The 144,179-nt window shown below is 38.3% G+C and overlaps 1 protein-coding gene across 9 annotated transcripts; it reads right to left on the reverse strand.

The window, feature by feature from the left end:
* Nucleotides 1-10,088: 10,088 nt before the first annotated feature.
* On the reverse strand, nucleotides 10,089-81,266 carry LOC149140188 (uncharacterized). Of its 9 annotated transcripts, XR_016264159.1 has the most exons (13): nucleotides 80,976-81,265; nucleotides 80,552-80,809; nucleotides 33,458-33,559; nucleotides 33,096-33,194; nucleotides 30,857-30,960; nucleotides 27,292-28,169; nucleotides 26,996-27,118; nucleotides 26,153-26,241; nucleotides 25,779-25,979; nucleotides 11,563-11,964; nucleotides 11,093-11,176; nucleotides 10,548-10,935; nucleotides 10,089-10,429 (listed from the first exon to the last, which is right to left on the reverse strand). XR_016264159.1 is itself a non-coding variant. In XM_089447125.1 (12 exons), exons 2-12 carry the CDS (start codon nucleotides 80,744-80,746, stop codon nucleotides 10,885-10,887), a joined length of 2,310 nt encoding a protein of 769 aa, XP_089303251.1. In that variant the 5' UTR covers nucleotides 80,747-80,809; nucleotides 80,976-81,266; the 3' UTR covers nucleotides 10,089-10,884. The 9 variants fall into 9 exon arrangements, 8 of the variants coding, with proteins under 8 accessions (XP_089303251.1, XP_089303250.1, XP_089303249.1 ...); XM_089447125.1 differs by having other exon boundaries at nucleotides 10,089-10,935; nucleotides 30,875-30,960; nucleotides 80,976-81,266; XM_089447124.1 differs by having other exon boundaries at nucleotides 10,089-10,935; nucleotides 80,552-80,804.
* Nucleotides 81,267-144,179: the final 62,913 nt, after the last annotated feature.

Below are 144,179 nucleotides of genomic sequence, written 5' to 3' on the forward strand. Positions count from 1 at the left end.
AAGCAAAGCATTTCAATTTGCTCATGTCCTTCTCCTTGGCATTTTGCTCCCCCTTCTACTGCTTGGCTCCATTAGAAGACCCCTTCTTGGCCTTCTTTCCCTTAGATGCAAGGGAAACACTTTCCTCCTTATATGCCCCACCACGCTAACTGCTACTCTTGGCACTCCTCCTAGTCTCCTCCAGGATGAAATTATCCCACATCCTACCCCACTCTGGAAAATGCTCTCCGGCCACAATGCCATATATGAATTGTTGGAATTTCTAAGTCTATCCGAAATTCTTCGTGTACTATCTGATTTATTTCTTCCTACTTGTTCAGTGACTTAACAAGTTATTTACCATGTAAATACTGAAAATAAATACAAGTACAGTATCAACACAGAGAGATCATCAACTGAAACAAACAAGCAGACAAGTGACAGTGATTTTTGGACTAATGTCCCCAGAAAAACCCAATGCGGGAAAACCGGTGTAGCTATCAAAGGGTTTTATTATTAAGCGGTTTCAAAATACAATTTAGGTGCCAGAAATGGCTTACCCAAAAGAGAATTCCCTCCGCAATAGTACCTCTCAGTCGGAGATAGATATTCTGGCTAAATCACCAGAGGAACTATCCCATAGCAACACTGCACCACTTATGCTGCTCTTTGTCACCCAGATAGGGACTGCGTCACCCTATCCAGCTCTCCAGCCCCAATCTGTCCCACGAAATCTCCCAGTGTCAACCTCTAGGGTCTGTGTCAGCCTCTTTGGCCCAGCGTCAGCCTATTTGGCCTAGCATCAGCCTCTTGTGGCTCTACGTCAGCCTCTGGAGCCTCTATGTCTCCCACGCTGGCCCTCCTCGGGCTCTGCGCAGCGCCTGGCTACCTCTGTGTGACCTCTGGCTAGCTCTGCATCAACCCTCTCCCGACTTCTGCACCGATGCTTCCGTACTATCTCTGTCTCTCTGCTACTGTATTCACTACCCCTCAGCTACAACTCTGATCACTCCTTCGATTTCCTCAACAAGCCCTGCCCCAAAAAATCGAATTCTTGATCAACTCGATGTGTTCTCCAAATGACCCTCAAGCCTCCTCTTATACTTTTCTCGTTGGTCCATCAACGTCCAAGATTAAATCTTAATCAACGGCTAAGATTATATTTGACTTGATCCATGACTTTTGGACCATTCTAACTCAGTTTTATATTAATTCACATTAATATAATATTTTTCCTAAGTTTAGACTTAGGAACTCCATTAAAAATATTAATTTTTTTAATATCTCCCAAACTGGTTAGATTCCTCCCAAACCATTTCAAGGTCTTGGAGATCTTATGTGTTATAGCCTCTCCACCAATTTTCATGGCTACAGCACATCCGATGATACCCCAAATCAAAACTCCCTCTTAGCGAGGATTGTGCTCTAATAATACTCCTCACTGAGTATCACCTTGATCATCCAACATCGGTCCCTATGTTCATGCTAGGCCTCCTTGCCCAACATCCTCTGCACTGTTGCATCATGTACTGCTACACATGGCCCTGCCACTGCGACTGTTGCATCCTTATGGCAGCTCCCTCTGCATCTGTGTTGCTGCCCATGGCCCTGTCACTGCCACTGTTGCATCTGCATTGCATCCCCTCTCATCATGTTGCATTGTGTTGCCCATAGCACTGTCACTATTAACTATTGCACTGCAACTTAGTTACTGAGAAGTAAGTAATTGATCCTCCCATCTCTGACATCTCTATCAGGCTAGAGACACTCCCGATGTTGAAGCTCCCTCTATCGCTGACAAGTGCTCCCTCTCTGACCTTTGCGCTATTGCAACAACTCCATGCATCTCGCATTTTGCCTTACGTTGTCTTGGGACTTCTGCAATATAACACTCTATGTCACTCCATCCACACTTGTCTCTACCAACATCCGCCAGTCCTGCTACTCCTCTTCGGGGCTCCCGTAGCCAGGTATAATCCAAAAGGTTGGGTACCTCAAGGATCCCACCCCTCATCCCCTGTAGTCAGTCTGACTACAGCTCGATGTCTCCCCACCTCTTATCTCGAGGTGCATGAGCACTCATGGCACAGTCATCATCAGTCTCCACTTCCTTCTTCGCCTTAGCCAACGCAGCCATGGTCTCAGAAGCCTCTCCCTTGCTCTTCTTCCTAGGACACTAGTTCACATAGTGACCCAGTTCCCCACAATGGAAGCACTTGTCCTTGGAGAGGTCGTTATTTCTTTTCTCCTGCTTTCCCGCAGATGCGAGAGCCGCATCTTCTTCTTCTTCCTTGATTCTGACCCATTTTCCACTACTCCCCGCCTTGGACACCTGTCTGATCTCTTCTTGACGAAGAGCCACCCATAGTTCCTCCCAATCTAGAAGACTTGTCCTGTTGAGTATGCTCTGGACAAATACCTCCCAATCTTCTGAGACTGCATTTAATGTGGTCCTCACCATCAGTTCCTAATCTGATGTGGCCCCTATGGAAGTTAGTTGATCACAGATCTCCTTCAATCCATCGAGGAAGACATCTATCTGCTCTCCCTTCTACATTTGATATGACCACAGTTGATTTTCAAGTAACATCCTCCTCTGGTACAATTTTTTCAGGGCCTCCCACATCTCAATTGTCGTCTCCTTCTCAACAATGTGTGGCACCACATGATCCTTGGCACCATCAAGGAGGATGCGCTTTGCCCTAGCCATTGCCTCCTCGTACTTGTCATTTTTAGCTAGGTCAACCGGCATCGCTATCGTTTTCAAGGCGAAGTGTTTGATGCGATCCCTGTCTAGAATGGATGAGATCCTGGGCTTCCAAACTACGAAGTTTGAAGCTCCATCCAATCTATCCTGATCTCCTATAGCCCATTCACTGCCATTTCACTGCTCCTCTTTCGACTATTTCAAGTCTCTCTACTTCCCATCTAGAAGTTCTCAGTTTGACTCCCTCTGACCCTCGATTTCCCTTTTGGAAATCCCTCTGCCAATCCTCGGCAGCAACTCCCTCCTCTTTGGTCTTGCCCTGTTAGGTATTGTTCTGACCACAGTATCCCACCAACTTCGCTCCGCAACTTACCCACAGCCTCTTATGCCCCAACAGTTTGAAGGTTCGAGCCTCTAAGCTCTGCGCAATCCCAGCATCGGCACAATCTGCACCTCCTGACCACAACGTCGATCCTTCCTAGCTGAGAAAGATGATCGAGCACTGCGTAGGTCAAGTCTGCTCCTCTCTGCCTCAACGATGATCCTCCTCCGGGCTCGAACTGATGATGCAGGCTCTCTGTGTCACCCCTTTCTTGCTGCTTTCTGCTAGGAACAACTTCTGTGACTCAGGACAGTTATTTCTGTTGATGTTGCTCTGCTCAACTGATGCCTTTAGTTATCCTATGATCTGCAACCACGCTCTAATACCATGTTGGAATTTCTAAGTCTATGCGTTAGAAATTCTTCCTGTACTATCTGATTTATTTCTTTCTACTTGTTTAGTTACTTAACAAGTTATTTACCATGTAAATACTGAAAATAAATACAAGTACAATATCAACACAGATAGATCGTCAACTTAAAGAAACAAGCACACAAGTGACAGTTATTTTTTGACTAATGTCCCTAGAAAAACCCAATGTGGGAAAACGGTGCAGCTATCAAAGGGTTTTATTATTAAGCAATTTCAGAATACAATCTGGGTGCCAAAAATGGCTCACCCAACAGAGAATGCCCTCGACAGTAGTACCTCTCAGTCGAAGACAGATATTTCGGCTAAATCACCGAAGGAACGATCCCACAGCAACACTGCAACACTTATGCTGCTCTCTGTCACCCAGATAGGAACTGTGTCACCCTATCCAACTCTCCAGCTCCAATCTACCCTGACGAAATCTCCCAGCATCAGCCTCTAGGGTCTACGTCAACCTCTCTGGCCCAGCGTCAGCCTATTTGGCCCAATGTCAACCTCTCGAGGCTCTGCGTCAACCTTTGGAGCCTCTGCGTCTCCCACGCTGGCCCTCCTCAAGCTCTGCGCAACTCCTGGCTGTCTCTACGTGGGCTCTGGCTGGCTCTGCGTCAACCCTCTCCCGGCTTCTGCACTGATGCTCCCGGTACTATCTCTGCTTCTCTGCCACTGTATTCACTACCCCTCAGCGGTAACTTTGATCACCCCTTCGATTTCCTCAGCAAGCCCTGCCCCAGAAAACCGAATGCTTGATCAATTCGATGTGTTCTCCAACTGGCCCTCAAGCCTCCTCTTATACTTTTCTCGTTGGTCCATCAACGACTGAGATTAAATCTCTAATCAACGGTTAAGATTAGATTTGGCTTGATCCATGATTTTTGGACCATTTTAACTCAGTTTTATATTAATTCACATTAATATTTTATTTTTCTTAAGTTTAGACTTAGGAACTCCATTAAAAATATTAATTATTTTAATATCTCCCAAAATGGTTAAATTCTGCCCAAACCATTTATGGGTCTTGGAGATCTTATGTGCTATAGCCTCTCCACCAATTTTCATGGCTAGAGCACATCTGATGCTACCCCAAATCAACATGAATCTATCTCACTGCTTGGTGAAACCATCTAGTGCCATCCTGACCAACTACACCTTTGGGATAGCCTCTCCCACTGTAGCATAACTCATCTCTCACCTGTGTGATCTTGGTGAGGTATGAGGTCACAGTGTCAATCTTGGTCATCTTGGTGTTTCTTAACTTCTACCTCAACACCATCTTCCTATTCTTATTGGAGTTTTGGTGTAGTGTGACTAGGGAAACCCACATCTCTTAGGCAAACTTCATTCCTGTCATATGAGGGAATAGGTGGTCTTTGATGGCATTAAGAATGATTCTCCTTGCTTTCACATTTTTTTTGTTGAAGTCCACCAACTGAGTTGGATCAGTTGGAGGTTGCACAGGACTCTCCACTATGTCCCACACTTCAACTTCTTCAAGCAATAGCATCATCCTCTCCTTCATGGGGCCAAAATTATCAACCCCACTCAATTTGTCCACCACCCTCAAATCAATCACAATGACCCTCACAAACAACACAAAATCTCACATCTGAAAATCCCCAAATCTGCCTCCCTCTCAATAACCAAACTTTGGGTATTTGAAGGTAGTGTAGGTTCATTGTTCACAATTTTAGCAAAAGTGCTTGTTGGTGGTTTTCTTCTCCACTGAAGGTGTCACTGTAGGTTCATAGGCTTTGATACCATGTAGAAATTTTTGAAAGTATGTGGCCCTCCTAGTTTCAAGGTTTTAGCATGTAATTTAATGCCCTCAACCCCAAACTATTAGTTGATATAAAAACTTAATGAAAATTAATTTGAAACATACACAGGCTACTCTACTCTTTTCAGTTTATTTCTGGTTGATAAGGAAAATTTATGCAAGCATTTAACACAAAGGAGACAAGTGTTTTTGGTCAACTAGACCCTGGAAAAACCCACAAGGGGAAAACTAGTCTTCAAAGAGGATTTATTGGCTTCTCAAGAAAATAATTTACCGAGATAATAACAAGGTGTACTTATCTCTCCCTTAGGAAGAGTGCCTCAGTTTTTCCACTCTCTTTGCTTTCTGAACCACGGAATTTTGACTCCTTATCTAACTTATGTTCAGCGTTCAAAGACTAGCATCTTAGACTTCTGGCTGGTATTCTCTCCCTGGAAATTCAGGCTTTAACTCTGACTTGACTACTCAGAAAGGTGTGTCAGTCAACGTTCTTTTAATGCTCAGATTTCCTGGAAACCCACGCTCACAGACCAACAATCACTTCCTCAATTTTTGTGCTTCCTATCTCTCAGCCATTGTCCCAAATTTCTCGTTGATTGCTACATGAGTGACCTTAGAAAATTGTGCAAACTGCTGCCTAGAAATTCATGCAGTTTGAAGCTTCTCTCTGCCACAAAAATCATTGAACTAGACCTATGTTTATATCTCAAATAGTGTGTTGAAATGCTCTCGTTGCATCCTCGATTTTTGTGCCCTTCCCTTGAGCTTGAACATGACCTAGAAACTCAAGCATGTTCCTAAAAACTCGGGCCTTTTGTAGCAAGTGTTCTCAGTTGTAAAACCTTCTCCCTCAGCTTTCCCCTCCTCTTCTCCTTGCTCCCTCTCTTCTCCAAAATTCTCATGTGAAGAATGTGTGAGATCTCGTCTTTTCTCCATTTTTTCCATTCATTAGATAGGAGAAACCTAACCCTATTGATTAACGGCCGAGATTATATCTCAGCCCATGAGATCAATAGTGGAAATCGTTCCTCACTTGACAACCTTTTAATGTGGTTCCCCTCATTAATGACTCCTAATCTCTTTATAACTTTAGTTTTGTACCTTGTATTTTTCTCCACATAGTCACTTTAAAAATATAAAGTGACTTTAATATTAGAAAGTACTTTAGTATTTTTTCTCATAAAGTGACATTAGTATAAAGTACCTAGTACATTTACCACATAAAGTGAATTTTAGACCATGACTTTAATATAACCCATAAAGTCACATTGCCAAAAAGGTGTTTTAAAGTGTTTTTCTAGGCAAAAGGCTAATGCACTAGGAAACACCTCCTTGGTAAATGTCGCCAATTGAAAACCACATGGGTTTAGCTAACCAAAAAAAATCCATCGATAAAAAATGTTATGATAGACTCGGTAAACTACAAGGATAGATTATGATTGAGCTGTGACACAAGGGTACGAGCTTGAGCTATGGACTTGGTCAATGAGCCTCAACCTATTGAGTGGATCGATTGTTGGCTTTTAATGCTTCATTACATAAGTAATCGTATACATTCAGTGGCATTCTCTTTCACAGTATACACTATTCAGCAAAGGCAACATTGTATGGACCATCTTAGAAAGTATATCACCCACCGAGATTAGCATCTAAACATTTGCATTGGACAGTCGAGAGGGCAGAAAACCCTCCATGTAGAGTCAACCAAAGGTATAATGTCAACCCATTGAATACACAATAGTGCCCCAGCATAAGGTTCAATGAGATTTGCCAAACCTCAATTTTTTTAGGTTCATCGAATTTCAAACCTCGAGCTTGAAGTTCAGCGAACCTCGTGACATAGACAGTAATTGGCATATTAGATATATTAAACTTAATTGTATGTACCCACATAAATCAATAGGTTTGAATGATCCATCATGAGGGCCCACTTTTGATAATGTCTCTTGGTCCCCTGGTCTCAGCTGCTATAAAGATTTCTTTGTCACTTTCCTATGTTATAGACTCACCGCCCTATCCCTATAACAGAACATAAAACATGAAAGGCACTGGCACCCAGTGCAGCATGGAACACACTCAGAGTCTGCAGGAAAATTGGTAACACAGTCTTCATTAGATACCTTCAATAAGTGGATACAATATGGCAATCAACAAATCTTCCATGCGCACAAACTTACATAATCAACATCAATTGACATTCAGAACCATTCTTCATGTGGACAAAATTCACATTATCCTAGCTGAGTAATCTAAAGCTCCACCAACTTGACATATCCAATTTGATATAAATGACTGAAGGTGGTTGTTACCTGCTTACCATACTAGTGAATCATTTCCCGGGATGATCGTTGAAAGCAGAACCATTAATTGTGATATGATATTGAGCTCCACCCCGACATACATTGCACTAGATTACCTTGGCTAGGGGGATAAAATGGCCATCAACAAATTTTCCAATGACCAAACTCAGGCAACATCATTTGGCATTCATTGCAATTTTCATGCAACTGAAATTTACATGGTCATGCCTGGATATTCTATGGCTCCACAAACTAGTCCTATCCTTGATTTAGTTTAATTTACCAATGGTCGTCATCGCTAGCTCGCCTTAGCAGTGACACCCATTTAAAGACTCACTACAAACCCACCAGGATAACTAAGAAATTATATCAGAGACTGCTTTGCAAACTGACCCCAAATAGCATCTAAGGGTCGTCATTGGTAGCTCGACTAGGTGGGCAATGAATAATAAATAAGAGGTGGTAGAACCAATGTAACATACCATCTTAAGTTCCAAGGCTTATGTTAAAGCATTTACAGAGTCTTCTCGAATGATTAATCTAATTGTACAAAATAATTTATTATAAAATACAAGTACAAATATGAAAAATTAATGAAGGAATACCTTGGTAAGATCACTTAGTAGTAAGGTGGCCTTTATCTGCCTTGCAGTATGACACGAGAAATCTTCTTGTTCTGAGGTGGCTCCTTTCTCTTTAGACTTTTAGTAGGGTCTTAGTAATGATAGCAAAAATGACAATTTTATTGTATACATGCAAAATACGATGCAATAGAAGCTGTTGATTTTAAGTAGATTTGCACAACAAATAAGAGAAAAAAGTAATCACGAATTTATGAAAAATCAGACCTAGACTTTAAACAGTTATATTGAATGAATAATCCTGCCTCACGTGAATCCACTTGCCTCAATAAAAGCCATCATATGCATTTACTACTGTAGAATAATAAGGTTAGCCCAGGCAAATATCCTCCTGCATCTCACTTGCGTACATAAGTCAGCCTAAATATCCTTTATTTTGTGTCACTGTAAGCTGTCACTTAGCACATTAGAGAGGCATAATGTAACTGTGTTTTTACAGTACTCCTAATTGGGGACATAACATTGTAATTTCAGAAGCAGTACTTTGGACTATGTAATATGAGATTTGTATTTCAGTCTCATTGACCTAAGTTTTGGACATTAATATAATCATCTTATCCTATCTTTATATATCAGTTCATGATACAGTGTTAATGTCTAGAATCAATTGTTAAAATTTTCTTTTTATGACTGTTAATGTATGGAATCAATTGTCGAACTTTCTTTTTTCATATGCTAATATCAGCAACTAGGCGAGACCATATATATCATATGTACCTTCGCATACGCACGCATACTCTCTCTCTCTCTCTCTCTCTCACACATGCATTTTCCTTAATTTCAAATGATATAATTTCATTTTAGATTTTTCAAAACAAAGCTTAACAACATCACAAAAACTGTGAATATCAGCATCACACCGTTTCCTAGTGTAAACCTCAGACGTACATTACAGAATTATAACAAAAATAAAATCAACTATCGTACTAGGCTTTGCTTCTCTTCATTACAACTTTCCACGCATCGTGTATGGGAGTAATCAAACATTCATTGTCACCATTTGGTTGAGGACTGTCAAACCTATCCTTTTTTTCTCACATCGCTAGTGCATGTAGGCCGAAAAGCCTGGACCTTATGCCTGGCATAAATTATCCCGCAGTATTTATCTACCCATTGATACTCAGTTTTGATGTAAGCAAGATCTCTTGTATTTACGTCCCCATCTCTCGTTGGTAAGGTTTTTACTACTTATTACGTGTACATGTAAGGTTCATCTTTCAAAGAAACAAAGAGGTGAGAGACAAGATATTCAGGTTTATATGTCTTTTGTTGTCTTCTGGATTTAGAGAGTTATTGCTAAAAGCTTCACAATACACCAAGTTGAAGAAAGGGATTTTCACAACATAGCAAATCATCCATGCCCACATTTAGAGCTTATATCAGTTTTATCTCAAAGGGATACCAGTTCACCGAGGTGAATAATTCAATATATTTTAAAGTCATTGAAGTTTTGAACCCATATCAAGATCAGGACAAGGAGGCTACATCAATGCCATTTTCTCCTTTAGAATAATTTAAGCTTTAGTTTGTCCACAAGGAAAGGTGGGATAAGAAATTTGAAACATCTTAAATATAACTTAGCAAAACTGTGTTAAATGCCTTATGCCAACAAATCAGTCCTGTGGAAAATTGTGTCTCATACTTTTGCATCATTATATGCTTTCACAAACTTTGATGATCTTCAATCCATTTAGAGAACCACTAATCCTTGCTTTGACAAAACCACAACAGTGCCAATGTGTGTGAAATTAACTTTATATTGAATTCCACTTACACCATAGCATTACTCAAATTAATTAAATTATGAACACATCAAATCTAAAACAGGTGGCACCGCCTCTAGATCTAAGTGATCTGTGTAAGCAAGCATGCAAGAAAGACACGATTCTTTGTTCCAACATATCATGCTTGAACATTTCATGGATAACACGAGTAGAAACAACTTTTGGATCATTTTGAATATTTTGTGAATATCATCACATGTTGGACTCAACTAAACTTACAAATTTCCCGGATCATTTAGAAAATCAGTTGGAATGAACAGCATATGTTTAATGCTTGTTCTTAACTTTCCAGGCCAATTTCTCAAAAAAAGTGATATGCACCATGTTCTTATCCAATACATGGAAGCCATAACAACAACAACCAACAGTTTAGAGCAACAGAGGAGCAATACAAAGCTGAAAGAGTTAAAATACAGAAGCGGAAAATTAGATCTTACAGCTCGTGGCTTACAGAATTTCTGGAAGATGTATCCAGGTCTCCAAGATTTATCTGTGAATAACCCGGCAATAATTTCTGTTAGTCAACAATTGAAAGAACTTAAACTGAATAGGCCTCGGTCCAGAGTCAATTCCTTCTCAGTCTACGTATAAAGGATGCATCGCATTACCTGTACAAATGCTTTATACCTGCAACCCAAGGCCTTTTCCATACATATAAAGCTACACGACCTTGAAATAATGTCAGTTCCAAACCCTGCTTCTACCAATCCTCCGAACATTCAGTGAACTACTTCTACACTGCTTAAGTAATATAGTCTGAATGCTTGGGCAACTCAATTCAATAGTTCAGAAAATACAAAGCTGCAAAACAGAATCTTAGTGGTTAATGTAGATGACATCCAATCCCACAATCCCTTATCTGAAGATGGCATCATCCTCACCACTCGTGTTTATTCAGACGGACAAAATAATATAGGCACCTTATTTGACACCATTCATTATCACTCATGAGGACTGTTTAGCTGATAATATTCCGATTCCTCTTTTCTTGGTCAACTGATGTAAAACAGAAAATAGTATTTATTTATTAGTCAATTACATAATTCACATGGAGGAAATTCAATCACAAATGTAAACAAGATATATCAACCATAGGATATTCTAATTTCAGTACTCCGTGCATAAACTAAATCAGCAGAAACATTTTTGTCACCTTATGGACATATTTTTTCCGCAGTTTAATGGCTGTTCGTATACATCTTTTCACCTTAATTTCAAAGGGCATGTCATTGAACATCTGCACAAACAATAGAGGCTTGCATAAAATCAGATTTTTCATATGAAATGTCAATTTTAATGCTTTCAACAACTAACATGTTGATAATACCATTGATTGACTAAATTTATAGTGAACTGAAATGGAAAGAAGTCAGAAATAACCACAAGTTATGCTGTGTGCATCCATAGAAAATAGCAAAGTTATACCAACATAATTAATACATATATGAACCAGGATCCATATCACAGATTGCCAAATGGCAATCTCTTCATCTAAAGTCATTTTCCGCTAGATGGTAGAGACTAATTTCAAAAATAGCATTCAACCTTTTAAACATAGTGAATAAAACTACTTGAGAAAATGGGTATAGACAATATAAGCGAAATGACAGTAACACAACTAACCTTAATGGCATCATCCATCGAATGAATCTCCTTGATGAACTTTGACCGATTAAGGACAAGAATGGCTGCTACACAAAAGACAGACAGCTCATCATCCCCATTTTTCTTGAGGAGTGAACTCATAGTACAAATATGTTGCTGACCATGTTTAGGCCAGAAATTGCCTGGTCTCAAGCCACATAATGGGCTTCTAGAAAAATATTTGGCATCACTGTTACCAGAAACTGAAATATCTGCATCAAGTTGTTCAGACTGATCACTCTTTGAACAAGGGGTATTTTCTCCATATTCTACGTGTGTATCTCTATGCAGAGTGTTTGGAGGGCTCAGGACCAGTGGTTCAAGGCAATTATTTTCCAATGCCCATGACATAGCTTCATCAAAATCAGCAGCCCACATCATCTGACCAGAAAAGAAAATGATGAGTAATTAGTAGAAAACAATGAAAACCCAATTTCTTCTGTGTGACATGTGCAGACATATTCTTTCAAAAAAAATATACCAGTTACAGAAAAAGGAACTGTAAAGTCACATAGAAATGCTCTACTAAGAAACTGCTAAAGATGCAAAACAATAGCTAAAAATGGGCAGTAACTCGTAAGCTCCAACTTCAAACAAATACAAAAACAATGGAAGATGTTTCTTGTACTCAAATTTCTGATGAAATAAACAACCAAAGCAAACATGTAAGTGCCATCAAAGATCAACTGAATAATAATGCCTAATTCCTTTGGTTTATGTTTTGAGTGGCTATGTCTCAAGACAGGATTCCAAGAGGATGTGACAATATAGAAGACAGAATACTGGTCTGAATACAGTACTTTCTCATCAGGGCAGAAACAATTACTGAAGAAGTAAATTTTGGACATGACCTTCAGCATAAACAGGTAAGGACCATCACAAGAAAGTCGAAGCTGGAAATCCAATATCAATCATCTTGAACGATGGAAAACAACAAATGACAGAAAACAAACATCTGCAAAATCCCATCAAGAAATTAAAGTGAATTCACTAACTTTTAATAAATCCACCATATGATAGTAGCATTGAGGCCCAGAAAGATGGCAGGTTCAAAGATGTGAAATTGAGAATAATCAGAATGTTAGCAGGACTACAAAGTGCAAAAGAACCACCAAAAGAATGCTTCTGAGAAAAGGATGGCAAAGATAGCAAGCTTCCTGTAAAAATGCTTGGAAACTCAAAGAGAACAAGAGGATAATTAAAATGCTGACATATATCTTGTTGTATTCCTCTTCCAACTTGATTTAAAAATCCCAAAATTCATTTTTAGTATGTGACTGCAGGTGTGAGTTTAGAATTTTCATTCTATAAAATATACTACGCAGTTGGTAGGTTGATGGGTGCAGCAAAACTATATTGTACAATTGTAAAGTTCTCTAGCAGTCAATACCTTCATTCATACATCATAAATGATTCAATGAACACATAGATTTCCAAATAGATGTAGATACATAGGCTGGCCATTGGGACATTTGGCTATGAAATGGCTATCCAAGACAAAACCACTAGGATGTCAGGTAAGCTTCAAGTACAATTCGTATCAAACTTTCAAATTTCAATGTCTTTCATTTCTATCTATTTGTTACTCGATGGAACATAATCTGTTGTCTTTCCTTTCCATACATTTGTTATAGATGTTTGATGCACAAACTATGCCACAAAAGTCCCAAAATTACAAAGGCTTTCCATTCGAGTGCTCAATCAAACTTACAACTATTCAGGGTGTGAGTGCAACAAGTTAGAAATGTTCAAATTAAAGTTTTATTTCTTTAATAATTTCATTAATTTTAATTCATGTCCATCATCCTGTAGTTACAATATGACCCTCATACAAGTGAGATGTCCACCACCTTACTCACATGGTTTATGTCTATTATAATCTCGGGTTGTGGGTGAAGCAAATTAACGAAGCACATAACACAGATGCCCATTTCTAGATATGATAGACACCACGAGTCCATGCAAGCTGGAGACCAATCGACCTGTTTTGGAGGAGGCACCTGAGTGGTTGGAGCATGATACAATGTGTTTGGAAAAGTATTTTCCACTTCTGATAGAGACATATTTGGAGGAGATTGATAATGCATCGTAGGCAACACCTCCATAGAGACAAGTAGCCTGGAGACAGCATCTCACTTCAGCTTCCACCTTAGCCTCGACACCTTCCATGGACATCAACCCCAGCAGCTGCACATTCCAGGTTAGGTTCAGCCCCAACACGTCCACCTACTACTTCCAAAGGAATAAAAATGGTCTTTCCACCTAAAAGGATCAGCCCCAACACATCCACCTACTACTTCCAAAGGAAGAGAAATGGTCTTTCCCTCTAAAAGGGCCAGAGAGAATCAAAGATTCCTTAGTGCATTTATCCTTGTAGTGTCTAGATGCCTCATAATTATTCATCTCATGAGATAAATTTATATTTGTTTTAATGTGACTTTGTATCAAATTGTCAATACTTAGAACTCAAGATAGATATCATAATTCATTATCGATATGTGGTGTACCACTTGACATCTTATATATCAGTTTTATTTTCATATCTATGTAGCAATAAGTTTGTTTCATGTTGTTGTTGCTTTATATATATATCATTTTTTTGTGTTTATAAGTTTTCCGATATTTTTCCCAACATTACCAATGAATTATATTCTAGAACCTCAACCATAAATGCACCGACAACATAAATGTCTCTTTGATATATAAGTTAGGATCAAAATCACTGCTTTTGAAACTTCCCGAATTAAGATACTTGTTAATCTTTTCATACCATGCTTGAGGGACTTGTTTTAGTCCATACAAGGCCTTCACCGACTTACATACTAACTTCTTTTTTCCTTCAATTGCAAATCCTTTGGGCTGCTCCATATACATTTCTTCTTGTAAATCTCCATTCAAGAATGCACTTTTAACGTCCATTTGGTGTACCTACCATCCAAACTGTGCTGCAAGAGCTAACAACACTCTAATTGTAATTAATTTTGTAGTAGAAGGAAACTTTTCCTCATAAATCAATACCTTTTCTTGTGCATATACTTTTGCAAGACTATGAACATAAATATATAAATTTATAAAATAATATAAATGAATAATGCATAGTTAGATAATAAATACTAATTAGTATAATGAAAGGACGTGACTATTAATGAAAGGGCACTCCACTTAGGTATATATATGGCTCCATCGTATCAATTAAATCATTCATATTCCTACATTTATATATATTATTATTTTATCCTAATGGATATTTTTATATTCCAAGTGTTTTGGATACTTTATTGGTAAGCCATATTTGGTTATCACATCTAGTATCAGAAGCGCTCAACTTCTTCATGTTAGTGATCATAGGTGTAGACATAGGTCTGCAATTCTCTATCCTGAATCTCCTCAAGATCTCCAGTACATACTTGCACTGCCCAAGGAAAATCTCTCTTGGCTACTGCCACACCTCCAATCCCAAAAAGTAATGCATCAAGTCGATGTCCTTCAACCTGGTTTCACTATGAGGAAGTGTATTCTTGGCCTACTTGCCAATAGCACACCCTTTACACACTCCATCCAGCTCCATTCAAATCTCTGGAAAACCAATAACCAGCCTCTGGACCATCAGAAGAGCTCTATAGTGTAGGTGTCCCATCCTCTTATGCTAAATCTCGCTTTGGTTGTCACTCTCATGGATGAGAACCTTCACTAGTTGTCTTCGCAATAGATAGAGATATCTCTCCCTCCTATCGATCACCTGCTTCTTGCTAAAATCAATCTCTTTCGGCCCAACTACCACTCCACCTCCCGAAAAGCTAACCTCCAATCCTCTATCTTCCATAGCCAAATCTAAAAGGAGATTTTTCTCCAAACCCAGTACATATAGCACTTCATTCACATCCATGATGCCACCTAAGTCCATTTGGAACTCGATACTCCTAGTGTCCTCTACTGCATACTTGGCCTCATCACCAAGCTCACATTTACATCTTTAGGCCCCCTAGTCATGTTGGTGAAGAAGTCTCGCAATCCCATCATGTGACGAGATGTTCCATTGTCCATGAACCAAACACCTCTCGTGATGGTCCTAAAAAGGCAAGATACTAGGGCGAAGTTTTTATCAAACTTCTCTGCCATCGCCTCCATCTATGCAGTATTTGTCATAGAAATCTTACCCTTGCTCTTCTTTTTGTTAGGACATTGATTGGAAAAATGCCTGAAGTTATGACAAGCAAAGCACTTAACTTTGCTCATGTCCTTTTCCTTCTTGCTCTATGAAGATGCTCCTCCACCCTGGTTCTGCTTGGCCTTCGCTTTGCCCTTTTTCGCTTGTGCAGCAAGAGCAACTTCGTCCTTCTCCTCACCACCCTTTCACTATCCTCCGATCAATGAATTTTCCCAAATCTCCTTCTAGGTGAAATTGTCCCATAGTCGACTCCAATTAGGAAGTAGTTGACAAGCAAGAATCTCATCCACAAAAATGGACCACTGCTTCACGCACCCCTTCAAAGCAACTTTGACGAGCTTTGAATCATGCACAGTTTCCCCCACAACTGCGAGCTCATCATGAACCAACTGGATCCTCATGAGATAGGAGGCCATGTTCTTTGATCTGCCCATTTTAATGTCATTTAACTTTTCCCGCAGCAACATTTTTTGTTCCCATTTGTACTCTGATAAATACCAAACAGAGCTACCCACACCTATCTACCGGTGTCCTTCCCTGATCCCTCACACCATCCAGAATTATGCAGCTCACTTTCATATCCTAGTTCTATGTTCTATTGCTTTTACCAAATCTGAAGGAACCTGCACATCTCTGCTTACTAAATTCCATAGATCATTCATCTTTAGAATCCAGGTAACCTGCTCCTTCCAATCACTGAAATTTGATACCCCATCCAACTTGTCTTCATATCTCAAACTGTTTAATGATGCCATCTTTGTAGACCAACCACAACCACAAAACCCTGCTGCAGAATTTTAGAAATAATTTTGTTGCTACAAAAAGGAAAACTCGTTGCTACAAACCCTCGTGATCTAAGATCTCTCTTTCAAAGTCTTCTAGATAGCTTTGATACCATGTTAAATTTCTAATACCAACCAAATATATTTTCTCACAACAATTTAATTTATCCCCAATTTATTATGTATTTACCCAAATGATAACTAAATTACCAAAAAATATCACTGGTATCTTTACCTTCTAGAATTAAAAATATGCAACGAAAATAAACCATAGAGATCAATCGCACATGGAAAAAATAATTAACCCACGAACAATTTTCCGTCATTTCATTATTCGGAAAATCTAGGTTTTTCAACCCACAAAGATACAAGGAGAAATACAATCTGGAACCTACAACTCAGCTCCCTCAGAATGAATTCAACATAGTTAAATCAGCCTCAAGGAAATATGCCAACTCGCCCCTCCTGGATTCACTCAAAACCATTCGCACTTCTCCTTCTCTGCACATTGGTCACTGAGCCACTTGCACTGTGGAGAGAGTCGCTCTTGCTCTTGATGACTTGCTCACACACTTGTGCTTTTCGTTGTGTCTTCACCTCCATCGTTAGCCTGCATTTATAATATTCATTGAGTCCAAATCTATAACCCTAATCTCCCCTCTAGAAACATCTTGAATCCTCCTAGAAACATCTTGAAGATTCCTTTTAGAAACATTTTGAAAATCAATGATTGAGATTAATTCTAAGTCCCTTAAATAATTAAATTATTTATCCTTAGAAAATAACCCAATAGTCCACAATAATTAATTAACTTTAATTATTGTACTTTTCCTAAGTTAAACTTAGGAAAAAAGACATAAATCACTAGAAGAGGCAAATAATGTCTTCCACATGCTAAGTCACCAAGCAATGGTAGAAGACCTTCCCATGCTACTCACATCAACATATGTTTTCTGTTTTGTGAAATTGCTAAAAACGTAGACCAAACCTGCGGTGCATGGAATTCTAACAACACAATCATTGTTTATACATGGCTATATGTGCCGAAAATAAAATAAAACATGAACTAATGACAAGTACAATTACATATCCTAATAACCTGCATCCTCATCCTCAATAAAAGAAATAGAAGAAGGTGTTTTTTTAGCAGAACTAGGGCGTGTATTGATTAGAGATAAATTAGTTTGTGGAATGATTAGAGATATATATTTTTAGGTAGGCATCTTTTTTGGTCATGGAAGGGCTCTACACCCTTGTTGGGTATGAGTGAGCCTGCGGAAGCAAAAAAGTCAAGGAAACTAGGCAGATTTGGGTTGAAACTTTTGGCAGCATTTCGGTGAGGTTTCCAAATCAGGAAATGCCATACAAGCATTTCTGTGGCATTTTGGCACATTCCGGGTACAGGTATACTAACTTGGGGGCTATTTCCTGCATAGGATCGTTTCCATAGAAGTTATTGAAGTATAACTAAACCAGTTACTTGCTTTGCTAGTCAGCTTCAACTACAATCAGTGAAGTTGACCCCGGATACTGTTTTGCTGGCTCCTTATTTACACCTCACTTCCAATGTGCCAAGGGACTCTGACTTCGGCAAATTAGTTGTACTTCAGCCCATGTATCCTTATTTTCCAGTTTCGCAATTTCAGAATCTACATGATGAATCTAAGGAACACAGCTAATAGCACTCTTCACGTTAGAAATCAAATGATAGGGATTATAATGCCATATCTTATCTTCCACAAAATGGAAAGACTTCACCATTAACTCAACTACATTAAATGCAGCTTTGCTCCTAACTATAAACAAAAAAAATATGTTGGGAAAAAGAAAAGAGACTTTCTGATTATTTGAGATGAAATGATTATTAATTAAAAAATTTACCTTTGCCTTAGATATTCCAGGGCAAAAATCCTAGGAGTTAGGAAAACTAGAAGTTGATAAAGCTTTGACGCTGAACCATAAATTCTGATCACTGTGTAATCCTCAAATAAATACCAATCTCCTACTTCAATATCTGAATTGAGTTGAAGAATACTTTCACAATCTTTAAACAACTTGGGTGGATGTTAATTATGCATTAGTGTGTAGGTGCAATGAACTGGAATATAAATGTCTCAAAACCACTCTCGTGACCCAAGTATCTAACCACCTGCGTCCAACCAAAAACTAAAAGGAGTTTCTCCTGTTGGTCTACTATGTTTAATCCCACATATTTGAAATGAGTTAGTCAATGATAATCATGAGGTATATCAAGCATGACTAATATCTGAAACATTTTAGAGACTGAAACTGTCTAAATTACTCATGAACAGCATCTAACAAGTATTTGGAAAAACTATATCTTTCTGATTGTCCAATTTTGAAGATAATTCCTAAGATAATGTCATCAGTGGTACAATCAGTATCATATCCAAAGGTTAAACAAGTCAGTGCTATGAGTTCCCTAACTGTTTTTGTAAAAATTGAAGATTTAATTGTGAAGATTAACTCTCGCAATTTTGAGTTTCCTAGTAATAGTTTCAATGAAAGATTATTTTTTTCAATTGAGAGTGAATTAAATTAATTTCCCAACTCTTCCACATTCAAAATTACTTGATTATAAGGTTAAAGCAGCATTTCTGATATCACATCCTCTGTAACAGGAAAAAGGGTTGAAAAGTGTAGCAAGAGGTAGTCTTCTCTGGTGTGTGCCTTGGCCAGAAAGATCTTGAATTGTCCTCAGGAAATAGACTTCAGTTGTGGTGAGTTAATTTCCAATTTATGGGAATAATCATCACAAGTTCATGTGTAGAGTTGGAGCTCCAGTTAAAGAGGAGTCTTCTCAGTTAACTACAGGATAGATGACAGTTCGGATTTAGAAAAAGACAAGTTAGGAACTTCAGTCTTTGATTGAAGGAGGACGAGTTATAACTCCAATTGATGATTGGAGAAGAGAACCAGTTCGACTCAGTTAACAAGTCAGACACAACTCAACTTCCAAATTTGTAATTTGCCTATTATAGCGTGGACAAAATCTATAAAGGAAGGACGAAAGGCCCGAGTTATTGAATTGTTTGGTGCACAAGGTTCTGAGACAAAGAAGCTCACAGAGTTTGTGATAAGAGTCTTATTTGTGGAGAGCACAGAGAACATCTCTCCTAAGAAATAGGAGAAACAAGTGCGCAAGTATTTAGGAGTTGGTTGTGTGCAAGGAGGAGTTGGAGTCCTAAGAAATAGGGCCCAAGCACGCTAGGAAATAGGAGATCAGCACAAGGAATAAGGTTTCCAAGTATGCAAGGAAGGAGGAGCAGCATTGAAGCGAGGCAGCAGGGTTTGCAGAGTAAGTCAAGGAGGCAGCAGAGGATTGGTTGCAAGCTAGAGGGCCGAGGTCAACCAGATCAGCTGAAATTTGTGAGTAAAGCAGAATGTTTTCTCAAGTGAGACAGTTTGCTTTGTAAATTTGTAATAGATTCAATTGCTCCAAGACAATCAATAAAATACCACATCAAGAAAGCAGGTTTTCCCTGTTGGGTTTCCTGAGAAAACAAGTGTGTCAATATTTGTGTGATGTGTTTTTATTCCGCTGCTTATGAATTGTTAAGAGAATCTGTATCTTGGCGAAAGTAAACTATGTTTCAGTTTTCAGATATTCATCTAAGTAGTTGCAAAGTTTCATGGAAATTTAACATGGTATCAGAGCAGAGATCAGTATAATGACCAGCACCAGATTTAGCAGTTAGTGGACAACACAGATCAAGCAAAAGGCTTGTGCTAGAGTTTGAAGAGCAGAGCAGATCTTTGGATAGCAGTATGGTGTTCCTAGGACTAAGGTCATATCACAGTTTCAAGGGAGCCTCGAATTTATGTGCAGGGAAGGAGCGAATCACAGTAGTGTTGGAAGATAATGGGGTGGAAGAGTTTATAAAGCAGGGAATAGTGCCACCTCAAGATCCCCAACGATTGGTCCATCATACTAAGAATGACACCAAGGTGAGGAGGATCATTTTAGAGGGGGTCAGAGACCATATCATTCCTCATCTCCTTGAGAAGAAGACAGCATATGAGATGTCCAAAACTATCTTAGATCCATATTCGGGTTCCAGTGATGTCAAGAAGCTAGCTCTCAAAGAGAAGCTAATCAGTATTCGGATGAGCAAGGATGAGCCCATCGTCACATATCTTTCAAAGTTCACTTAGGTTCGGGGTGAGCTAGGTGGTGTAGGCAACACAGTAGCAGAAAAATCCCTTGTGAGTATTGCGCTTCTGGGACAACACAAGTCTTGGTATGGCTTCCAGGATGCAGTGAGTGGCAGAGATATTTTTCCCAGTTGAGAAAGATTTTAGAGTGATTGCATTCAAGAGGAAATCCAGAGAGGGACAAGAGATAGTAGATCGATGAAGACAGAAGACGAGGAGAACGTTGCCCTGAGAGGCAAAGGCAACAGAGCCAAAGGCAAGAAGGGCAGGTCGAGTCTAGTCAAAAGGGCGAGAAGAAGAAGGACCTAAGCAATATCAAGTGTTTCCATTGCCATGAGTTTGGGCACTATGCCACTAAGTGTTCTAATCGGAAGAAGGAGTCCAGGAACGATCATGTAGCTTCATTAGCAAAGGTAGATGTGTTTTTTGCCTAGTTCGAGAAAGATTTCTCATTGATTGCTTGCATGGCAAGCTCAGCAGATAGCAACATATGGTATATTGATTAAGGAGCATCCTTCCACATGACTGAGAACAAGAAGTATTTCAACCACCTGAAGGAGGACATGCAATTTCAGATCTTGCTAGGAGATGATGGTATGTATGCAGCTAGATGAATTGGTACTATCAGTTTCCAGAGGGAGTCAGGTAATCCTCTTCATCAAAGATGTCCTCTATGTCCCAAGGCTTTAGCAAAATCTTGTTTTGGTAGCTACCCTTGATGACAAGGGTTATGATGTCATCTTCGGCAGAGGTAAGGCTTACCTCCAACAATTAGGTTTTGGATGTAAGAAGCAAAAAGGTGTGAGGAAGAAGAACCTGTAACTGCTTCAAGTTGAGACAGGCGCAACCTTGAGCAGCAACGCAAGAAGTGCGCAGGGTAGAAAAGTGATGGTTGAACGAGAGCAACATAGAGCTCTCAAGATGGAGCCTCAGCCAATATCTCAATTTGAGTCTCGTCTAGTTGGCAATTGGGCCGACCTGCAAGATGATGAGGAGCAGAGCCTACAACAAGTGGAAGCAACCACTCAGTTAATGACTCCCAGTATAGGGAGAGTTTGAGCCAAGTGGACAGAAGATTTGTTTAGGGGGATCATGAGAGAGTTGGATCTCCCAGTACCACATTCAGGGAAAGTAAGCAACCACAGAATGACACGAGGTACATGGCACTTATCACTGAGGTAGTAGACTCATAGATCATGGTTGGAAAGAACAGGTCTTCAGATCAAATTCCGCAAAAGAAAGCAAGAAAGTATTCTAGTTCAGAGGGAGCAGTTGTAGCAATGGAGAACATGGTAGTGTTGGAGACAGATTCAAGTGGAAGGGGTTCTTCCAGAAGTACCTTCCTCGTTAAGAGGGAGGGTTGAAAAGTGTAGCGAGAAAAGGTCTTCTTTGGTGTGTGCCTTGGCCAGAAAGACCTCGAATTTTCCTCGGGAGATAGACTTCAATTGTGGTGAGTTAATTTCCAGCTTATGGGAATAATCATCACGATTTCATGCATAGAGTTGGAGCTCCAATTAAAAGAGGAATGTTCTTCAATTAACTACAAGATAGATGGCAGTTCGAATTTAGAAAAAGATGAGATGGCAACTTCAGTCTTTGATTGAAGGAGGACGAGTTATAACAAGTGTGCAAGTATTTAGGAGCTGGTTGTGTGCAGGAAGGAGCTAGGTCCTCAGAAATAGGGCCCAAGTGCACTAGAAAATAGGGCCTGAAGTGAGCTAGGAAATAGGCGATCAGCACAAGGAATAAAGCTTCCAAATGTGCAAAGAAGGAGGAGCAGAATTGAAGTAAGACAGCAAGGTTTGCAGAGCAAGTCAAGGAGGCAGCAGAGGATAGGCTGCAAGCTAGAGGGTCCAGATCAAGCAGTGATCTAGGCCAGCTGAGATCAACCAGATCAGCTGAGATTTGTGAGTAAAGCATAACACTTTCTCAAGTGAGACTGTTTGCTTTGTAATAGATTCAATTGCTCCAAGACAATCAATAAAATACCACATCAAGCAAGCAGGTTTTCCCTGTTGGGTTTCCAGAGAAAACAACTGTGTCAATATTTGTGTGTGGTGTTTTTATTCCGCTGCTTATGAATTGTTAAGAGAAACTGTATCTTGGTGAAATTAGACTAGATTTCTGTTTTCAGATATTCATCTAAGTAGTTGCAGAGTTTCCTGGAAATTTATCAAAAAGGATGTGTTGACTATCTTTCGAATTTATGGTTCTCTGAGTTGGTTCATATGACTAAATAGTAAATAGTAAACACTCATTAAAAAGAATTCAGGAAATTGGAAGGTAGTTGGAAGTTGGAACTATTGCCTAAGCTAACCATTCCCAAACTGGAATGGTTGTCAAGGTTACCTTTAAACCTCTCATAGACCAAATGACAAAATTTACCCATACTTTTAACAGTAAACTTAGGTTCAAAAATACCCTCATCCTTTTCAACTAAATTTTTCTAAGCCGGTGTTTATTAATAAAAGAGGTCCTTGGGTTGCAGATTTCATCCTGGAAGCCATGGTTTCACAAAATTCTAATATTCTATGCTTGTATAGCTTCCGGAAAAATAAACTCTAAAAATGGCAAATGAGAGGAGTTTTTAAACGATACCCATGTCTTTTAAGCTTTTGATTCGTTGGATTGATTCACTTAAGTCTCCTATTACAACCTTGGTTCGGTTCAGCTTTAATGAAGGTTCTGTGTGCATGCAACATTGCAAAGTATTTGAACTAGATGGTCACCTTTCTTTCCTTCATATACTGCATGCTTTAACATTATTAAATGTCCTACCAATATTTGACATGTCATTTGCTGTTTCGTTTGAGTGTGCTAATCTACAACACAACCATTTGAAGCAGTTTTCAAGGGGTAGCTTATGGTCTCATAATTCACTATAAGCCGCCACATGGTTTGTGAGTGGTTTCCAATTATGAGAGCAAATCACTCTTTTAAACACCCTACAAGTTATCTGCCCGTAATGAATGAAAAACACCAATCAAGACTTAAAATCTACCGTCAGATCTAATACAGAACTTATTTCATTAGTTGTTGCTTTACTCCTCCTTCAAGCCCACACATTTGATTTATTTTAAAAATTAAGTACACCTGTCATCTTATGAATGACAAAAACCCACCCTTAAGATCATTTGCCTCCCCTTTTGCATGCTTTAACTCATTACTAATTAGAAATGAAATTTCGAAACAAAATTGTATATATATATATGAATTTTGTTATTGAATTATTCAAATGAAGGATAGGTTACAGCAGTAAGCATGGTTATATGAAAATAATTTTAATGCAGCATGATGTCTTCACAATATTCCTGAATTTGGAGTATTCTGCCCATTCTGTTTCAGTTCAACATCCTGCACTTACAATAGCATCTGGAATTTATTATTGATATCAAGTTCATCATGGGCGAGTTTCAAAGCTACTATTGCACAAATATATTAACTTTATGTTATAGAAGTCTTGGTTTCTTGCACAACTAACAATGCCTTTCACTGCATAAATATTGTTTGATTAGGTTGTTGCTCTCAACAAGATCTCTTTCAGTGCGTAGGTGATTATCATTCACCAAGCATTTATCACCTTCAAATCGACGACAAACAAATCAAAATATGCCAATTCTGATACTAAGCACAGCCTCCTCCATTTCCTCTACTTTATGCAGCGTTCCTCTTTGGATCACTTTCTTATATTACACTATGCTTCTGTTACCCAGCCACAGACATAAGAACTTAGAATATGTATCTTATTCAAGTCTGCTTAGTTAAAACTTGTAACAGCCCCATATATTGGCTGCTGGATTGGCATCCCAATTTGATTCGACATCATGACACAGAAATATGAGTAAGATGTATTTTTAATATCGATAAAGAGTACAAAGGATGCTGGGCAGCCCAAGAGGGCTGAGAGCATTCTTTCAGTTTTTTACAAGTCTCAAAGGTCAACCAATATTACTCCTCTTGTCAGACATAATTATTATATTATATGCTTATCTGGGAGTTTATAGGTATGTAAAGTAAACAGACAATCAATTAGACAACTAACAATGACAATACAAAATATTGATACTTAGACATTTGGACACATCATGGGAATGAAGGTCTAATGTCACCACTGAGAACTGATATCAGTAGCTACTCCTTCCATTGTAGAAGGTCCATGACCATTTCTACCATATTCAGGTTCCATGGCCACCTTGTATTTTATCCTGTTTGAATGAACTATTATGTGATCGATTATATGAATAACGAGTGTTCAAAACTCGCCGGACTCATGAGGCATAACCTGCTCAGCAAAAGAAAAACGTGTATTGACTGACTGGAAAGTCACACTCACTGTCAAGTCTAACTCACCAACAGCAAGCTTAACACACGAGTACTTGTGGGTCAGTTGACTTTTTCCCAAAAATTTCCAGAAAAAAACTGATACTATTTTTTTAATTTTCGTATTATCTGAATCTTTCAGAGTCCAAGTTAAACTCACTATCCAAAGTCAAACTTGCAAAGATTTTTGTTGATCTGAGTTTTCTAATATCGAACTTCTTGTCCAAAGACTACTCCATCACAACCCACAAATCAAGGCTCATTAAATTGCAAATTCTTGCAGTTCTGGGACGTTTTACAGTATCTGAACTAAGAAATTTAAGATTGAAATCTAAAATTTTATATTCTGAAGACATTATGGTTAAAAGATCAATCACAAACATAAGGGATACCAAAAATAACTTTAATTCCAGTGTCTCAAATTAGTCTTTCACATTGAAATTAAATCATAATGACTTTAATCTGTTAGTATGAAATCTTGAGTCATTTGAAACCATTCTTTGCCCTTTTTCTAATATTATTCACATGCAAATTTCAAAGGTTCTACTCTGAACTTTTTCTGAATTTTATCAATGCTGAACTACCCTACTTCACATATACAAGACTTACACACTCCAAAGCACCTGAGAAAAGGGGCAGCTTTATTTTACCCTGATCAAATCAAACTTCAAAGTATACAATTGGTTCTCTTGAATATTATTTAAAACTAAAACACTAATGTATTGGTCCTTTATAGACAAGAGACTTGCCTCCCACATACAAAGTGCATCATCGAATGACAACTCCCGGCGAAAGAGGACAAGCAACATTCGAAATGCAAAGAGAAGACTCTCTGCGCCAATCTGAGCCAAGTGCTTGAATAATTGGATGTCAGTCAGCTGCAATATTCTTCCCAGGGCTTCTAATTGTTTCATCACACCAACAGGACCTTCCATCTGGAAATTTGGTCGCTGCACAAACATCGTGAATATTCCCAGTTAATACAAAAACTTATTAAAAATAGTTGATCTTTATGAAAGATGAAAGAAATATGTTTACAAATAATAGTTAAAACCACAACAGAAAGAAAACGACATTATGCACCAAATGCCCATCTTAATATCTTCATGTCAAGAAGCAATACCATTCTTCGGAGAAGACTCTCAAAGCACCAGAATGCATCCGCATCATCCTCAAAAAGTACAATGAATGGAGATAACAAATCACTCATACCTCCAAAAGACAAAAATAGCATGTTAGACAGCTTAGTAAGTATCTCTAAAAGCAATCAATTCATAAATAAATCTGGAATTGTCCAACATCAAGTAGGGATCTTTATGCTATGATTTAGAACTATAACATGAGTTAAACACCTTGTCTGATTCCATTTGGCTAGTTCTAATACTTATTATTTCTAGCTTAGTTAGCATGTTATTTTGAGAAAAAGACATATATACATGCATCCCAAACCTTCCCATATCCGTACATGTACCTTTCAGTCAAACTTGATCAACACACCAAAAACTACCATAAATTTGTCTCATCAAGATAATTGAAGCTTTACTTCCAGTTATAACACTGAAGTTGAGCTCAGGACTCACACTTCTTAGGGTTTTCCTCTGCCATACCGAGTGCCACTTCTCTCACTTTGGTTATTTAGTTATATCTTTCCTTTTTTGTCAGTTTTCTAGCATCAAGAAGTGTTCTAGAAACTCCCATAGCCTATTTCAGACTGGTCGCAGTCTCAAATCTTGATGGCCCTTTTTCTTTGTCATTTATTGTCATGAACACAAGAATACCTTTTACTTTGATACAATTACTGCTTTTTCATACTTAAGCTATTTTTGGTGCATTGTTACAAAAATTCAGCTCTCATGTCTCCCATATTTTTCTTCTGCCTGGTAAGATTATAGTAATATAAAAATTCTAAGCACTATAAAAATGCAATGTATTACAAGCAAAGTATAAAGGTAAACTGTCATTCTACCTTGGCAATAACCAGTCGTGGGATCCACCCAGGCATATACAGCAAGGATATCTGACATTCGAGCCATGTTTTTTGCATCTCCATAGAATTCAAGATGTCTGTCTGTTCTGACAACATCCACAACTAGAAGAAACAAAAAGCAGCAAAATAAATACAACAGAGGGAGATGAAAACTTCATTGAAAAGACATTTCTCTTAGAATCTGTTCTCAGAATTAAGACCCATCACTTTCCGTATCCTTGAAAAAATTATAAAAAATCATGCTTCAAAAGATAATGTGCTCACTATGTTCATACCAATCCTGTGAAGTGTCCAGAGCCAATCTGCTACTCTCTCTTCATTAACATTGACCCCGAGTGCTACCACTGGATTGATTAAAGGTGAGTCACCTAGTTCTGGAGCATCTGATATCTTCATCCTTCCAAAAGTTTCTGATTGATGCTCCGACCCATTGATTCCTGACACCTTCTCTTGCACCAAAGCTTTACCCAAAGTAAATTTCTCCTTTTTACGATCATTTGTGTCTTCCAAATAGTCAATGTGATTTTTCCCTACCGATTCTACATTTGAAGTAGTGGTTCTATCATTTTCTAATATATGTATAGCATCTTCCAGAAGTGAATCTCCTCCTTTATTGCGATTTCTTTTTGAATTATAATCTGTATTTTCCACTGTTTGGTGGTTTGTTGAAATTGCTTCAGATCCCACAATTTCTACTGTCTCCCTTCCTTCAAAAAGGTTTGTGACGGGTAGATAGGGAAAATCAAAACTCGTTTGCCCATCAAATGTCCCATCATAATCTATTTCACATTCAGAACCCATGCCGCTGTCTAGACCTGCACTAGACATACCATATGAAGAATTTAATGATGCATAATTTGGATTTTCCCTGGCACTTCCAAAGTCTGTTGAATCTGTAGAGCTTCGTCTATCATTATCATCAGCAGTTGATTCTTCAATCCTTCCACTATTCCACATACCACGAGATGATTCAAGCTTAGACCTTGCCTCTTGGGTAATGCGCTCAACTCCCTGTCTTGCTTCTTTCTTGGCGCTATCTTTAGACATTATCCGCACATCCATTACTTTAGACCCAACAGTGTAAGCAAGTGAACCAGTACCAATGCTAGAGTGCATCATTTGACATTGGACAATCAAATCTCTATATCTCTTCCTGCTCACAGCATAAGTTTCTTGTTAGGAAAGACAAAAAACTCTGGTCCCTAATATCAACTGAGCCAGTCATATGCACTATCTTGTCCATTTTACAGTTGCTAGACACTACATCTATAAGGAGCTTTCAAATCACCGTTTCAATGCTAACAAGTTACAATCAAGATTCTTTTTTCCAATAAAAAATGACTAGCAAAGACTTGCTAGAATGCATTAAGCAAGAAAGAAATATAAAATAAAACAAGTTACCTTTAATTTATGAAAAACATATAGCTGCAGTTTATTAGCCTTTAATAGAATAAATATCGTATGATAATATCACGTAGTACTATAAGATATAAATTTATTCTAGGGAGCGATATATGCTAAATGTTAGAAGCATATATTCAATTTAAAATATACATTGGCACAGAATTTTATTTTACTAGCATAAAAGTTCTGCTAAAGTAAAACTACACGATGGGCACTAATGCTCTGGAAAATCAAGTCAACGAGAGGAGCATCACGACTAATAAAAGAATTAGAAAAACCTTATAAGATCGTCAACTATGCATTAATTGGAATGGATGGTGCAGACAAGTGAAAGGTTGATGATGACCCTGAGGAGCCTTCCCCACTATGACAGAGGGGAAGAGTCACCCTATTGACACACTCATGTACTGGGACAAACAGAGATACGACGAAAATAGCAATGAAAAATCATGCAAGGGAAAACAAGGAGGAATAATAATTCCCTACTAATGTCAGAGGCAATCTACATTGACGAGGATTCTGTTAGGCATAACTGACGACCTGTGGAAAGCGAAGGGCATATCTTTGGGTTGCAATGGAGCAAAGAAGAGGGAGAAGTCATAGGGAGCCAAATGAGATGGTTCAGATGTCATCAACAATGGAAGCATCTGAGAAAGGACAAGCTGAACCAGAAATTGGAGGAATTCAAGGCACAGCACTCCCAACAGATCGAAAACACCTTGAACAATAGACAAAAGATATGGGGGGGGGGGGGGGGTTCTCAAACAAGAATCACTGGTTCTTCCAGGACATCTCAGCATTGGGTATGTAGTAGCATCTAAAGGACATGCTCATAGGGATAGCCAGAAGACTTCTTGAACGTGTGTTTGTGGATGTGGAATATGAGCTTGCATAGGACATAAACGTAACGGAGGCATCCCTAGGCAGAACAAATGAAATTCTTTCCTCATCTTTGATGGTAAGGCCGCCCATGAGATTATAGAGACAAGGGGAAGGATCAGATCTTCTAGAACACACCACCCACCATTGATATTTAAGTATAGAAACATGTTCTATACTGCTTGCTACTCATGGCCTGCCTCCATTGCTACTGGGTACTTCTAGGACAGGAACCGAGCAAAGCCAAGCAACTGGGTCATCTGGACCACCTGGAACAGCTAGGGGCTATTGGACTTGTATGAATTCCAGCAGAATAAGAGAAATTTATTAATGTCCCACTAATGATCAAAAGTAGGTGAATGGGACTGCTCAGTATGTAAGTAAGGATACATGGTGTAAGTGTGAAGGCCGCTCCTACAAAAGCAAAAAGCATATCTATTCTATAAGATCTAAGCTCTAAAGGTGCAAAGCCAAAGAAAATACAACGCTCTACAAAAGGGAACAAGTAAAAGAGCCTTTGAGCTCCAACTCACAATTGTGACATCTATTCCTTAAATCGCTTTTGTTTGATTGTCTAGGAATAATTTGTACTGAAATAGTGTTGATTGGCATGACCCAGGATAAAAATTCCATGTGACTAGATAAATATCAACAAACCAATTTCACAGTTATATCATGTAAAATGGCTCCCTGTTGTCAAATCATAACAAATCCAGAATTGAGATTCCAATTAGAAGAATGTAGACTACTTGCCCCTCGGGGAAAAGGCCCATATGTTAGCCTTCCTAGCTTTGATAGGCAAAGGATATTCATGTAACTCCTGTCTATTTGTTGCAACTCTGGTGGATATTTGGAGTAATATAAGTTGCATTTCTCTGAAAATTCCTTTAAAAGCATAATCAGGCCATTCAAAATTATGTATCAAGTGATAACAGATAGGCTTCTGCTCATTTTTGGTAAGCAGCAGATGACAATTGAAATTTCCTCGCCAATGCTAGGTGTTGAAAATAAATTTCTTATCATGCTTGCCAAAAAATTTCATGGTTATTACAGAACATCTTCTCACGATTCTTACAACAACATAACTTTCAGCATTTACAAAACTACTATTATCAGCTACCACTTTTGACACTTGAAAAATCCCTCAATCCAAATGTCTCGTTAGCCCTAGCTTTGCACCATCAAAAGTGTTAGAAGTCAAAGATGGAAACACAAAAAAATGGTCAGCTCATAATCATTTAATAAATTCAACTGGCACAATCTTTAAAATCGGGTAAGTATTTTACTTTCCCAGTTCAAAATTACATTAGTTGCTTTCATTTGGTCATTAACAGTTCCACGTGTCCAATTGTTTTTGCTTTCATGTTTACCCTTTTGTGCAGAAAAGCTAGGATCAAGCATGAATTCAATCTAGAAAAAATTCAAATGTCAAAATGGGTTTGTGCAATGACTAGAACCTAGCAAAAGCACCATTTTAATGTTAAAAAATGTTTTCCAAAGTCTCAAAAAATCCTTTCTATAAAAGAAGTAACATAATTAAACAAATCAAGTTAGAACCTTCGAGATATCCTTAACTGCTGCCGATTCTCTGCAGTGCTGCTAAGTGCATAACAACCAAGCAAATATTCCCAAACTTCTGCCCTTATAGATGCATCCACACCCTGAACAAACAAGAAAAGAAGCCTCTTTTACCATAGCATGAAAATTATAAACCATTGATGAAAAAACTCACTCCAGTTTGACAACAAATTGAACAACTTAAGAACCTAAAATAATAATAAGAGCCAATATGCACTTCAATGTTACCAACAAATACCAATTGAATTTGGGGCACAAATCTGTCTCTAAAACAGCCACTTCATCCATGGAAGGAAAAGCCCTACACTGTGCAACATTATTAAATATAGCACATTCCATGTTGATGCTGTTTATATGCCACATCAGAAATACAAAAATTGAATTAAGCTTCAACAACTCGTACAGTGTAACAAAAGTAAATTTTCCCATTAGCGTATGAAATTTTTGATAAAGAATAGTTGAAAGCCATTAAAGATTATTGTTGTTTCATGGTCTCTTCCTAAATCTGAGGGTACCTAGATGTCTTTAAGCTTTTGAAATTATGATTGATATGTAAAATACCGTGGATATTCCACTAGACAGTTTTTCATAACAGATCTGACAAAAAAAATTACTAAAATCCAAAATTTGTACGAGGGTTACTTTTTCCTTAGATTTTTGGATTATTAGTTACCGTGTTCTGCTTATGCGTGCAAAATATAAAGATGGAGAAAATAAAGAATAGATAAAAACAATCACTCACAACCATAAGACACCAAGATATGACTGGGAAACCTTTTCCGGAGAAAACCCAGCTGGAGGGTGAGGCTACTCTACTCTCTCTTTCTTTGAGCAGAAAATGGTGCAAATATAAAGCAGTGAGACCAGTGGCCCGTGGGCTGCTACAAAACAAGACACTAACCCTCTCTGTCCTGCCCTCTCTCTATCCACTTTCAGCTACCCTGCTCAACTATGGAACAAAATACAATACAATAGAATCAGCCCCTTTAACCTCCTAAGGGAAGAGGCTAAGACACACAATCATTGTTGAGCACTTGAGCGAGTGATTTGCTGTCTGAGAAGACTCGACTTCACCAAGGAGATTCAGGAGGACGCTGAAGAGATTTCGGGAGGAAATCTAGAGGTCATATTCGAGGAAGGAGGCCGAGCAGCTAGGAATCAAGCCACAGCCCACATGCGAGTGAGGAAGGGCGCAGAATACAGACAGTCTACACGTGCAACAAGACAGTCGTGGCTCACACATGTGACGTCAAGGAGGGCCATACAGGCCGAGATCTTGATCAGGCAGGCTGATTTTTGCTAAGGCTGAATTTCTCAGGCAGAGAGGGGTTTTCTCAGTAAGAGGCCGAGTTACAGGTATTCTTATCAGCAACAATTTCCTGTGCATTTCTCTGGGGCCTGACCCATATTTTCTTAATAAATAAATAAAATAAAAAAATCTGATGTACCTGTCATTGATTTCTCACTTATTAAGTTATTTCCACTGCAAATTTATCTGTTAATTATTAGCGTATTTAGTTCTCAGCAGTTCTGAAATTTATTTGGTAAAATATTTTTCTGGGTATTGTGAAATTGCTGAGTGAAATTAAATCAGCGCTAGTAAGAGTTTAAATTAACAATAGTGTGGCCTATCAAATTTAAGCTACATCCCAAATGTTTTGAATGTCCATATCATTGACTTCTACAACCTATAAAAGCTCCAACTTCATGTGGTTCATTTTTTTCAAGTACAAAAGATCATAATTTATAACAGAAATTGCAAAAATTATTGTTGTAAATTCAACATTAAATATTTCACCAACTAATAGTTAGGCACAAAAATAATCTTGTAACAACTTAGAAAGGTTCCAACTTCATGTGGTTAATTTTTGTTAAGCACAAAAGATCATACTCTTTAACAGAATATGTAAAAATAATAGTTGTTAACTCAACACTAAATATTTCATCAACTAATAGTTATCCATGAAAAATACTCTCGTAACACACATATTTACCTCCAGATCATGTTCTAAATTATTAAGGCAATTAACTCAAGAGCCAATACTATAGAATTAGTTACAATCTAATGCTTTTCCTCTCCATCAATAGCAACAAAAGTGAATTGTAATGCATACGATGAAAGGCGTTCAGTCATATGATATCGACAAGAAATGGTGTAAAAGCACATGTAAGGGTTTAAGGTCGTGAAAAAACTTTACAAATGAGGAAGAAAACTAACCCCAAAAATAATTGTCTTGAGAGCCTTCTGGAACCCCACTGGCCTGCCCTCACTGTCAAAAGCCGCATGCCATTTGTCTGGTTTAAGTACTTTTCTTCCCTGCACCATGATAGTAAGGAAAAATGCATACTCAGAAATGCACTCGCTTGCACTAAACAACTGTCAATGAAGACAATCCCAAGAATAATTGAGTATTTAGAATAGAAAGTTTGCTAGATGACAGGAAAGATAAATCTTGGAACTTTAATGGAGAAAAGGCCAGTTACACTAAAGAATGCAGCAGAATAAGGAATACATAGTAGTCTCCAAAGGAAAGAAATTAAAATCTGACTTTTATAGACTATGGTCTGAACTATACATACTTCTAAAAAAGTGGAATGGCCACACATCTGGATTACTAGGATGTTTTCTTGAGTTGGGACTTGAGTCTTCTTCTGCAAACATATCCCTCCTAGGGATCGCGACTGGAGTTTTATATGAGACTCGGCAGCAAATAACATAATGAGATATTTTTCAAGGAATATTCCCATAGGCTAGGCACTTCTTAGAGTACCTGACTAGCAGATAAAATTCTCTGTTTAGAAGAAAAATAGATTGTATAGACAATAACAAACTTGGATATCCATATCCTGAAAGCAAGCACATTATAAGGAATCCTAGTGCACAGGGGTAACTGCATTAGTTCAAGCAAAGACAAATTGGTCATACAAAGAAAGGTGAGAAAGCTTTGGCCTTAGCTTGAACATCAAAGTGTCTACTTGATTGAAATTCTAAGTTGCAGGAAACAACTACATAGACAGCATTCCAGTACAGGAAACAACCAAAAATGTCAAAATGGGTACAAAATGCCTTGGAAACTCTGCCAGCCATACCATACAGTGTTTCCAAATCTGGAATTGGCATACAATATGGCCAGCAGCATTTCCAAGGCATTTCAAACATTTCCAGTGACATTTAGGGCACTTTTTTTAAAGTTTTGGGGCCCACCCAAGTACCCATGGGGAGCATGGGACTCGTAGGAAAATATCACCCTAACCATGCCAATGACTTTTAAGACAAAAAAAAGATAGGGGATTCAGCTCTAAAGAGTTTGTCAGCCTGGTAACTACTGGTAAAAGTTGACATTCTCCTGTATCTTACCTTTTAAATCATTTTAATTAATTTTTTAACATTACCATTAATTGTTTCATGGTGTTTGAGAATGGTACCAACTTCAATGGACTTCACGTGGAGAAAGTAGAATTTCATATCCCATTTAGAATTCAGCAATCTTAACAGTTTTGATAATTTCAGGATTGGCATAATTGTAGCATTTCTACTGAATCTATCATGTATGAGGTTATGGATTGGCATTAGTCAAGAGCACCAAGCTATGGGATTTTGCATCAATTGATATACAAATGGGTTTCCTTCTAAAATGTCATTTATGTGTATCGTTCTTATATTCTTGCTCGTGTTCTTGCAACATGATGTGTCATTTAGAAAGAAAAAAACATATATGTATATATTTAAAAGTTTTGATAATTTCAGGATTGGCAGGATTGTAACATTTCAGCTGGAATATATCATGGATAAGGGTAGGGGATTGGCATTAGTCAAGACCACCAAGCTATGGGATTTTGCATCATGTAATCATCTGTGAGAGTTGATATAGCCTTCTAAAATGTCATACATACGTAAGTACGTACATATTGTATTTTTTATGTACCCTGTTTCCCTGCATACCGATTTTGGGGGGGTCATGTTCCCAGGCATTCCTGAATCCCATCATGGAAACTTGCATACATTTCGTGCAACCTAGCTGAAACATCTCAAATCTGAATGCCAGATATGTCAAATAGTAAATGCGTCCTCAAGCCCCAATGATTAGCTCAATTGGTTGGTACCACTGCAGATAGGATGTTGCTGATAATCTGGTGTGCAGTGTGAGTTCCTGATTCAATTCTCACAGGGTTAGGTGCACTGACACTGCACTTCCTTCTTTACACTGGATATCATCCTCAGAACAGGGGAATACATGGGAGTTTCCCAGGGAGTTCTTTTCCAAGGATGAGAAAGTAAATGTATCCTCAGCCTTGTGCATTTAGCTGCTTCCATTGAGGTGACTCAGAGGCCTGAATGCAGTCATGCTATCAGACATCTTAATAAGTATACAAATAGGGACCATCAAAGTTTATTAAGAAAAAGAACTAAAAATAAAACAGATTAGGAAGACCCTATTTCAGGGAGAAGTGATGGCATTTGACCTGAACGCACTAGTTGCTGAAACTTGAAAGTGATTGGAATCTGATGCAGCACTTAGATGGTCAACAACAGATTACATATCCACATGACAAGGACTGCAGAGGTAAAGTAAATCTGTGAGAATATTCCAATACTTTCCTTAGCTGTGCATGTGGTTGAATAGCCAGATGTCATGTTTAAAAACAAGCATTGATCTCAATGAAGAAATTGCAGACTAAATAGAGTAAAAGCACTTTCAAGTGAAATAACTAATAAGAGAACCTTTAAATTTTGATTTGTGCTGGCAACTGCATGACACTGATGAATAACACCTGCAAGTTTCAAACACATGGTAACTGTCTGAGTTCACATTTCACTACCATTTGGAAAAAATCAGATCACCTGGCACAAGATAGACATTGAACTGAAAATATTTCTTTATTGGCTGGGATATGATCTAGGCCTAGGCTAATTTATTAATAACCTGAAAATCTGTTTTGTAAGTGATTGCTACCCACTTTGGAATTGTTACACCTGCATTCATCAAAAGGTAGTCCAGCCACCATCTCGCTCTCCCTATTCGTGTTGCAATAATCATCCTGTCTGGCTTCACTATATTCTGCAAGGTTACACCACGAGTGGATTTTATGTAGGTTTGAAATGTATGTGTGGGTTAGCCCTTTCCTTTGCGAAGGGGAAGGTAATTTACATTAATCTGCAGTGACAGAATGTCACAAATATAGATTGATCATAGTTGCTGTACCAAATTCTGAAAACTAAATCTGCCAACGTAGATATGCTGTGCTCAATTCTAATATAACCATGTGGTCACTAAAAGTTTAGAACTATCTAAAGCACTGAAGTTGGGAATTAGCCACATGCCAATGCACTGTTCCACATTGTATATCATTGATGCCCCATTATCAAACTTTATGGCATAGTTGGAAAGTATATACTCCTATGAAAATTTCCAAATACCTGTCTGAAAGCATAATTTCCAACAAACATATAATTTATTAACTGATAGGATCATCCCTAAGCTGTATGGGAGTACAAACTGCACCACCCCCAGCTTTGCTGCCAAAGCAGGCAAGAGGAAGATCCCCTAAAGCACACTAGGAAGAGTGCTTCTGAAACACTCCTACCTAGAAGCATCTTTTAGGGAGTGCACTCCTCGCATTTGGCAGCACTCCTTGCCTCAGTAGAAAGCACTCTAGGAGCAGCACTCCCAGCATGCTCCCAAAGTGCTCCCAAGGGCATTGAAAGCATTCCCAGAGCACTCCTGACAGGACAAAAACGCTCCAGTGGAGCTTGAGCTATAATTTTGCCGTGGGGACCAGGGCAAGGTTGCAGTAGGGAAAATAATTCAGGACTACAGTTTCCTGGTGGAATAAAACTATCTTTCACTCCATTTGCTCTCATTCTATCGCTCATCTCACTCATGTTGTCTAGGACTTTAAGTGGGCTTCTTGCTTGTTGTTGAGCAGCAGATTTACGAAACCATAGTTACATTCAACCACCATCGGAGAGATGAAGAGATAGGCTCTAAGCCCATTCTTACCTTTTTTTCCATGTGTTGTAAACTTCTACATTTTCTGTCTTGAATGTTCTCTTCTCCTACTCTTTTCCATTCCTCATCGTCCCTTGTTCTATTGCAGGCAATAGGTTATTCTTAGAAAGCATAATGGGTATGTGGTTTATCATTGTGGTTTCGTTTTATTATGTGGTTCTGAGTCCTAACATCTGTTGGGAAAATGAAATACCAATGATGAGGAGGAAGCAGTAAGCAATGCCCAATACCTTGGAGAGGAGGAAGAAATGGAAAAATAACCCAAAAAGGGGATGAAGAAGATGATGGTTTTGATGAAAATAACCTGAGAGCTAAGTGACAAGACATGATGACACTGGACACAGAGCACACAAAAAAGCTAGTATCCGACACGAGACACTGCAACCCAAAAAATAGGACATGATTTATATATATATATATAGAGAGAGAGAGAGAGAGATGTAAGATATAATTACAAATTACACATGCAAAAATGAAATATAAAGTTTAAACATAAAGATACAAATTTTGTTAAAAACTAGAACATTTACGTCACACAAATTCAATCATACAACTAGTTACTACTTAGTAGTACTACATCAACGATGTTCAAACGACAATACACAAGAAATTAGAACCATAAACTGCAGTTTTATCATTAAACTAAGTTTACCAGAATTCGGATCTGGATCTGGACACAGATCCACCAGTTTTTTGAAAAGCCAGAATCCGGAAATGGCAAGTACAAGCAAATATAAAATATTTTATAATTTTTAAAATTTAAATTTATATAAATATAAAAATAAAAACTAAATTTATATAAATATAAAATAAAAAACATATGCTAATTTTTAAATATATAATTTTGACATACAATAAATAATTATTATATAAATAATTCCTATTGTATCATTTATATATATGAATTAAACATTAATTGAATTTATAAAAAATAAAGAAACATATCTCAATTTTTAAATATATAACTTCAATATAATACTTTAAAAATAATTATTAAGTTAATTATAATATAATTAATGCATCATTTATAAATATTTAAACACTAATTATTAGTTATAATTAATTACATTAAGCAAATTATTAAACTTATTTTAGAAAAAATACTTTTTAAACTTGAAAAGAAACTTTACTTTTTAAACTTTAAAATATCTTCTAAATAAATATGAGTAGATTATAATCTTCACGTCACATGTATTAAAGGTTATTAAAGTTTATAATATGTCTTTGTATTAAAGTTTATAATATGGTCAACATAGAAATAATAAATTGTGGCCAGCCAACTTAATCCATTTCTTATCATTCGCTTCATTTACTTGCATTAAAGTTTATAATGTCTTGTATTAAATTTTATAATATGTTTAAAATAAAAATAACAAATTTCATTTCGCCCAGCACCTCCCTGCTTTATTTTCACAGACGGATTCATTAATCCATTTCTTATCATTCCATTGACTTGCGTTGAAAATTGAATTTTCTGTTTTGGAATTTTGTGTTGAAGCACGTTGATGGTTTTTTACCCACGGACAGAAGATGGGCGGATCTCTGCGAATCCGGTTCCAGATCTGTCTCCGATCCGGGGATCCGCAGATCCAGCCATTAAGCCTGACGGATCCTGTAACATAGTCATTAAGTCATCAAAATCAAAATTTATTACATAGATACTAAGCCATTGCTACTATAGGTGGGAACGCCAATTGCAAATACAAAATAGAGGTAGATACAAGAACCATAGATGGAAAAATCCCAGAGCACTACTGTCAGTAGTCCTCCACATCAAAATCATTGAAATTGACGTCATTGCCACTCTTCTCTCCTCCATCCTCCTTCTCCTCCTCTTCTATATCCAATCCAAACTATGCATCCACTAGTGCAGAGGACAACCCCTCGAGAGGATCACCATCATTAAAATGACTAGTTGTAGCACTAGATCATCAAGATCCAAGTTGGATAATACCAACTCAACACTGTCATCCAAACCCATATCATCAAGAAACGTCAGACATCTTTGTCTTTTCCTTCAACCACTACCCCCTGTACCTGTAATAAGACCAAGGTTGGTGTGCACATAGACATACAACATTGTCTCTTCCCTAAACTGCCCAAGCATGTTCTTCAAATTGTACAATTTCCCATATGAGTTATGTTACCCAGCACCTGTGGGTAGTGTATATAGGAGAAATTTTTTCTCCTAGATGGTGTCCTCAACCGGCCGCTAGCAGCCCCCAGATAACTCGATGTGCCATTTTCTCTGCCACCTGAGCCAGCCATGTGGTCCCTCACCCATCTGTTATGAATGTATGTTTGAAGGTGGGCCTCTCGACTCCAAAGGTATGAGTTTTCATTGGTTTTGTTGAGTAATTTTGTTTATTTTTCATGGGCACTTTTGGGCATGGATTAGTGGGGGGATTTGGCGCAAGAGTGGGTTAGGTCTCTATTCTAGTCTCCACTACCCAATTTCGTGGTTACCCTTGTATCCTAGTCCTGTGTGATCTCATTTATTGGCCATTAGCTTTAGGAATGGCACTACATGGGAAATCTTTATTTTGGTTGTGTGGTCCCATTTCCCGATACCACCTACATCACTCTCGTCCCATTAATCTATTTTCCTATTCGGGTCCACTTGGTCCACATAGGGTTAGCCTCCCCCTCCCCTTGTCCACACCTTGGGTCGGGCTTGGAATGATCCCCTAGAGGTTGACGGAGCTAAAAAGAAAAAGAAAAAAAGCATAATTTGTCAACTCTCAATAGGAAATGTACCACAAAATGCAAAAGATGGCTCGAACATACAAATTTAGCACGTGAGCAAAAGCCAAACATGAGCTCTACCCCTTATCCATGGCCATCACCCAAGTTCCTATGGGCCCTAGATGAGCCCCCTCTATCATTAAGGAACCCATGATTGTCCCAACCCCTGATAGGCAATGAACCGCCCCACCCTAAGGGGGTATCCACTACTAAATATTACACATCATGCTCTCATCCCTTGGAGCCCAGCACAATTATGAAGAAAAATCAATCAAAGGCAAAAGGCATATGAAGAAGGGTGGAAAAACAAAGGTCGGGATAACTCATGTACCACGATTTGCTCCCTCCTATACTCATATACCCAAGTGTGGACTTCCCTCATTATAGCTACCCTTGCACCATGACATGTGGTCTGGATGTTTCCCTTGATCCCCACTCTGTTCCATTACCATATCATCTGCCACCTACCACTTGAGGGATGTACCATGCACATGTCACCCCTTTTAGAGGTTGAAACCACCTAATAGGGTCCTTGGTTAATCCCCTATTGAGCTTGGAGACACTTGTACATGTCAAAGCCCACTATGGAAGGGCATGCCACTATGAAGTGCCCCATTGATCCCATGACTTGTAAGCTTTATTACTTGAGTATTATAATGACTTGTATTGGAGGGCAAGGGGACGCATTGGATCCTATGCAGGATTGCAAGTGGATCTCCATTTGGGGCTTGGTCTCCCTATACGAGGTCCTAGCCCTCTAAAGGGCCACATTCGCACTTGTAGGGTGAGTATTGCGAGCCATGGGCCTCCACCATGTGAAAATTCCTAGATCTAAAAATCTCAGGAATCCTAATACAACCAGCTGAATCAACTTCTCCTAGATTGTAAACTAAATTACAAACTTATTTCAGATTTATTCATGAAATATCGAAGCAAATTACTGAAGCAGCCTACACTAATTAAATATGATTCTGAAACATAGAAACTAAGCAAGGAAATAGAAACACATAGGACACAGTTATTTTTTGACAAGAAGTCCCCAGAGAAACCCAATGCGGGAAAACCAGTGCAGCAGCTCTTAGGGTTTTATTATTATGCAAGAGAAAATCTGAGTACAATTCTTGGAATGTCAACTAGCAATCCGATACAAAGAGAATATTGAACAAAAGACTGGTGAAATGATCTCACCATGTAACTAGAGAATCAGTGACTGATCCTGCTGCTCTGGAGGCTTTACGTCACCCTCTGCGTGGCCTCTGTGCAGAACTACGTCACTCTGGGCACTTTCTGCGTTGCCCCTCCCGGGTATTACGCTGCCTCTCCTTTGGATCCTCTGCAGACTGAAAAACTGACCTTCTGCCTCCCAGACTCACACCCTGGCTTCCGGCCACCGAATTTCGACTTCCCTTAGCAGGAAACTCGACTTCCCCTCAAGGATTGTGTTGCCTCTACTTCAGCACTGCATGGGCCAATGTCAGCCTTCCTCTGGACATCTTTCTGTTCTCCCTCTGCCTCGTACTCTCCGGAAATTCCTTCTTCCAAATTCTCACTACCCCTCTGCTGCAAGATCTCGTCAATCGATTTTTCCTCCTAAGGACTTCTCACTTCAGAAAATCGATTTTCTCAATCTCTCTGTGTGTTTTCCAAATGACCCTCAAGCCCCTTATTATATCTTCATGTTGGACAACCATTGGCCTAGATTACATCTTAACCAAAGGCTCAGATCGTTTTGCCTTGATTCGTGGCTTTTTCTAGAAACTTCACCCCTGATTAGATTAATACCCATTAATATTTTAATTTTCCGAAGTTTAGACCTAGGAACCCCATTAAAAATATTAATTATTTTAATAAAATCGCTTATGGCCCCTAGGTGAAATTTCCCACAACGCTTTCTAGGTTCTTTGGAATACCTGTGCCCAAGCCTCCCTACAAAATTTGAGGCTTAGATCACATCTGATGCTACTCTAAATCGACACACCATAGTAGATATTACTTCATGGGTCCCCAGCACCAATCATTGATTGCTCGTGTTCCACCTTTTTGGATGAGGATGATGGCCCTGGTTCACCATGCCCAACTGGCTCCACACTTGCACCATACACTTGTCAAATATTCCAGGGTCTAGAGGATGTCCCCCGCTACAAAGAAAGGGCTTACATCACCATCCTAGCCCTTACAGATGGTCTACAGGCCATTTCGATCCACTTGGAGACCCATGAGGATGTCCTTGTGCCCCCACACCAAATTGAGAGCACCACAGGTTCTTGCTTGGAAAGCAAAGGGACAACCCCTTGTCCACTATGTTGGGAATCCATTTCTACATCATGGCAACCCTGGACTCTATTAGGCCTCCTCAAAGGCCCAATGACTCACTTTATTGATCATTTGGCCCTCTTGAGAGGCTTATTCATGTATTATTGAGTTATTTGGTGGGCTTGTCACCAAAAGTATTGTTATTATGCACATTATTTTATTTTAAGGGCTCAATTAGGCCAATTTAGCTAAATCGAATTCATTAGAGAGTGTATAAATAGAAGTGAGATGATTCATTTTGATCATCATCACTTGGATTGGGTTATCTTCTCTTATGATATTTTCACTATCCTTCTTGGAGGATGAGTTTGGATGAATGGATGAATTTTGATGTTTGGATCTCTTTCATTTTGTCTTGGAGCTTCACTATTGGCATATGTTGATGATTGGATATACTCTTTCTTACATGTAAGTACTCTTTTAATGCTATATTGTTATTTTCTTTTGTCACATGCATGTTGCTGGGATTTTCGCTATACTAGGCTGAAATTTACTACTTTTCTAGTGCAAAATTGTGGAAATTTGATCTTTTATAGTGTTGAATCATGTCATAGACCATGTATGAATGAGAGAATATTCTTAGAGATATTCTGTGTCAAAAATTTATCTTGATAAGTCATCAAATATTGCAATCGAAGGATAAAGATCTTGAAGCAGTTGTTCTCATGCCCTAATGCCATGCGAAATTGTTTTCTAAGGCCTCCTTGACTAAGTCAATCCATTCCAAATGTTAAATCTCCTTGACTTCATCTCTCCCAAAGGACAAGGCACTAATCCTCCATAAGTGATCACTCAAAAGCATATTTTTCTCATCTCTCTCTCTTCATTTCTAGGCTTAGCCTCCATAGGTGACCTAGGGCATCGATTTTCTCATGATTCACCCATCCAAAAAGTTCGATCTCTTGCCCACTACTGCGTTGTTGTGTCTTCTAGAGGCCCTCCAAATTTGAAGCAATTCTGACAATGGGATCTTGAGATATTTCAAGCCCTAGCTCTGAGATCGATTCTTGCCCTTGGTTTCCCTTGGCTAGTGACCTCATTGGGATCATTGCATCAAAATTACCAAAAATTTCTCCTTTGATCCCCTTCTCCCCCTCAATTAGGTCAAGCACACCCCTGGTTGATCAATTCCATCCCCTTGACCTAATTTTGGGTCCACTTGGTCCCGTGTGGTCCCACAACCTATTGAAGTTAATTTCACAAAGACCACTTGGAAACCAAGTTTTCACAAGGATTTCTAGGACTAGGTATCTTCCTTACAAGTCTTATCCTCAAACCCTAGCCCTTGAAATCCCCTTGGCCCTTCCTAGGGAGCCTTATACCTTGCTTCTCAAGCAAGCAAACCATACAATTGAGTCTCTCTTGTGAATAGGCCTTAGGAATCACTCCTCATCCTTTCATTGACTCATTCATCTAGTGATTCCCTTTATACCAGGTCTCCTCCCATTAGTGAAAGTGTGTAAAGAGCAAGGAACCTTAGCTAAGGTGACAGTGGGCTATCGCTCCATTGTTGCCCTTGACCTAGCAAGTTTCCCTTTAGGATCCCCTCCAAAGACCCCTACTAGTTTGAGCGGTAACAAGCTCCAATTCCTCTCAAAACAAGAGGATGAAGTAACTTGAGAGAGGAACCTCGAGGCTAATGATTTTAGGAAAACCAACCAATCTAGTCGACAAATCCACCTACCAAGCACTTGGAATCCTTTCAAATCTGCAATAAACCATTCAACTATACACCAACACATCTCAGTGTTGCAATGCACGAGAATAATGTGAAAAAAAATGAGGGAAAGTGCACTTTTTTGTGACCCACAAGCCCATTTTTTGCATGTCACATGTCCTAAAATCAAGACACAAATAGGGTATGCGCCCTGTCCACAAGACACATGCCAAACACGTGTTTGGTATATGTCCTATACATCGACATGTCTTTGGATGTGTCTTATGCATTGACACGAGTTCTATGAAAAGGATGTGCTTGGCACGAGCCCATGTATCTACACATGTCCTATGCACAAGACACGTGCCAAACACATTTTTATCATATCTATGTCTAATCAGAAGGATATGGACAACGAGGCCCTTAACAATGTGTCCTATTGATTAGCCCAAAAGAGAATTCCACATCATTGTGGAAGTACGTAACAAGGCATGAGGGAGGGAAAGGGGATGGAACCACTTAATTTACATGCCCCCATTGTATCACAACTTACACATGGTCACATACCCATTGAGAAGCATTTCTATGGGCTCATGCCAAGTGATGAAAAGATGAGTATAGGGGTCAAAATTTGTGATAAAGAGCTAATGAAAGATGGAAAAAAAACATCAAGAACGAGGAGGACGCATGAAACAAATCCAAGAAATCAAAGGTTGAATATGAAACCCTAAGATATAAAATGTCCATAGGTCAATCCCCATCACCCCATCTTATCATATCTATGTCTAATAAGAAGGATATGGACAACGAGGCCCTTAACAATGTGTCCTATTAATTAGCCCAAAAGAGAATTCCACATCATTGTGGAAGTACATAACAAGGCATGAGGGAGGGAAAGGGGATGGAACCACTTAATTTACATGCCCCCATTGTAACACAACTTACACATGGTCACATACCCATGTGGGAAGCATTTCTACGAGCTCATGCCAAGTGATGAAAAGATGAGTATAGGGGTCAAAATTTGTGATAAAGTGCTAATGAAAGAAGGAAAAAAAAACATCAAGAACAAGGAGGAAGCATTAAACAAATCCACGAAATCAAAGGTTGAATACGAAACCCTAAGCTATAAAATGTCCATAGGTCAATCCTCATCCCCCATCTTAGTGGATCCTCTCCCATGCATTTGGTGCATAGAACAACATCAAATTTCCTTGACCAAGATTGTAGGGAGAACATGGATGCAAAAGTATTCAGGGTCTCGATGCATGTGGCATAACATTCGATGTTCTTCACTCACCCTATTAGCATGAAATGGTACAAGCCATTAACAATGCCTCTGAAAGTTATTAAAGCCCCAGATATGAGAAAAGCCAAAATCCATACTAGTAGGGGATAAATTACAAATAATTGGATGCAATTTGAGGTATCCATCCTATTTGATGGTTAAACAAACATTAAAGATGAGCCACTGATAAAATATATCAATGTGTCTTAGTAGTGGAGTCTTCCTTTAGTGCATGACTAATCAAATCGTTATAGCACCAATATTAATATTGTACAACCCTTAATTAAAACCATTCAAGAGATTGGATCATATGATGTCATTCAAGTCAAAACTACTCATGCTTCTAATTGTAAGGCAGCATAGGCAATCTTTAAGGATATGTACCCAAACATATTTTGGTATGGATGTTTGGTTCACACATTGAACCTCTTGATGCATGGTATTATTAAGTTAAAGGAATATGAATATAGATGGATTGGTGCATTGTACAAAAAAAAGAAGAGAATCAAAAAATAAAAAAATTATTACCAATTGTAGCCATGACCACTAAATTTTCTACAATCACTCAAAGTTGAAGCAATTCAATCTTGCAAAAGCCCATATTTGCTATACATCACCTTCGGCGACTTTTGAATTTAAAAGGGGCACTAGCTAGTATGGTCTCAAGTGATTCATGACACATTTTGAAAGACGAGGCTACATCAACATTTGATAGACAGGAAGTTCACCAAACCCACTTATAATATCAATCAATTTGCATATATAGATCAACCAATGATTGGGGAAGTGTAAGAGCAAATGGACAAACATGCTAGGCCAAATCAAAGACATTGTTGGGCAGAGAGATGTGATCTTGTATAATCATATTCATAAATATGTGGTCAAAAGGTGGGATAATTTGAATGTCCTTACACCCATATACCACTCATGGGTCCTTTTAGTTTGTGGCATGCACTTTTGCCCCGAATCAACAAGGGCTATGGGTCCTTGTCTCTTCTAGAGAGGTAGTATTTTCAGCATCACTTTCAGGACATATCGTCCAAGAAAGCACTCATGGACACTCTGTACCACCCACAGTTCTTTGTGGAATTGAAGTTTGGGGACATGGTTTATATGTGGTCAAAAGGTGGGATAATTTGAATGTCCCATTCAGTGCCTTCACATAGTTCCTTACACCCATATACCACACATCGGTCCTCCTTTTAGTTTGTGGCATGCACTTTTGCCCCAAATCGACAAGGGTTATGGGTCCTTGCCTCTTCTAAAGAGGTAGTGCTTTTAACATCACTTTCAAAACATATCGTCCAAGAAATCACTCATGGACACTTTGGTCCACCCACAGTTCTTTGTGGAATTAAAGTTTGGGGACACAGTTTACTTGAGTCCAATTGGTCCTTAGTAGAGAGAGTACAGACCATCATCCTTTATTGCTTCATTTGTTGCGAACCAACAATTCCTTAGCCCATCATCCTCACAAAGTTTGGCACTCATCACTTCTAACTTGGCAACGTTCAATCTTGTCTCTATTCTACACAATTCAGTGTTTTGTTGACACAACATAGGGGCATGACAAATATTCATACTTGGCCCACTGTTTATTAGAGTCCATTGTAGCAGTTATCTTTGGCTCGATCTCAATTCTAGTACAAAGTCTCAAATCTCCTTACTTCAATTGATATTACGTTGGATCATCTTCCTCCATTTAGATATTCCTTATGTGCACCTACCTACCTCTTACCAACCAAACGGGAGATTCATGCAATCATTCACAAGCATATCTACAAGCAATATGTATAGGTCACATGGATAAACCCTCAAGTTGGGTTGAATCCAAAGATGGCCTTCTATGTTGAACATTTCATGATGATGAGGGATGGACTACTTGTTCATCCCAATTACACACCTCGCCATTGGACGCGTGCCCTTAGGATTCCCATAGGACATTTCCAAGTTGGATCTCATCAACTTTGGATTAAGACAAACCACCAAATAGACCATTTAGACAAGAACTAGCAGTTATGTCATCTCTGAGAGATTGATTCCGAGGAACACTTCATCTTCCACTACCCCTTTTAATATGAGATCCATGGGAGATTTCATGACCTCTGTAGGGGTATCCAGACCCTTTCGAGTTTCTTCCAATATTTAGGCCAGAGATGTCTATCCTTTTACATTCAAGAAGCTCTCAAACTTCATAAGTGTTACCCACCAAAAGTGGGTAACCCTAGGAGAACTTTTTCTCCTAATCATCTTCTTCCAACCAGCAGTCGGCAACCCCTAGCAGCTACCTCGTAGCCGATGTGATGTGTCACTTTATGTCTGCCACCTGCATCAATTATGTGCTTCCTCACCCATTTGTCAAGAGCACATGTTAGAAGGTGGGCAATCCGACCCAAAAGGTATGTTATTCATTGTGCAATTGGGTGCTTATGCTTGTTTTTCATTTGGGCATTTGGCATGGATTATTGGATGACTTGGAAGAAGGGTTTTGACCATGGTTTTGTCCCCTCACCTTAAATGGAGGTTTAATCTTGAATCCTAGTCCAGTGGGACCTCCCCTAATGGCCCATGGCTTTAGGAAGGGCACTACTTGGGAAACCCCAATTGAGAGAGTGTGGTCTTGTTTTCCTCATTCCATATTTATCATTTCCCTCTATACATTATGAGCCCTATACTCCACCTTCCCTCTCTGGGTCCACATAACCATAGGCCACTAAGTTCTAGCACACCCCCCCCCTTGTCCACATATCTCGATCAAGCTTGGAAATGTTGCCCCGGAGTTTGATGCAGCAAAAAGAAAAGTAAAAAGCATATCATGGCCACAAGCAAGAAACAAAAAGAAAGAAAATTATAAAATGCAAAGATGGTCAAGAAATTAAAATTAGCATGTTGTCAAAAGCCAAGCATGAGCTCTACCCCCTATCATTATGGCCATCACCCAGTTCGTAGGGCCAATGTTGCCCCATCACATCAAAAAAGGAACCCTTGCATGTCCCAACCCCTAATGGGTGATGAACTGCCCCACCTTTAAGGGGGTAACCACTGCTACACATCATTCGCAACATGCTCTCATTTCCTAGAGCTTTGAGCAGTAATACAAAGAAAGGCAAAAGGCAATAAGAGGGGTAGAAAAACAAAGGTCGAGGTAACTCATGCATCCACGGTTGCTCCCTCCTCACATTTGTATGCCCAAAATGTGGATCTCCTCATCCTTGCTACCCCTTTGACCATGTCTTTTGGCCCTAAGACCCCTTTTTCCCCTTTGTTCCATTATTATTCATATGCTACCTATTGATAGAACGACACACCAGGGACCTGTTTTCCCCTTACAAGCTGGGAACACCTAATAGGGTTGTTTATTAGCCACTCCTGAGTCCTACCTAGGGAGGCAACACGCTTACATGAACAAAACCCCAAATTTGGAAGAGAAGCCCCGTATGAAGTGTCAATTTGCCCTTGACTAACAAGCTTGGTCCACTTAGATGCACTAATGATTATTGTACCTAATGGTGAAGATGCAGCATTAGACATTGTGTGTGATTGGCAGGTGGTTTTCATCATGGGTTGGGCAACTTAACTGGGGCCCAAGTCCACTAGAGGAGCATTATGACACCCTACAAGTGAAGTATTGAGAGCCATGGGACTCCTACTACTTGCAAAGCATCATTCCATTCCATGGGCACCTACAGCACCCCAGCAGTCTGCACTTTGCCCCACATTATTCATGAGATGATGCACTTGGACCAATGTGCCCCAACCAACTTAGCAGTGATCACATGGTTTGGCAGTTGATCTGAGGCCCAGATGAGGTTTGTCTCACCTCTTGAGACATGGGAGGGCTAGCACTATCCTCTAAGCCCTCAATGTTCAAGCAAAAACACGCTGTTATATCACCAGGAGACACGAGACCCATTTTTTACCCCAAACACAAAACTTGGGTACATGGGATGATTTGCATGGAGATTTAGGGGCCAAGCCTTAGATCATGATTTTTGGATCCCTCTACACTCACTTTGGCACTAGAGGAGCCCAATGCATGCCCTAGAAGGTCCTACGCAAGAATGATGTCGACATTTCAGCCTCTTTGTGGGTTAATTGTTATGTTTTTACATTGTCTATGAGGTTGGCTTGTAATGTCATGTAGTATTTGTCCATTATTTTATAACTTGAGGGGGATTTTAGGCTAAAAATAGAGATCATTGAACATGTATAAATTAGAGAGAGGTCATTTTAATCTCTCTCTCATCATCATCACTTGGAGAATTCAGAGCTTTTGAAGGAACTTGCACTTGCTTCTTTGTGGCTATTGGAGATTCTTGGAATGCATTTTGAAGTTTGGAAGCTATTTTGGATTGTCTTTGGAGCTATTTCTTTGGTGAATGGATGGATATTCTACATGTTATCTTGTAAATGCCTATTGTTGAAGAATATTATTTTGAATTGTCTAATGTATGGAATTATTGCTTCTAGGTTATGCTTGATAATGCCCTAATTTGTTGAAAATAAATTTTAAAGGTTATATAGTTGAAAATTGCATATCTTACTCATTATATAACATGTTATGAAGGTTCCTAGTGGAGGATTTTTAATGACTCTCTATCAAACTCCATTTATCATTGAGTGGGTAGATGTTGGAATTTTGATACATGGGGCATCAAATTTCGGCCTCCCCAGCAACAAATTAAGCTAATCTAGAGCATCCTTAACTCCATATGCCCAAAGAACAAGGCACTAGTCCAAGTACTTGATGAGCATCTCAAAATTTTCTCCATAAATTGTTCTCCTTAAAATCAGTGCTTTTAAGGCTAGGGCGAAACTCTAGGGCTTTGAGCGAAATTTTAGGGAGGATAATTTTTGGTGATTTGAGATCCTAAACATCAAGAAATAGGTCTAGGCTACCTAACCTATGAATTTGGTGGGCATCCACTCAAATTTCATCCATAAAATCTCTTGCCCTTTGTGTTGCTCCAAGAGAGAAACTCTAGTTTCTCTCCCTCAACCTGAGGACTTTATTGAGGGTTTCATGAGCCTTGGATTAGTTGATTATCATTCACAAGGTCAAGGTCCAAGGGAAAGAGTATCAAGCCTTCTTTTCTAGGGCTTTTCTTGGAGAGCGATTTGCTTCTTTGAAGCTTGTACCTTTATTGTGCCTCGCTTAGAATGAGCTTTAGAAAGGTCACTTTGTACCTTATCATCAGCATATCGATTTTAAGTGAATCCTCCTTTGTCGGGACTCCACCCATCAGTGAAAATCCATAAAGAGTGGAGGGTTTTAGCTTAAGGTTGCATTGGGCTTGTTACCGCTCAAACTAGTAGGGGGTCCCACAGAGGCACTTGCTAGGTCAAGAGCAACAATGAAGCTAAAGCCCACTGTCACCACAACTAAAGCTTCCTACTCTTTATGGACTTTCACTGATGGGAGGAGACCCGATATATAGAGAATCACTTATGAAGGATAGATCAACTAAGATGGACGTGAAGTGATCTTGGGGACCCTTTCCTAGGGGAGGCTTAAGAATGGGACTTGCTTGCTTCTTAAGCAAAGTACAAGGCTTTCTAGGAGAAGGGAATGAGGATTTAAGGGATAGGTTTAAGGAGTGTGAATTGTAAAGGAGCTTCCAAAACCCTAAAATCCTTGTTGAACTTGGTTTCCCATGTGGTTTTTGAAGAGTTGACTTTTTCAAGTTATGGGACCACACGGGACCAAGTGAACCCAAGTTAGGTCAAGAGGAAGGAGTTTAGCAACCAATGATAGACTTGACCTAATTAGGGAGGGGAAAGGGATCAAGGAATGAATTTTCAATGAAAGGCAATGCAAGGATCCCAGTGAGGTTTCTAACCAAAGGGTAACCAAGGGCAAGAATTGGTCTTCGAGCTAGGGCTTGCGATATCTCAAGATAGCCCCGTCGAAATTGTTGAAAAATGTAACTAGGTTCGGTCTTCATAATGACATGTGGAAATATGATTTTATGTAATTGATGAAAAGAAGAAAAATAAAATTATTATTAATGCTTGTCTCATGGGTTTCATGAGCAAGGAATTTTATTTTTAGTGATGGCTCCCATTGTGAGCCTTTAGGATTTGTCATCTAGTCATACAAGTCAATTTGAGTCTATGTCATGTATGAAGGGCCTTTCTTGGGCATATTATATTTGTATATGAGTCAATGAAAATGCCAAGCAACCCTCCAAGACCAAGCATAAGCATTAACTTCAAGTCGGCTTCGAGGTGAACTTAATTATCTCCTCCAACGGACATGTCGGCTCACCCTCTTCAAGTCGGCTTATTTTGATAGGGAAACAACTATTAATAGGGTTGTTCGGCATCACCTTTGGGAAAGTTTTTCGATCAAGGAATAGTCTACAATAGAAAGTGCGAGGAAGAAGTCTCATGACCAGCGAACCGTAGGAAAGAAAAGGCGAAGTCTGTGGTATTATTTTTGGGTTTGTTTTAGGATAATCCACTCCACACGTGCAAGGAAAGGCTATTGTCCACTGCACAAGAAGCTGAGCTTCTACTGTGATACTTGAAGGTCGGAACTAGTAGAAAATTAAGGTGCAACACAAGTCGAGTTGCCAAAGAGGAATCCTCCACCTAAAGCGAAGGAAATCAAGGTAAAAAGGACGATCATCTACACATGCTAAGGTTTCTGATTTAGGGCCAAGAAGTTACAGGCCTGAAGCAGAGGAAAGGGAGTCGAAGCAAAAGGAAGGAGCAAGCAGTGGACTATCATTGACTCAAGAGGGCAAGATAAGAAGCTTAGTGTCTTGGTCTTGGAGAGGTTAAATCGGTCAAGGGTCTTGATCTTGGCATTCGTCAATTGGAATCCCTCTAAGAAGAAGAATTTGTTCGAGATTTCCTGACAAAGAGTGAGAGGTTTTGGCCCTGGTTGATAGCCTATATTTTGTCTCTTGTCTCTTTATGGTTTATGCATTGGTAGTTGTTTGATGAAGAACACTAATAACCTAAGTAAAAGAAGATCTTAATCTAAAGAAGTAAAAAACACTCACAAGCAGTTACTAATAGAAGAGAAATCACTTAATCTCTATGCCCTAGATTTCTCAACATGGTATCAGAGCTAAGGTGACTAAGTCAAGGAAGGGCATCTTATCAAGGGACACTCAAGGATCAAATCTCAAGGAAGGCATCAAAGCGAAGATCATCTTGAAGTCAAAAGAAGCATCATAACCCTAGACCAACGAAATCTATAAAGAAGTATTGGGATCATCATCAAGAGGAAGAAGGCCAAAACCCTACATCTACTCAAGTTAAAGTGTTTTGAAGACTAAACATCCAAAGGAAGCTAGATCAAAAAGCAGTGTCATCTCACTCTCTGTGGGATCAAGGATCATTCTTGAAGAAAACTACCTTCATCAAGGAGAAGTTTTGTATCATCAACATCAAGGAAGCAGCAAGAAGAAGGAGCATCCTATCAAGTAAGTATATTTATGTCCGCATCTGAATCTGTCAAAATGTCTTTTTGCAAGGAAAGCAACAAATTGGTTGGGGCTTCAAACTATTTTGCATGGAAGAAAAGCACAGATCTGAATCTCATTGAAAATGAGGTTATGGATCATGTCAAAGGTTCTATCATTAAACCAAGAAAAGAAGATGCTCAAGCTCTTGCCAAGTATATGAAAGGGGAAGTTAGGGCTCAAAGGGTTCTCATAGAATCCATCAAGGATCCCTTCATCCCATATATATCTAAACTCGAAACTTCAAAAAAAATCTATGACAAACTGGTAGAGTTGTATTTCGTAAGCTCTGCTAGAGAAGTCATATCATTAAGGCAAGAACTCTACAAGCTGAAGATGTCAAGGGAAGATGGAATAGCCTCATACTTTATGAGGATATTTGAGATCTAGAATCAACTACAAGATCTGGGAGAAGTCATGTCTGATAGGGAAATGACTACAGTTGTATTAAATGCACTACCGGAGGAGTGGGGTAACTTTACTTCAAGTATTTATGGGAAGAAAGAAGCTACTCCATTCCAGGATCTATGGTCACTATGCAAGATTAAAGAATCTAGACTAAAGGCCAAATCTGATGTGGAAGCAGGTGAGCACAATCAAGCTTACGCTGTGATGACAAAAAGAAAGGGACGATTTGGAAAGTTTGGTCCCTTGAAAAAGAAGAAGAACATGGCTAAAATACAATGCTATGGGTGTCAAGAATATGGGCACTATAGGAGAGATTGTCCTAAGCTCAAGAAGGACAATAACAAAAGAGGAAGAGAAGAAGCCCACATCACCAAGGAAGTGGAGGAAGCTGAAAAGAAGAAATCCAAGAAGGAGGAAGTAATAGATCTCCACTATTGAGATAGTCTTCCTCACATAAGTTCTTTTCAAGTTCCTAAGTCTTCTAAGATATGGCTATCATGATTCACTAAGTAAATAATGGGATGCATCAAGGCATCATAGAAGCATTGAAAGCAAGAGCTCGAGACATCATCATAGAGAAGCATGAAAGACGGTTAGAATCTATGGAAGTCAAGGATATAGCTCTTGGGAATCTCATTGAAAACACAAGTGGCAAGGTCATCTAGTACAAGGTTCATCATACATCTGTCAAATGGAAACATCTGTTGATGGGGATACTTTAGATCCTCAAGATTATCTAATGGAATCTTCATTGAAAGGTTCACCGATCAAGAGGGGAAGCAAGTATTTCATCAAGAATTCCAAACTTGTGGAATTTGTTCGGGTCCCACCCTAACCCCCTTATTTATGTAGTAGGATCGAGTCATAAGTATAGTTAAGTAAAGAGTCAATAAAGCCCATATAATAATTGTAAGTGGTTAACCCGCATTTAATGACAGAACCACAGTTAGTTGCGAACAGGCCATGGTATTAGATAGATGGTATTAATAAGAACCATGGTATTGCATGTATGAATCATATATAAATGATAGAGACTCCCCGCGAGGAGCATCGTGTCTTATTTTGTAATAGAGCTCTGCTCTATTGGAGGTTGCCCCCTCGAAGAGGCAAGTGAACATTGCTTTCTGAATAATAAAATACCTATTGTTATTTCTCATTGTTCTATGTTCTGGGTATATTTCTGCGCATATTTGGTATTCTTGTATCGTCTTGCAGGTTAAGAGCATAACAAGTGGTATCAGAGCGCTTTCCAGGGCCGGTGGGATCTCCATTTCTTAGCAAAAAAAAAAAATTGGCTAGAGATGTGTTCCGGCATCTTTAAACCACGGGATTTGTCGTTGAGCGCATAAACCTGCGGATTTGGGAGGCATGCACGCAGGAAATACAAGAGGTGGTCACGCTTGTTGGACTCCCTTGTAACCCCTGTGGGTACCCCTTCGAGTAGTAGCGCATTAGACAGAACCGCGCACGAACTATCTTCCAAGTACCCTCTGGGTATATCGGAAGCCCCCTAGCTCCTTTGAAACCTCACCCGGCAGCATGGATAGCACAAATGGAGCAATATTTCAATCTGAATTACATCTTGGATAATGAAACTCAGCTTATGGTGGGGAGCATGTACTTGGACAATGAAAGATGGCAATGGTGGCAATGGCATCAACGTTGCAATGGAAGGCCCTTGACTTGGGACACCTTCAAAAAATCTCTTATAGAGCGCTTTGACCATGACTCTGCTTTTTTGGGTTGTCTCACTAAGCTCCGACAGACTGGCACAGTGGATGAATATATTACAGCCTTTGAAGCCTTAGCTTTCCGCACTATGGGTCTCCAAGATGAGTTCTACACGGAATGTTTTATCAGTGGTCTTAAAGAGGCCATAGAAGCTCAAGTCAGACTGCACCACCCTCCCACATGGTCAAAGGCTTGCAAGATAGCTCGTAAAGTTGAACATGTGTTAGCGGCCTAGTCCAATCGCCCAAATTTCACCGCCAAGGGTCGCCCCCCACAGGCTCACAGCACTACTCAAACACTTAAGGTTAAAAAGGTGTCACCTGCAGAAATGGCAGAAAGAAGAAAGCAAGGATTATGTTACTACTGTGATGAAAAATACTCCCCCGGTCATAAATGCAAGAAGCCCAAATTCTTTCAAATTGATGCTACTGATTACAGCTCATCAGAGGAAGCCCCACCACTTGAGGAACTAGAGGAGGAAGAAGAGGACAACCAGAAGGACCATGTCCCTGAAGAACCAGTTATTTCACTGCATGCTTTGGCAGGGATTTCTTCGCCTCAAACTCTCAAAATCAGAGGCTTTATTAAGCATCGCCCAGTGGTAGTCTTGATTGATAGTGGAAGTACACATAATTTTATCCATCAAAGAGTCGCGGAAGCAATGCATTGTTTTGTACGAGCAGTTTCTAACTTCCAAGTCCAAATTGCAGATGGGGGAACAATGAAATGTGACGGCCACTGTGAAAATGTCAAACTTCAAATGGGGGATTATCAGTTAAAGACCCACATGTTTGCCATCCACATGGGAGGGTGCGACATTGTCCTTGGTGCTGAATGGCTTCGCACACTGGGCCCAATCACAATGGATTTCCAGGAGTTATATATGAGCTTTAAGCAGAACAACCACACACATACCCTCCGCGGACTCCAGGCGGGAGCTCCCTCTATCATTAGCTCACATAGGATGGAAAACTTGTTAAAAAAGGGCCATCATGGAGTTATAGCTCAACTTAATGCCATCCAGGCCGTCGGACCCAATTCTCTTTCGATTCATCCTGAGATTCAACAGCTCTTAAATAACCATCTGCCAGTCTTTGACAAGCCTTATGAGCTTCCACCCTCGAGAGGTGAACATGATCATAGCATCACTTTGGTCCCAGGGGCCCAACCACCAAATGTGCGCCCATATAGATATCCGTTCGCCCAAAAGAATGAAATAGAAAAAATAATCAAGGAACTTTTGGAAGCAGGCGTCATTCGCCCCAGCATTAGTCCTTATTCATCATCGGTGGTCATGGTGCTCAAGAAAGATGGGGAATGGCGTATGTGTCTAGACTTCAGGGCCCTCAATAAGTTGACAGTCAAAGATAAATTTCCCATCCCGGTTGTTGATGATTTGCTGGATGAACTAAATGGGGCTCAATTCTTCACTAAGCTTGATCTTCGTTCAGGCTACCACCAAATTCGCATGAAAGAAGTCGACATTCCAAAGACTGCTTTCCGAACTCATGAAGGCCATTATGAGTTTCTGGTCATGCCATTCGGTCTTTGTAATGCCCCATCTACTTTTCAGAGCCTTATGAACCACCTGCTCAAACCATATCTCAGAAAATTTGTCCTTGTTTTCTTCGATGACATCCTCATCTACAGTCGCACTTGGGCCGCACATCTTCAGCATGTAGATCAGCTCTTGCACCTGCTCCGCGAGCATAAATTATTTGTTAAGATGTCCAAGTGTTCTTTTGGCATGGAAGAAGTTGAGTATTTGGGCCACATTGTGGGGCGTGAAGGTGTCAAGGTGGACCCCAAAAAGATCCAGGCAATGCAAGAATGGCCTCAACTTAAGACCTTGAAGAGCCTGCGAGGATTTTTGGGTCTCACGGGCTACTATCGCAAATTTGTCCGCAACTATGGTCGCATTGCGAGGCCCCTCACTCAACTCCTCAAGAAAAATTCATTCCTTTGGAATGATGAAGCACAACAGGCCTTTACAGCTCTCAAAAATGCCATGTGTTCCACTCCAGTCTTAGCACTACCAGACTTCACCAAATCTTTTGTCATTGAATGTGATGCTTCGGGTACGGGTATTGGGGCAGTCTTAATACAAGAAGGTCGACCCTTGGCCTTCACAAGCCAACAACTAAGTGGGAAGAATTTGGGACAATCTACCTATGAGAAGGAGATGATGGCCATCTTACATGCAGTAGATACTTGGCGACCTTATTTGTTGGGGTGACGCTTCCAAATCCGCACAAACCATCAAAGTCTTAAACATTTTTTGGAGCAACGCCTATCCTCACCACAACAAAATAAATGGCTCGCCAAAATGCTGGGATATGATTATGAGATAATTTACAAGAAAGGGCGCGAAAATATTGTAGCAAATGCATTATCTCGCCAATTTGAGGACGAAAGTACCCTGCTCGCAATTTCCCTTCCCATTCCAGAATGGATTGAAGAGGCTCGCAGGGAATGGTTTTCACATCCCTGGCTCTCCCAACTCATTACTCAATTGCAGGAGGATCCAAATTCCACCAAGGGCTACTCGTGGCAGGATGAGATTCTGCGCTACAAGGACAGAGTCGTACTATCACCAACGTCCACCCTCAAAAGTAGCATTTTGGCAGAGTTGCACTCATCCCCCACTGCAGGACATTCAGGCTTTCAGAAGACATATGCTCGCACTCGACGATCATTTTTTTGGACAGGAATGAAAAAGGACATTCTTACTTTTGTAGCGGAATGCGACGTCTGTCAGCGCCACAAAGGAGAGACTGTCAAAGCACCAGGCACATTACAACCATTGCCCATTCCGACATCAATATGGATAGAGGTTTCTATGGATTTCATTACAGGCCTTCCAAAGTCAGGAAACAAGTCAATCATCATGGTGGTGGTGGATAGACTTTCTAAGTATGCTCATTTTTGCGCCCTACCCCACCCTTTTACACCAACTTTGGTCATTCAATCTTTCATGGATCAGATCTTCAAATTGCATGGCATGCCCACTTCCATTGTGTCAAATCGTGACCCGGTCTTCACCAGTAATTTTTGGTAGGAACTCTTCAGGCTACAAGGTACCCAACTAAAGCTCAGTACTTCCTATCATCCACAAACTGATGGTCAAACTGAAGCAGTCAACAAATGTCTGGAAACCTACCTTAGGTGTTTCACTTCAGAAAAGCAACATCTCTAGGTACAGTGGTTACCTCTAGCTGAATGGTGGTATAACACCAACTATCATGCCACCACCAAAATGACTCCATATGAAGCAGTTTATGGTCAACTCCCTCCTTCCCCTACTTCTTATATCAAGGGGTGCTCAAAGGTACAAGCAGTGGATCAACTCCTACAGAACCGCACAACCATGCTCGCCCATCTTAGAGAGAATCTTCATCAAGCTCAAAACCGCATGAAGCAACAGGTAGATCAACATCGATCAGAACGCCAATTTCAAGAAGGAGACCAGGTATTTTTGAGGCTGCAACCATATAAGCAAACATCACTCAAAGACAAGGGGTGTCAGAAACTATCTCCAAAATTCTACGGACCGTATCAAGTACTTCAGCGCATTGGAGAAGTGGCCTACAAGCTAGCTTTGCCACCCACTGCAAAAATCCATCCAGTTTTCCATGTCTCATGCCTCAAGAAAGTGATTGGGAACAATTGCAGAATTCAAACCAGTCTACCTGAACTGGATGAAGAAGGGTCAATCTGGCTACAACCTGAACAGGTCCTGCACACACGAGAACGGCACCTGCGTGGCTGCATGATCAAGGAAGTCTTCGTCAAGTGGAAAGACACGTCTTCGGAAGATGCAACCTGGGAACCAGCCGCTATTCTTTAGCAGTTTCCGCAGCTTCAGCCTTGAGGACAAGGCTATTCTTATGGGGGAGGGCATGTTAGGGTCCCACCCTAACCCCCTTATTTATGTAGTAGGATCGAGTCATAAGTATAGTTAAGTAAAAAGTCAATAAAGCCCATATTAATAATTGTAAGCGGTTAACCCGCATTTAATGACAAGACTACAGTTAGTTGCAAATGGGCCATGGTATTAGATAGATGGTATTAATAAGAACCATGGTATTGCTCCATGGTATTGCATGTACGAATCATAGATAAAGGATAGAGACTCCCTGCGAGGAGCATCGTGTCTTATTTTGTAATCGAGCTCTACTCTATTGGAGGTTGCCCCCTCGAAGAGGCAAGTGAACATTGCTTTCTGAATAATAAAATACCTGTTGTTATTTCTCACTGTTCTATGTTCTGGGTATATTTCTGCGCATATTTGGTATTCTTGTATCGTCTTGCAGGTTAATAGCATAACAGAATTCATGGGATGATGGTATGATGACATAGAAGTGAAGCAAATCAATGGATTGAAGCTCTTTCAATCAAGGACGTTGTTGCAGAAAGTCTGGATGACCCAAAGGAAAAATGAGGTATGTGTGCTTACTTTTGATATTGTGGAAGTCATGTCATATAGTTGCAGATATCATGCTCCATCCTAAGAGCATGATCAAAAGAAAGGATCTCCTCCCTCAAAGGGATGCAGGAATGCATGGGTCACACATTCACTAGATGAAATCAACATAATATGTCCTCGTGTGAAGTATGAGGTGGTTGACTACAATTGAGGAACTCTGATTGGAAGCTCCTGGGAATGAAATGTGTGAAGAAAGGAAGGAAGAGATCATGGAATATGCAACCACAATAAAGGCAATCAACATCCGATAAACCAAGAAGATTTGACTAGGATATCTCCATGGAAGATATGAAGACTCTGATGGAATCTGAAAAAAAGAAAGAGACCCTTGACAATATATATCCCTGGGAGATGTGCCAATATGCAGGATGCTGATGCAAACTAAAAGATGTCATGATGAAAGACCATCACAAAGGTAAAAATGATTTTAATGTTCATTCCTTATTTTTGAACAAATATCTAGATGGCTTTATGTAGGGCGGCCGAGGGAAGATCTATGAATGTCTTCCACCACTGATGCACATGTAGTAGGATGAAAGATCCTTAAGTAAAACATAGCATGAAGAAAGCAGCATGGCATGAAAGAAGGCTAGATATGGATTGATGGATCACTTTCCGATGATGACATAGTTGACTCATGGATGAAAGCGATAGATGGTCGGTGCCCTTGTAGAAGTCCCAAACATGAAGACTCCTAGATAACGAAAAGATGTTCATGACATCGTGAAGAGGAGTTCTTCAAGCAATTGGCTGTCCCATCATCTCCACCTGAGGCACTGCTACAGGTCCCTAATCAAGAGGGATCCTGGAAACAAGTTTCTTACTTGGAAGAAACTTGGAAATTCCTAAGCCAAGAGGGAGCTTAGGTACATTCCTTCCGTAGGAATGAGTATATTCCTTTAATGGAATAGATATGTCCTCCCTAATTAAGAGGGAGAGATAGACACATCATTCTTGTCTTCATTTGGGAAGACATAATGGAAGATTGGGTAAGCATCTGGCATCCAATGCTCTTTGAGGATGTATTAGGGCATCCAAGACAAGAGTAGTCGTAGAGGACCGATATTCTTTTAGGACTGGGAATCCAAGATAAGAATAGTCCTAGTGGAACACACCCTGAGAACCTGAGTGGGGTATGTTCCAAGAGAGACAATAATGAGGGTGTTTATACATCATTGGTCTCGCCAGCATTGTGCTCAGATCTCATGGAGAGATAGAGTTGTTAATCAAGGCCTTGCTATGTTACAATGTTGGTTGATATGATGTTAAACAGATGGGTTACCAATCTGACTCTTCTTATGAGAAATTCTTTAGATTGAGAATGACCAAGTACCATTATGAATACCTCCCTAGTTAAGAGGGAGTGTTGAAAAATGTAACTAGGTTCGGTCTTCATAATGACATGTGGAAATATGATTTTATGTAATTGATGAAAAGAAGAAAAATAAAATTATTATTAATGCTTGTCTCATGGGTTTCATGAGCAAGAAAAGTGATTTTAAGTGATGGCTCCCATTGTGAGCCTTTAGGATTTGTCATCTAGTCATACAAGTCAATTTGAGTCTATGTCATGTATGAAGGACCCTTCTTGGGCATATTATATTTGTATATGAGTCAATGAAAATGTCAAGTAGCCCTCCAAGACCAAGCACAAGCATTAACCTCAAGTTGGCTTCAAAGTGGAATTAATTATCTCCTCCAACAGACATGTCATCTCACCCTCTTCAAGTCGACTTATTTTGACAGGGAAACAACTATTAATAAGATTCCTCGGCATCACTTCTGGGATAGCTTTTCGGTCAAGGAACAGTCTGCAATAGGAAGTGCGAGGAAGAAGTCTCATGACCAGCGAAGAGTAGGAAAGAAAAGGCAAAGTTTGTGGTATTAATTTTGGGTCTGTTTTAGGATAATCCACTTCACACATGCAAGGAAAGGTTGTTGTCCACTGCAAAAGAAGTCGACGTTCTACTGTGATACTTGAAGGTCGAATCTAGGAGAAAATTGAGGTGCAACACAAGCCGAGTTGCCAAAGAGGAATCCTCCACCTCAAGCGAAGGAAATCAAAATAGAAAGAATAGTCATCTACACATGCTAAGGTTTCTGATTTAGGGTTGAGAAATTGCATGCCTGAAGCAGAGGAAAGGAAGCCGAGATTTGAAAGGAAATCGAAGCAGAAGGAAGGAGCAAGTAGTTGACTATCATTAACTCAAGAGGGCAAGATAAGAAGCTTGGTGTCTTGGTATTGGAGAGGTCAAATAGGTCAAGGGTCTTGGTATTCGTCAATTGGAATCTCAATAAGAAGAAGAATTTGTTCGGGTTTTCCTCTCAAAGAGTGAGAGGTTTTGACCCTGGCCGATAACCTATATTCTATGTCTCTTGTCTCTTTATGGTTTATGCATTGGTCGTTGTTTAATGAAGAAGAACACTAATAACCTAAGTAAAAGAAGATCCTAATCTAAAAAGTAAAAAAACACTCACAAGTAGTTACTAATAGAAGAGAAATCACTTAATCTTTATGCCCTAGATCTCTCAACAGGAATCTAATGAAATTTGGAGGGATTCTTGAGGACATACCAACGCAGTTGTGGACCAAAAATCAAAATATTTGGATGGCTAGATTGTGAGATAATTGATGCCCTAGGTGATCTATGTAAGCTAGGCCTAGAAAAATAGGGGAAGGTGCAAGAAATAAACTTTAAAGTGATCACCAGAGGAGGACCAGCGTTTTGTCCTTTGGGAGAGATGGAGTCATGGAAGATTTAGAGTTTGGATTGATTTCCACTTGTCAAGGAGGCCTAAAAGACAACTTTGTTGGGCATTAGGGCTTAATGGAAGTAGCTTCAAGGTCATTTATACTTCGTTCAACAATATGGTGACTTTTGTCAAGATAAGCATGTCTCTAGGAACATTCATTCATTCAAACATGGCCCAATCATTATACAACATTATTTAGAGATTTAATTTCCACAATTTCGTTCCAAGAAAAGCAACAAATTAACCCTAGAATAGCGAAAATCCCAATATCATGAATGCAGCAAAATAAAGAATCAAAATAGCATTAACATAGTACTTACATGTAAGAAGAATATATCCAGTCACCAAGATATGCCAATCATAGAAGCTCCAAGACAAAGAAGAATAACCAAACATCAAAATTAATCCATTCATCCAAAAAGTATGATCCTCAAAAGATAGCAAAAATCACACAAGAAGATATGATCTAATCCAAGTGATGATGAGAAATGAACTCTCATCATTTGTATTTATACACCTCTGAGGAGTTCGATTTAGTTATTTTAGCTTACATTAGCCCCTAAAATAGAAATAATATGTGAATAACTAACTTTTGGTGACAAGCCCACCAAACTAGCTCATAAACAAAATAACAAGCCTCTCAAGAGATCGGGTGATGAATAATACATATCGTTGGGCTCTCTAAGAAGCCTAATGAAGTACATAGGTGCCATAATGATGAATAGGACTTCCAAAAGGTAATGGACAAGTGGTTGGCCCCTTATTCTCCACATAATAAGCTTGTGGTGCTCCCAATGGGCGTGAGGGCACACAAGTGACTTCATGGGTCTCCAAGTAAGTTGAAGATGCCCGTAGATCATCTGTAAGGGCTCAGATGATAGTGTGAGTGATGACACATCAGCATACAAGTCCTGGGTCATCTGCCAAGTGCATGGTACAATTGTGGGGTTCTCTAGGCAAAGGTGAATCAAATGCATCTTCCTCATCCAATAAGTGAATCTCGAGCAATCTCTGAACATCTTTGGGGATCCATGGAGTGTTGTCTATTACTGTGGAGGCCCATGGCTCTCAACACACACCCTATATATGCCAATGTAACCCTATATATGCCAATGTAGCCCTCTAGAAGGTTAGGACCCCGTATAAGGAGACCAAACGCAAGATGGAGACCACCTACAATCATGCATAGGGTCCAATCCCTCCCCTAGCCTTCCAGTACAACAAGTCATCAAGGAAATCGAGTAAAGGAGCTTACAAACCATGGACAACAGGTGGGGACTTCATGATGGCATGCCCTTCCATAATGGACTTTGGCATGTGCTAATGTCCCCAAGCTTCAAGCGGGGTTAACCAAGTATCCTATTAGGTGATTTCTACTTCTAAATGGGAGGTACATCCCTTAAAAGGGTGGTGGCATGTGATGGGGAAATGAATGGAGTAGGGAATGAAAGGGGCAATCTTAGGTCACATGTTGGGGTACAAGGGTAGCTAATACAAGGGAAGCCCACACTTGGGTATATAATGTACAGAAGGGAGCAATCGTGGTACAAGAGGTGCCCCGGCCTTGATTTTTCCACCCTTCTTTATATGCCTTTTGCCTTTTATGGTTTTTCTTTAATTCACTACTTGGGGCTCAAGGGGTAAGAGCATGTTGTGTGAGATATAGCAGTGGATACCCCCTTTAAGGCAGGGTGGTTCATTGCCCACCAGGGGTTGGGACAATCATGGTTCTTAAATGATAAAGGAAGCTCATCTAGGGCCTATAGGAACCAGGGTGATGGCTATGATGATGGGGCAGAGCTCATGTATTGGCTTTTGCCCACATGCTAAATGTGTTTGTCCCGGTCATCTTTTGCATTTTGTGGTACATTTTCCTATTGGATGTGGCCAATTATGCCTTTACTTTTATTTTCAGTTGCATCAACCTCTGGGGCATCATTCCAAGCCTGACCCAAGGTGTGGGCAAGGGGAAGGGGAAGGCTAACCCTAGGTGGACCCAGTTGAGGAATGTGGACCCAAGTGGGAGAAATTATGAATGGGGTTATAATGAGTGGAAGGGGGGTAATATTATATATGAGGGAGTGGGACCACGCAACCAAAATCAGGTTGTCCCATGTGGTACCATCCCTAAAGCCCAAGGGTCAGTAAAAGAGATCCCACAAGACTAGGGTCCAAGGTTAACATCCAAAAGAGGTCTAGGGGATAAAAGCACAAACCTAGACCACTCTTTTTGTTGAATCCCCCCATTAATCCATGCCCAAAAGTGTCCATGATAAGCAAACTACAATACTCAATTACCAAATGACAAGGCATACCTTTAGGTTCGGGAGGCCCACCTTCAAACATACGATCATGGCAGATGGGTGAGGGACCACATGGCTGGCTCAAGTGGCGGAGAAATGGCATGACGAGATAGTTGGTGGATGCAAGGGATTGTTGGCTGTTCACTGAGGACCATCTCAGAGAAAAAAAATCTGCTAGGGATATCACCCACAAAATGGTGGGTAACAAGGCCTCTACCCAATGTTAGCACTTTGTCTAGCTTTTGTCTTGTAGGGTTTCCCTCTCCAAGGCCTGCTAGATTTTGTGGTAATAGTACCCACAATCTCCAACCTCCTAGGTCAGATCTTGTTCAATGGATTACCTCCTCCTTTATAGTGCTCCCATCAACTATGGGCTCTAGGAGACAGCCTAATGATAGTGTTGCTTCTAGATGCAAATTAGTGCAAACTAGAGGGACCATTCCACCTCCTTGTTAGATTCTAGGCACTAGACACAGTGCACACACACACACACATTAGATCTGGTAACAACATCCACTTAACTTTACTCAGCTAATAAACTTAAACACACTAATGTGTCTAACTTTTACACACCAATTAGATCATGCACAGTGACACAAAAATTCAACCCCAAAAACAAAATTCTTATTAGTCCTTCAAATAGAATCTAGGGATCCCATACAAGGGAAATGGCCCTTTTACAATGCTCAATAAAATGCCAAATCACAAGGGAAAACTTTTTCCTACACTATTGTCCAAACAAGGATGTAACTCAAATTTTATGTCCAAACAGAAGCAAACTCAACCCTTCATTGTTATCTAAACAAGGACAAACTCAGCCCTCCTTTGTTATCCAAAGAGGGGCAAACTCAACCCTTCTCTGTTGTCCAAATAGGGGTAAACTCAGTGCTTCTCTACTGTCCAAACAGGGACAAACTCAGCAGCCTTACTTGGTCTTCCTAAGACCTGCTCGTCCTCTTCAAAACAACCCTACTCGGCCTTCATAAACAGCTCCCCTTGTTGCTCCAGATCTGAGGCCTACTCAACGTGCTCCACAAATCTAACACCTTCTTAGCCTAGTCCAAATTTGAGGCATCCTCGGCCTCCTCCACAAATTTGATGCCTACTCGATTTTCTCCAGATCTGAGGCCTACTCGGCTTGCTCCACAAAGTTAAGGCCTACTCGGCTTGCTCCACAAAGCCGAGGCCTACTCGGACTACTCCACAAATCTGAGGCCTACTCGGCCTGCTCCAGATCTAAGACCCTCTTGGCCCTCCACAAGTTTGAAGCCTACTTTGCCTTCTCCTTCACAATATGCTCCCTTGTCGACCACATGAATGAATCATTCACCCTCATACTCATACTTTTCCAAAGGGTGTTGTAAGTTTTTGTAGCATCAGATGATGTTATAGTCTCAAACTTTGTGGAGAGGCTAAAACGCAGGAGATCTTCAAATCCCAAAAATTGTTTCTGGAAATTCCACCTAAGATAGCTCAATTAAATCAATTGACCATCATTTAAATTTTCCTAAGTCTAATTTAGGAAAACAAGTTAATTAATAGTAATTAATTGAGAAAGGTGAGAATTCTCTAGAAACTCACACAGATCTACTTGGAGATGATCTCAATCATCGATTGAGTTTTAATCGTGGTCGTTGAAGTCTCACCTAGAGATTATAAGAGGAGGTCGATGGGGTTGATGGAGAACACACAAGAAGAGCGAGTTTACTTGGCAGATCAATTTTCCAGAGAGCAACATTCAATCGGAAAAATTTGAGCTAGAGAGAGGACACAGAGACAGTGAGGGGCAGAGATAGTGGGGGGCAGAGACAGTGAGTCTGAGGGAAGTTTTCTAGTTCCGGAGAGGCAACAACAAGTGACCGAATATTCCACAATGTGGCTGCACAGGGCCTCCGCAAAAGCTTCAACAAAGCAATTCGATTTAGCTAGAGAGGGAGTCAATTTAGCGTCCAGAGGTCAGGAAAGTCTTCCGGAGAGTCACTTCTAGCAACAAAGACGGGCAGGACAGCTTGATTAAAGGCAGAATAGAGCCACACGTGTGAGGGTCTATGCAACATTGGCGTAGAAGGGCCTGTGCAAGGGTTGGACGACAGATTTTGTTGGGCCTCAACCACTCATCCTAGTTTTGTATGTGGACAAACTCTTCTTGCCAGGGTCATCAGGGATCATAGAAGATTGCAAGAGGAACCTGGCAGCAAAGTTTAACATGAAGGACTTGGGTTTGATGCACTATTTCCTAGGATTGGAAGTGTTGCAGAAGGACAAGAAGATCTTCCTTGGTCAAGGGAGATATGCTATAGAGATTCAGGATGCAAGATTGTAGACCCATGCCTACGCCCGTGATCACCAACTAAAAGAAGATAGACGCGTCAAAGAACAAGGATGTTTACCCCACCTTGTATAGACAGCTCATCGGTTCTCTCATGTATTTGGTCAACACTAGGCCAGATATCTGCGTTGTAGTCAACACTCTCAGTCAGTTTATGGTGGAATAGAAGAGAGTGCATTGGACAGCGGTGAGGCACATTTTGAGGTATTTGTGCAGCACAATTAGAGTATAGGTTGATATATACATGAGGGGATGACGTCAGACTATGTGGATTCACAAATGCAAATTGGGTAGGCAGTTCAGTGGACAGGAAAAGTACTTTTGGTTGCTGCTTCAACATTGGATCAAGGATAGTTTCTTGGTGCAGCAGGGAGCAGAAGTCAGTAGCACTGAGCTCTGCAGAGGCAGAGTATATGGCAGCTAGCACAGCCACATGCGAAGTTATATGGCTTCAGAAGTTGTTGGTGAGCTTGTTCAGGCAGAGAATGGAGGCGACCAGTGTCTACTGCAATAATCAGAGTTTCATCAAGCTCTTTGAAAATCCAGTGTTTCATGACAGGTCGAAACACATGGATATTCGATGTCATTTCATTAGAGACTGTGTGTAGTGTGGAGCAATCCAACTATAGTATGTTCCCACAGAAGAGCAGGTTGCAAATATATTCACGAAAGCTCTAGGAAGAGCTAAGATCGTATATTTCAGATAACAGATGGGTATAGTGGAGAACCCTTTTCAATATCAGTTGGATACTTCTCAGTTGCAGTAGCAACAGCAACAGTGAGAGAGAGTGTTAGTTAGGTTGCATTGCAAATGCAGAGTTGGTAGCAGTACAGATTGTACAACGCAGTGTCAGCAGCAGCACAGATGCAGCATGGTTCAGCTACAGCCAGTGGCAAATGAATCAGAGTTATCGCAGTAGTTGATGGACAGTGACAGGCAACTACAGTTGTCAGACATCAGCAACGTGTATGGGAGGATGATGCAGAGACGGGGTATTGTAGCAGTGCAGTGCTAGAGAACACCTTCCTCGCTAAGAGGGAGTGTTAGATTTTGTAGCATCGAATGGTGTTCTAGTCTCAAACTTTGTGGAGAGGCTAAAACACAGGAGATCTCCAAAACCTAGAAATAGGAAATTCCACCTAGAGATAGCTCAATTAAATTAATTGACCATCATTTAAAAATTTTCCTAAGTCTAACTTTGGAAAATTGGTTAATTAATAGTAATTAATTGAGAAAGGTGAGAATTCTCTAGAAACTCACACAGATCGACTTGGAGATGATCTCAACCATTGATTAAGTTTTAATCATAGTCGTTGAAGTCTCAACTGGAGATTACAAGAAGAAGTCAATGGGGTTTATGGAGAACAAACAAGAAGAGCGAGTTTCCTTGGCAAATCGGTTTTCCAAAGAGCATCATTCAGCCGAAAGAATTTGAGCCAAAGAGGGAACGCAGAGACAGTGAGTTCAGAGGAAGTTTTCCAATTCCGGAGAGGCAACAGCAAGTGACAGAATATTCCACACTAAGGTAGCACATAAGCTTCAGCAAAGCGATTCAATTTAGCTAGAGAGGGAGTCTATTCAACTTCCAGAGGTCGAGAAAGTCTTCCAGAGGTCCGATGAGTCACTTCCAACAGCAGAGACAAGCAGGACGGCTTGATTAGAGGCAGAACAGAGGTTTGCATAGCATTTGCACAGAAGGGTCTGCACAAGGGTTGGATAGCCAGTTTTCTAAGGGAACCAAGTGTCGGGATTGCAGGTGGAGAGAGAGAAATTTTCTCTCTAAATATTTTTGTCAAATTTTGTTGATTTGATAGTCAGTTGGGCATCCAAAGATTGTACTCAGAATTTCTCGCTGTTGCATAATAATAAAACCCTCAGTTGTTGCACTGGTTTTCCTGCATTGGGTCTTCCCGGGGACAATTGTCCAAAAATAATTGTCATTTTTATGTGTGCGCTAGCATTTCTCAACTTCCAACATTCTATTTTCCACAACATTTTTATGGTGACAATTGCAGTTGTGATTTTATTCATTGTTTGTCGTAGCAAATAAACTACATAATTAAATTCACAGTTAGAAGAATAATTTCCAGTTGCTGCAATAGACTTGTAAATTTTCAGAGGTGCAATACCATGGGTCATCAAAATACCATGGACCTATAGGAGCAAAGCCCCATCACTTAGCCCACTTGCCCCACATGTGAGAATATTCTCAACACTACCCAAAACATCAACACTCCCTCTTAGCAAGGGATGTATTCTCACAACACCACCTAGAAGTGGCTCTGCCTTCGAACCTAGAACACATTTCCACCCTTGATCTGCTACCACAATTGCTCCATATGACACAGAAGCAATTCTCGTTGTATGACAGGGACCCTTCTTTGAAGACACCCTACTCCTAGAAGCCTCCCACTCCTAAGCACCCTACATGACCATCTTATACCATGACTCCCTGAACTTGAAGGTTGTCTTCCACTAAGTTGCTAACTCCCTCTGAGCCTATTGCTTCCTCCTGAGCCTGCTCACTCCCTCTGAAGCTTGACTCCCTCTAACTCAAGGTTGCAGGCCTTCTTGGCCCTCTAGGTCTCTAATTGACCTTCACTCCAATTTTCTCACTTAGATCTCCAATGGCTAGCTATCTCAACACTCTGACCGTCTTAGTCCTTCCTTCTTGGCCCCTCTCCTATCACAAGAACAAATCTGGCCCTTACTCGGCCCCTCCAAGCTTAAATCTCTTCACAAGACCTTCACACCTGGATCATAATGAATCTCTCATTCATTTTCAGTTGATCTCTCCTCAAGATCCTAAGAAATTTGATGGATGAATCGCTCATCTATTTCTCTTTGTCTACGCACCAGACCGCAACTGTCCACAACTCCTCGTGTGAATAATCTGCATCATATTTCACTAGGTCTGCTAATCCTAGCCTTCATGGCCCATACAAGCAGTTTGCCATACTTAACCAACTCTCTTAGCATGGTTCTTCGAAACACTTTTGCTACCTACAACAATTCCTACAACGCCCTCTTAGAGTTATCACCTGTGTAAATCTCAAATCAAACTGCCCTTCTCAGAGATCATGCTTTGGTACCATGTTAGATTTTGGGCACTAGACTCAGTGCACACACACACACATGATATGGTAACAGCTTCCACTTAACTTTACTCAGTTAATAAATTGAAACATACTTATGTGTCTAACTTTTACATAGCGGAAAGTAACAATTAGATTATGCACAATAGCACAAAAATTCAACCCCAAAAACAGAATTCTCATTAGTCCTTCAACAAGAATCTAGGGCTCTTCTATAAAGGAAAATGGCCCTTTTGCAATGCTCAGTAAAATTCGAAATCACAAGGTAAAACTTAGCCCTTCACTGTTGTCCAAACAAGGTTGTAACTCAACCCTTCTTTGTTGTCCAAACAGGGGCAAACACAACCCTTCCCTACTGTCAAAACAAGGGCAAACTCAACCCTTCTTTGTTGTCCAAACAGGGGCAAACTCGACCCTTCTTTATTGTCCAAACAAGGGCAAACACCTACTTAGACTCCTCAAAAAAGCACTACTCAACCTTCATACACAACTCCCCCTTGCTACTCCAGATTTGATGCCTACTCGACCTGCTCCACAGATCTGAGGCCTACTCGGCCTACTCCAGACTTGAGGCCTACTCAGCTTGCTCCACAGATCTGAGGCCTACTTAGCCTACTCCACAAATTTGAAGCCTACTCGGCCTACTCCACAAATTTGAAGCCTACTAGGCTTACTCCAAATATGAGGCCCTCTCGACCCTCCATAGGTCTGAGACCTACTCAGCCTTCTCCTGCACGAGATGCTCTCTTCCCGACCACAAGAACGAATCACTCGCCCTTGTACTTATACTTTTCCAAAGGGTGCAACACCGTGGATCTATACCACGGGTCATCAAAATACCATGAATCTATAGGTGCAAAGCCCCATCACTTAGCCCACTTGCCCCACACATGAGAATACTCCTGATGCTACCTAAAACATCAACACTCCTCAAAGACATCGCCAAACTAGATCCCTTAGCAACAAGCAGATCTATTCACCTAGACATCAAGAGCAAGTTATGGCAGTCAGGAAGCAGCGCATTAGAGGTTCCAAATCTTCCCCTAGCTCTTCTTCAAAGCACATCCTATCTTGAGTTTTTTTTTTCATTTGGCCTCAAATGTTAGGAGTAGTTAGATCTAGTGGATCATGACCCAGTCCCTAGATCCTTTTCTGTTGGAAAATCAAAGATATTATATTAGGGTTTGATTCTCCTTTCTTGATAATTACTTGTGAGTGTGTTGGCCTCTTTTACTTCTTTTATTATTTTATCTTTCATCAAGTAATTACCATATTATGTGTATGAAGATCGCAAAACAAGAGACACAAGATATAGGTACATATCAGAGCAAAACCCCCCTCGAGGGGAAAACCCAATCAATATAATTCTTCCTTTCAATAGTATTCTTTGAGACTCTTTACCCTAGACCAAGACCAGACTTTCCCTCCACACCATGTCAGCCTCCCAGATCTTCGACCCCTTCTAGCAACTTCGACTAGGCAGCAGCTTCCTGCAAGGGAGTTCAATCTCCCAACCCAGACCACAAAACAGAGAGAAAGGCACAAAAATCTCAATTTTCTTCCTCTCTATAGACTTCCCCAAACTCGCACTTCTTTTGACCTTCAGGCAACAAACTTCGCACTTCTCCAGCTCTTCTTGAGATATCGAACTTGCTTGAGAGTGAATGCTCCAAATGACTTCGACCTCCTTGTATATATAGGCTTCTTGTGGGTCAAATGAGGGTCCTTAGGCTGACTTGATCTCTCTTAGGCCGACATGATGTGGAGGGTACATAATTCATATTTGACTTGATACAAAACCTTTTTACATGATTCAAAAGCCCAAGAAGGGTCTCTTTGAATGTACAATGACTCTATAAACTCAATATTAATCCTAGGAGTCCACAATCAAGACTTTGACTAATATAATGATGACCTAAGCATGAAACCCGTGCTTTAATAAGTCATTGTTACAATAATAAAAATTATGATGACCCAAGCATGAAATCGGTGCTTTAATAAGTCATTGTTACAATAATAAAAATTATTTTCTTTATTCTTTTGACAAGTACATTTCATAATGACTCAAGTACATTATTGAAGACCGAACATAGTTACATTTCCCTATGCACATCTCCCTCTCGTTGCGGTTGCCCGCACTTGGATCTAAGGGTTTTCTTATGTTCTCACATATAGCCTTCATGTTTCTAATTTGCTTGGTCATTCAATAAGTATTAAACACAGTGTTCTTTTGCCTGAAATGGAAAAATGTGATCTAAGCAACAACATAAACAAAGGTAGTATAAACAAAGGTAGTTGCAGTTGTAGCATTATTATTGAATTTTATCTTGCTAACCAGTTAAATGAAATGACACTAATCTGGCTAGTTAAGTCCCACAAGTTAGTCATTCTATACTCAAAAAGTCACTTGAACTCCCTGCATGTCAACAGGATGTGCACACTTATAGCCAATTAACCTTTTACTACCTTGCTGAACCCCTCATGTTTTGAGGAACATTGTTGACTTCTCTCTCTTCAACTAGGTTAGAATAAAAAAATTATTCTAAAACGGCATTCATAGTTGTTTTTTCATGACAAAAGTGAGACAAATGGACAAACCGATGTTCCACAAGGAGACATCACCCATGATTAGGGATGCTCTCCCCACGTTTCCCACACTCCCACGTCGGGGAGATGCCTAGGGAAACATTTCCTCATGTCCCCGTTTCAAGGAAACTCAGGAAAAAGCAAGGGGTACTGTTAAATTTCCTACAAACCTAACACCCGACAAACCATTAACCTACCAGATTATAGATCTAATGAATGAATTGCATGGCTAGATTCTTAACTTAAATCAGCGCAAGCAAAACATAACCTATCTCACAAAAAATTGACATAATAGATTCTACCTAATCAAATCAATCCATCATTAAATTGATTCAAAACCTACTTGGGCTCTCATCCTAATATAATCGCCCAACTAAGAAAATACAACACCGGATCTGACCAAGCCCTCCTTGGTTGTTGATCTGGATCTCCTTACTGCCTCCCCTCCTCAAACCCAGCACACTAGAGTATCACACTCCTCACTAAGATGCCTCTCTCAATCTATTGTTGTCATAGTTTTAAAAACCGTTCCGGTCGGACCGGTTACCGGCCTAACCGGCCGGTTGGGAGGCTCACCGGTCAGAACCGGTGAAAAAACCCGGTTACAAACCTCATTTGCCCGAAAAAGTGACCTAACCGGTAAAAACCGGCCGGTTTAGGCCGGAACCGGCCGGTTTATTGCTAACCGGCCGGTTCCGTCCTAAACCGGCCGGTTTATGGACAGGCCGCCGGTAATGCTAAAAGTTCACGGTTTTTTGGGAAGTGAGGGCGGTTTAGGGGTTTTGGGGGTGAGGGAAAGGGATTTTCCCTCCAAAAACACCCTCACACTTGCTATAAGACACCCCTCTCACTCTCATTTGTCTCACACAACTGATTTGGAGTGTTTGTGAGTGTTTGTGAGTTTGTTTGTGAGCTTGGAGAGTGTGGAGTTTTTGCTGAAGTAGTCATCTTGGAGTTGGAGTTGGAGCTATTTTGGAGATAGTGTGTAGCTGTCAGTGGAGTTGCCATCATCAAGAGGAGGCTAAGGGAGCTACTTTGCATTTCCAGGTAAGGATTTGCACTTGATAATTCCTCATTTGGGTCTGCTGTCCATGAATTATTTTTTTTGTGCTATAAACTTCTCACTTCAATGATCTATCATCTATGCTAAGCCTATGAACTCTCTAGCTCTATGCTATCAAATTTTGTAGCTTGCATGTGCATTTTTTTTCCTACATTTATCATTGGTTTTCCATGTTCCTTAGCTGCAATTTTTTTTTTAAATGGCAGATTTATTTGCAAATTGTTATTATTTCAAGCAAACATGGCTCCAAAAGGAAAGGACAGTGCATGGGCTCATTGTGATGTAGTTGAGGGAAAAATGATATGCAAATTATGCCATAAATCTATTGGAGGTGGGGGTATTCTTAGGTTGAAACAACACTTGGCTGGGGTAAGAGGCCAAGTAAAGCCATGTGATGCACCAAATGCACTGTTAGGTCCTATTAGGGCAGAATACATTGCCAAGCTTGAAAAATTTTATGAGGATAAGGCTAGGGAGAAGGCCATCCAAGATGAAATTGCAAGGAAGAGGGAATTATTAGAAGCCATGAAAGAGAGTGGGTATGATGATTATGAGATTCAAGACTCCACTTCTATCCCTTCCACCAATGACCCCTTTCACTATGTTCATCCTTCTGTTGGAGTTGGCCAACCATCAAGAGGACCAAAGAGACCAAACATCCAAAGTTATTTCTCATCTTCTGCCACCATTGCTTCTTCTAAATCTAATCCCACTTCCTCCCAGCCAAGTTCTCAACCCACTTTGGATCAGCATTGGAAAAAACAATGCAAAGAAACTTCTCACCAATACATTGCTAGATGGTGGTATGATTCAGATATCCCATTTAATGCTGCTCGCTCACCTTATTACCAAGCTATGTGGGACTCTGTTATAGCTGCAGGAAAGGGCTTCAAAGGCCCTAGTATGCATGACTTGAGGGGAGCTCTTTTGCAAAAAGAGATATCTTCCATTGATGAGTATTTGACTGAGTTTAGAGAGTCATGGGTCAAAACAGGTTGTTCCATTATGTCAGATGGATGGACCGATGGAAAGAACCGCACTATCATTAATTTCCTTGTTTCTTGCCCTCAAGGAACCATGTTTTTTAAATCAGTTGATGCATCTGATAGGGTAAAGGATGCAAGCCTTCTATTTGAGCTTTTGGATAACATTATTCAGGAAGTTGGGGAGCAGCATGTTGTGCAGGTCATCACTGATAATGCCTCAAACTATGTTCTTGCTGGAAAGATGCTTGAGGCCAAATATAATACCATATTTTGGACTCCATGTGCTGCACATTGCATAGACCTCATGCTTGAGGATATAGGCAAGGTGGAGTGGGTAAAAAACACTGTAGAGCATGCCAAGTGCATTACAAAATACATTTACAACCACTCATGGGTATTGAGCCTAATGAGGAAACACACTGGAGGCAAAGAGCTTGTTAGGCCTGCAATTACGAGATTTGCAACTCACTTCCTCACGTTGCAATGTCTCAATGGTCAACATAGAAACTTGCAGAAAATGTTTTCCTCTGATGAATGGTCTGAATCTCGGTGGGCTCGTAGACCAGATGGAAAAGACACCAAAAAGAAAGTGTTAGACACTTATTTTTGGAAAAGGTCTGTAGAGCTTGTGAAAATTACCGAGCCCCTTGTTAAGGTGCTAAGGTTGGTGGATGGGGAAAGATTGGCCATGGGCTACATTTATGAAGCTATGGATCAGGCAAAGGAGCAGATACGGGCAGCTTACAATGACAGGTTAGCTAAATATGGCCGTATATGGGAGATCATTGATAACAGATGGAACAATCAACTCCATCGTCCTATACATGCAGCCGGGTATTTTTTGAACCCAAGGTATCACTATAAAAATCGGCCAGGAGATCAGCATGATGGGGAGGTCAGAGCTGAATTGATTGATTGCTTGGAGCGCATGGTCCCTAACCATGTAGACCAGTTGGATATACATAGACAGCTTACTATTTTCAATCAAGCAAGTGGTACTTTTGGCAAAAACTTGGCAAAGATGGCAAGAGATGTGGACCAACCAGGTAAGCAATTCCAATTTCCATTTTGTATTTCATTTCAAGTTAAAATTGTTTACGTTCTTTACAATTCAAATTATAAACTAAGTTACTAATTATTGTCTTTTTCTTTGCAGCACATTGGTGGGAGTCATTTGGTGGCCAGTGTCCTCAATTGCAAAGGTTTGCAATTAGAGTCCTCAGTCAAACTTGCAGTGCTTCAGGTTGTGAGCGCAATTGGTCTGTTTTTGAGCGCATACACACGAAGAAGAGAAACCGTTTGGAACAAAAACGATTAAATGATCTTGTTTTTGTGCAATACAACCTTCGACTGAGGAGGAACCAAATGATGAGCAAATCACCTGATCTAGATCCCATTGTGTTGGACGATATTGATCCAACATCAGAATGGGTGGAGGAGACTGAAGATCCTGTGTTTGAGGCTGATTTTGATATCGACATGGCTTTAGCGGAGGATGAGGCAGATTATGTGGCGGCATCAGAACCAGGATCAGTAGCGGCATCAAGGAAAGGCAAGGAACCAATGGAAGGCACTAGTCGTGCAGGTCGACAAACTCGTGCTTCCACTAGGTCCACTTCTATTGTCATTGGTGGCATTGATACTGATGTTGCAGATGAGGCAGAGGCATCCTCAGACTCTGAACCAGATGATGTCTATGTAGCTCCTGATGATGATCCTGTGTCTAGTAGCGGTGATGGACTTGATGATTGATCATGTGTACACTGTAGACTTGTAGTAGGCCAATGGCCTCATAGCTTGCAGCATTGCTTTTGGACTTTATAGGCCATTTAGAGCCTCATTTCTTATGTATTTTGCTATTTTGTCGATGATATGTATTGCACTCGGTGCCATTTTGATATATTCACCTTTGCATGGTATATAAATGAGCAAACTTTGCATATTTTGTCTCTATTGGCTTGGAATCATGGTTTTACATCTTAAAAATAGTTTTGTTTCATTAAAAATTAATTATTTAATGTATTTTTTAAAAACCGGTTCGTTTAGACCAAACCAGTCCCGGTTAGACCGGTTCCGGTCGGTAAACCGGTTAGCTAGGTGGACCGGTTCGGTCACCGGTTCCGGTTTTAAAAACACTGATTGTTGTATGGTGTGTCTTCTCCTTCTACTTAGCCTTGTTTTTTATAACTTTTTGTTGAGCTAAATCCCTAACCTTAATCTCCAAAGTGGTTGATGGTTGAGATTAGATCTCACCTCACTTGAGATCAAGGGTTCTGATTAAAACATAATTACTTAAGTAAATACTTTACTTTTTCTAATGTTTCTTTAGTTGAATAAGCCAACATAATAATTATGTGTTTTTTCTAAGTTAGACTTGCCAATTTACAAATGCAACTTGCTCACACTAGAGCAAATTTCTAAGGAGACTTTGGGTGACATTTCCAGCCTACACACTTAGGCCTATGCAAAAGTACATGCTCAAACTACAAACATCATCAAGAACATTTTCCCAATGTGGGGGACACGTTTCCCCAAAAGGGGTGCTTGTGGGCATCCCCTATGAATTTTGCATAAAAACAATAAATTTATTAAATTATGAGTGGAGAAGCCTAATATTCAACCCAATGTTGTGTAATTAATGGTAATGTTAAAATATTAGAGTAAAAGTGGCATTTTGCTTAAATTTCTAACAATACCATTAATTGTTTTTGAATGTTTGAGAGTGGTTCCAACCTCATTGAATTTCATATGGAGAAAGTAGAATTTTAGATCCCACTCAAAATCCAACATACTTAATAATTTTGAGGATTTCAAGATTGGGGGGATCGCAACGTTTCCATTGGATTCTATCATGTATGAGGGTATGGAACTAGCATTTAATCAAGAGCACCAAACCCTCTATGTACCTCAATGTTGGTGGTATTGATTGTTGAACACCCCTATCATGACCCTAGTAAAAATGTACCCATCACTTGAACAAAATTTCAATTTGACATGTTGAGCTTTTTCCATCTTATTTTAATGCTTAGAGGCTAATATGATGATGAGGATCCCAATATGGGCAATGATTTTGATAATATGTAGATATTTGTTGTAGCATGATTTTTGGATTATAGAGGCCATCTAGAGCCTCTTTATTGATGTACTTTTGGTTCAAAGATGGATTGCAATAAGTGTTATTTTGGTTATGTGCACTCTTACTTGCTATATATATGATAAACTTTGCTTATTTGTGTACACTAATTCGGATTCATATGGATGCTCATGAATATTTACATATTTTTTTCAAAATTTGAATATTTATGCATTTTTGGTCGATTGGCTTTTTGATCCCTTTTTTTCCCAGTTTCTAGTTTTGGAGTCGACTGGTTTGATGGTCGATCCGATTCTGATAAAATTGGTTCATTGTACATTATTCATTTTCAGTTTTAACTTCTGCATCTTGACTCTAGATACTGATTTCATATTGAGTCTTTGACTCGTCACTTTCTACTATTTTTGAGTTTGAGTAATTTCAATTTACAATTCCAGTCTTCAAACTTTAGTATCTACTATTTTGCCTAGTGCTAATCAGATTCTAAAATAATGAATGATGAATTTAAATCAATGTAGATTCTACAATGATGAATGATAAATTTAAATTAATCTATACAATATTTTACTATTTCAATTTTCGTTGAATCATTTATGATGTATGAATCAATGTATTTCATTCTTGAATTTGAATTTCATTCATATATATATATATATAGATGTCCCAACATTATATATCCCAACATCCCCCAGTCCCCTCAGAATTTCTCTAAATTCAGGGGTGCTCCCACACATCCCCCCTCTACATCTCCCCGTTCCCTAACATCCGCCCTGTGCGTCTCCCTAATCCCTGACATCCCCAGGTCCCCCCTGAATTTCCCTAAAATTTGGGGGTGCTCCCACATGTCCCTCCTATGCGTCTCCAATTCCCATGTCCCCCCTCCCAGAAACTTGGTCGAACATTGGGACAAATACATCTATTGCCACATCTGTGGAGATTTAATTCAAAGTGACCAGTTGGATTAATTGGGTTAGATTTGAGCTAGTATGGGACTGATATCTATGATTCTATATAGCCACCTGTTCACTATCACTTGTTTTTGGTTAGGGTCATGCTACTAACTTTCACAACAGCTTGAGTTTTGTAAACGGAATATTATTAATATGCTACCGATACCATGATGCTCCGCTGCATGGTCCACTCCGTTGTGTACAGGAGGATGGTAAGTTCCAGGCTTGAAGCTAGTTTCAGATTGCGTTTTGGAAAGATGTTTTATGCTCTACCCCAGATTTCATGTTGTGATAATAGCTTATCTGCTCATTTTTCAGTAATATGCTTTGATGATTGATGGAATAAATAAATTTGAACCAGAATAAAAGAGCACTGGGCATCTAACAAAAAGTATCTGGTCCCATTCTCCCTACAAAGTCCATTTTGCAATTGGAAATGTTCCTTGATTTGAAGATTGTCCACTTCAGCACCTAAATAACCCTGAACCCTATATATGAATTCAAATCACACTTTTCACAAGCAATGTGTGTGAATCCACCATTAACTTGACCATTTAATCAGATACAAGGATAGGATATACGAGCATAAGTACAACTGGAAATTTCCTCATTCATATATATTTTATAAATAGCCCCAACAGATAGTTCCATGCACCACGAGAGGTCAAAGGATCCATTCCCACCAAAAGTCCTTTAGGGTTACCAGCTGTGCATTAGTGGCTGATGGTTCATACCGTCCTCCATCTGAAATTCCGGGGAAGAGGGAGGAACTCCACAAAGTTATTCCTTCGAAAAAAAATAGAAATAAACTACTCACACACCGTTTAAATGAAATTTCATGTGCACAAGCAACGTAGGCATTGAATTGAGGAAAGATGATGGATTGAGTTGTTTCCGGTTTTTGTTTAAAAGTGCTTCAAGAAACATACCCCCTGAGGAGCTGCACTGCCACTGCAAAAAAGAGCAGACTGCCTTCATTTTAGATGCCAAGTCTTAGGGATAGCTGATTCACCGGAATTGCCCAAGACTTGCATCTGGCCTCATCCGTTTGGTTTCGATTTTGATTTTGAATTGGAAAAGCTCATGCATTAAACATGAATCTGTGCTTATTAGGTACCACATTCTCACTGTGGCTTGGGAGGTCCACATTGACCAGCAGACAAAAGCAAGATTCAAGAATGGACAGGGCTAGCACCATGGGCAGATCATAGGTCAATGTTTTATAAAACCTGCTTAAAGAAATATTCTCCAACAAGCTGACATGCAACTATCATAAACCCATGTTAACTCCAGATCTATTAAGCATTAAAGGATAAAAAAGACACTGAGATCTGCAAATCTCGTCATGCTTAAAAGATCTGCAAATCTCTTCGTGCTTAAAAGAAGATCTGCAAATCTCTTCATGCTTAAAAGATCTGCAAATCTCTTCATGCTTAAAAGAAGATCTGCAAATCTCTTCGTGCTTAAAAGATCATAAATTAAGATAGATCTGCACTAGTGTGTGTATATTTTTCCTTGGAAGTAATTCCTCATGAAACTCTGGGGCACTTCTCCCCATTCTGAGGCTGGTACCCACCATAGTTGGTGGCATAGACTTAGTGTGCCTATGCACATGGAAATCAAATTGGTGGCCTGCACAGCGAGCCGGATTGGTATCAATGCCCTGGCAACAGTGGTAACAACCAACTGAGCTGACTCTCCTAGCTTGGTGCAAATACTTATTATTTTCTTAAATTTCATATTTTACATTATGGATTTTTTTATACATATTTTGATCTATAAGCACAAATGTGGCATATATCAATGATTTGGATCTGTTATATTTTAAATTTTTGTATATATTATATTGGACGGACTTATGCCACATCTCACCTCACATTAGCATGGATATTAAACATCTCTCCTGTACAGGAGTAACCATTTATCCAAAAATTACCCCGGGCTTGCATCTGGCTTCATCGCTTTGAAATTCATGCTATGCTGGCAAAGCAGACCGCAACAAGAATGGTACCCTGGTTATCATGTTTCATACTCGGCAATTCTCAGTTACTGGAAAGGCCAATAAAGCACTTCATGCATACAAGCAACATAGGCCTAGAACCATGGGAATATCGTGGAGTTATTATTTTTATTTTGTATGTTTTTTATTTTATTCTATTTTGTTGGCAATGGAAAAAACTGACATTTTACAGATCGCCTGATTATTTAGAGGCAAATATTCTATTCAACCTCACAAATGACATAAACTCCTCTGCTATTTAAATTCGATCCCTAGGGAAAATTTAACAGAATCAAGACCACAGCACAAGCCCTAACAAAGCCAGAAGCTGCACTGAAACCCCGCAAATTGCCATGAAAATGAATGAATGATACGCTTAAAAAACAGAAAGCAAACAAACCTTGAAAGGCGAAGAAGAAGGAGAAGAAGAAGAAGGCCCTGCCCCAGAGCTGTCACCGCTACCGCCTGCCCCTCTGCCTCCTCCTCTGACCCCCTTCCGATCGCGAACAATGGAAGCCACCCTGCACAAATTCACACCTCCGCCTCCTCCACACATCCATGTTTTCTCCTCCCAATCTCTCGACATCGAAACCATCCCCCCGCCTCTAATTCATCTCAAATCATCCCCGGCCCCCTTATCTTCACAGATCTTGCTGCCCTGCCATCAACATCCACGAGCTGTCATTTTCCTCTTCCAATTACTATAACGGAAGGGCAGGGTTGGGATTCGAACACATGACAGGACGTTGCGATGCTGCAGAACACGTCCTGCGTTCGAATCCCGTCGGTTGCCACGAAATGACCAAGGGATAAAGACGAATTACCTCAGAATAGCCTACGGCGAAGGCGACGGGAATGTGCTTCATCCATTCTCGGCTGCAACAAAAACAACAATATAGAAAAATGCTCGCCGGCTCTGTTATCGGTTAAGGTCGTGGTCACACGGGCCGCCGAGTCAGAGAAGGAGGAGGACAGAGCTGGACTATAGGAGTGAAAATTCGAATCAGTAGAAAACAACGCAATGCAGAGAAGCGGACAACGAGAACAGATGGAAGTCTCATCACCAGCACGCAACCATGGTTGACCTCGTCATACACACTGTAATTATTTCTAATTTTTCTGTTATATGTTATCATGACCGATGGTTACTGCTGCCTACTCTAAACTCGAGTTCCCACCCTTGGCAAACCCAACCCCCTGTAGTTCAACTACTTAACCGTACGTATATAAGTTTTTTTCAATGTGGACTGTGAAGTCCACTTCAACACCAATCATTTTCCTACCAGTTTGGGACACCTGTGGATTTATTTTATGTGGAAGGCTTTTATATAGAGGGGGAACAGATGCATGCTGTGACCGTGGTGATAGTAGGGTCTTCACCGTAGGAACGGGATTGTTTTTAATGGTGGAACTTTGACATGTGGTATTTATATGGTTATTAGTTTTTACAAATATGGAGGATGGGAGGGTAGGATATATGGTTTTTACGAAGATGGATGATTGGTGGGTTAGTTTTACATATATAAATGGGTATATGCAAGATAAAATGGTTTTTAGGTTTGAATTTAATTTTTGCATTTTTGAAGTAGTGAAATTGGAGAAATATTTTATTTTGGAATGTGATGTTTTCATAAACATGTTGTTAACATCGGTTTTTTGGCATTGTCTTTTCACTGAGGGGGTTGTTAGAAGGTTGGGTCACCTCGTTATTGAATTGCAAAAGGTGAAAAACAGGGAGTTCTTTGGTCCCATAGACTATTTTTAGTCTCATGGACATTAAATTTCATTCATTCATTCAATAATATAATTTCTAGTAAGATAGCCCCAAGAGTTAGCTCAATTGGTCGAGTTCTCGTTGCGAAGTACCTCGCAAGTTGGGAGGTCACGGGGTCAAATCTCCTCAACACCTTTGTGGTTAGGTCTTGCTTGTTTGGCTGGTGAGTAGGTCCCTACGGGTTGATCAGCCTAGATTTTCCCATGGAACTGTGGTGGTACTCAATCTTTGCAAATTAAACAACGTAAACTTATGACTTTTAAAAATTACTAGATTTAGGATATTGATGCAAGTAAGAAAGATAATTGTGGCAATAGGATTAGCAAGAATAGGTCCCTACGGGTTGATCAGCCTAGATTTTCCCATGGAACTATGGTGGTACTCAAGAACTCAAAAGGATTAGCAAGAATAGGTCCATTGTGGCAATAGGATTAGCAAGAATAGGTCCCTACGGGTTGATCAGCCTAGATTTTCCCATGGAACTATGGTGGTACTCAAGAACTCAAAAGGATTAGCAAGAATAGGTCCCTACGGGTTGATCAGCCTAGATTTTCCCATGGAACTATGGTGGTACTCAAGAACTCAAAAGGATTAGCAAGAATAGGTCCATTGTGGCAATAGGATTAGCAAGAATAGGTCCCTACGGGTTGATCAGCCTAGATTTTCCCATGGAACTATGGTGGTACTCAAGAACTCAAAAGGATTAGCAAGAATAGGTCCCTACGGGTTGATCAGCCTAGATTTTCCCATGGAACTATGGTGGTACTCAAGAACTCAAATTCGTAGAAAATTTATGGATGGAACTGTGTAAAAGATTATATCATGTCCATCAAAATAATCTTTTAAAATCTTCTACAAATATGAATCACTGTGGAAATCTTCATTCTACTAAGAACTCTAATTTTGATGTTGAAATTCAACTAAGTAACTTAAAGAACCTTTTAATAATGCAAATAATAACAAATTCCTATTTATAAAATATAAGTAGCTAAATAAATTTAATCACAAACTTTTATTAAACAATGATGACGGAAAATAATCTTTTTTATTAAATCTTAAACATATACTATTTTTTATAAAATTTCACATCATTTTTCACATTATATATATATATAAGCCTTGAGGATGGTTGAGTTCCTCTCATTAAAGCACTTTTGCTATTGAGAAGTCATGGGTTTAATTCTCTCAACATTCTCGAGATCAGGGTATGTGGTTGAGCTAGCAAGAAGTGATCCTTATGTGGTTGAGCTAGCAAGAAGTGATCCTTTTGAGTAGATCGGTGCAATACAAATATTATGTGGACGTAGTGGTCATTAATCTGAGAATTGTTAACCACATAAGATATATATATATCTTATATGGTTAACTCATATATATATATATATATATATATGAGTTAAATGGTTGAACACTATATGTCTACTCCATATAAATGACCCAAAAAATTATATATGTAATGAGTTAAATTAAAATATATATATATATGTAATAAATTAAATTAAAATAAATATATTTTAATTTTAAACTTATATTAAAAGAAATTAAATTCTTTAAATTATAATATTTCCTTAATTTTTCTCATTAAAAAAATCACCTTAGAAATTTACTATTTCTCAGCACATGATCTCCATATTGATCACCCAATAAATTTCTCAGCACATGATCTCCATATTGATCACCCAAAAATTATATATGTAATGGGTTAAATTAAAGTAAAATTATTTTAATTTTAAACTTATATGTGTTAAAAGGGGTTAAATTTTTTGAATTATAATTTGTTTTTCAAATTTTTCATTAAAAAAAATCACTTTAGAGATTTATTATTTCTCTTGCACATGATAAATTTAATTAAGATAGATCCATGTTTTCTTTTATATACACGTCATATATTAACTCTATTTTGATTATGAAAAGAATTACATATCACCTTTAGAAATTTGATCTTTCTCTGCACATGGTAAATTTGAGATGGATGGAAGTTGGTGTTTTCTTATATATCTGTGTGTGATGCAGCTCCTTCTAGATACTAGCTTATCTATATGAGTTGAATGGTTGATGAATGTCCAGGCATTTAAGATATTGATATAAATAAGAAAAACAATTGTGGCAATTGGTTGGCAAAAATTCAAAACTTAGTATTGGAAGTCAGTTACATGACTAAAAATGAGTTACATAACTAAAAAACATTTTAATGATGTAAATAATAATAAATCCTCATTTATAAAATATAACAAAGAATATTCATGTTTATTAATCTATGTTTATTAATCTTGAATATACGTGTAATATTTTTAATTAAAAAACTCCAAAGTGTGACACGCCCTTTCACATTATTTTATTATATATTTTTATAAATATGTAATAGGCTAAATTAAAGCAAAATAATTTTAATTTTAAATTTATCATATGCTTAAAAAAGTTAAATTCTTTGAAGTATTTTTTTTTCAAAAATTTCATATATTTTGATATCTCTTTGCACATGATAAATCCTTAATTAAGATGAATCTATGTTGGTTTTTTTTATATGTATGCATGTCATATCAATATATTAACTTTATATTGATTGTGAAAAGAATTACACAACACCTTAAGAAACTTGATCTCTCTCTACACATGATATATCTGAGATGAATTTATGTTGGTTTGTTTATACATATGTGTGTGCGCTATGTGTTTACTCATATTGATGACCCAAAAAATTACACATGCCCCTCATGCTTCAAGCACACCATTGAAATATTTTAATGATAAAAAAAAAAATTAACTTTCAATTGTTTATGGATATATAAAATTAATAATGAAATATTTTATTTATAATTGACAATGAAATATTTTATTGTTATTAATATTTTAGAAATGTTACATTTCAAATTTGTAAAAGTTATAATTTATAGATGCCACATATCAAATCTACAAAAAAGATTTATCACATAATAAGGTTTTTTTTACTTTCCTTAGTCTTTATATCTAGAATTTATTTACTTTCTTACTTTTTATATTTTACTTCTCTTAAATTTTATATATAATTTTGTTTGGTGAGGAAATTGAATTATTTTATTTATGTTCAACATTGAAATATTTTTTTGTTACTAATATTTTTCCAAATGCTATGTTTCAATTGATTAAAAGGAATTCCGCATCTCTCTCATGTTGAGGTTGTAAAAAGGCCTTCTCAACACAACAATAAATATTTAGTGTTTTTTATGTTTTTATTGATTTTAATGATTTTTCAACATATCTAATTTTTGAGATTATAAGGGTAAAATTGTTTGTCGATACCATATATTGTGGGTGTTTTGAAAACTTTTGTAGCATTGGAATTTATCTATATTATTTTTTGTGTCCATTTTCATTATTTTCAACATGTTTTAGGTTAGATTTGACTCATCAAATATTGGTGATGCTTTGTCGAAAAAAGGCCAAAACAAACATACATATATATATATATATATATATATATATATATATATATATATATATATATATATATATATATATATATATATATCAAGTGGTTAGGAGAAATGTTGTTATCCTCCTGACCCAAGTTCAATTCTTGCATATGACATGTTGAACTCATACTGAGTATTTCTTGTAATGGGTTTGAGCCTTGTTGTCTGAGAAATCCCTCAAGGACCAAAACATGTATATTCCTCATTTGGAATATAAAGATACTTCTCATGGAATTCTTAAAAAATAAAAAATATAAGAAAGAAAACACACGCACACACATTCATCATAGAATAGTATTCTTTGGCCTTCTTGCACTTAAATGGAGAATTAAAATGTGAATACCTTGTTAATTTCCCACATCTTCTCTAGGTTTTCCAATAAAAACGAAGTATTCACTATCAATGACAATAGTCATTAGTGGCCCCATAGGACTCGATGGGAATGGTTCTTATAACCTCCTTGGGTGCCCCACCTTAGTGGAAAGTATTGAACTAGTAGAGTTATCCTTTATGCTCCTACTCCATATATATATATGTATGTATGTATGTACGTATGTATGTATGTATGTATCTATCTATATATATATATATATATATATATATATATATATATATATATATATAGAGAGAGAGAGGTTGGGGGCATGGTCGTTGGGGGGAAAGAGGTTGGGATGTTGAGTGCATTCTTATTTTTTCACCACATGGGAGATGTCGTGTGCGTTATAATTATTTAACCACATTAAGTGCATAACAAGACATCAAACTTAAAGCATAATAATGACGTGTAACTCACTAATTGCGACGTGGTCAAGGGATATATTGGTGCAACTCTATAACAATTGGCTCGATGTTTCTTGTTTTTTTGTGTTTCTACCTTAGCATCTCATAAGATTAACTCCACTCCACAAAAAAACTGGAGTTTTTTTTATTACCATTCAAGGGTAAACCAACATGGCATTCCTTCAACTTTACCTAAGTTCAATTTCTAGTGATTTAATAGTTGTATCCTTTTTCACTTAGTTGGAAATTTCCCTAGGAGATTGGTCACATTCCCCCAAATAAAAATAAAATGAAACAAGAAAGATAAAATTTCTAACTATTATTTATATTCCACGAGGATACCTTGAGACATGGGAAAGGTGCAAGGTTCACACCTTTATTCAAGAATATTGGTAAAGGAAGTGAACCCTCATTAACATAAAGATTGATTAGTTATATGATGATTATAATAAAAGTGTAAAGCATCTTATTAATGTCTTTTTAAACTGATATGTTCCATTGCAAATACATTGAGCCCTGTTGAGGACAGGGGAGAACCAACGCTAAGAATTCAAACACCTTCCCTCATACATGCACATATAAGGGCTCTACACTAGATTGAGTTTTACAATGGGATCAAAAGCAAGGATTGAGAATGAGTGAATGAACTATGCAAATCTATATTTTTTGCATGGTAACGTCTCATGCCAAACATTGAGCTACAACATGATGACCTTTCCCTCCGTCCTTTCTGGCTAGTATACATGTGTGTGTGAATAATGATTGGAATAAAATTATAATGAAACACATGTTTTGTTGTATCTCAAAATAGAATTTACCACTATAAAATCTTCATCCCTTACCATCTCTCTTCATGTTAAAGTGGGTACTAAAGTATTGCATTTAGACACTCTTAAAGTTGTTATGGACTGGTCAAATCCCACTAGCATGATTGGATTTCAAGGGTTTCATTCTATAAGGTGACCAAGGTTCAAAACTCGTGGTAGTCGAGAGAAGACACCCAAAAAATCCAGTCATGTTAAGGGTTGGTGTGGCCTAGGTTGGGTGTCATCTTTAGATGATTTTGATGGCTTAGATGCCTTTGGTTTATGGTTTCTTAAATCACGAGATAATCCCACAAGTCATGGACACACTGGCAAAAAAACAAAATGTAACTATGGATTGGAGAGGATCCTTTATGAGCAAGAGTTTGAAGGCAAGGTCTTCATCAAAACTTTGATTTTATTCTATTAATTAAAGAAAAGTATAATTTTTTAAGAAGCTTGTTTGAAAAGTAAAATATAGATGGTTATAAGCAATTGCATTTTTTATTTCTGATAAATCGAATGTAGTTTTTGGTTAACATGTTAAAGATGCCCATTCTAGGGGGGCAATAAACATTATAATGTTGTTTTTTTCCAAAAACAGTTTGAAGATTATGTTAGTAACTTGTTTTCTAGGCCTACTTGGCATGACAATATATATTTTGCTTTCACGTTTAAAATATCAAATATAATGATTTATTTTCTTAAGCCATTATGAGTTAAACACTAACGAAATGCCCCCATGATCGACAATGTTTTTGCATTTTCAAGCAACTTTTATGACATATCTTTGCATATAATTCTAAAACTTCAATCCCACCACTCTAAAGTTACAATTTTATCAATTCATAATTATAAATTATATTATTTTTAGTGTCCAATTCCATTATTTTCAATGTGTTTTAGGTTGAATTTGACTCATCAAATGTTGGTGATGCTTTATCAAAAAAGGGTCAAAACATTGTTTAAGTATCCTATTGTGTGTGTGTGTGTGTATTTTCATCCCTTTTTGCACTTCAGTAGTGAATGAGAATGTGAATACTTTGTTAATTCCCCACCTCTTCTCCAGGCTTTCCCATGGAAATGAGGTGTTCACTATTAGCGACAATCGTTGTCAATATATCCATAGGACTCGGTGGGAATGGATCCCAGCCTCCTTGGGTGTTATGCCTTAGTGGAACGGATTGAATTAGTAGAGTTATCCCTTGAGGCTCCTACTCCATATATAGAGAGAGAGAAAGAGAGGGGGTTGTTGAGTGTATTATAATTTTTGCACTGTATTAAGTGCATGGATGGACATCAAACTTAAATATTGAAAGTAACTTGTAACTCATTAATTACGATGTGGTATAATGATATATTAGTGGAGCTTTACAACAATTGGCTTGACTTTAATTTTCCCTGCAGTTCTACCTTGGTTCCATATTGAGAATCCCAAAATTATGTATTTCTAAGTTTTTGAGCTTACTCTAGCCAAATATTAGGTGATTTCATATGAATTTATGTTTTGGATGGTGGGCTAGCATTAAATTAGTGAGAGTTTACTACATTTGGCTTAAGTTGATTTCTCCATACATCCTGTATAGCTTTGCATAGGAATCTCTAAATGAGATGTCCTGTGAGGTTGACCCCGTTCCATGAGATTGACCTTATTCTATTGAAAAACATGGAATTCCCTTTATTGTAATTCAATGATGCAAGAGCATTCTTCGTATAGGTTAAACCCATCTTTGACCTCTAGGAGGTTTTGGAAAAACACCAAAAGGAGTGGATTCCCTTAATCAAAGCTTGTATTTTAATAACTCTAAAAGGATTAAGTTTGTCATGTAGAAATGGATTTGTCTCACTAGTTGATATATTTTTTCTTATCCAAGCACATAGTTATAAGGATAGTCATAAAACATAGATGCTTTGTTCCATCTTTAATGGATCTAGATTAGCCTTGTCAATGTGTATTTAAATGCAATTGGGCATTGAACAGGGGGGTTGGAGGAGTTTGAAATGGATTGAAATTGAATGAATAAGTGTTATTTTACATTGTCTCCTTTTCCCTGTATATTATGTTCAAAATATCTTAGTACTCTACTATTTAAATCTTGATTCAAGCTTGGTACAAGTATTTTGAGTATAAGTTATGAAGATTGAGTTTTGAAATCCTTGTGCTCACTAAATGGGAGGTTGTAAAATTTTATCAGTGATACATGTTAGATTTGAATTATATTCCTATCTTAATGTATTGTGTGCATAGATTTGATTGACATCTTTATACAATTGAGGAATGACATGTGGATCAAGGTTAGTTGAATTGATACTCTAAGAATGAGAATAGGTGATCTTGGATAGAGGAAGAGTATTAGGGAGATTGTAGAGCACACTATGTAAATTGGCATTGATTCATTGCAATAAGAAATGTTATTGTGACATGAACATAGTGGATGCAAAAACACGGGTTTTGTAGGTTGTTTTACCCAAATACTTGGTGATGGTCCATTGGGAATGCATAACATCTAAGAGACTTTTCATGTAACATGTACATAATAATTGGTAATCATCGTTTCATTGGTGCTTGACCAAAACACTAGTCTCGACAATGTAAGATATTGTAGAAATCCTTGCATCATTTAAAAAAGAGTTATGCTACACAAATTGTATGCATAGAGGACGTAGAACTGTGTTGACAAAGGCTAAGAGTATAGTTGAATCCTGAGGATAAGGTAGGTTGAAGAAGTGAGTTTGGTATTCAAACTTGTCCAATGTGTGAAGGCCTCACATGGATAAAGTTAAGTGCAATTGGTATATCATTCAAACTTAATCAATCACTAAGTGTAGTTGTCATAGTATCGTAAGTGTGAATAGATAAGCTTTTTTTTAATACAAGTTTGTACATTTGCCCTACATCAATGTAGTGAGCTACATCATTCAAGAGTGTTGAATAGGACGTTACTTCAATTTACCTAATTTCAATTCGCAATGATTTAATACTTGCACCCTTACTCAACTAATTGGAGTCTCAGAAGCAATACATCTGAGAATATTAACTCCACTCTAATGAAAAAATTAGAGTTTCTTTTATTATCATTCAAGTGTAAATCAACATGACATTACTTTAAATTAATATGACATTACTTCAACTTTACCCAAGTTCAATTTGGCAGTGATTTTATACTTACACCCTTTTATAATTATACTGGCATCCTTTTACAATTAGTTTGAAAATTTCAAAGCATGATGTCCTATAAGACAAAGCACATTCCCAAAAAAATTGAGTTTTATTTTTATTTTTTGAAACGAGGATAGATTTTTAAACTAGTATTTATATTCAATGGGGATTACGTCAAGGTATGGGAAAGGTATGAGGTTCACACCTTTATTCAAGAATATTATTAAAGGGTGAACTCTTACTAACATAGAGTTTGATTAGTTATGGAATGGTTATAATAAAAGAGTAAAGTATTTTATTAATGCTTCTTCAAATTGATTTGTTTGACTGAAAATATGTTGTCTTATTGAGGACAAGGGGAAACTAACTCTAAGAATTCAAACACCTTCTTCATATATGCACACATAAGGGGCTCTACACTAGACCAAGTTTTACAACGGGATCAAAAGCAAGAGATAAGAAGGGGTGAACGAAGTATGCAAATATAGGTTGTCTACATGGTATCATCTCATGTCAAGCACCACACTACAACATCACGACCTTCCCTTCTCTCCCTTGTGGATTGCATACATATGTGTGTGTGAATAATGATAGGAATAATTACAATGAAAGAAGCATATCTTGTTGTATCTCTCTTTATTTTAAAGTGTGTATTAAAGTATTGAATTTAAAGACTCTTAAAGTTGTTATGGACTAGTCAAATATTGTTGTCATGATTGGATTTCGAGGGTTTCATCCTGTAAGGTAGATAAGGTTCAAAACTTGCAATAGTTGGGGGAGAAACCAAAAAAATCCAACCATGTCAAGGGTTAGTGTAGCCAAGTGTGATCCCTAGGTGATTTTGACGACATAGATGCCCCTAGGACACAATTTCTTAAATCATAGACTAGTCTTACAAGTCACAAATACATTGGCAAAAACAAAATTAAAAAATAAAAACAAAAACAAAAATTAAATAAATTAAAAAAATGTTATTGAGATAATTGTTATAAAAAATTAAAATAAAATAACAAAGATAATTTTCTTTATTTTTTTTTTTTTTTTGTTCTCTTGCTCTGTCCATGTATCTCATTATTTGATCTGTGGTGTCTATCGTTCCAGTGACTACTTCAGTTGTTGTTATTAGATGGAACCCTCCCTATGGTGTGCCTTTAAGCAAGCAACCTGTATTGAATCTATTCAATGGTGCTTCTAGAGGTATTTCTTTTAAAGATGCCATGTAGTCTTTATCAAGATTTGGTGGCTTGGGAGGTACTCCAAGCCATAGGGTTCAGGGTTTGGAGGATGAATCACGACAAAAGTACTTTGTGGGTTTGGAACCCAAGCTTGGGGTTTTGTACTCATAGATGTGGGGCCAAAACCATGAGGTGGTTGAGTGATTTGACACATGGAGGTGTTAGAGGACCCTTAAAGGAGAAAGGAGCAGCGAAAATCACTCAAATTAGAGGTCTTTATCATGAGATATTAATTTTTATGTATGTTGGTGGGTTTTTGTGGCTCACAAGTTAGGTCGGATTGAGGTTTAAGAGTGCCACAAGGGAAGTTAGATAACACCACATGGAGCCACATCTTAGCATATAAATATAAGGTGTGTGTGTAGAGGTGAAAGGCATCATCCAAAGTGAATCTCCCGTAATGATACATCAATCCGAGGTAATTGCAGCTCAAGAATAAGGCCGATGGTGAAAAGAAAGATTGTCTTAAGTCTATTTGTGTCTTTTTCAGGGGCTAAGTTGGAACAGAGGGAAACCACATACCTTGAGCAAGTTCTAAGTGCTTGTGCATGGATTTTGGAGGGTCTTTCCTCCCTGTTTTTGTAGACTAAGATCTCAAGGTAAGTGCAGAAGGGTCGAGCCATGTTCAATACCATAAGAAGGGTGTTGTGAGGCTATTTCAAGGTTGGAAATAAGCCTAGGCACCAGCATGTGGGAGTAGAGGATAAATGGAGGAAGGTCATAGCCATTAAGGGATTGTTGGACCAGTTTTGGAGGGTTGTAACAAATTTGTTGGATGTATAAAGCAGTGAGTGAGCTACAACAATATGCACATCCCAGAGGTATGTATTTGTTGGTGTATTTATGTTGAGTTAGATGCTAGTGGATGTAGTCCATGAAGGACATATTGGAGAAGGACGTTTGTGGTATTTTGGAGGGCACTAAGAGAGTGTTCCTTGTGAGCCCTAAGTGTAGTACATTGATGGACTAATAAGCTACAAGGAGTGGCAAAATTGATAAGCTCATTGACTGATCTTTGAAGGAATAAAGAAGGACGTCATAAAGGAGCAGTGATTTGTATATGAAACTACTTGAGGATTATGATAAATTACAAGTGATTAAATTAGGGTATTTTGAGCCTCTTATGTCAAATTCATAAACACATAAACATGAATTAAAATTTTAGCTTTTGTAGAAAATAGCAGACAACATCACCATAAAAGCAAACACAACACAACAAAATGATGAAGGAGTTCACCCCTCCTAGGCTACATCTCTTGGTCCAGCTTCCAATGGTTGGGCCTCTTTCATTATGCTCATAAAATGGCGTTTACATCAAGTTACAATACTTAAATGGATTTAACAATAGCTCCAATGGCTTCAAAACTGTCAAAAATCCCTATCTAGCCTCTTTTTGCTCCCACAAAGGCCAAAAACTAAGAAAGTTATGATCTCCCCAAGTTTAACTGTTATTCGTTCTACAAAACACCCCTGTCTACAAACCGTCCTACAAATTCGCCCCAAAAATCACTAACAGAGCGACAATTTCACTAATTTGCTGACGCAATTTGTGGCCTCATTAAATTTGCCATTAGCCCCTTATTCTAAAAATCTCGGTCACTTAGCGCCCATTCGAACACGTTGGGGACCGAGTTTTGGGGGCTTTGTCTGCCTGTGCGTGCTTCCGGTCATGTGGTTTCTGCATAGAACCCGGGGCTAGCCCCTCTTAGGTTAGCCCCTTACACTTAACGTGTATGGTCACATTAACCCCATGCGATTCGGGGTTGGAGCTTAACGTTGACTCCCTCCCCAAATATACGCCAACCATAACATTTATATAACGTTTTTTCCATATTTTTTGTTCAAGTAATATGGTAGCGCGTTGGTTTGGGTTTCATCTTATTGGAATGAGGTTATAAGTTCGATCCACTGGAGTTGCAATTCCACTCTTAACAAAATTTTGGTGGCCATAAGGATGCCATGTGGCAGCCTCTGGTTGGGCCACGTGGCAGTCTTTGGTTGGTCCACCTCAACCAACAATTAACCAATCAAATCGTGCTAAACAAACACCAATCAGCTACCAAATGTGGCCAATGAAGTCTAGTCAACATGTCATGTCAGCAGGCCCAGTAAGATGTACGGACTGCAGACTGGGTAACCATGTAAACTGCCTTTTTGGATTTTTCTCTCTTTCCTAAAACGATAAGAACGTGTTTCTGGGAGCATACAGTTTCTGTTTTTCGCAAAATGAATTGCGTCAGATTCAGAACAATGAGCTCTACACGATCATTCAAGTTTCAATGCATTCCGACAACTTTCAAATTTGAGCATAATTTTTTTTATCTAGGATCACTCCTCCCCACTGGAAGCTTTTGGACCCCCAAAGCTCTTTATTACTGAACAATTAGATGAGGGTATAACCCCCTCACCCTTCCAGTCTCAACCGACTAGAATTTTCCTGAATTCAACAATTTGAGCTTTTCATGAAAACAGATCTTTTTCGTTGATTTTAGAGACCTTGTCTTACTGTTGTAGATACCATCTTGTTGCGATTTCCCAGGATATGTAGAACAACAAATTGTCCTTGAAGGAACAAACACATTTCCTTCTCGGCCATCAAAGGAAACTTAAACAACTTGAAATTCTTCTCACCTTGTACCTTAAGGATTATGATAAATTTCAAGTGATTGAATTAGGGTCTTTTAAGCCTCTTATGTCAAATTCATAAACACATAAACATGAATTAAAAGTTTAGTTTTTGCAGAAAATAATATACAACATTACCATAACTGTTACACCGTACAAATCCCTCTTGCAGACAAGAGCGATCTCCCTAGATCCTTGACGAAAACTAGAAACAAGCAAGACAATTGAACTGGCCCTCCCCCAAGTTGAACTTGCTTGAATTATAAGAATTATAGCTAATGGATGAGCCTCTTACCTATTTCATGAAATGCTCGATGAAGATCCCTTGTTGTGATTTGATGCAGCTCTTCAATGCTTGATAAGATGAACAAACATCGACCATAAAAGGATCAAAAGCACATGCAATATAATAATCCAGACAACTTAACCTAATGATCAAGGAAATTAGGAATTGAATTTGCCTTAATAAACATTATAAACAATTGTAAACCGTTCATTATTCCAATAAGGAAAATCAATGGGAGAAAGTGTTCATTGGTATTAATCAAATATTAAGAGGAGCCTTACAACCTTCACTTTGATGTCGTGAGGTCCCTCCCAAATTCCTTCAATCTCCTCCTTAGATGACAAGCTTTCCAATCTCAAACCAACAACATAAGTTTGTCTTCTCTGAGTTCTGACCTCTTCAATCCCTCTACCCTCTAGTCATTTTATAGGCCAAGAGGAAGAAGTTTCATATCCAAAAGAGGAGGATGAGACTCCTTCATTGAGGGATTAGGTTACCATGAGAAAAGGGATGAAGATGCATCATCTAAGGGTTATAGTTCGAATAGTCATCACCTGGAAGCTTTCAGTTGGGAAATATTCGACCAACTATGTTTCTAGAATGTACTTTTTATTTTTACTTTCTTGAATTCACCTGCGTGGGTTTAGAGTGGCAGACAGAGCATAGATCTACGCTGTTCTCAGAGTTAATTCTAGCGAATGCGTGGGAAACTCTAGAAAAATTAGCGCAGGTGGAACTTAACAAGGTGTGACAACTATTTTCCCCAAATTCCTCATCTACTTCAAGATATTTTGAGTTGTTTGACTTCTAAGGGAGTTGGTTCAAACATGTTCATGGATGGTAAAAAGACCCATAAACTGATCAAGTGTCATGGCGACAAATTGACATGTAATAGATTTCCCCCCAAAAGTGCAAAGTTTGTAAAAACAATTTTAAAAGATTGAAGTGCTTGATCATTCCAATGATCAGGTCAGAGGCAATGGTCAGAAACCTACAGGGAACATTCAAGGGTTACAATGAAAATATATATCAAGAATCATCTTTGGGGTAGGCATTCCCATACTAATAGTAAAAAGAATTCAATGAACAAGCATGGAAAAATTAAAATCATATAGATGGTAGACACAGCATGGATGCAACCATCTGTCTACATAATCATCGATATAAAATCTCCTCTCAACCTGGATTGATGAAACTAGATCGAGGGTCTTGATCTCCATCTCTCAATCCACAATACAAATCTAACCATGCGAGTGAATTTTTCGAAGTCGAACATGGCAGAAACCACTTGATTATCGTTCAATGATGTGAACCATTAACAAGCACGAGAGAAACCACCAATAATGACAATGGTTCTCAAGATACTTCCAGTACAATCTATGAAGTGTGAATAGATGATCTGAATTTGAACACTCATAGAATCATTCGATCGAAGGCCAATGATGAGAACCCATCGTCGAAAGCGAGAAACCTGCCATTAAGGCATGCAAGCTTCAAGGTATTGAAGGTTTCTAAATCAACTTCCTAGATAATGAGCTGAAGTCGATAGGAAGCGACCCGTCGTAGGAAAGCCTACGACACGAAACATAATGTCAAGTTTTGAAAATAGTTTGCAAGGACTGACTCAAGGATGGCCAACGTGATTGAAGGCATAGAATTTGCAAAGGGGTTTTGAACTGAGGTTGAACTTCTCTTGAACACATAATGGCACGAAAATGACTTGGCAGCATTTGACTTAACAATAACACCAAAAACCATGAAGACTTTCAATGAGGTTCGATTAACTATAAGACAAATGGATTTCCCAACTTGGACATGAGTGTGATGGAGTGCCGTGTTCAAGAGCGACTTGCTACCTTTTAAAAATGATAATGTAAAATGGACACCTTTCCCCAATTTCCCCCCACCATTACTGGCAAGTACCTCTTTATTTTTTACAAGCTTGAGGAGGATAACATATGCTTGGACTATAAGCTTATCCTTCGGATGAGTCCATCGAAGTATTTTTAACGAACCCTAAGAAGGAATGGTTCAGTCCCGTTATGCTTAATAGGTCCTATATTGTTTGGTTTTTTATGAGTCCAGTAAAGGAGTAACTCGATGTCGTTTTCTTTTAAGAGTTTCAAAAAGACACAAAAAGGAAACTCATTCAGTTCTTTTACCGTAAAATTTTAACGAGGCCGGAGAAATTAAAGCTCAACGCTTTTCAATTTTAGAGAGTCAGAAGAAAAACATAAGTAAACTCCATCCTGTTCTTTTTCGTCTATTTTAGTCTCTCAGGTCCAAAAAAGGATAAAATAATACAAGCGAGAAATCTATTGACCATGCTCGGTCAACATATACCTTTTTCTTAAACAGTCCTAGCTCAGTCCGTAAAAGGGGTAAACTTAGACGGTCGTTCATTTAATTTCAAGAATTCAAACAAGCAAGTACTCGACAATCTTTTCGTTTTGAAAGAGTCTGAAAAGGGCTTAAAAGAGGACTCCATGATTTTCGCTTTTCATAATTTTTTAAGAGCATGAAAAGTGATAAAAGTCTGCTAAATAGTCAAAATGATTCATCCTCGCTCCGTAACCTATCCTACACATTTAAACTCAATAACTCGTCATAACTGCTCAAAAAATGTCATTTTCCCTCCTAAAAGGTTTTAAATATAAAAAATAATATTTTTTAGCTCCAAAAAACTTATAAAAGTGGGAAAGGTAAATTATTTTCACCATTTGCATTTTTACCATTTGAGAGCAGAGAGAGGAGTTTTTACCACTAGACTTCCAGGACTGATTCCGAGCTAACCGGTGGACGAAATTGTGCACCGCTTCTTCCAGGTAGAAGATCTCTCCTTAACTTAGTTTTTCATCCATTTAAAATTTCATTTTAAGCTTTCATTTATTTTTTGGGGGCAAAATTATGTTAAAAAATGCACCCTCGACCTTGCGTTGTTTCTTTTTAGTCGGTCCCACGTAGGTCGATAAAATTTTCCATACGGAAAATCACAGCATACGCGAAATTTTACTGGAAAAATTCGTGCAACTGCGCCCTGTTCGTAAAACGACAGTTGCGCAAGTGCCAACAGTTTATTTTTAAACAAGTTTTGGGCCAAAAAAACATGAGATGGGTTTCTAAAATGATTCTAATCCTTTTAAAATGGTCTTTCAAGGTCATTTGATTGCTCAAAATGGAGTGGAGGGAAAGAGAGCATGAAGTCAATGATTTGGCATCTTTGGCAGATCCGGCCACCATGCAGGCTCTCAGGACTTGTGGCCTCCTAAAATGCTGGCTCATTCCTGGGATGAAAGCTCGGTAGATGTTATGACATGGCTGGTAAGGACCTGGAATGTCCAAGAACAGTGTTTTGTGATTGTTGATCATGGCATTACCATTAACGTCGATGACATCTATTTATCTACTGGATTGTCTCATCGGGGAGCCGATATTTCACTATTCGAACAAAGAACAGAAGGAGATAATACTGATGGGAATCTACGACGCTTTTGCAAGGGTGCACCACCCAAGGATGGGATAATTAATATTTAGACCATCGAGCTCTTGTCCTTGAGGACCATTACTTTCACTGTTTGTAAACTGTGTGGCAGTGCTACCCTTCATTTAGCCACATGGGCACAGATGCAGACAGTCGTGGAATGCTGGGAATCCACGGTGTACAACTAGTGCGAGGCAGTGGTGGTGAACATGAAGGGCCAGTTGACTAGATGCAAGAATGGAAAACTGAAGAATTTCGGTTATGGTGCCATTCTTGTTGCTTTTTCCCTAGAGAGGATTCCTATTCTCCAGCCACAACAGATTCTAGCAGATGAGGGGGGTCCCAGGGATCCACACATGATGAGGTGGGTTGCACTGATGACATGCCATGGAGGTGATGGACTAGTAATGAGGTACACTACAAAGTTCTTTGACTATTTATTCTAACAAGTTGTTTCGATTGAGGACTTTACATATGTCGGGATGGACTGCAGAGGTGATCCTGATATCCCACTTTCAACCGAAACTCATTAGGTGATCTAGGTGAGAATTTTTTGCATTTTTGACATATTTCCAAATTTTTAAATTTTTGTGTGTTTTTTGTCTTCAAAGGCTAATTATTCGAAATGCATGTGTAGATGTGGGCCCAACCCGACCAGCCAGGCTGAGATGATTCGATAGACGAGGTGAGCGGCCTATAACAGCTGCGATAGCGAACCCAAAGGCAGAGGATATCTTGACAGAGTTGGAACACAACCTTGAGAGGTTGACTTCGAACATCCCAGAGACTGGGACAGATGACATTCCTCACGCCTATCAGAGACATGTAGTTGGGGTTCCAGGGCCCCTCAGACGTTTGCTACGTCGAGTTTCTCATGCTATCGTTTGTTATCATGAGCATCATCATGCTTAGTTGTTCTAGTTTCTAGGACCACATTTTGATTTTTGGTGTCAGCATATTTGGAAAATAAAAGGCCACAAGGCCTTATGTCCTCGAATGACATATTTTGTAGACACGCACTTTTATACAAACTCTATTTTAATGAAAAATCTACTACTTTTTCCTATTGTTTATCTTGATCAATGTATGAATGAATATTGATTTTAATTTAAAAATGTTGCAAATGTCTATTTAACACATGATTCACCAATGCATCTGCCAATGTCTTTAAATATCTCAGAATGTGTTGATATTTGATATAATAAAATTACCTTTCCAAAAGATGGACTTGTAAAAATGCTCTTAACGTTGTTGGACTCCTTACTATATAGACACCGTTTAAATGTAATACCACGAGCTTTGAAACTAACCTAATGATCAAACGTTGAATACCAAATGTGATCAGCTAATAGCTCAACGACTGTGCTATATTCTCTATGTTGTTTGTTGTTTGACCCAGACATATTCCATGAATAGAGACTAGCTCATCACTGGGTGAATAGATAACCCAGGCTGCGAAAGATAAAATTTGAGTACTACGACTAGCGCCATCAGCAAAGCCAATGTAAGTTTGAGGGAATGTCGACATCTACAAATCAAGTGTAAAAACAAGATAAGCAGAAGAAGTAGTAGAAAATGTGAAAAACATTAACTGTCACACATACCTAAAAAAATGGTAAATAATGTATAGATCTCCACCAAATTTTTGTATGTATAATATTTCTTTAGGTAAAGACCATTTATGGACTTTCCCAAAGGAATACCATCATAATGAACTAGCTCATAGGTGCCTTTAGCTAATACGCGTTTTATGATGTAAGGGCCATGCCACATGGGTTCGAACTTTCCTACACCTAACTTGTCATGAGCTTGATCATAAACCAAGACTAGGTCACCTTCTGAATATGAACGAGGATTAACGTTTTGATCAAACTGAGATTTGACACATTTTTTGTGAGCCTCACTAGCTAGTGTGGCATCACGATGATTTTCATCTAAATGTGCTAAATGTACAAAGCATTCTTCGTTTGCAGAGGTAGCAGGTAATAATTTGATAGCTAGTTTTAGGGATGGGATTTCACATTCAATGGGTAATACTGCTTCCAAACCATAAACAAGTTGGAAAGGAGTAAAACCGATTGATGTTTTTGCAGTAGTACGGTAAGCCCACAATGTTGAAAAGAGCATAGAATGCCAGTTTCCTTTATGAATACCAACTATCTGTTTAATCATATTGGTTAAAACTTTATTGACAACTTCGACTTGACCATTAGCTTGTGGATAATACGGAGTATATCTATCATGGCGTAGACCAAGTTGTGCATATAGTTCGACCATCATAAAGTTATGAAAATGACTACCATGGTCTGTAACAATAGCTTGTGGGACACCAAACCGAGCAATCACATGATTGAAAATGAAAATTGTTACAGTTTCGTCGTCATCTCTATATGTAGGCATCGCCTCAGCCCATTTCGTAAAGTAATTGACTGCAAGGATAATATACCCATGCCCCCCGACCAAGTGAGGGTTACAGGTGACGAAGTCGATGCCCCATTTGGCAAAAGGACCGACAACTATGATAGGGTGAAGAGGAGTTGGAGGTGCTCGCATTTTACGATCATAGATTTGGCAATTATGGCATTTGCAGACTATAGTAATGCAATCTTTAAACATTGACGGCCAAAAATAGCCAACACGTAATATCTTTTGGGTAGTAGCATACCCAGACATATGACTGCCACACACTCTAGAGTGGTATTCATTTAATGTTTTTTCGACCTCTTGGAGGGTCAAACAATGTTGCAATATAGAATTGATACAACGATGGTAAAGAGTGTAACCAATAATACTGTATTGTTGGGATTGGTATCAGATTCGACAAAGATCAGTTTTGGATAACTCGGGCCTAAAAGTTTGTGTTTGGAGATATATAATGATATCTCCATACCACAGATTTGACATACTAATAATAAAGAGAGATTCGTAAGCAAAAGAATCTTCTGCTACAATTTCTATATCAGTATGAGGAAAGTCACACAATGGTTAAGCAAAAATCAAAGATTTCTTTAATTTGGATTTTTCAAATTCCAAATCAAACTCTTGTAAGATAACTATCCACTTGGAGTATTTGCCCCCTAGCAATTATTTAGTGAAAATATGCATCATAGGGTTGCAATCTAAAATGATAGTTGTTTTTCAGAGAAGTATATAGTGACGAAATCGTTGAACAACTTGTACAGCTGCCAAGGCTAGCTTCTCCACATGTGCGTATTTAATCTCAGTTTTAGTGAGACTTCTACTTAAATAGTAAATCACATGTTTACTGCTAGAATCATCCTCTTGGACTAACACCATGCCAATGGTGGCATCAGACGTGGCTAAGTACAAAAAGTAATCTCGATGATAATTGGGTGGATGCAGTAATGGCGCATTGGTCAGTGCATGTTTTAATGCATCAAAAAACTTTATCAGCAAGCTCATCCCAGAGAAATGGAATGCCCTTTTTCAACAGTCGAGTAAAACCCTGGGTTAGTTCGGCATAATTATGGATGAATCTACGCAAAAAGTTTGCTTTCCCCTGCAAACTTTGGAGTTGAGTAAGGCTAGAAGGAGTAGGCAAATTCAGAATTGCCTCTACCTTGAGGGGGTTGACACGAATGCCTTCTTTTGAAATGATGAAACCTAGAAGTCGACCTGATTGCACACAAAAAACACATTTGTGCGGATTCAAGCGAATATTGTAGTGCCTACACCTAATGAAAATTGCTTTTAAGTGCAATGGGTGATCCTGCCTTTTCATTGAATGAGCCAGTAGGTCATCTAAATAAGGTTGAACAATATTCTTGATATCGTGGAATGCATAAGACATTGCTTGCTGAAAAGTCGCGCCAACATTTTTTAGGCCAAATGGGAGTTTGTGATAAGAAAAAGTTCCCCATGGGCATATAAATGCAGTTTTATATTGATCGGCAGGGAGTATGTTTATTTAATTGTAGCCAGAAAATCCATCCATGAAGGAAAAAATTTCATTCCCGGCATAGTCATCGACAATTTGGTCGATATACGGAGTTGGATAATTGTCCTTGGGACAAGCTTTATTAATATCTCGGTAATCAACACATACTCGAATAGTTCCTTGTTTTTTATTAACAAGCACAATATTTGATACCCAATTAGTCAAAGGAATGGGGTAGATGAATCTTGCTTTCAACAAATTTTCAACCTCAGTCTTGATAGCGGCAGCTTTTCGTGGATGTATAGGACGTAATCATTGTCTAATGGGCTTAGCATCCATATAAGTTTTTATTTAATGTACAACTATGTTAGGGTCAATTCGTGGCATTTCTTCGTATGACCAGGCAAAGATGTCGCGAAATTCTTGAAATAGGGCTTTATGAGTTTGAATCTCTTCTAAAGAACAAGAATCTCCTATATGAATATTTTCAGTTATCCCGAGTTTCACTGAAATATCTATGGGTATCGTTGTTGATATGTTCCATAAATTCTGTTCAGAACTAGAAGAAAGGGTAGATATTGGACATTGAGGATCACTAAAGGTCTCAGATGAAAACATAGACGAGAAATTATTCTCAATTTTTCAAAGGATGACGAGAAGGTTAAATGATGATGAGTATCGTTCCATGGAATTTCGTCCAAGGTCATAACTTCCATAATCCCTTCATCAGCTAAAAAATATGTGTTAAAAGGATCAGGCATAGAGATTGGTTCCAATCGTGACAAATGAGAATATTCATCAATAATCGTATTCATTCGATATTCTTAAGATGTTGATGAGTTGGAAAAGGATTGAATTTCCCCATAGGCTAACTCAAAATGGCTACAAGGCATTTCATTGCCATATAAGATCATTTCTGATTGTAAAGGTACTTTCCACGGATCCCCTGATTCGAAAGTACTTGATGTAATCATGTTAATATGGGCATCATTATGAGGGAAATTGGGTGGAGGGAATGTGAAAGTTCCCATCAAAGATGAGTCTTTGAGAATACCAACACCAACTTCTTCATATGGAGTCGTTGATTTTCCAACAAAAGGAACACTACCAGTGGAATTAGGGTCTGAGGTATAGTAGGATAATTGGTCTACTTTCACAATTCTTCCTTTGTGAAGAAACATGATCATCCTAAAATATGACGAGACTACTACTGCCATGGCATAAGTCCATCTCCGACCAAGCAAAAGGTTATAGTCAAGTTGAGAATCAACAACCTCAATGTCTATTGCAACCATTTTTCCCTCTAATTCGATTGGAAAATCATTTAAAAGTCCATACGGACGAAAACCTCTTCCATCAAAGGCTTTCAAAGTCGTGGGATATTGATTGATTGTTGGAGAACCCAAAGCTTTCCAACAAGCAATGGACATAATACATGTCAATTCTCCTTCGTCAATCACTGTTCGAAAAACTCATTGAGTTTTGACATGAACTGGTATCTGAAAAGCCAGTTGGTGTGGGAGACGCGAGACATGATTTTTGAGATTGAAAACAATCAAATTGGAGTCATGAGGATCTACTGCTCCTATGGCTGATAATAATAACTTCCTTTGTGCTGGACAAGTTTGCAACACTTCAAGAGCCGACATTGTTGAAGGTGACATAGCCAAATCTTCGACGATGTTATAGTTCTGAGCAGCCCTAGCATGAGGATTAAAGGCTGACTTTCGAAGCATACCCTTAGGAGGTGGACGAATTATCATATCAAGGTTTGGTTTTTCAATATGCAATGGTTCAGAAGAAGGAGGAGTAGATGTGGAAGTTTGACCAGCTAGACTGGAGTCATCTCCATCTTCAACAAGACTCTTTGACGTGTAATCTTTGGATCTTGTTTCTACCATAACTTTGGAAGACATCATCATGATATCTGTCGATGCAGATGAGGAGGATTGGTCATGAGAAACCATTTTACTGTCTTGGGGAGGAAAAGGATCCTTCAAAACAGCGGGTGTGGGTGAACTTTTGACAAATTTGGAAACTTCGGCATGATGTGGGCACTCCTTGGTGTAATGATCTTCATCACAAATTAGGCAAGGATACCAAGGTTTCTTCTTTTCATCAGACGATTCATTCTTGTTTGATTTCTCCTTAGAATGAGTGTCTTGTTTAGCTTTTCCTTTTCCCTTTTTCTTATTTCTGGATTGCTTACCCTTGCTGGTAGATGACTCTACGACATTAATTTTCGAAGTAATTTTGGGAGAAGGATCTTCTTCAGGTGAATCAGATAGAGTCGAAATCTGATTTTTCTTAGAATTTTTATTTTTGTTCTTAGATTTTTGGCTCACATAACCAATCATGCCATCTGCGGCATGTGATCCTGTAAGGGTTGGATTAGTTTGACTAGGTTGGGGTAAATCTGGGATCTTTTCATACAAAGTACCAGATTGAGTATAAACAAGATCAAGGTATTGAGCACGAGCAATTACTTGCTCTTCAGTTACAACACCTCCTTTGTCCACATCTTCAGTTATTACCAGTAAAGGAGATTTTATGGACCATTCGACCAAAATCTGGTCTGGAATGTAAACTTTAACCAGGCGATGTCTTCGTCTCCATTCATGAATGTGTTATGAGATATGGGTTGACGTTGACTGCTTCAAAGAAGTTAAAAGTTCGGTTCCATTATCATATTGAATGAAAAACTGAGAATGGGTCAAAAAAGCTATAGCAAGGGCGTTAAATGTGCTGAAGGAAGCACGCGACAATTCTACATACCATTTGGCTGCCGAACTGGATAAGGTCCGTTGAAAAAGTTGTAATCTAATAGAATCGTCGATTAATGAGAGTTGGAAAAGATGATAGGTAATAACATGGTTGGATAAATATTCACTCGACTTACCTTCAAACTTAGGAATATCAGTGGGAAACTTAGTAGGAATGGTTGGACAAAATGGTAAATAAAGAAGTGGATTATTAGTTAATTGAGAGAGGTCAGGAAAATCCAAAGTTGCAATGAAGGGCAACTGGCAGTTAGGATCCTGAGATGGATACTGATAACCCTAAGGGACGAGTCCCATACTGGGAGGAGGATACCCAGGATATCCTAGGATAGCCTGAGCAGTTGGAATCTGCATACCTCCTAGATATCCAGGATGAGCCATACTGTATTGTAGTTGTATAGGTTGTTGAAACATATGACCTAGGTATGGTTGATTCTGAAAAGGGAGACTCTGACCCATTTGACCTTGAACGAACTATCCTTGAAAGGGTTGATTTTGCAAAGGTTGACCTTGGAGAAATTGAGCTTGAAAAGGTGGACCTTGAACAAATTGACTTTGGGGTAGACCTTGGAAAGGTGGCCCTTGAAACGATACTTGCATATATGGGACGTTAGGTTGTACAACATTTTTTTGTGGTATTAACGAAATTGTAGGAATGGATTGAAGACCAGATAACTGAGGTAAAGACTGAACAAGGGGTTGCATCGTAACTTGTGATATAAGTGGGACAGTTACCTACGATACTCCTGGAATGGGAGTTTAAGGCAAACCTGAACCTGGGTTCTAAACAGTCATTGGTATAGCAGACTGTACCAAGGTTTGAGGAGTTCTCATGACATGATGCTGAAGTGGTTGATGGGTAGGTGCTGATGGATTAACCTAGACAATTGGTTGGACTTGAAAATGCATACCTTGAAAAGGTATACGTTGTATAGGTTGTCTAATAGGATGAACAGGTTGATACAAAGACACTTGAAAAGCAAATGGAATTGACTGTTGATTTAATGAAGGGTTCTAGATTGTATTCATTCCAAGGTAAGGCATTCCAACGATGAGTTGAGGCATAAGGGGCTAACCAAAACCGTTTGAGGTATTTTAGCATAATTAAGGTAATTCCCGACAGGGGGTTTCCCCTAGCTATAGGGTAAGATCCACGAAAAGGTTATCCTCCGAGTGGAGGATATGACGATTGCCCCCCAGGCGGGTAATAAACACATGTTGGGTTGGTTTGTGGATTGCCAACATTACCGGAAATCATATTAATAAATTGTTCAGATGTCAAACCTTCATTGGTAGGGTTAATTACATTAGTTGACATGTTTGAAGATGAGTTCGAGGAAGAAGCTCCTGAATAAGCTCCCGTAAGAGAGTGATATCTAGGTGGTAAAAAACCACCATACAATGTTGACTCTGGAGAAGTAGAAAACATAGATGTGTCTAATGAGGTACTTCTAGAAGCCATCATAGACCAGTCAAAACCTGGTATGGTAGAATAAGGAGTTGTGTATCGTGGAATCCCTTGTCCTAAAAAGTTCAAGGGTGTAAAATACCAAGGGTCAGGGTGAAGAGATCTAAACAAAAGCTCTGAGATATCTGTAGGTTCACTGGTAGAAACTATTGGTTCTTCCTCTTCGTCCGAAACAAATTCTTCAATGGCAATGAGACCAGGAGGGAGACTATTAGTAATAAGTTTCACATGTGGTGAAAGTGGAGGATATGGAATATGTGTTGTAGCAGATGTATAAGTGTCAGGCTCAGAAATATCAGAGTCAGGTTCATTAATATCTGGTTCAGAAATGGGATTTATATCTGAAAAGTCTCCAGTATTTGATTCAATTTGAACAAGTTCAGTAATTTGTAAATCAGTTCCTTCTGAGTGTGATGTTAATTTCTGAGTTTGATCAAATTCAGTTTCTGTTACTTCAAGGCCTAAAATAGTAGATGTTATCAGTTGATTAACTTCAATTCCTCTTACATTAGAGTCTATAATAGTAGAAGTTTTAGTTTCTGCTGCAGTTTCAGATCCTGATGATTTAGATTTTTTGGCTTTAATCTTTTCTAACTGACTCGGTGTATACTCAGGGGGGTCCCCGAGTATTCTATGTGATTGTCTTGGTAATTCCACCACAATGAAAAAATTTCAATTGATCAATTACACAATATCTAAATTACACCTAAAGTCTCTAAAAAGTAAAAAAAAAAACAACATAGAAAGTAACACGCGCTAAAAATCTAGGAGTTCAAACCATACAAAATGCCTCTTTACAAAGATCAATATTACTAGTTGGTGATGAAATCCAATGTAACAGTGATCAAGGTGAAAAGATTTATATAAATGAGCATTTGGAACCAGTTACCCTGACAACCTGCTTAATGAAATAGTCTGGTGCAAGTAACTCTGCTATAAACCATCTTGAGCAAAGATTACCCTCCAAAATGTCCAAGTGAGTCTAGTCAACATCTGTTCCAAGTACGATAGGACCTTCCCTCTTTTGTCACCTTAGGTAGAGCCCTAGGATTATAGTCACTAAGTTTACCAAATACAACAATTTTACCTGGGGGGACAGTCGTAGATCAGACGTACACACAAGGGCAGAGTAACAAGATCAATCCCCTTGAAGGCTCCTCCACATGATCAATTGGAGGTTTACTTTCAAGTGACCCCAAGTACCTTTCGGTACCATTGTAATACGTGCAAATCACTATATCTAGGCCAATGAAGTGGGTATGATCACTTCACCAGATTCGACACGATCTCATGCTTAACTCATGTACAAGAAGAGCTTCCAGAGCAAAACGAAAATGATTGGATTTTCTCTCCCTAACTCAAGATTCTATTGTTCGTTTGTAGCTTTGGAAAGTTTACTTCCTTCCCTATTCCAAAGCCCTACACTTAAGCTACTGTAGGTGACAAGAGCCCTAAAAAATGTAAAATTCTAGATGAATTTTAATTAACGCTGTATTATTAATTTGTTCTTTACTCAATGGGTGATGAAGGTGAAACTTATAATGTTATGACACGACTCGAAATCTTAATGCACTCAAAAATGATATAGCAACTTTCAAACTCAATGAAATCCTATTTAGAGAAAAGAAAGAGTTTCTTTGATTTTTTTAGAAATGAAATGCAAAAACTCACAACTTTTCCAATTTTTCTAAAGCAACCTATAATATAATGAAAATGCAGTCAATAAACCAAATCCCAGATTTCCCTAAACATCAAATAAGCCAAAATATTCTTTATCTCTAATCACTCAAAACTTTCAAGCACACAAAAATCAATCAAGAGAGTTGGAGAAAACACAATTTTCCCTATGAATGCTTTGATTTAATGATAATAACAGTGTAATTGCGAGAAATTTCCAAGATGAAAGCAACAATTTCCTTTATCAAGCAAAAATGACCACAATTCCTTCACAAAAGCACTAGGTCTCAAGAAACCCTAATTTGTAATTCAAAATGAGTTTGACTACAAATAAGCAACAACTAAGGCTTAACCGGTGTATTTGATAGAACAAAATAAGAATATCATAAGCAAAAGGACAATCTATCTTGTTTTGATCAATCAACAAATCAACTAGGCAAAACCCTAAGTAATTTCTTCAAAAAGACCTAATTCTAAAAAATCATTAACAAAGCAATCAATTGAGTTCAGAAGAGACACAACACAGTCCAAACAAAGATAATGACACTTTCAAAAAAAAAACTCAAGTCTGGGTTGAAGCAAAAGCTATATTTTCAAAAATTCTCAAGGCCTGCGCGGGTTTATAGTGGCAAACAGAGCGCATGCGCTCTATTGCTAAGGAAAAACTGGCGCAGAACTACACTCTGTTAGCAAACAGAAACAACGCAGGGATAAAAAACTTAAGAAAAAATAAAAATTCGAAAATTCAACCACACATATATAAAAGGTCATTAATTTATAAAGACTCGGGTCTAGATAAATAAGAAGAATAAGAAATCAAAACTAAGGAAAAAGACAAGAACAAAGACGTTCCCTAGTAGAGTCACCAATTTGTTACACCGGAAAAATCCCTCTTGCGGACAAGAGCGATCTCCCTAGATCCTTGACAAAAACTAGAAACAAGCAAGACAATTGAACTCACCCTTTCCCTAAGTTGAACTTGTTTGAATTATAATAATTGTAGCTAATGGATGAGCCTCTTACCTATTTCAAGAAATGCTTGGTGAAGATCCCTTGTTGTGATTCAATTCAACTCTTCAATGCTTGATAAGACCTACAAACATTGACCATAAAATGATCAAAAGCACATGCGGTATAATAATCCAAACAAGTTAACCTAATGATCAAGGAAATTAGGAATTGAATTGATGCTAATGAACATTATAAACAATTGTAAACCATTTATTATTCCAATAAGGAAAATCAATGGGAGAAAGTTTTCATTTGTATTAATCAAAGATTAAGAGGAGCCTTACAACCATCACCTTGATGGTATGAGGTCCCTCCCAAATGCCTTTAATCTCCTCCTTAGATGACAAGCTTTTCAATCTCAAACCAACAACACAAGTTTGTCTTCTCTGAGTTCTGACTTCTTCAATCCCTCTACCCTCTAGTCATTTTATAGGCCAAGAGGAAGAAGTTTCAGATCCAAAAGAGGAGGATGAGACTCCTTCTTTGAGGGATTAGGTTACCATGAGAAAAGGGATGAAGATGCATCTTCTGAGGGTTATAATTCGAATAGTCATCACCTGGAAGCTTTCAATTGGGAAATATTTGACCAAATATGTTTCTAGAATGTACTTTTTATTTTTACTTTCTTGAATTCACCTGCGCAGGTTTAGAGTGGCAGATAGAGCGTAACTCTGCGTTGTTCTCAGAGTTAATTCCAGCAAATGCGTAGGAAACTCTAGAAAAATCAGTGCAAGTGGAAATTAACAAGCCGTGACAACTATTTTCCCCAAATTCCTCATCTACTTCAAGATATTTTGAGTTGTTTGACTACTGAGGGAGTTGGTTCAAACATGTTCACGGATGGTAAAAATACCCATAAACTAATCAAGTGTCGTGGCGACAAAATTGACATGTAACAATAACAACAAACACAACACAACAAAATGATGAAGGAGTTCACCCCTCCTAGGCTACATCTCCTGGTCCAGCTTCCAATGGTTGGGCCTCTTTAATTATGCTCATAAAATGGTGTTTACATCAAGTTACAGTACTCAAATGGCTTCAACAATAGCTCCAATGGCTTTAGAACTATAAAAAACCCATGTCTAGCCTCTTTCTGCTCCCAAAAAGGCCAAAAACTGAGAAAGTTGTGATCTCCCCAAGTTTTAATGTTATTCATTCTACAAAACGCACCTATCTGCAAACCGTCCTACAAATTCGCCCCAAAAATCACTAATGGAGCGACAATTTTGCTAATCCGCTGGCGCAATTTGTGGCCTCATTAAATTTGCCATTAGCTCCTTATTCTGAAAATCTCGATCACGTGGCGACCATGCGAACACGTTGGGGACCGAGTTTTGGGGGCTCTGTTTGCCTGCACGCGCCCTTGGTCATGTGGTTGCTGCATAGAACCCAGGGTTGGCCCCTCTTCGGTTAGCCCCTTACACTCAGGGCACCTGGTCACATTAACCTCATGCAACTCGGTGTTGGGGCTTAATGCTAGCTCCCTCCCCAAATATGTGCCAACCATAACATTTATATAACGTTTTTTCCATATTGTTTAATCAAGTAATATGGTAGCGCGTTGGTTTGGGCTTCAGCTTGTTGGAACGAGGTCATAAGTTCGATCCAGCAAAGTTGCAATTTCGCTCTTGCCACAAGGATACCACGTGGCAGTCTCCGGTTGGTCCACCTCGACCAACAATTAACCAATCAAATTGTGCTACACAAACACCAATCAGTTGCCACATGTCCATCCACCATTGGCTAATGGAATACAATCAACATGTCATGTCAGTAGGCCCAGTCAACTATACGAACTGCTGACTGGGCAACCCTGCAAACTGCCATTTTGGAATTTTCTTTGTTCCCCAAAATGATCAAAACACATTTATGGGAGCATACGACGTCCATTTTTTGCAAAATGAATTGTGTTAGATTTAGAATAGCAAGCTCTACGTAGTAGTTTAGGTTTCAATCCATTCCGACAAATTTAAAATTTAAGCATATTTTTTATCCACCGGATCAAGCAGTGTGCAACCCAAGTTCATTATTTGAGAAGTGACATTTGACAGTGATAGGTGGCAACCCTCATGCCCAAAGTTTGTCTTCATTGGAGCAGCGTAGGAAGGAATTAGAGGGAAGAAGTCCCAAAAGAGTTGAGCAGTAGTCAGCAGAAGACTCAAAGTATTGTGGCCTTGAGGGACGAAGGAGAAACTAGTGAGTGTGAAGACCCTATGTGTTCGTTGTAAATAGAATTATAATCTGCTAGATGGTAGATTGTAGGGTCAAGTTCAGTGACCTCAAGGAGTTGGTGCATTGATAGAGGTAGTGTTGCATAACGTAAGTGAAGGACCTACAGTGTGTACATGATGCGATCGAGAAATCATGATAATGCACAACATCAGCTAGATGATTAATGTATCTTGTTCTTGATTCTTGTACTATTGGATGTATGAGGGCCATTATCCTTGGTACGATGTAACATTGGAACAACCCAGTGTTAAAAGTTCATGTAATAAAGACAAAATAAGACCAAGTTGACGGGGCACATATTCCAAGTTGAATGTTGGGAAAAGTATCCTATTGGGCATTACTTGTTATTTATTATGGATAAAGGGAAATTGGCAAAGGCATTGGCAAAGGTTTTAAAAAGGCAAAAATGCATTATTGGTATTTTATTTATGAAAATAAAGGAAAATAAGAGAAGTAAGAGGTGAAAGGTCACAGGTTGTATTTGAGGATGAAATGAAGGAAAATAGAGGGAAAATGACGAAATTAGAGGCATCAATAATAAAAATACATCAGAGCATCAGTTTGGGGCCTTTTGTCATTTTTTTTTGGAATTAGTCTCAGAGAGGAGAAGAGGACCAAGAGGAGAAGGAAAGAAAACACGCAAAGGAAGGAGAAGGAGAGCAAAGGAGAGAAAAGTAAGGAAATTAAGGATCAAGCAAGGAAATGTTGGATCAAGCAGCTTCAACGGGAATACTTGCAGGTAACAGGTTGCATGCATGATGTCTTAGTTGGTTTTGGCATGCATGGTATATGCATGTGTGTATTTGGTTCATTTGTTGTCATTGGCATGGGTTTTGTCAGGTTTTGACAATGATTTTAGCTTTGCCTTGCCATTTCTGGATAACCATTATGTGATGGGATTCATTCTTGGTTGAGATTTAGATTGTTGGAAGGTTTTGGATCCAGGTGAGGTGGTCTCTGGAAAATCCCAAGGGTTGGGGGTGGAAATGGTTTTCTCTAGGAAGCTGTCAACAGGTGGGTGGAGACAAGAAAATTCCTCAAGGGATGGTGAAGGAATTCTGAGGCATACAAGCTTAGCTTGCTTTTGTAATCTCGAGACTGGTTTAGGTGAGATCACGGTAGTGTGAGGGTGGAGGTGGTTTAACCTCTGGATTCCCTTGGTTGTTTATGGAATGGTTTATCCCATGAGATCCAACATTCATGCTTAGAATATGGCACGAGGGTGATTAGTTGAAATAAATATTTGGTTCAACCCAATCTATGGTTGGGTAGTAAGTGGAAGTCCCTGAATTGATTTGCTTTCGCATATGTCAGTAAGAGCTAAGTTCCTCTTGTATTTCATGAGTAAATGTACTTGTTATTACATGGCTTTAATGGTTGTTCTATCATTGTTATTTATCTAGTTATATGATGGTTATAAGCATGGTTCTATGACATATTCAAATCATGGCTCTTATCTTGTTTGATTAATAAATGAATGGTTAATGAATGCATGACCTAATAGATGTTATTACAACTATTGTAACAACCCTGGTCAAAAACCCATGTAATAAAGTTAATAAGGCAAAATAATTACCAAGCTAATGGGACACGTATTCCAAGTTTAATGTTGGGAAAAGACATAGTGATGGGGATCACTTTTGATTAATAAATGGCTATGGAAATTGGCAAAGTCAATGGCAAAGGTTTTGGAGAGGCATGAGGCATTTATTGACATTTTGTTTATGAAAATAATGGAAAATATGAGAAAATGAAGGTGAAAGGTCACAATTTGCATGTGAGGAGGAAAAGGGAGGAAAATAATGGAAATGAAGAAAATAGAGGCCTTAATGATAAAAAGGCTTATGAGGATCAATTCATGGTTTTTTGTCAGTTTTAACTTGGAGCTCTCTCTTCTATTCTCTCTCTCTCTCATACTCTTTGACACTTAGAGTTTTCTTGGAGCACCCTTGGAGGAGTGTGGCATACTTGGGATTTGGAGCAAGGAGGCAAAGGAAAAGCACGAAATTGCAAGAGGACAATGGGATCATCAACTACAATGGGTTTTTCTTGTAGGTACCAAAATGCATGTATGATTTCCTTGCTAGTTTTGGCATGCATGTGGTTTATTGGTTATGACCTGTCATTGGCATGGAGGATTGCCTAGATGGACAGTGGTTTTTCCTAGCCCTGTCAATTCCTGGATATCCATGGTGTTGTGGGTTTCTTTCCTTTTGTTTTCTGGTTGGTTCTCATGTTATTTATGGTTGTGGGTTGAGTTACTAATTCCTGGAGCCTTGGTTGGACAAACACTCTAGAAGCCTTGTAACAACTTGGGTGGAGTTACTAGTCCAAGAAGCCTTGGTTGGAAAAACATTTTGGAGCCCTTGGGGGGTTGAGATACTAGTCCTAGAAACCTCGGTTAGACAAATGATCTGGATCTCGACAATAGTTGTGGGTTGAGTTACTAGTCCTGGAAGCCTTGGTTGGAATGAATTCTCTGGAGCCTTGGACAACTAGGGTAGATACCAGTTTGGTGATGGTTAGTGATTTCAAACCGTGAGGTGGAATCACTAGTTGAGGTTTGAGGTGGTTTGGCCTTTGGAAGCCCTGGTTTGGTTTTTTTGGATTTGTTTCATGAGATCCCACATTCATGCTTGGAATATGGCGTAGGGGTGATTGACTAAAAGAGAGATTTGGTTCAGCCCGATCTATGGTCGGGTGGCACGTGGAAGTCCATGACTTGGTTGGATTTGTATATGTTAATAAGAGCTCATTTTCCTTTGGTATCTTATGAGTGAATGTGTTGGTCATTGTGTGGCTTTAATAATTATTTCATCATTGATATATCTCTAGTTATTTGTTGGTTATGAGCATGTTTTATGATAATCTTGATGTATGGCTCTCGTCATTTTTTGGTTAGTAGATGAAATAATAATGAATGAATGACCTAATAGATAACAATACAACTATTGGGAGGAGATGTCAATCCTCCTTGACAATTCATAGATAAGTATAAGATTCCTATGCTCATATCTGTGGTTATTACTTGTAGATTACATGTTTGTGATATATTTAACAAAATGCTTGTCATGGATCGTAGGGGTAAGATCAAGTCCTTGGTCAAGTGTTTACATTAGTAATCTTATCTCAATGTTATTTACCTTTTCTGGAAGTTTCATGAAGTTATGGGCAGTGGCCTAAGTCCTGGACTTGAAAAAGTGGCACAAAATCTGGGGTCGTTGGCACATAACTGCCTAAAAAAGGCCACAGTCGCATTCATGCATTGTTGTGGGAGCGAATGGAGGTTCTCAGTCATAAGCATGGCTTGTCATGGGAGTGACAGGGGGTCTAGATCAACAAAACATCAAGTTATCTCAGCGGTTGGGCACCTGGAAGGGTTGGTTGTCTCCTGAAGGTTCTATAGCTCCTGAGGAAGGTCAGATTGGTCTTGTCTTGTCAGTTCCACTTCCTTAGCTATACTTAGGGAGTTGAATCATATCATAGTAACTCTTCGTCACATGTTTACCCTGGTTGATTGGTTAGCTTGGGTAAATGTGGGAGGAGGGTGTTACATAGTGGCATCAGAGTATGGTTCCGGTCTCCTTGGGTTATGTCTGGTTTCTGTTCTCCTTGGATGAATGTGTTGCCATGTGTACATGTCAGTTGCATATGTGTCCTTATGCTTTTGGTTTGTTTATAATTTGGTTTAGCTGACATGATATACCTTGTAGGAAGAGAAGATAAAAGATGACTAACAAGATGGTAGACTACAACTCACGAGATTCTCCCTATAGATAAAATGAACAACATGGTGAGGGATATTCTCCTGACATAACAAACACTTTGAGAAGTTTGAAGGTAGAAATAAGGAGTTGCTAAGAAGATAATGACCAAATCATTCAATCACAAGAGAGAATTGCTAGGGAACATGATAAACAAGCAAATGGAAATGCAGTTATCCTTCAGAGCTTGTCAGACTTGCAGAGACAAGGACAACTTAGAATCATTCATGGGCGGGAGGATAGGACTAATGGAGCATATGGTAGCAGGTCACATGGTGGGCACGGGTTGGATAGGGATGACATGGTTAGAGATGGAAGATTCCTGGATACACCTAATAAACGAGGCAATAGACATGGGCTTTACTCTAGTTTTGGTTTAGACAGGTTTCATGGTCATCATCGTTATCATCCTTACAAGAGGAGTGATAGGGGATATTTTCCAAATGATTTTAAGAAAGAAAAGCCACCTACATTCGATGGGGAAATGCATAAGTTACAGGATGAGAAAGTGTGGTTGCTTGGGATGAATAAGTTCTTCATATTGCACAATTACTCAGAGAACATGAGGGCCAAAATAACTACATTCAGTCTTAAAGGTAAAGCAAACATATGGTGGGAAGATGTAAATAATTTCAGAGGTATTCATGAAGAGGAGTTGACTTGGATGAGTTCGAGAGACATTTTAGGAAGAAGTATCTATTTGAGAGTTACTATGATGACAGGGAAAAAGAATTCTATAAGCTGAAGATGGGATCTATGACCGATGAGAAGTACACTAGCAGATTCTTTGAGTTATTAATGTATGTGCCTTATCTTAAGGAGGAGAAAGAGAATATTTTGAGATTCATTAGTGGGTTTCCGGTAGCATTCAAGGAAAAGATTAAGTTTCATGAGCCTAAATCATTAGAGGAAGCCATTAGGAAGTTAAAGCATTGTTATGAGCAATCAAAGCATAGATCTAAGGCTAAGAAAATTTGGAAGGGTAATGAGAAGAATAAATGAAAATGTAATAAGAAGCAAACAAGACCTCACGACATAGGTAACAAAGAGAATGCAATGTTGCCTAAGAAGTCTAATGCATTTGACATAAGGCAGGGAATTCAGTCCAAGGAGAAAAACATGGGTGATGGCAGGAAGCCCTTGCAGTGTTGGACTTGTGGAGGAGAGCATTGCAGGAGATATTTTCCACAACATCAAGGTGGTAAACAAAAAATATATAGTGCTCAGCAGGCACAGACAGTGGGGGATGTTAGAAAGTGTGTTCCTCAGATTTATGCAGTGTTGGATAACAGGCAGGCAGATCACTAGGCATCTATTATCGATATGGACGGTAAGCTTTGTGATCAATGTGTTTCTATTTTGATTGACACTAGATCTAATTATAGTTATGTTAATCCTGACCTGGTGGATAAGTGCTTTTTGAAAGAAGAAGTGCATGCAAAGTCTTGGTTAGTCCAGTGGGATACAGGTACTAAGAAAAGAATTCGTCACTGGGTAAGAGATTGTGCATTTGATTTGAATGGTATGTCTACATTAGCGCATTTGAATGTGCTTCCGTTGGGATCATACAATATGTTGTTGGGTATGGATTGACTATATCTTCATAAGACCAAGGTGGATTGTTATGACAAGGCTATTGAGTGCTTGGATGATAATGGAGAACAAAGGATTTTGTAGGGTAAGAATAAGGCAACATCAGTTAGAATGGTGACAGCTATGTAGACCAAGTGTAGTCGCATAAAAGGGTGCGTGTTATTTACAGTGCATGTTTCTAGTGCCAAAGGTAAGGAAGTTGAGGATGTGGATGTCTTGAGGAGGTATCCAATTTTACAATAGTTTCAGGATCTTATCCCGACAGAGATTTCAGAGTTATCGCCCCACATGGAAGTGGACTTTCTATTGAGTTGGTACCAGGGGCAGCACCAACATCAAAGGCACCATACAGGATGAGTACACTAGAGTTAGTAGAGTTGAAGCTGTAGTTAAGGAAATCATTGACAAGGGATGCATTAGGCCAAGTGTATCACCTAGGGGTGCACCAGCGTGGTTTTCAAAGAAGAAGAATGGTACTCTCAGGTTATGCATTGATTACTAGCAGTTGAACAAGGTGACGATCAAGAACATGTATCCATTGTCGATGATCGATGACTTGGTTAACTAGTTGAAGGGGGCAACAATGTTCTCGAAGATTGATCTGAGATTGGAATACCATTAGGTACACATTAAAGAAGAGGACATCTACAAGACTACTTTTTGAACTAGGTGTTGAACCTGACAATTGCTTCTTTTCGACATCCTTTTTCACCCCATCTATTTCTTTTTTATCTTCATAATAACACATTGGGCATCAAGTTACAAGAATTATGACATGGCAGGTATACAATTGTCTTTTATTTCATAAAATGATAATGTTCTTTATTATTTAGTATAATGTTTACTTCAGCTACTGAATTACAATGATTTTTGCAGCTAAGTCCGTGGTTTGACAAGTTCCAATATGTTAGCTGGAAAGCAAAATATATGGGTAGGTGGCAACTCAAGTTACAGGAATTATGACACGGCAGGTTTCTAATTGTCTTTTATTTCATAAAATGATAATGTTCTTTATTATTTAGTTTAATGTTTACTTCAGCCACCGAATTACAATGATTTTGCAGCTAAGTCCGTGGTTTGACAGGTTCCAAGGTGCCAACCAGAAAGTGAAATATATGGGTAGGTGGCAACTAATGCACTAAATGATTCCTCCTACACTCATGAGCTATATCGATCAAAACATGGCCTAGTAATGGGGTCAAAGGCGAAGTCAACCTCCGTAGTCGGAAATAGGTGAGAGATAACGAGATTTGTGCCTCATGATTGCTTCGATGATAACAAATCATGAACGCATTATATGATGTTATATTTTCAAGTTAAATTTAGTTTTTGTTGATAGGGATTAGGCGTATAGCTATGAAAAATGAATTGCCATGAGCTCTATAAATATGCCTCTCGGCAGAAAGGAAAACAATGATAGTAAGGACGCAGCAGCAAGACTAAAACTCTGTTATTGATACTCTGTTTTTAAAGAATCATTTCATTTTCTTAGCAAGCATTCATGTGTGCTTAAGTGCTTGATCGATAGTGTAGTGATTGCCTGCTTCTCGTGGAGGCCCCGCTCAAGATAATAATGATTTCTATTTTGTTTTAGCAATTAGAAATTAGCTTTATATTTTCAATAGATTTATGTTTATTCGATTGAGTATTTGTGTTTTTTTATTTCTTTTAGATTTGAATTGAGACCATTCTACTAATCATTTCTATTGTTCAGAGATTTTGGATGTACATGGATAGAGCATAGAAGCAATGACATAGTTTTACATTTCAATCAAATAGACAAAACTTTATCTTTCTTATAGACAATGGATTTATTCAAAAAATTGAATGTTAAATTTCAAGAATGTGTGATCTTTAATTTAAGCAGGGGTGAGTGTGTTTAAGTAAGAGTTTGTTTCATTTTATTTTCATACAAGTGTGTTATGCAGATGTGTGATTTTCTTTAATTATGAGATTAAGAGTAATTTTAGTTTTTGCAAATGAGTGTGTATACAATTTTCATTTATGCAAAGTGTGGGATTGATTTATATCTATGCAAAAGTGTGAGATTTTTATTTAAAAGCAAAGTGTGGAATTTTATAAGCAAAAGTAGTTTTGTTTGAAAGCAAGAGGATGTGATCATCATTGTAGAGTTAATCTTATTTTCTAGGAATAACTAATTTACTCATAGAAGACATGTGCATCTCAATAACTCAATTTAATTTAGAATTTGTGTGAGTAATAAAAGACTTCTAGTACATACAGTGCACATACACTTCATCAGTTTACTAGCCCTGGTTGATAATTAATGTAATTAATTTAAGGTCAATTAAGTTACCAAACATTTTGGCGTCATTGTCGAGGAATTGTATATAAGAGTCTTTGTCTTTTTACTTAAAAAAATGATATGCATAGGGAAAGAGATTCTAGATTTAGATTTGTAGGTAGAGGTAGAAGCTTAATCCAAACATCATCACTCACCCCACCATGACCTCGTAGTGCCACACCATCCACTGAAACTCATATTCCATCTACTGCAGGCAAACACAAACTTCCCGAGGTACTTAGATCTAAAATCCAACCTAGAGATTCACCAACTTCATCAACTAAAGCTGTAATAGAAGAAGTGGATCCTACATCCCTAACAGAAGGAGCAATTTTTCTATATTCAACTGCAGAGCAACTTCTAGGACAAGAACTAGAAATCCCCAGTGAAGAAGAGGAGGAAGAAACTTATTTTACTCTTTCATTTATAGAAGAACTAGAAGAGGAATTAGAAAATCCACTTTTGGAACCTTACATTAGTTTTAAAGAATCTACAATGGCTGGAGTAGGGGAATGAGAGGTACATAATGTGAATGGTGAACAACCTAGGATTGGAGAAGGAAGAGGAGGAAATAAGGGAGGTGGAAGAGGTGGAGGAAGAGGAAGAGGAGGTGGTAGAAGAGATCCAATACCCTTTGGATTTCCCATCCTCAATGATGATACCACAACCACAATGAAAAATATCTCACCATCCACCCTTCCAATTTTTCATTTATTAAATAGTGAAGATCCTGAAACATCTGTCTTTGAATTTGAAGTCTTGTGTAGATCTTATGACTACTTTCTTGAGACTTAAAGTTTGAAATTGTTTCCAGCAACTCTTAAGGATGCAACGTTAAAATGGTTCATGGGATTAGAAGCACATTCTATAAGAACATGGGAACAAATGAAAATTATATTCTTAGAGAAATACAAGGATTATTGTATGCCCTATAATCTTAAGGATGAAGTATTTAAAATGATGCAAAAAGAAGACGAAATTCTTGAAGATTTCATTGAAAGATTTGCTTATAATGTTAAAAGGGATAAAATGCATAATCTAGATGAAGAAAATTTGAAATCTCTCTTATTAAAATCCATCAGAGATGAGTGGATTGATATTCTCAATTTGATGGGTAAGAGAGATATTTCCCAGTTAACATTTGGAGATTTTGTGAGTTATGCATACACATTTCAAGAGGTAAAGCAAGAATTGGGAAAAATCCAAGAGACCCTGTCATGTCTAGGATTAATAAATCGGTAGTTGGGATAGTAAGTAGGGTTGAATTAGGCAATTTGCTTGACAATTGTAAAACATATATTTTGGGGAGTCTTAGTGAACAAATAGATATCCTTAAAGTAGAAAACAAGCAAAACGCTGACAATGTTGCATTATCTATCTTTTGTCCAAAAATAAAAAAACATGCTTTGAGAGAATGCCCCTCTTGACTTAAAAAGTGTAGAAACATGTGTTATATGTTCAGAAAATCATGATACAAAGGAATGTCCTTCAATACGAGGTCTTAAAGCTGTCTATCAAGAGGAAGTAATACCAAATAAAGTAGAGCCCCTTCGTTTTATTGCTAAGAGACCATGGAGAAATGCACAACCATCACAAAGCAATTAGACTGCACCCATGCCTTAGCAATCTTGGCCCAAACCTTAGGCATAGGGATGACAAAATCCTTATGGAAAATACCCTCAATATTCTCAATATCAACAATCTTACCATGTTTTTCCACCACAATATTTTCATTATCCTGTTCAACCAACTCAACCTCAGAATCCAAATCCACAAATTTCATTACCATTTCCTCAAATATCAAATCAATTACCTGCCCATTCACTTCCAAATCTGAATAATAATAAAATTTCACAACCTGTTTACAATATGGAAGGACAAAATTTCCAAACCTACATGATAACTCCGTTATATCTAAACAATGTCCAACTTATATCTAGTAGAGCATTGGAAAAGAAGTCACCATCAGTTGTTATTCAAAATCTAAAAAAGAAAATCTCTCTGAGGAAGAGAAATCTATTAATCAAGAGGAAAAATCTCAAAAACAAACCACCCCTGCACATTCTAATGATATCCCAATAAACTCAACTCCCATCATAGAACAACCTTCAGTTTCTGTTCAAACACTACCTTTTCTTGAAAGCTTGAAAATTGATAAAGGGGTAGAAAAACATATTTTATTGCCTGATTATGATATGATAGTTGAACTAAAGAACCTTTGCATAAAAATTCCTTTATTATAAGCTATCAAAGAAATGCCAATATTTGCAAAGACAATTAGGGAGTTAAGTATTAAAAGATGAGGAAGAAAGAGAAAAGAAGTCAAAAGAATTTAGTTAGTTGGAAAATTGCAAATATCATGATGGGAAAAAAACAATTCAGAAATATATTGATCCAGGATGTCCTATTGTGAAAACACATATCAATGGTATCAAAATTCCAAATGCATTGATTGATTTAGGAGCATCGATAAACATCATGAGTAAACAAACTATGAATCAATTGAAACTTCCTAATCTTCAATATACACCTACATTATTGCAATTAGCATATAGATCTGTTATCAAATCCGATGATGTGTTAGAAGATATATTTGTATCCTTAGATTCTTGGGAATATCGAGTTGACTTTATGATATTAACACCTAAGAATAATTTAGGAGGACATCCATTGATTCTAGGAAGACCATAGTTAGCTACAACTAATGCTTTTATAAGTTGTAGATCTGGTGACATGTTTATTTTTGATGGAAGTTGAACAAAGAAACTCACATTATATCCTCATGCAAAAACAACAATAAAGGTAGAAAGTGAAGAATGTATAGATGATGATATTGATATATGACCAATCTTTGTTACTTCACAAATAGATAAAGAAGATCAGATTTTGAATTTAATGGAAAATAATGAGTCTTCCTCATATTGTGAACCTAATCAAAGTTTTCAAGAACAATGTAATATTGAATATTTATCATCTCATCAATTGCCTTTACATTCTATGGAAAAATTTGGCAATTCTTTAATAGAAATATTTCCAAAAAAAAAAAAAACTTTGAATATCAATAATAATTTGGAAGAATCTCAAAGTAAAGAATTAATAAAAATGTTACAAGAACATTCCTTTGCTTATGCATGGGAATCCACTCACATGAAAGGAATTGATTCCAATAATTGTATACATCATATCTACATTTAAGAACATGGAAAACCAATAAGACAACCTCAGAGAAGAATAAATCCAAATTTAAGAGAATTTGTTAAAGAGGAACTACAAAAATTGTTAAATGTAAATTTCATTTATCCAATATTAGATAGCTAGTGGGTTTCACCATTGGTAATTGTTCCTAAAAATAATGGAAAATGGAGAGTAGGCATTGAGAATTGAATAAAGCCACTTTAAAAGATCATTTTCCACTTCCTTTTATAGATCAAGTTTTAGATGCATTGGTAGAAAAGAAATATTTCTCATTCTTGGATGGTTTTAGTAGATATAACGAGATCTAAGTAGCTCTAGAAGATCAAGAAAAAAGTAATTTTACTTGTCCATGGGGAACCTATGTTTACCGATTATTTCCTTTTGGGTTATGTAATGCACCCGCAACATTCCAAAGGGCAATTTTAGGCATTTCCTTTAATCTAATTCATGATTGTGTTGAAGTCTATATGGATGATTTTACTGTCTATGGAAATTCCTTTGAAGAAGCTCTTAAAATTTGGAAAAAATTCTCATTAGATGTAAATAAGCAAATCTCTCATTAAGCCATGAAAAATGTTTTATGATGTTTACTGAGGGAATTGTTTTAGGACACCATATTTCAAGGAATGGAATTAGAGTGGATATATCTAAAGTAGAAGTTATTTCTAAATTATCAATTCCAACTTGTCAAAGAGATGTTAGAACTTTTCTTGGCTTTACTGGTTATTATAGAAGATTCATAAAAAACTTTACCAAAATTGCCTCTCCACTTTTCAAATTGCTCACAAAAGATTGTGAATTCATCTTGAATTCTAATTGCCAAAAATATTTTGAAACATTGAAAGAAAAGATTTTTGAAGTACCCATTCTAAGAGAAACAAATTGGAAACTACCTTTTCACATTTCATTTGATGCTTCAGATACAACCTTAGGAGTTGTATTAGGACAAAATTTAACTCCTTATGTCATTTACTACACTAGTAAAAAATTGACTTCTGCAGAGTTAAATTACACTGTAATAAAAAATGAGTTTTTAGATGTTGTCCATACTATCAATAAATTCAGATATTACATCATTGGTTATGAAACCTTCATACATACAAACCATTCTGCAATTAGATATTTAATGAATAAACCAATCACTAATGGAAGAATTACAAGATGGTTATTATTGTTACAAGAATTCAATATTACTATTTTGGATAGACTTGGAAAACAAAATACAGTTGTTGATTTTCTACCTAGGATTCAAAATGATAATAATGATGTTCATGTAGAAGATAATTTTCTTGATGTATCTATTAAATCTCCTTGGTTTGCAGATATTGCTAATTACTTGGCTACAGGGAAGTTACCAATATACTTGTCTCCTCGAGAGAAAATAAAGGTTATTCAAACAAGTGCATCCTATTCATGGATAAATGAAGAATTGTACAAGACAAGACCTTATTTAATGATTCGGAGATGTGTCAGAGAAGATGTAGTACCGAAAAAATTAAAAGCTTGTCATGATGAGCCATGTGGAGGACATTTTGTTGATAACAGAACTGCTTATAAAGTCTTTCTCTTAGGATATTATTGGCCTTCACTTTTTAAGGATGCCAAGGAATTTGTTAAGAGATGTGACAATTGTCAGAGAATGGGGAAACCTGTTCCTTTAGGTGAAATTCCTTTATAGCCTCAGGTACTCATTGAACCTTTTGAGAAATGAACTCTGGATTTTGTTGGTCCAATTAATCCACCATCAAGACAAAAAAAATACATTCTTGTTTGCACTGATTATGTTACAAAATGGGTAGAAGCTAAAGCACTTCCTTTTGCTACTGAAAAAGATGTAGTTTCATTTCTTTTCGAGGATACTTTTACCCATTTTGGTGTCCCAAGGGAAATTGTGACATATCAAGGTACTCAGTTTACATCCAAGCTGGTACGAAAGATAATGGAGGAATACAAAATTAAACATTGAAAGTCCATTCCATATCATCCACAAGCAAATGGACAAGTGGAATCCACCAATAAAGTAATTAAAACAATTCTTACAAAGGTTGTGCATCTACATAGAAGTTGGGCAGAAAAGCTTCCAGAAGCTTTGTGGGCATATTGTACCACATGGAGAAACACCACATGACATACTCCTTATGAACTTGTTTATGGAAAAAAAGTCCTATTTCCTATTGAGTTCCAGATAAAGACTTTCAAGACAACAATCAAGTTGGGGTTTTGATCTATCAGAAGCACAAAAGCAAATGATGGAGCAACTGAATGAACTAGATGAGATAAGACAAGATGTTATTCAAAGAACTAACATAGTTCTACAACAAAGATCCAGATGGCATGACAAGTTCATAAAAAAAAGGAAATTTCAAACTCAATGGCTTGGACCTTATGAGATTGAAACTATCTTTGATAATGGTGTAGTCAGGATTAGAACCATTGATGAACAAAAAGTGACCTTCCTTGTAAATGGTTATCGATTGAGAATTCATCACAAACCATTGACAAGGGAGGAGTTTGTTAAATATCTGCAAGACAATATTGATTTGAAGGTGGTTAGGAAGGATTCTCCATCCTCTCCAACTTGAATCACAAAAACATTTTGTTTTCTAAAATAAAAATAAAAAATAATAATCATAAAAAATAAAAAAAAATAAAAATAAAAAAACAACAAAAATTGTATAAACATGAAAACCAACACTGTTGGCATGTTTATACAGAAAATATAGGATGAAAACCAAGTACTCTTGGCACCTTAGATTTTCTTTTTAAACCCTGTTCTAATCCCATTTTCTTTGTAACCCTCTTTTTCTTTTCAAAATAAGCAACTACGGAATTGTTGAGAATCTGTAGCTTTAACAAAATTTTGCAGTTGATATTGACAGGGATCAACTAGGACAATTGAAGATCTTGGCATAAGAATAAGATGATCAAGCTTGCAGTTGAAGGCATCCAAGGACAACCTACAAAAGATCAATCAAAACATCAAAATCATGAATCTAAAGGTATGCAAATGTTAGATTAAATTATAAAGGTAAGAAACATTAGATTATGAAATAAAATAGATGTTGCTACCACCACTTAAAGTAATCATTACTATTCCGACTTCGAACTGACGATAAATACTTTGTCTTGTCAACAAAGTTCGCCATAAGCCCATTCACCGCTCATCATTGCACATATACTCCACTCCATAAACCCTGTTCCATTGATAATTTCACCCTCATTCATACTATGTTTTCCCGAAACCCTTTTCACTCCATTCCATTGACAATTTTTCCCTCATCCATACTCTGTTTTCCGAAGCCATTTTCGCTCCATAACCTTGTCAAAAGAAGCAGTTGCGGGTTAAGACTTCTCCAACATGGGGGTTATTGTGAGGACAAAGCCGGATGGGAAGAAATTCATGGAGGGTTATCCACAAGTTAGACAGATGTTACAACAGGCACAATGGTTGGATTTTATAGAGAAACTTAACGATTATGACAAAGAAGTTACAAATTCATTTTCCCGAGCATTCGATGGAGTTGAGGCTGAAATTGGAGATGTGAAGATAGTATTGACAAAATCCTTCATAGCAAAAGTAACCGGGCTACCTAGGGTTGGTGAAAGATGGTTCAAGAACAGAGGAATTGAAGGAAGTGAATGGACACTTTAGTCTTTAAGAAAGGCACCCCAAGTACAACTCTTAAAAACAAATGGAGAAATTTGTTGTTGGTTATTCAAAATTTTATTACTTGTGAAGGTAGATTTAACAACATGTTTTTCTATCATGTACGTTTGATGATGCATTTCCTTGACGGGAATGAAATTAATTTGCCTTATTTCTTACTCAATAGTCTGAAGAAAATGACCGGTAACACTCAAAGAAAAATACAATCTATTTAGAAAACCATGTATCATCACGGTCTGATAAAAATGATGATTGAAGCCCACCTTAAAAATATAGGAGATGACTGGGAAAGTTTCTTAGTCAGAAACCACTTTAAAGAGGTAGAACATGAAGAACCCAGCAACAAAATAAAGAGAAGTAGAAGAAGGTTATCTATAAACCCTAAAGATGACCTACCTCCACAACAAGAGCAACCCTCAGAAGATGAAACTCCCCTTGCAGATGTATTAGAGAATCTCAAAAAGAAAAATGTTAGAAGAAATAAAGGCAATGATAAGGAAGAAAGCACACCCAAAAGAAAAATAGAGGAAACAAAGCAAGCAAAGACAGAACAAAGGAAAATTCAAAAGAAAATTCCTCTTACTAAGAGCTCATCCGTTGTAAGGAGGAGTGTAAGACTCAATAAAACAATGAACAAACCATCTTGAAAATCCACAAAATTTGTCAATCTGGAGGAAGAAGAAGAGCCAAGGGCTCCATCACCAACCATTTTGTCACCAATTTCTAGTCCAACAAGAATAACACCCGAAATTGACCCGGTCCAATAGGAAATATATGATTATATAGAATATTTGGAGAAGAGAGCTACAGAAAAGGCCATTGCATCCTCTTCAAATCAGGAAAAATAAATTCACTCTGATAGTTCATAAGAACCTCCAATTATAAATACTCTCAAACATGATATTTATGAATTGGAGACACTAAACAGGCACTTAAAATAGGAGCATGAAACATTGAAAGTGCATAATGAAATATAGAGAACCAAGAATGACAACATTCTCTTACATCTTGGTATATGGCACGAAAAGAATAAGAAGCTGAAAGAAAAGAACAAATCCTTTAAAAGAAAAGTCATAAATATGAAGTATAAGATTCTGATGAAGAAACCGAGAATGATAGTCACCAAGAAGAAAACAAAGAGGACAAATCTAGATGTTTTGGCTCAATTATCCGAAGAAGTTCAATAACAGGAAGGGTTCATCAATTTTGAAATTTTGCATGAGGACATGCAATGACCTCCATGTGGGGGGATGTTGAACCTCACAATCGCTTCTTTTTGACATCCTTTTTCACCCCATCCATTTCTTTTTTATATTCATATAACACATTGTGCATCTGTCATGAAACTAGCTCACAAAAAGATAGAAAACAAAGATAAACACCTTAGAATTCAACCTCTTCGAGGGGGCAACCTCCTTTACATTACACAAATGAACAATTCTTGGATGATACAAATGACAAGACCCCCTTTATATATATAGGAGTCTAAGGGGTCATAATATAATCCGAGTTGACATAACAATAATAATGTAAGGGCACAATAATAACAATAATGCGCTTCTATGGGGCACAATAATAACAATATGGGGACTACATGGGCACAGAAATATAATAAGGGGGTTGTACTAATAACAATAAGGGGTTACGCTAGTAGTATAGGGACCTAACATGCCCCTGTCCTTCAAAAAGTGTTGTCCTCAACGCTTGAGTAGTTCTTGATGCTTCTGTATAAAATTCTTGTCCTCCCATGTGGAATCTTCAGCAGGTAAGTTCTTCGACTTGATGAGATACTCCGAAATTGATTGATTTCATAGTTGTCCAGTTCTTGTTTATGTGATTGCTCCAGGTTCCAATATGATTTTTCCTTCCTCGTCAACTTCTGGCAATATTGTTTGAACTGGGATCTTCTACAACTTTTGAATGAGTTCCCACCCTGCTTTGTCATTCTTCCATTCATCCCTTGCTTTGTTTATCAAATTTGGTTGGATAATTATACCAACCTCTAGCATTTCTGCAACCATATATTCAATTTCACTCCTTTGGGCATATGGATATCTGTAAGGCATGATGTTTGGAGGAACACTTCCTGGAATCAAATGAATAGCATTGTCATGATCATGAATAGGTGGGAGGCCTTTGGGAGTCTCAAATACCTTGGAATGATTGTCCAAGACTTTTTGGAGATCTGGAGAAATGGGTGATTTCGATGTGGGAATCTCTAGTGAACATAATTGTGCAATTATGCCTCGTTGTTCTTTCTTTAGAAGCTTTGTCATTCCGTTAGAGCTGATTATCTTTCCTGGTTTCCCTGCGATACCCCTTAATTCAACTTCCTTTCCTTTTGAAGAGAATTTCATGAAAAGTTCTTGAAAATTAAAAGCTATTGTACCCAAGGGTTGTAGCCATTGGAATCCTAGTACAACATCAACACCACCCATTGGAATGGAAAGCATTGGGCTATTCAATACATATTCTCCCATGGATAGCTTGATATTATGGCACTTTCCTGAGCAATTTATGGTTCTTCCACTTGCAACCATCGCTTGACACTCTGGTGCTGGATATAGGAAGCAATTCAATTCCTTGGCTATCTTACAATGAATAAAATTATGGGTACTTCTCGAATCAATCAACACTATTATCTTTTTCTTCTTGATATGCCCTTCTATCTTGATAGTTTGAGGAGTGGCAATTCCAGCCAATGCATTACAAGATATGGTCAGATTCATTTCTTCTTTTTATAGGGTTTGTAGCTGGTGTATATCCTCTTCTTTTGACGTTTCTTGTTCCTTTTCTTCCTCCTCTTCACAATCTATGTAAAATAATTTCTTCTTGGCACACTTATGACCTTTAGTGTATTTTCTATCACAAATGTAACAAAGCCCTTTTGCTCTTTTTTCTTCCAATTGTTGTGGTGTCAACCTTGTATGTTGTGGATGGCTAGGGGAAACAACACTTCCATATTTATGATTGTGAGTGGTAGGCTTCCTTGTTGCCATAATTTTGTTTTCGATTTTTCTTGCCAACCTGAATGCCTTCTCCAATGAATCTGGTTCCCAAAGGTGAACCTCATGTTGGATGTTATCTTTTAAAGTCCCTATGAACACATCGATCATATGCTCCTCTGGAATATCTTTTACCCTTATATTCAATTTTTGGAAGTCCTCAATGTGCTCCATCATTGAACCCTTTTGTTTGAGATTTATCAATTGGCTAAAAAAAGTGTTGCTTTTTGTATCCTTATAATGTGCTATCATTTCATCTGTAAAAATAGCCCAAGTGACAATTTTTTAACGAGAGTAAAGCCATCAATACCATACAAACTGATTTGGTTCCAAATATAAAGTTGCAATGTGTACCTTTTGTGTGTTTTGCACATTATGGATATCGAAAAATTGCTCCATCTGTAGTATCCATGTTCCGAGATCCTTACCATCAAACTTCCTCATATCGATCTTTGGAACATGGTGGTTCTTCGATCCAGCGTTAGAGTCTATGAAATGATGATTAACATTTATTTTGTTCTCATCATGAGTTTCCTTTGCTACCCTTTCGCCATTAGTAAGCATTTCTTGTAGAAAATTTGTCAAATCTGTCTTCAAATCTTCCATGCCTTTCTTTAAATCATCCATCTTAGCTTCCACACCATCCATCTTAGCTTCCACGCCGCCCATCTTAGCTTCCACGTCATTCATCTTAGCTTCTACACCTTTCTTTAAACCATTCATCTTAGGTTCCACACCATACATCTTAGATTCTACGTCTTTCTTTAAACCATCCATCTTAGCTTCTGTTACTTTTTGTGCGAGTGAAATTTGTTGCACTTGGTCTCATAATTTTGGTATATCATGTTACATTTCTTCCTCTTCTTTTTTCACTTTGTAGGAGCTCGATATTGAATCTGATGTATCTCTATAATTTTGGATCTCCAAGGTTTGAAATTTCTTCTTGCGGTAACCCTTCTAACCCCGCAAGTCTGATCAAGATTGGATTCTCCAATGAAGAGTTATGCCAAATCTCCCACGATGACCTGAGTATAGACTGGTTCAGTAGAGCGAACTTGTACGACGTGTCGTAGGTCCCTATTTCAACCTTAGGTTCTGAAAATGATATCCAAAAAAACTATAGTCCGTCCTCTTTCTGTAACTTCTTATGAAAATTCAATCTGATGCTTAGAGCGAAAGTTATGACGATTTTCCCAAGGTCACTTGTTTGGAATGTAATTCGGGGTTCTGCAAAAACCCTAACTTCCTCATATTATATCTCCGAAAATATAGCGTGACAAGATCTGAAATTCGGAACCAAGCTTCATCAAGTGTTCGGCTCAAATGGGTTTTAATTTCAGAGTTTGAAACTTTGTATAAAACATTATAGTGCAAATGCACGATGGCCTGTTTGAGATGGGATTTTGGAGCTTGCACAAAACCTAACTTCATCATATCATATATCCGAAAATATAGTGATACAAGATTTGAACTTTGGACTTGAGGTTCAGAGCAATTTCGTCTCAAATGGGCTTTTTATTTCGCTTTTGAAACATCGCAAAAAAAAAGATATAGCAAAAATTCCACGATGGCCTATTTGGAGCAGCGAAACCCTAGAATCCAAGCTCTAATACCAAATGTTATGAAACAAGCTCACAAAAAGGTAGAAAACAAAGATAAACGCCTTAGAATTCGGCCTCTTCAAGGGGGAAACCTCCTTTACATTACACAAATGAACAATTCTTGGATGATACAAATGACAAGACCTCCTTTCTATATATAGGAGTCTAAGGGGTCATAATATAATCAGAACCGCCATAAAAATAATAATGTAAGGGCACAATAAAAACAATAATGGGTTTCTATGGGGCACAATAATAACAATATGGGGACTACATGGGCACAACAATATAATAAGGGGATTGTACTAATAACAATAAGGGTTTCACTAGTAGTATAGGGACCTAACAGCGTCAAGTTACAAGAATTATGACATGACAGGTATACAATTGTCTTTTATTTCATAAAATGATAATGTTATTTATTATTTAGTTTAATTTTTACTTCGGCTACCGAATTACAATGATTTTGCAACTAATATACGATTCTGCAGCCAAGTCTATGGTTTGACAGGTTCAAAGGTGTTAGCTAGGAAGTGAAATATATGGGTAGGTGGAAATCAATGCACTCAACGATTTCCTCCTACTCTCATTAGCCAGATTGATGGAAACATGTCCTAGTAATGCGGTCAAAGGTGAAGTCAACCTTCGTAGTCAGCAACAAGCGAGCGAGAACGAGATTTATGCCGCATGATTTGCTTTGATGATAGCAAATCATGAACGAATTATATGATGTTATCTTTTAAAGTTAAATTTAGTTTATGTTGATAGAGATTAGGGGTATAGCTCTGAACAAATAATTTACACGAGCTATATAAATATGCCTCTCGGTAGAAATGAAAACAATGATAGTAAGGACACGACAACAAGACCGAAACTCTGTTTTTAAAGAACCATTTCATTTTCTTAGTAAGCATTGATGTGTGGTTAAGTGCTTGATTGATAGCGTAGTGATTTCCTGCTTCTCGTGGAGGGCCCCCTCGAGATAGTAAGGATTTCTATTTTGTTTTAGGAGTTAGAAATTAGCTTTATTTTCCATATATTTTTGTTTATTTGATTGAGTATTTGTGTTTTCGATTTCTTGGAGATTTGAGTTGAGACCATTCTACTAATGATTTCTATTGCTCATAGATTTTGGATGTACATGGATAGAGCATAACAATTGTGACATAGTTTTACATTTCAATCAAATAGAAAAAAAATTATCTTTCTTATAGATAGTGGATTCATTCATAGAATTGAATGTTAAACTTCAAGCATGTGTGATCTTTAATTTAAGCAGGCGTGTGTGTGTTTAAGCAAGAGTTTGTTTCATTTTATTTTCATACAAGTGTGTTATGCAGATGTGTGATTTTATTTAAGTATGAGATTAAGAGTAGTTTTCATTTCTGCAGATGAGTGTGTATATAATTTTCATTTATGCAAAGTGTGGGATTGATTTATATTTATGTAGAAGTGTGAGATTTTTATTTCGAAGCAAAGTGTGGAATTTTATAAGAAAAAGTAGTTTTGTTTGAAAGCAAGAGGATGTGATCATCATTGTAGAGTTAATCTTATTTTCTAGGAATAACTAATTTACTCATACAAGGCATGTGCATCTCAATAACTCAATTTAATTTATAATTTGTGTGAGTAATAAAAGACTTCAAGTACATACAGTTCACATACACTTCATCAGTTTACTAGCCCTGGTTGATAATTCATGTAAGTAATTTAAGGTCAATTAAGTTACCAAACACTAGGTATGGGCATTATGAGTTTGTTATAGTTCCATTTGGTTTGAATAATGCTCCGACTACTTTATGTGCTTGATGAATTGTGTGTTGCATCCTTATCTGGACAAGTGTGTTATTGTATTCGTTGATGATATATTGGTATATTCTAAGAATGAGGAAGAGCATGACGAACACTGAACAACAATATTGAGATTTCTAAGAGAGAATCAGTTGTATGCCAAGCTCAGTAAATGTAGTTTCTTTCAGACATAGGTACATTACTTGGGACATGTTGTTTCCAAGGAAGGCAGAACTGTGGATCCAAAAAAGATAAAAGATATTATTGAATGGGAAACTCCTAGAAATGTGTATGAGGTAAGATCATTCATGGGACTAGCAAGTTATTATAGGTGGTTCATTAGGAAATTCTCTTAGATTTCTTATCTCATTACATCATTGTACAGGAAAGGTAAGAAAATTGAATGGATAAAGGAATGTGTAGGCAATTTTGAGAAATTGAAGCAGTTGTTGACAAATGTTCCAATTTTAAAGATTGCAGATCCGGACAAAAATATTGTGGTATGTATAGATGCTTGAAAGAGAGGACTTGTTGGAGTCCTGATGCAGGAAGGATAGGTAATATGATATGAATCAAGGAAATTGAATGAGCACAGGCAGAATTATGTTACACATGATCTTGTGTTGGTAGCGATTGTCTATGCATTGAAGATGCAGAGACACAATCTTCTTGGTAGGAGATTTGTATTGATGAGAAATCACAGTGGATTGAGGTATCTATTTGACCAATCGAACCTAAATGTCAGACAAGCTAGATGGTTGGCCACGATTAGTGAGTTATATTTCGAGATCAGGTACATTAAAGGCAAAGAGAACAGGGTTGCAGATGTTCTTAGCAGGACAATACAAGTAAATAACATAACATATATGAGTTCATATGGGACATATCTACAAGATCATAACTTACAATCGGGACAACAAGATTACAAGTATATAGAGCTTATGCACATGTTACAACAAGGTACAAGTGATCAGGATATGGGCTGTCGTCTCATAATAGATGGCTTGGTTAGATTTAGGGACATGATATATGTGTCAAACAACAATGAGCTCAAGAAGCTTATCTTGAGGGAATTTCATGCTAAGCCATATTCAGGTCACCCAGGATATCAAAATACATTGAAAACGGTGAAGAAGTTCTATTATTGGTTGAATTTGAAGAAGGAAGTGGCAGATTTTATGTCTAGATGCTTGGATTGTCAACAAGTAAAAGCAGAGTGTAAGCATCCAAGTGGTCTACTACAACCGATTCCAATTCCATAGTGGAAATGGGAAGTCATTTCCATGGATTTCATTATAGGTTTTTTGAGGCTGTCTAGACAAAATGATTCTATTATGGTTGTGGTTGACATATTTATAAAGGTAACACACTTCATTCCAGTGAAGTCTACTTATTCAACTAATGATGTAGCACAAGTCTTCATAAGAGATGTAGTGAGGTTGCATGGTGTATTGAAGAAGAGTGTATCAAACAGGGATGTTAAGTTCACTTCCAAGTTTTGGAAGGAGCTATTTTCAGGTTTGGGTACAAAGTTGGAATTCAACACAACTTATCATCTACAGACAGATGGAGAGACAAAGAGGGTCAACAATATTTTGGAGGACATGTTTAAGATGTATGTTATGCATTAGCAGTGAAAGTGGGAAGAGTATCTTCCACTAGTAGAGTTTTCTTACAACAATGGGTATCATGAGTCATTGAGGATGAGTCTAATTGAGGCACTCTATGGGAAAAGTTGTAGCACTCCCATCAATTGGAGTGATCTAGTGAATAGGGTGTTGATAGGACCGAACATATTGGCAGAGATGGAACAAGAAATGCAAGTAATTAAGAAGAATATAAAGGCGACATAAGATAGAAAAAATATTTATGCAGATTAGAACAAGATGTTTAAGGAGTTTTAGGTTGGGGAATAGGTGTACTTGCGCATCAAGCCCAAGAAGAGATCCTTGAGGATTGGATCATATGCCAATTTTCCACCTTGGTATTATGGACCTTTCAAGATTCTTGAGAGGATTGAACGAGTAACCTGTCGACTTGCACATCCTCTGAAAATGAAAGTCCATGATGTTTTCCATGTGTCATTACTTAAGAATTATGTTAAAGATGTTGATCATGTGATTGACTAGTTTATATTGCAGGTGGAGCAAGAAGGAGAATTCTAGTCAAAACCTCAAAGCATTTTTCATAGAAAGATGCTTATGCTTCGGAACCGAGCAATTAAGCAAGTTAAAGTGCAAAGGAAGCACTTTGGGCTCGATGAAGCTACATCAGAGATGGATGATCAGATGTTGGCTATGTATCCTTCTTTATTCGTTGGTTAAGGTAATGTTTTTGGAATATGTTTTGGTATAATGCAACTATTGGGAGGAGATATCAATCCTCCTCGACGATTCTTAGATAAGGATAAGATCCATATGCTCAGATTTGTTGTTATGACCCGTAGATTACATGTTTGTGATATGTTTGATGAAATGCTTATCATGGCTAGTAGGGTCAAATCAAGTGCTTGGTCAAGTGTTTGCATTAGTAACCTTATCTCAATGTTAATTACATTTTCTAGAAGTTTCATGAAGTTTTGGGCAGTGGCCTGAGTCCTGGCCTCGAAAAAGTGGCACAGAATCCGGGGTTGCTGGCACAAAATTGTGTGAAAATGGCCACAATCGCATGCATGCCATGCAATGGGAGCGACTGGAGGTTCTCAGTTGCATGCATGGATTTTCATGGGAGCGTCTGGGGTTCTATATCATCAAAACATCTAGTTGTCTTAGGGGTTTGACACCTGTTAAGGGTTGGTTGTCTCCTGAAGGTTTTGTAGCTCCTGAGGAAGGTCAGGTTGGTCTTGCCTTGTCAGTTCCACTTCCTTAATTGTACTTGGGGAGTTGAATCATATCATAGTAACGCTTCGTCACATGTTTACCTTGGTGGATCGGCTAGCTTGGGTAAATGTGGGAGGAGGTTTTTACAACTATTATGAGAGGGAATTAGTCTTTCTTGGTAAATCTCATATAAGTTTCAAATCCCTCTATTTAGATATGAATTCATGACCTATAGATCTTACATTATCAATGTGTTTGACGGAATGACTGTCATGGTTAGGTCGGGCTAGGTCAAGTCCTCAACTAAGTTTTGTGTTAGAGGCTTTATCTTTGTGTTCTTTATCATTTCTGGGAGTTTCATTAAGTTATGGGCAGAAGTCGGATCGCCCTAAAAAAGTAGCTCAGATCTCGAGGTCGTTGCACATAATGGAGTGAAAAACGCTGAATTTGTTGGGAAGCAGGCTTGTGGGAGCGACTGGAGGGTTATAGTCGCTTGGAGGCCTTGTCATGGGAGCGATTGGGGGTTTAGAAAAGGAAAGTTAACTCAGGGGTTGGGCAGCTAGAGCGGTTGGTTAGCTCTCGGTTGTACTATAGCACCTAAGGGAAATTAGTAAGGTCTTGTTTTGTTGGCTCCATTTCCTTAAGTTTATCTAGGAGGTTCAGTCATGTCATAGTAACCCTTAGCTCATGTTTACCCCAGGGAAGTTGGTGAAAACAAGTAGATATGGGAGGAGGCGTGTTACAAACACCCTCCTCCCACATTTACCCAAGCTCATCGGTTTATCGGGATAACCATGTGACGAAGAGTTACTATGATATGACTCAACTCCCTAAGTACAATCAAGAAAGTGGAGTCAATAAACCGAAACCTTAATGACCTTCCTCAAGAGCTATAGGACCCATACGAGCTAACCCACCCCTCCAGGTGCCCAAACCCTGAGAAAAATTGGTTTTTCACTGACCTATACTCCTAGTCGAATGTACAAGCCTACATCCATGCAATTGTAGGCCTCCAGTCACATACATAAGCCCACAAGACAACAACTGCAGTTTCATTTTCTGAGTTTTGTTCCCGCAACCGCGAAATTTGTGCCACCTTTTCAAGGATAGACTCCAAATCACTGCCCAAAACTTGATGAAACTTTCCAAAACCATAAATGACACAAAGAAAAAGCCTCTAACACAAAACTTGATCAAGGACTTGAAATAACCAAGCCTAACCATGACATACATTTCGTCAAACACATGGCAAACATGTAATCTATAGGTCATAAATGTATAATTAAACATAAGGGTCTGATACTTATCTGAGAATCATCAAGAAGGTCTAATGACATCTCATAATAGTTGCAATAACATCTATTAGCTCATGAATTCATTAACCGTTCATTACAAATCAAAACACATCAAGATCCATAACCAATATACATCATATAACCAACATATAACCAATAAATAACCAACCTATAAACCATCAAATAACCAACATATAAACCATTGCAACTCAACCATAAGATTATCATCATAATCAATACATATGCTCATATATCACAATAGAAAATACCTCTTATTAAAATATGAAAATGACCACCTTACCATAGATTATGCTAAACCAAATCTTTCTTAGCCAATGACCCCATGCCATATTCCAAGCATGAATGTGGGATCTCATGGAATAAACCAACCAAAACCAAACCAAGGCTTCCAGAGGAAAAAACACCTCAACCCTCAACTAGTGATTCCACCTCATGGTCGGACATCACTAACACCAACTAGATTGGTCTCTACCCAAGCTGTCCAGGGCTCCAGAGCACTTGTTCCATCTCGACTCTAGGACTAGTAACTAAATCCATAGTCGTCATAGGGCTCCATAACATTTGTCCAACAAAGGCTCTAGGGTTAGCAACTCAACCCACCAAGGGCTCCAGAGCGTTTGTCCATCCAAGGCTTTCAGGACTAGTAACTCAACCCAAGTTGTTCCATGGCTTCCAGAGTGTTTTCCCAACCAAGGCTCCAGGAATTAATAAGTCAACCCACAACCATAAGGAACACGAGTACCAATCAGAAAACAAATGTGAAAACCCACAACACCATGGCTATCGAGGAAACAACAAGGCTAGGACAAACAACTATCAATCTAGGCAATCCTCCATGCCAATGACAACTCATAACCAAGAAACCACATGCATGCCAAAAATATCAAGGAAGCCATACATGCAACTCTATGCCTACAAAGATATCCAGGTGTTGTTGCTCATCTCGTTGTCCCCTTGCACTTTCCTGCTTTCCTTTGCCTTCTTTTTCAATCCAAGTGAATGCTAGAGTGCTCGAAGCATGCTCCAAGAATACTCTAAGGGTGAAAGAGTATGAGAGAGAGAGATTGAGAGTTTGCTCTGTTGATTTGTGTAGCTTGGGAGGTACTCCAAGCCCTAGGGTTCAAGGTTTGGAGAGAAAAGCACCATAAGGGAAACTTGTGGACTTGGAACCCAAGTGTGGGGTTTTGGCACCCATCGAGATTTGGGACAAAACGGTGATGGATTTACGACATGTGATGGAGGAGGATGATAGTGCTTGGAAAGACAATTCATACGTAACAAAAATCTTATGAATCCAAGTTATCGTTAGAGAGATATTGATTTTTGAAGTTGACAAATTAATTATTGGTTGTCAAGTAGGCCGACTTGATATAAACAAGTCCAATAGATTTGTCTCTTCTTGAATCATGGGAGCCCCTCTTTATGCCTATAAATGAGGATGAAGGCTCATTGCTTAGGAATCCATTTGTGGGAAATAGACTCAAGGAATACCTCTGAAATTTAGTGGAGAAGAAGCCGCAGCAAGGGAGCACAAGACAACGTGGAGAAGCCTGGAAAATTGCGTGGGTAATCTTATGTGATTGAGCAACTGATGTAGGAGGATTCCATTGATTCAATTACACATTGATCATTTTGGTTCCAACATCATCATCAGTATCAAATTTGCTCATCAAAGTTGGTAAAGGTTCAGTTATGGTTGTATATGGTTGAATGGTGGTAAAAGAATGTGTATAAGGTTATTGAAAATGGACCTTAGCTTTAACATGCTAAAAACCTAAGCTAAAGAGAAAGTAAACCTATACCTATCCTAAGTCCTATTACCTAAAGTTCTATGACCTAACCTTGGTATTAACCCTCAGAATAGTTCTAACCATTACACAACATAAACCTAACATCAAAATACCCTCGGCCTATGTTAACATTACAAAAAATTACAAATAAACCAATACACAGTCACCTCTAAACCGCACGGTCAGCGCAAACCGCATCGGAGAAGGTTATGTGACCAAGTGTATGGTTAACCAGAACCGCAACCATCGGAGTTTGCAGTCAATTATTTGACCGTGTCGGAAAAAGGCAAACATGTGACCAATGTTAATCGTTGGGTTGTAAGTAATCAGAGTTAGCGCAGCCTAAACCGTCAGCTGGAAACCACGTTGGAACCGTCAAAGGACAGGTAACATGTGAACAGGGTTTGGTTATACCGCGGGGTTAGCACTGCAACATGGAAATTGTCAGGTCATCGCAAATTGCAATAGGTCATGTGAACAACGAGGATTAACCGTCGGCGGGATGGTCGCTGGAACCGCCGGAGCAGACCGCTCAGTGGCATCTGGTGGTTAGACCGCCAGCACTCACATGCAACGGTTTCAGCCTCCGCCCGGTTAAGCCTGAGCGCCAACATTTATACCCTATTATAATGTTTATTTTGGGTTTTTTTTTCAACATTGGTTAAACAAACCCTTAATGTCACTAAGTGACACACCAAATCACACCTAAAACCCTAAGTCGTACCCTCAAAGGAAGCTGATGCATTCCCAAGTTAACAAAAGTGGTTATGATGCATCTAACCACTGTATAGATGAGCATTTGCAGACTTGTGAAGAGTTAGTGAGGATTTTGAGTGTTTTTGGTACTTGTCATTCAGAGGCTGAGACAGAGAGGTAGTCGGTGTTTTGACCATATCTTGGGCATTCAGAGGCAGATTTGGACTGTAAGCGGCATTGGAAAGCTGGTTCAGAGAACTTTCTGGTTATAGAGGTCATAATTACCTGTGTGCAAGTTCATTATGTTAGAATCGATGTGTAATAAACTCCTTCTTTTCATTCCTAATAAAAACGGTCGCCCATCTTGAAAGCGGACCCGGAGACGTAGTCCATCAGGGACGAACTCCGTCATCAATCTCGCTGTCTAGTATAACTGTGTTTTTACAATATATTGCTTCATTTCTTATGCATCTAATGATTTAAGTTCCGTCACATATCCTTCTTCATTGCTTATGTCTTCTCGCTTAACGCACCTTTGGTTTCATTCAATTCACTAATTGACGCTAATAACTTTTTCTTAAGTTCAAATATGATCGATTAGATCATATAATTTGGTATCAGAGTAGGTTACGATAGTAGAGTTAGCTAGTGAATGTTAACTAGGTCGAGGTCGCGACATGGAGAAGGAACAATTGAAGAAGGCGATCCCAAAGTTGGAAAGCGAAGGACCATTCATAAATCAACCATGTTAGGACCTGATGTAGGTGAAAACACTGAAACTAAGATGAGTGAAGAATAGTTTCAGCAGGCATTCTTGAATATGCAACAGATGTTGGAAGAATTGTTCGAAGACAAGAAGGCGAGAGATGTAACTTCTTCTTCAAAGACATCGAAGAAGGACAAAGGTAAAGGCAAGGCTGATAAACCTCCTTCACCTCCATCATCTCCATCATCATCTTCTTCATCTTCTTCTTCCAGTTCAGAATCAGGTGAAGAAAAGAAGCCTCATAAAACTTCTCTTTTAAAGCTTGACATAAAGTTTGAGTTGCCTGTTTATAATGGAGAAATGAGTCTTGAGAAATTGGATAATTGGATAAAGCAAATAGAAGTTTATTGTCGAATTCAAAATATTATTGATGATAAAACTAAGATCCAATTAGCTACCCTTAGGATGGGAGGTACAACCCTAATTTGGTGGGAGAGTCAAACCCAGTTAGATTTAAAGCATAAGGGTAAAGTAATTTCTTCATGGACCAAGTTTCTAAAAGCCCTTAGAAAGCAATTTTATCCTTTAGGGTATATGTAGCAAACTGTAATTTATTGGCAGCACTTGCGACAAGGGAAAGGACAAAGTGTTCAGGATTTCACTCAGGAATTCTGAAAGAAAGCACTTACACTTGGAATCTCAATGAAGTCAAGAGAAACTTTATTAAAGTATATCGGTAGTCTGCATTCTTATTTACAACATACGTTGTTAATGTTTAATCCCGATGACTTTGATCAAGTTTGTGCACAGGCTATTCATGTTGAATCAGCAAGTAGACCTTTCAATTTTACACCAAAAACTTCCAAGTAGTTGGAAAACAAAGATTCAAAGGATAGTAATAGGAAGGGTTTTAACAAAGGAAAGAAACCGACAACAGTTCAGAAAGACAGTGATCGACCTACATGCACACATTGTCAGAGAGTTGGCCATGACCAAGATAGATGTTGGAAGCTTCATCTAGAACTCAGACCTCAGAAGTTTCAGAAGAATAAGGGTGAGAAGAAAGCTATTACAGTTCTCCAACATGATCTTGGTTCAGATTCAGGAGATCAATCAAAGGTAACTACCATGGTGTCAACAGGTAAAATTTCTGATGTAGCCTCTAGTTCTAATGCTACTACTACTTCTTCAAACATAAGTCCTCCAAATGAGGATAAAAGAGTTGAACTCTTCCATATAAGGATTATCTCTAAGCATAAAAAAATAGACACATTATTTGATAACGGGTCACAAGCTAATCTAATATCTATAGATCTAGTAAATAAAATGGGTTTGGAAACTTATGATCATCCAACACCATACCCATTAGGATGGCTTACTAAGGATACACAACTAAAAGTAACTAAGCAGTGTCACTTAAAGTTTGCCATTGCAAATCATTTTATTGATGAAGTAGATCTAGATGTGATTCCGGCTGATATATGTGGGGATGTGCTAGGGAGTCCTTACCTTTATGACCGTGATGCCGTATTTTACCGAAAAGAGCATAAGTATATCTTAAATAAGGATGGAATTGAATTTATTATTAGAGCACATAAAACTAAAACTCATTTGGATTTAGTTACTGCAAATCAAATGAAGCATTTGATTAGTTCCAGTAAGAAATATGTTCTCTTAATGATCAAAGACCAACCTAAGGATTTTAAAGATGCTTTTTCAAGTTGCGAAATTCCATTTAAAGATAGCTTGGTTGAAATAGTAGAATCTTTTTCAAGTCTTTTTGAAGATCCCAAACATCTTCCTCCTAAGAGAGAAATACAACATGACATTTAGTTATTGTTAGATGCTACTCTTCCAAATGTTGGAATGTATCGTATGTCGGTCATAGAGAATGAGGAAATCAAGAAGAAAATCCAAGACTTGTTAGAGAAAGGTTTTATCCGGCCAAGTTCTTCTCCATGTGGTTCACCCATAATCTTAGTGCCAAAGAAATATGGTACATGGAGAATGTGCATCGATTTTAGAGCCTTAAATAAAATTACCATCAAGAACAGGTATCCTCTTCCGAGAATAGATGATTTGCTTGGTCAACTAAAACATGATGTTTATTTCACTGTTAGATCTAAGAAGTGGATATCATCAGATTCGTATTGCAGAGAATGATATCTAGAAGACTGCATTTAAAACTAGACAAGGATTATTCGAATGGTTGGTAATGCCTTTTGGTTTGACTAATGCACCAACAACTTTTATGCGGGTAATGAATGATGTGTTCCATCCATATCTTGACAAATTTGTTATAATCTACTTAGATGACATTCTCATATTCAGTAAAAGCAAAGAAGAACATGTTAGACATGTAAAGCAGGTATTAGAAGTGTTACAGAAGGAACGGTTGTATCTAAAACTTGCCAAATATGAGTTTGGAAGGACTTCACTAAATTATCTTGGTTGCATAGTTGGAGGAGGCAATCTAAAAGTAGATCCAACTAGAATTGAAGCAATTGTTAAGTGGCCAAGACCACAAAATGTAACTGAAGTTCGAAGTTTATTAGGTACAGTTCAGTATTGGAGAAAATTTATTTCTCAAGTTTCTTTAATTTCAGCACCACTACATGCCTTAACAAGGTCTAAAGTTACTTTTCAGTGGGAGGAAAGCAACAAAAATCTTTCGATAATCTTAAGCAAAAGCTAGTCACAACTCCAATCTTAGCTTTGCCTAACTTACAATAGCCATTTGAGATAGAGACCGATGCTAGTGGTTATGCCATGGGTGCAGTTTTATTACAGAAAGGAAAACATATTTGTTTTCATTTAGAGACTTTTTCCAAAGCAGTGATAAATTATCCAACTTATGACAAAGAATTGTTTGCATTGGTAGAAAGTGTTAAAAAATGGAAACATTACTTAATGGGAAAAGAAACCGTGATTCATACAGACCATCAGCCACTTCAGTACCTTCAGTCACAGACTAAATTGCAACAATCTCACCATTATAGGTGGATGGGATTTCTTCAGCAGTTTCATTTAGTCATCAAGTACAAGAAGGGAACAACGAATAAAGTAGCTGATATGTTATCAAGACCATATTTGAATGCTTTAGTAGTACTTCAAAATAGTTCTTTAAAGCATGAAAGTTATTTAGAACAATATGCTACAGATGTTGATTTCAAAGATGTTTATGAATCACTGACTTAGGGTACTCAGATTGAAGAAATCAATTATCATGTTCATGACAGGTTGTTATATCATCTGGGTAAGTTGTGCATACCATAGACAGAAAGGGCGCATGTCATACGGGAAGCTCATTCTTCTCGTATATCAGGACATTTTGGTGTAAGTAAGACAATGGTGCAAATACAGAGGTATTGTTACTGGCCCGAATGTATGAAACAATTGCTAAATACATCAAGGGATGTATAATGTGTTCCACAAGCAAGGCAAGCAATCGAAAGATTGCATTGTATATGCCACTTCCAGTTCCTTTACAACCATGGGACAATATTTCCATGGATTTCGTAGGAGGATTACCAATGTCCAGGAGAGGACATGATTATATGTATGTTGTGGTGGATCAATTTAGCAAAATGTGCATTCTCATTCCATGCAAAAAGCAAGTCACTGCTGAGCAGACTGCACAAATGTTCTTTGAATAGGTATGGGTTCATTTTGGGTTACCTACTTCTATAATTTCTAATCGATATACTCGTTTTGTAGGAGAATTTTGGTCTACTTTGTGGGGACTCATGGACACAAAACTGAAGAAGAGCACAAATTTTCATCCGTAGACAGATGGACAAATAGAAGTGGTTAACATAACCGTGATACAAATCCTTCGAGGCTATTGTAGCAAACATCCTAAGCTATGGGATGAATCATTGTCTTATTTGCAACATGCTTACAATAGAGCCTTGCATTCTTCGACTAATAAGTCACCATTTGAGACATGTTTTGGGTATCTACCTAAATCACCGATGGATTTCATGTTCGGTGAAGATGAGGAAGTAGATGGGCATAGAGAAGCCAACAGGGTGCTCAAGTTCGTTGAACGGATACAACAAATACATGAAGCAGTTTGAGAACAATTAGAGAAGAGTCAGGACAAGTACAAACATCACCATGACAAGCATCAAGTCGATCATCATTTTCAAATCGGAGATCAGGTATGATTGTATATCAACAAGGAAAGATTGAAAGGAGAAGGTAAAAAATTGAAACCCATTAGGGATGGATCTTTCAGGATTATTGAGAAGATTAGTAATAATGCTTTTCGACTAGATTTGCCTTCTTATATGCGTATTTACTCAGTTGTTAACGTGGAAAATATGAAGTTGTATGAACCTCTGATGATAATGGATCCAGAGGAGGATATCTGATTCTGACTATTGATGATATAGCTCCTGAGTATATGACATAATTGTAGGAAGATATTATCTTGGATAGAAGAACTCGCTCGTTAAAGAGAGGCGATGTTGAGTACCTTCGAGTGGGACTCAAAGGTACAAATCCGAGCAAGGAAAACTGTATTGAGATCGGGAGAGTGAGGGAGCTCTACCCTCACCTAGTCTCTGTATAGAATCCAAATTTTGCAGTCCAAAAGCTTTCAAGTGGAGAGGAATGATCTAGGAGGATTCCGTTGATTTAGTTACACATTGATCAGTTTGGTTCCAACATCATCGTCAGTATCAAATGTGGTCATCAAAGTTGGTAAAGGTTCAGTTATGATTGTATATGGTTGAATGGTGGTAAAAGAAAGTGTATAAGGTTATTGAAAATGGACCTTAGCTTTAACATGCTAAAAACCTAAGCTAAAGAGAAAGTAAACCTATACCTATCCTAAGTCCTATTACCTAAAGTTCTATGACCTAACCTTGGTATTAACCCTTAGAATAGTTCTAACCATTACACAACATAAACCTAACATCAAAATACCCTTGGCCTATGTTAACATTACAAATAAACCAATACACAATCACCTCTAAACCGCACAGTCAGCGCAAACCGCATCGGAGAAGTTTATGTGACCAGGTGTAGGGTTAACTAGAACTGTAACCGTCGGAGTTGGTAGTCAGTTAGTTGACCGCGTCGAAAAAAGGCAGACATGTGACCAGTGTT

The sequence above is a fragment of the Pinus tabuliformis genome, chromosome X (genome assembly GCF_031772625.1).
Source record: "Pinus tabuliformis cultivar Carrire ecotype Pingquan chromosome X, CPIR1, whole genome shotgun sequence".
Classification (NCBI taxonomy): domain Eukaryota; kingdom Viridiplantae; phylum Streptophyta; class Pinopsida; order Pinales; family Pinaceae; genus Pinus; species Pinus tabuliformis.

What these genes read in the sequence shown, in the direction of transcription:
- LOC149140188 (XM_089447124.1), bottom strand. Translation starts at nt 80,746, where the DNA reads ATGGTTTCGATGTCGAGAGATTGGGAGGAGAAAACATGGATGTGTGGA. An exon ending in TCAAGACAATTATTTTTGGG is followed by an intron (nt 30,961 to 33,095) that starts GTTAGTTTTCTT and finishes TTGTTTGTTCAG; the next exon opens with GGTGTGGATGCATCTATAAG. An exon ending in CGATGGATGATGCCATTAAG is followed by an intron (nt 11,177 to 11,562) that starts GTTAGTTGTGTT and finishes TTGTTTGTGCAG; the next exon opens with ATGTTCAATGACATGCCCTT.